The following is a 143,268-nucleotide window of genomic DNA, read 5'->3' as shown; positions in this document are numbered from 1 at the left end:
TTGTTTTTTTTGCGTAACGCCCTTCCTGAGGGTAGCCTACCATTCCAAAGAAGGAATAGCGTAGTACCAAATACTCTTTGATTGCAAACACAACTGACAGCCTTGGTTTTCTCTTGGATGAATGAACTTTCAGTGCCCGTTATGAAGTGAGGAGAGCTAAACTTGACGCTGTTCGTTTACATTGTTTTTTTTTTGTTTTATTTTCTTCTCTCTTTTTCTTCTCTTTATTTTTTCACACCTTCTCTCTGCCGCGGTCTTTTCCAGGAAAGCTGAATTTATTGAACTAATTTTCCAGAAAAGAGGCATCCAGTTATTGAGGCATTTTACATGGAACCATTAACTTGACATTTGTGCAGTTTTGTTATCTCTGCACCAGTTAACTACGAGAACTATCATCATGTATGCAGGAAAAAATAAGTCTATAGCAATCTCTACTTTAGTGGATAGAAATGAATTTTATTCCATAATTCGATTGATATTTTCAGTAAAATATGCTTTTTCATAAATAAATGTAAGACGAATATTGTGTAGGTGCGAGCAATCCGAACTTTTCTCAGGAAGGAGAGCAAGGAACTGGGAAATGTAACAGTGGAAAGTATTTACAATGTCCAAGGTAAGCCCTTAAGGTTTAAACGTAATAAAACGATTGTCATATACAAGACGTAAGAAGAAGTTTGAAAGGTCATGGTCTCGCTGTATCTGGACTGAGATATAAATGATATTGACTGCCTACTGTACTTGTGATAAATCTGGTCAACTTCTTGTTGCGAAAATTAAAATGTTTACCTTACAATATGGAGCACATGCGAGTGATAGTGAATATCTAACGGAATGAAATCGGCTAATACGGATTCAATTGCATCAAAATGTTTCTTAGTCCAGCTGAAATATATACTTTTTTAAATATAACTGAGGACTTGAAAATATGAATAAGTCACTTAGGGAGCTCCACATCATTCAAATTCTTATCGTCAAAGACTTAATGTTATAATTCCAGCACCTAGAGATATCTGTGTAATCAAACTTGCATTTTTAATCATAACTTAATCCAAAATATCTATGAGCTACATGTAGTTCATAATAGCATTATATCCACTTTTTTGAAGGGCAGAAACAAATTGTACGAAGAAGAAAAAAAATTACTAAATTTCCTAATTACGAACAATTTCAGCTCCTCTGCTCGAGAAACCACGTGAAGCCTGTCTCATGCTTGATTCATTTAACTCGCTTATCTCATCAGGAAAGGAATTTCGTGCCTTGTTCATCAGCACTGTCCGCACATCCCTCACCTTCCCAAAGTTCGACACACCTGAAGATAATAGTCAGCAACTTTACTGGGAATTCTTCTCTGACCCTAAACTCTTGAACACGGCTGTAACCAGAGCGATGTCCTTAGTAGCCATCGTAGGAGATGCTATTTCCCTTTGCAGTGTGGGTGAGTGTAGAGGAAACTGGAGAGATTACATCAGACGATGTGACCAACTTGGGTCTCTGTTTGGAACAACATATAGAGAAATAAGGAAAGTTGTAGATGTCCCTTTCCCCAATATTCCTTTAAATCCTGAGGCAGCAGATTTTGTTCCAAGTACCAACAAGGAAGAGAAATCTCCTCCAGCAGAGAGTGAGAAGTACCCTGAAGAGTTGCAAGATAAAAGTGCGACAGAAAACAGCCTGGAAAATGGGATGACCGTGTCAGGGATTGAAAGATGTCACACACGAAAATTGTTTACGCTGGGAGAGGTCACGTCTAATGAAGAAGAGAGACAGCAAATAACAAATCCATCCTTCAAGGACGGTGTGCAAGGTGATTCCTTACCAAAACAAGACAAACTTATGTTGAATCCTGAAGTTAAAAGAACGTCGGAGCTCAAGAGCGATGAAGGTAGCACCGACCAGAGTACTTTAGACGTACTCGAAAATGCAATGACCGTGCCAGGGACTGAAAGATGTAACACGCAGAAAGTGTTTACGCCGGAAGAGGTCACGTCTGATGAAGGAGAAGAGAGACACCAAGTAACAAATCCATCCTTCGAGGACGGTGTGCAAGGTGATCCCTTTCCAAAGCAAGACAAACTTATGTTGAATCCTGAAGTTAAAAGAACGTCGGAGCTCGAGAGCGATGAGGGTAGCATCGACCAGAGCACTTTGGCCGTCTTCGAAGAATTTCGTCGAGAGAGTTTTGAAGACGAAACAGTGTTTTCAAGGTACTTTGACAGGATAATACAGGCACTTGTACAAAAGTGTAAAGAAACTGAAGAGAGAGAATTAAAAAAGTCCTTACAGAATGAAGAATTTCCTACCTTGCAAGATGCCGCCACTCTACGCCCAAAGAGATCGCAAGTGAGGTATCATCCTGCCAAACGTAGCAGTCAAGTGAATTCAAGTTTTGCAAGCCTTTCTTCTGAAGACTACCAAATCTATATCGACGCCAAAGGTAGGCAAAAGGCTCGACTTGTAAATCCTGGATTTCGCCAAAAGGAGTCTGAACGATTGAAAAGGCTCACAAAACCCGTTAAGCAAGATGATTTCCTCGACACAGAGGTTCTTTTGAACTTAGTTGGTGGTCAACCTCTTACTTATCTTGCAACTACACTTCGCCTCGATTCCGAGGCTGTTCACAATGCCTATGCTGTGGTATCGGACACGAAAACCCCCGACATCAAAATCAAGGGACGAGTAAAGAGGGTGTTCGACATGGATTATGTTGTTGTGAGAGTTGAAGATAATCAATCTGATGATGAACTTCCCTGCCGCCCAGGGAAAATTGAGGGTAAGTTCATTTATTTCTTTGGCGTTATTTCACCGAGTGGTCCGGCTCACTGCAGGGCATCAAAAATTGCTAGTTTGCAATTTGAATCATAGGTTACAGGGCTATAATTGGCAAATGGCACCAGCACCAGTAGCCATTACAAAACAAACATTTAACTTTGGAAGACATTTATTGAGGTTATGCAAATGACACTACTTATTCCCCTGTTTTTTCCTTCATAGGTGTGCTTCATCACATAATCAGCCCTCACGAACGTCAGTTTGTCTGTAAGGTTGATTACGAGAATCCTGACCTTATGCATCCAATCAATAAGTCCATCCCAAGAATCGTAATACTATCAACAGAAGGTGTGAGAGGTGTGCCCCTCTACAAGGAAATGCGCGAGGGTAACGAGAAGAAAGTCCAAGTCGACGAGATGGATCCCAAAGAATTCCTTAGTGGAAAATATCTGTTTCTCGTACAGTATCTACAATGGAGACAAGATTGCACCAGCCCTTTAGGCATCCTAATTCGAAAACTACCACAACAGCACACTGTGGAGGCTAGCATGGAGATTTTGTTTGCAGAGTATGGAATTAGAAAGTCATTCGACGGAACTTGTAAAGGAGAAGTGCAAAGCAGGTTTCCATCTTCTTGGTCAATTCCAGATCAGGAAAGGAAGAGGCGTTCAAATAAAGTAATTGATGGTGCGTTTACTATCGATCCTGAAAATTCCAAGGATCTCGATGATGCACTTTCCTTGGACTCCTCCTCAGATTCTCTGTACCGGGTTGGAATTCACATAGCAGACGTAAGTTATTTTGTGGAAGCTGGGAGCCATTTGGACAAAGAGGCATTCTTTCGCTGCGTATCCTACTACCCTGGGCATGACTACCAAAGTGTTCCGATGTTACCGCGTGAGCTCAGTGAGAATCATTGCAGCCTTCTTCCTGGTAAAGATAGGTTATGTTTATCAGTGTTTGTTGACATGTCAGGTGAGGGAGAAGTGGTGGGTGAGCCACAGATAGAACGCACAGTCGTAAGATCCTCTTGTCAGCTCACTTACTCCGACGCCCAAAAAATCATTGATGGTCAACAAAGCGAACTCCCTAAGATACCGCAAAAAGTTGAAAGTGATATTCGAACCCTGAATGTCCTTGCCCAAAGTAGAAGAAAGCTGAGACTTCGAGAAGCAAGCTTTGATCATTGGTCAAACAGCAATGAAACAGAGGATTTTGAAGCCCACGAGTTAGTGGAGGAGATGATGATCTTGGTCAACGAAAAGATAGGAGAATTTCTTTCTTCTCGAGATCCACAAGTGGCACCTTTACGCATTCAACTGCCACCCAAAGATCACAAATTGAAAGAATGGGTTAAGCAGAACGGACAGTTTATCAAGTATTCACTGTTTCTCCGTGGCATTTATGCGGATCAAGCGCTAGAACAGATGTCGAAAGATGTTCAGACAAGAGACGTCGCAGAGTTTAAAGTGACAGAGTCAGTTTGGTCAGACCTCTGTAGCGCTGCAGAATCTGGAGACGGAGCGCAACTAAAGAAACTGATTTGCGACGAAAGAAATTATACACAGTTGGCTGTTGTAAAGTCACAGTTTCAACGTATTCAGCAGAAGGCTCAATACGTTTGTGAGAGAGATCAACCGGAGGAAAACATTATCCATTTCTCTCTGAGCAAGCACCGGTATACGCATTTCACGTCACCCATTCGAAGGTATATCGACATTCAAGTACACAGGCTCGTCTTGAATTTAATCCCCGGAGAGCACGGTGCAGAAAGGCCTTCACAGGATCACATTGCCAAGGTGTGTCGACGTTCCTCGTTTGCTCAGGTTAACAGCAGAAAGTTTGACAGAGCATGCCGTAAAGTTCATTTGGCTGCGAAGCTGAAGGAAACAAGCCAAGAAGTAACAGCAATTATCGCTTTGATCGAGGATAAGAGAATGCGGTTCGAAATAACAGACCAAGAGTACAACCATTTACCGAAAAAGGAGACTGAAGTTAAGTTTAGCAGTCTTAACCCATTCGAATTCTCTATCGAGCGGGATGGTTCAGAAATAGTCCTAACCTGGAAGTTAAGGCTATACATTGCTCAGAAAGAGAGCGAGACTGGAAATATTGAAAACCTCGATGATGAAAGGAAGAAAGTACTTCGTCTTTTATCTAGTGGTAATAGTGGAACAAGGGGAGTCCTACACTTACCCGTGAAAAATTGGCAGAAACTCTTGGAGGCAGCTCGAGGAAATGATTACTTAACAGCTAAAATGATGATTGAAGAAATCAAAGCAAAGCACCAAAGAGCTCTGGGACACCAATATAACCTGCCCAAAACGGAAAAATTTGATCCAAAGATGGAACACTTTTACGAAAAGCAAGTTTCTCTGAGGAGGTTCGACGTAGTGCAGGTTCAGCTGAGTGCGCACATGACAAATGGAATGTTAGACCCTAAGGTTCAGCTTTTCAAGATTAATCCCTACGTCCATATTTGCATTGAACATCGCACATATCCAATTATGTGTTTTGCCACCACAAAAAGATACAGAGCATCGCAGAGACACTACTCGAGTTTAGATAAGTATATCGCCGTGTGGGAACCAGTTCTTGCTATGGAAGCCGCCAGAGTAGCTGTAGACGAAGCTAACGAGTTCACCATTCACGATTTGGATGTCATTTGGAGGGAAGAGGTCAGTGAAATTCCACAAGGGTCTTTCAGCCTCAAAAACGACTTCTGCGCAACTCGTCAAATCGAGTTCTATCCAGGGGACTTTGTTTGCATCCGCGTCTGTGAAGACACTTACATAAAGGAAACACATTCTATTTTCAAAGACAGGAACAAATATCAGGTAACTACAAACATATCACTTTTTTCTTCAAAATGACTGATAAAAATCAATATCTAGATACGATAAAGGAAAAATCTGCCACGGGACTTGGCAGCTAGGTATCCGCTCTTTAAAAGCTGATTCAATGCAAACTAAGCTGCTTCAAAAAGTACTCCTTTGGTGCCATTTGCCTCATTGTGTTCGAAACTTATCTTTCGAAAGGTAGATCTAGAGTAAGAAACAGACAATGGGATGCAGGTAATTCGCTTTGCGTTTCATGAATTCGTACAGTATTCAAAGGGCAATCGCCGCTAGGTCCATTAGGTTGAAGAATAAAAAAAGGGAATTAAAAAAGGAATTTTGATTTTTGAGATAAAATTACTTATTTAAACAAACCCGTCAAATGACATACACACAAAAAAAAGTCAAAACCATTTAATGTATTACGACACATTCAGTTTTGTTGAATGGATAGAAATCTTAAAAGGATTAAAAAACCTTTGGTCTGAGGTACGGTATATAACTGGCAATTGCAGTTGTAAAAGACTCCTAAGCGCAGAAATCCAAAGCAGGTGAACAGACAACCGCGTTCGGCGGTTTCCAAGCTCATTGTGCAATATAACATTTTCTATTACTTTTATACAAGATTTTAGTGCCTGATTGTAGTGTCTGTAGAAGAGGCTATGAAAAGTTTGGAAAGTAAAAATGGCTCCATTTCTTTTCTTGCGATGCATAATTTTATTTAGCAAATTTTTCGCTCTTGCCTTTATTTGACAAGCATCTCTATTGGGTCCTTGTCAGCCAAATTGCTACAACTCGGAATACGAGCTCAATAAATGGAATTTGTATAAACAATTTTTCTCGGTATCAGCACAAAGGTAGTTATGTATATTTATGGGATATCACTTTAGCTTTTTGAATGGAGCGTATGTTTATAACAAGCTTTTAACTCTCTCTCTATCTCTCTAGGAATTAAAGATAAATTCCGCTTTTGAAGAACAACCCAGGTGGACGACTGCAGACACTACGCCATCCTTGAGAGGCAACTCACGAGTAGCCTTATCAGGTATCTGGGTGGGACACTGCGTTATCAGACGTGTTTTGATTTCCGATGGGCCCACAAGGACAGTTGAAATGGATTTACATCAATCAGCATCAGATTTTCCCCGAGAACTGTTAGACAGCAACCATCCGAGTACACTAACCGTTATCCACAGATCACTTCCTCACAGGTAATTAAATCAGATACAGTTTAATCTAAGTGATCTCAGACATCTTTGAAATTCTTTGATGACTGCTTAGCTCCACACACTACATACTTCGAAATATTAATATGCTGATGGTTCTTGATGTCAGCCTGATTTTCTCAGAACGAAGTGGACGGCCGTACTTCGACTTATTGAAAATTGTTAGTGTAAAAACAGTTTATTTATTCTTCTTTGGGGTTTAGAAACCTTCTTACCATTGTCTTGGCTAATATTGCTGATTCAAAAGAGATTCATAAATTACTTTTAATATCTTATATTGCGCGCTTTCCATGAAGTGATCAAGCGCGCATTACATGTACCTTTGATTCGAATGTGTCATTTAATCAAAGGAAGAGTGAATGACTAAGCCCCTTGTAAGGTTGAGATGGCTGAGATTTATCCAACCACGCTTGTAACTAAGGCAAAATAGGACACATGTAAAATTCATTTCAAATTTGCAAACAAGACAGGAAATTAAAGGTCCATCGATGAATGCAATTGCTAATTCAAAATAGCTTATTTAGAATTGCAGTAAAGGATAGAAAAGTAGGACTTACCCAGCATAAATGTTTGGCTGGAATTCATCGTTGATTATTTTCTTGGTTTTCAGACGGATGTTTGCAGCTCTCGAAGAGCTAAGAAATGCGTCCAAACTGGCTCAAGACATATGTTTGGGGAAGGAGCGAATTAATGGTCAGCATTTAGAGATGTTAGAGTTGGTTTACCAGGATTATTAATTCTATCGCTGATTTAACAATACGCATTACCGAAATGAAGGAGAAAGACGAATTTATTGTGTGTAAAATGCAACCTTAGCAACCTTAAACGGTTCAGTAGGTGGTCGTACTGATCTCTGATCTCTAAGTGGAGTACTAGGTAGGCTCTCGCACGCGAATGTAGCTGGGGGGAAGGAGGAAAATAAAAATTATAAATAACTCAGACACACTCAGGGTAGGCGACAAATTGAAAAATGAGGTCAATAAATGACTAAAAATAAGTAGATAAAACGCTCATGAATAGCGACAAGAATATTGCTTTAAAAAAATCAAGGGAAGATTTTAGCCCACAAATTTAACCGAGTTTCAAATCTTTTCATAGTTTAAATCGACCAGAAATAAGTACGAGCTTACATAACAGGCTCTAAAGAGGTTCTCTGTGTTTGAAACCCTTATCAGGGAGGTTTGAGTCTCCGCTTCCACCTGACTTCTCAATTGTGACAGAACACCCCAAGAGCGAATTTCACCCACTGAATGCATTTCAAGAAGCAGCTGTTAAAGAGGCAATTGTTGAGCCATTTACCCTTATCCAGGGACCTCCAGGTATTTATTTTTCTTTTCTTTTTTTATTAACACTATAAAATAGGATAAGGACACTTTTCAACTGAATACATCCAATTCCTATGTAAAAATTATACATTTAGGCCCTATGTGAACATTTATGATCACAACTTTCTATAACCAGATAAGTCTTTTTCAAGCTCGAAACATTTTTTAGGGTACCCAATTAACACTATAAACTCAGATGATAAAACCAAATTATCTTGTATAACAAATAAGAAAGGCATTTTTTGTTTGAACAGTTTTTTCCTTTATTTTTATCCTTTTTTAGGTACAGGTAAAACAGTGACGGGCGTCCACATCGCTTTCTGGTTCGCGAAACAAAACAAGCAAGGATGTCTCGGTTCTCACGATGCCACTGATCCTTATACCCCAGACGAACCGAGAGCACCGCCGCAAGTTATTTACTGTGGTCCTTCTAACAGATCAGTTGACGTTGTTGCTGGTAAGCTTCTCTAAAAGAAGATTTAGCCGTTTTTCTCTTATCATTACCGTTGCAGAGAAATCTGGGTGACGAATATTCTATCGTTTTTTGTTATGCAATAAAACATACGTATTTTCCGGAGCAATGCTTTTCATTCATGGAAAACCAAAGCATGAAATAGTTATTGGCTTGATCCCAAATAAGCGTGATGCTAGCCCAATTGCCGGACAAGAGGAAAAAAATGTATATGTAAATTGTACAGTGGAAGAAGATTCAATCTCTAAATTTCTGTATTCTTAAGAATAATGTTCCTAAAATGGAAAATGACAACCAAGTACTTTGATAATTACCTTCCTTTTCCCTCAATTTCTTTCTGCAAAGAATATATGCTCAGAATTCCTGGCCTCAAGATCATTCGTGTCTATGGTGATCTGCGGGAACAAGCAGAGTTTCCAATCCCAAACAGACGTCAGTACCTGAAACAGTCCACCGATGATGGAACCGAAATACCTGAGAGGCTGAAAAAAGTTTCGCTACATCACATAATTCGAAAACATCCATGTCCAGATGCTGATGAACTTAGGAAGTATGAACGGAAGTTTGAGGATGATAGGAAGGAAAAGCAGAGGACCAGCGATCAAGAAGTGGAAACATATTGCAAGGTTCGCTTCTATCTCATGCATGCATCCATTCATTCATTCATAGTTTCTTTCTTTTAGCCAGTCAGCCAGTCGGTCAGTAACTTGATTTTCCTCTTTATTGTTTGTTGAGTTCAATCATCTTTTAATATTTACACGATTATTTCTTTATTAACTCGTGGGTTTGTTTTTTACTGATTCTCACATCCTCAGTTAATTGGGAAAGCTGAAACTTGGGCACTTCAATCATCAGGAGCCCAGATTATACTGTGCACATGCTCGGTTGCTGGTAGCCATAGGATTGTAACAGCCTGTGATAACGTTCAACAATGTATCATCGATGAATGCGGCATGTGCATGGAACTTGAATCTCTTGTACCAATCACTTTCTCAAGGGCAAAACAAGTGGTGTTGATTGGTGATCATAAACAGTTACAGCCTGTTGTTAAAGACCAACAGGCAATGACGCTTGGTTTGAACATATCAATGTTCGAGAGGCTTTCTGACCGAGCCCAAATGCTGAAACTTCAATACAGAATGGTAGTCGAACATTTCATTATCTAGGGTTGTTTTTTCCACAATGGATTTTGTATTTTCAATTTATAGAACATAAATTATGGGCCCATACATTAAGCAGGCTGTGCTTAATAATCATTCCAACCTTTATCAACAATTCATAGTCTACAGAAGAGCACTGCAGGCCGTAGCAGACTTTTGTTATCTTGCATGACTTGAAGAATAATTTAGAGTCTTAAGACTTGTCCAAGAACGTAGAAGCATCATAGCTGAGTTTTTCTCTAATATCCATTTTCGCATTGTGAAAAAAGGAAACAACAAAAAACTGTCAAGCTTTTCTAAATTCATAAGATATTCCCCTGTAATAACGATTTTCCTCTATTTACATAACCTACTAAAAGTTTCTACTCAGAGCTTATTATCACTTACTCAGTGCGAATACACATAAAGGGCCGAAAGCTATCTCCCCTTCCTCCTAGCTATTTTCTTTTCCTTTCTTTTTTATTTATAAATGTTTACTATTTAAGTTAAATATATTTCCTCCTTTTTTAGCAAAAAGAGATTTGCAGGTTTCCATCGGAATATTTTTACGAAGGAGAATTGAAAACAGACCAATCTGTACCGATCAAGGACCCAATTTTACCGAGGTCTTTTTGGCCTCATCCAAATTTTCCTCTGGCATTTTGCCATGTCGAAGGCGACGAGGAAAGTACCGCCATTAAGACAACACACAGCAGTGAGCAGTCCAAGTCAAATCAGAAAGAAGTACGAAAAGTGGTAAGTAGTATTCAGTCACAACCAATGTCAAGTACAAGTTGATGTACAATGTTTTAGGCCATACATTTTGACTCGTTAGGTGGATATCACTGAACCATTGATATCATTTTTGGTCTGGTGTGAATCAAATAGCAGATTCCGAATAGCAGGTTACAAAATTTGATTTAAGGGTAGAATTAAAATAGTTGACATGTACGTTGCTCATTAGAAAAGGACGAAATTCAAAATGAGTTTTAGCCTAAGCAAAAAGAAAGCGCTTCTGGTTCTTTGCTTGTCGAAAAGAACACGATTGAAGAAGCGAGCGGAAACCACCATATGGAAATCCTTGGACAAATGAGATATCAATGGCCCCCTGACCTCATTAAATTGTATAAATAGCTAATTATATTTCAAACATCTCTGCTTATGGAATTGTTTTATATGAATTAGCAATTATACAAACTGAAATTGCTAAAATTCGGTAAATTGATACTTTTTCTAACCTCAGGTCCACGTTGCTAGAAGCTTGATTTTCAAGAATAATGTGTCCCCGTCAGATGTCGTTATCTTATCGCCTTACAGAGAACAACGCGAAAGAATAAGCAAAGCTCTGGAAGGAAATATAAAATCCAAAGAAATCCTCGTCACAACAATCATAAAAAGCCAGGGTAAAACTAGTTTCTTTTTTTTCTCTTTTTGTAATAAATCTTTTTATTTTCCTTTTATTTCTAATCTGAACGGCAATGATAACCTTGAACCTTTCTGCGATTTTTTTCTCATGAAAGTTGAATATTGCTATGATATTTGAAGTCCAAGACAGCTCTAAAATGTTAGTAAATATGCAAAAAAAGAGAGCTCGAGCATTTCATTTTCAAGTTAATTCAGTGGACTAAGTTGTTCGACATCATCAATTAAAACTTTTGGATTTTGATCATATCGACCAATTTCAATCATTAGATTGTGGTTACTCATCGTTACGCAGCGATATTATCAAAATACTCAAGCCTCTTTGAAAATTGTTCATTTATTCCTAATGTTCGACACATTTTATGTCATGCAGGTAGTGAATGGGATTACGTGATCTTATCTCTGGTGCGCTCACTGAATAAGGATGATTTCGAACCAGAACCCTCCATGTATTGGTTGCGTGAACATTTGGGATTCTTGACGGACGAGCATCTAATGAACGTCGGGCTCACGAGGGCGCGGAAAGGGCTCTGTATCATCGGTATGAAAGAAATATGTTGATTATGTTGTCATTTATAGTTGAGTAATACCATGTACACTTTAGGCAGAAACACGTAAAATGGACGAGATTTTCGTGGCCAGTAAGTTTAATGAGATTAAATTGTATGGGAAACGGACATCGACTCTTTCTTATAATTCACACCGTTTTCCCGCCGTTTTAAAGAACTCTAATGGATTTTTTCTTTAAAAGGCACTAAATTGACTCAAAGTTACAGTTTCGGAAAGCGAAAATTCAAGCAGGTGTTTACAGCCCAGAAGCTCGTTAATTTAAAAAAATCTGACGCCATAGGTCAAGCTCCTCTGTAAGTCCCAAGTACAGTCAACTTTTCTAATTTTTTTTAAATCTTTATCATTTTACTGACCAATTTTTTTTCCTCTAGGTAACAAGAACTTACTGGTGCTTCATCCCATGTGGCAAGAGTTACTAGAATTCTACGAACAAAGAAAATGCGTGGTAAACGAATCTGGCTGGCCTGTAAGCTTAAAATCTTAACCATAATTTTGAAGATTATTCAAGATGGGCTCTCTTATTTTGAATAAACCATTTTTCTACGAAAAAAGTTAACCTAAGCTGCCCTAAATTCATTCTTGTAGGTATAAATTAGTACTTGACACCGGTTGTGACTACGAACAAAGAAAATGCGTGGTAAACGAATCTGGCTGGCCTGTAAGCTTAGAATCTTAACCATAATTTTGAAGATTATTCAAGATGGGCTCTCTTATTTTGAATAAACCATTTTTCTACGAAAAAAAGTTAACCTAAGCTGCCCTAAATTCATTCTTGTAGGTATAAATCAGTAAGTCACCTACTCACTTTCAAATGGCCTCAACATATGTAATCTCCCTCTAAAACACGTCAAATGGTCATGAGAGTATTCTTGCCTCTGCTGAATGGGATTCTGATCCATTCAAAACCGAATCCTCCAATCTTTATTGAAAAAGGATACACAGTGCTGTCAGGGAAAGGTATTAACATAAAGGACGATTCAATTTAACTATGTCACTCGATTCAATCAACTACAGAACACAAAATAGATTAATGCATTGAAAATCAAGAAAAGAGTCGAAATTTAATATAATTTTACAAATAAGGAGAATTTTCTACAATATTTTTTTCCACGGAAAATTGATAACCTGGTTACGTACGTGCTACGGTGTATCCAAAGAAATCAATCAAACGGTTTGCTTTATTAGATAAAGAATTTTAAAACACATGAAGCTATTAAAGAAGGCTTTAAATGCTTTTAATAACAACCGTAGTTAGTAACCAAACCATGGCTTACTTTGCAAAACGATTCAATTTGAATGAAAATGTTGGTTTAGAAGTTAGCTTTGTGTGTTGGATAGTTTTGATATTCTTGCACAAATGCTTTTCAAGACACACCTCAAATAAAATATCGAAACAATACCTCTCTAGTGAAGTTAATTCCTTTTTTCTCCCTGGGATCAGCTATTCGAAAAACGATAAGCAGCAGCTGTCATACGAAATGTTTTTGTGCACTTTCAAGCTATTCAGTTTGCGGGGCTATGGGAAACTATCAGCCAAAGTTGGGCGATGCAAAGCATATGAAGAAAAAAAAAAGTAAAAATCTGAATGATAAATTCACATTGACTCTTGGTAGCCATATCATTCGCTCAACAATTCAGTCTTTGTTTAATGGCCTGCTCATGTTTATGAATAACGCAAAATTAACTTGTTTGCAATTATACGTTAGATATAGTTTCTTCACCGGCCACAGGTTTACTTCATGCTTCGATAAGCGCGTCAATTTAATTTTATCTAATAAGAAAATTTTCATAACGCATCTGTAGACAATAACAATATCGATGTCTACTGGCAAAAGTTATTAAATTGGTAGTTACAGATGAAATGCTGTACCGGTTCAAATGTTTTTCTATATTTTCATAACAATTACAACTACAATTGCATACCTGTGTTCTCATTGTGCTGGTCAAATGCGGTATTATTACTGCAAAACATGCTGGGAGATGTCGACCAATCGGGTCAAGAGACAAGTTCCTAGGCCTTCTTACGGAGTTAGTAGGGACCGTTAGCAAATTAATTAAAATGAATTTATTAATTAATTAAAATGAATTTATATTTCCAGTTGGAATCCCGCGAACTACTAGATGTGCTTATTGTCTCTTACGGCACCACAAGTTAATCTCAGCTTAACTTATGAGAGCGGCGTGGGGCACTAAATGGTCGGGTTCCTTTTTGAGACCACGAAAATTTTGATGATTTCAAGTTGTTATTTTGCCGAGGACGGCTAAGAAATGTACACAGTCTTAAAATGCACGTGCTGAGCTAACTTTCTGCTCACTAGATCTTTTGTTTGCCACTTTCTCGTAGCCGTCACCGTTTTGGTTTGCTGAAGGTCCCTAGTGTCTCGATATGTACAGTGCCCTCCCGCTTCTCCTTCCCCCTAGATGGTGTACAATCAAGGGAATCTACTGATGTATTGACTCACCGAGCTGTTAGTTTTACTTTATTTTCCTTTTACTTTTTTTCGATTGTAGTATCTTATATGAAAAAAAAAGGTTCCCCAAAGGGCTTTTTATCCGGAAAACGTAGCAGACATGAGTTACCGTATTGCCTCTCTAGACTCCTTCATTAGCCACCTACAGATACTATTTTCATGCACTCTCACTGACCTTTCTTAAGTTTTGGCCGCACATTGAGTAATTGCAGTTATAATCATCCTCATGAGATGAGGAATTTCTTTGTTTCTCCTCACTTGAAGACAACAATAATTTGCTGAATGTATGTGAGCTATGGAGCCACCTAATATGCCGTTATGATCGTAAGTCATGCCTCGTGGACGGTGAGGACTGGTCATGGATATAACCAGTAGTATTTATGTCAGAAAGGGAGATTGTATGTGCTTACTAATATTGCAACGTGCTCACTCCCCTGAAAGATGGAAGGCACCTATTTACGTGACCCTCCACGGGGTTTCAGGGAATAAGGTGAACGCACGCATACGACACCTAATAACGCACTCGCACGCCAATGGCATGACACGCTTGCCGTGCGGAAACAAACGATTTTGGCAAGCGTGTTCGTAGCCATTGTTCATATTTGGCTAACACAGTAGAGCTTTTTTTCTATAACGCGCCATTTTTTTTTATTTTAACGGTAGCTTAGTTTGTACAACCCAGCTCAATTTGTTACTTGTGTTTGTCAGCTTCTTAAATGTAAGAATGGCGTTTGTAAAGTTTTATTACACGCAGAATATTAGCAAAAATGAAGAAGATGTTCTGTCCTATCCGAAAGTTGTAATCGAAAAAAAAAAATTCACGGCAAATCACGGCTCTTTCACTCAGGATTTTCACAAGGATTTCAATGAGCACGAAGTGTTTCACAAGGTCTAGAGGAGCTCAGTTTGAACACATGAATTTTTTAAAACTTAAATCTTACCTTGTGAAGTATAAATCCTTATTGCTTCACGCAGCTAATAAGCCTAGTACCGAACCTTTGTGAACCTTTAGCAACAGATTTCCAGCTCCATGTGCAAATCGAAAGCAACTTTAACTTTAAGAAGCGTATTCTAAATTTGCACGGTCACTGTGTTGTATCGTGCGAAGTTGCGAGCAATATTTTAACACGTTCCTTGGCTTCTACCGTGCGAAGCAAGACAATGGCTGCGAAGGTAATGAGGCAAGTAACTAACACGCAGCTAACGTGTTAATAGCTAGTTGGTACTTTGTCGTTACGGCTTTTCTCAAGGCCGGAAATCACTCTATAACACTGCAGTTCATGCGATAAAAGCTAGTTATTTTGTTTTGGCGTGGGAGCGTACCGTGTGCTTATGCTCACCTTATTCTCTGAAATCCCGTGGAGGGTCACATATGGTAATGAGCTAATGCAACCCTCCGAAAAATTCATGCACTTTGGCTTAGCTGAGCTCGGCTAAGTGTGCTGCTTTCGTTCCGCTCCAGCCAGTGGCTCACTAATTTTATTTGAACTTTTCACCCAACTATTTTAAGCGCATTTTACAAAAATATCCAAAGTATATTTGTTCTGTTATGCCAAAATGCTGTTACACTCATTATCCAGCCCTTCGTTTTCTGGATTATAATGACCTGATTGTATATAATTTACCCTTATCTTGGGAAGGCACACCATGCATAAGGCAGAAGTTTCATTGGAAAAGGTGTAATTTAATAACATTTCAAGTATAATTTTAGAATTATAATTTTTGAATAATTGTAATTATATGATAGTAACTAAAAAAGTAATCGCTTGAATCCATACTTATCGGGCTTCACTGTAATAGAAAACCATTTTATATCTGAAAAGTTGTGTTAAGAAGTGAAAGTGATTTAACTGCCAAAATTCCAAGGAGAGTGTGACTTTCTTCCTAGAACAATCCGTGTTCAAAGGAAATGTGATTTACGCAGTCTTTCACAGCCAAGCTTATGCAAATTTTTGACTGTTGAATGGGAGAGATCTTTATTAATTAAGTAGCAACGAGTGTTGATAACACGTTTTTGGGAATGTGCAGTTGATGTGGGAAATAAAATCGGTATTTTATTTATTTATTTGACCTTTTTAAGTTTTTAGACTTCATAAAACCTAACATTGTGAAAGATGACGAAGAGAAGGGTTTTCAGTAGGGGCTTATCCCTTTCCTCCTCCATCGATTGTTCATTATTCAAGTAAGAGACGTCACCAAAGCTCGAATATGCGACGGCTCACAGCAGAAGGATTTATAAACAGTTTTCCAACGTGTGTCACATAACTGCATGTGTGTATGATTTGCTTCCCCCATTTCGATTGATCTTTTCCGATGTCAGAACTTCTCTCGTTGTTACATTTATTTTTTCATTCACGAAAGCAATGTAAATTTGGCTCGCTGGAGATTATAAAACGACTTTACTGCCTTGAGAGGCTATCGTAGGAAAGGATAACCATGAACACTAATTAAATGAGTGTTCCGTGCGCAAAAGGTATAAAGAGAAGGTGATGACCTGAGAGAAGAGTCAATAATAGCATCCAGTACTTTATCTATCGTTCGGCGTCTCGGGAATATAGGATAATAAGGAAGTTATTTTGGCGTCTTATCCTCCTGACTGCGGCGTGGATTGCGGAACTTTTTCTCAACCTAAACTTGTAGACAACACTAATTTAAGACGGTCACTGGAGCTTGAGGATATCAACCTGTATCCCTCTGACTTTCTTTGTCCGCTTGCCAGCGCACTCTGTTCCACTTTGACTCAAACAATTCAGTACATAAATTACTTGACCAATAACTAAACCCAGGCCTATATTTCCGTATCATGTTAGACATTTGAACTATTTATAAATACTATAGAGTCGACCCGCATGTTTTCTGCGTATCCCGTTGTTTTTCCGAGAACTGTCGAACAAGTAATCCACGAATTATAAGTTCGCATACTCCGAGAAATCAAGCTTTTGCCTCAATTGGAGAAGAATAAAAATATCACGAAAGTTTCCTCATCACCAAAAGTTGCATTAATGTGATAGCTTTTCGCACTGTCATCGTCTTAATTCTTAGTACGTGCCTGTACAACTCAGTCAGCGGAGTAAGGAAAAAACCAAACAAAACAAACCCATTATTAAAAATTCATAGACAGGCGACATTTCCGCTTTTCCTAGAATTGGATATTGTGACGTAAGAGTAATGTTTACAATACATTTAAAATTGCGTAAATTGAAAACTTTGCCGCAGCCGATATAAGAGTCGCCTAGCACTTCGGTTGTTCAAGATGCACAAGCCAAGGCAATCATTTTGACAGTTGCATTCCAAGTGGTAAGTACCGAGTAACATAGTAATTTTGCGGGTCTTGACGGATGCAAATAACTGACTGGCCCGTGGAAATAATGTGACTGTAAAACCGTGAACGAAAATTTTGGTACGTGAAGTCAATAAACTGTGATATTTTAACCAGAGACAACTGATGGATGGGTAAAACGAATAGATAATCACCTTTTGATTAAAAACTAACAACTTTTAAGGTACTGGAATAATAAGACATTTCACGACGAGGCATGTTCAGCTTCCCATTGACAAGATACACGAGGAGCAGGTTTCGCTTTCACAAAATAATTAATTTTGTGATTTTTCTCGACCACAATCTTTACCCGATGATCTTTCATGAAAGACGATGTTTGGAAAACAAAGACGTTAACGCTTACTTATGTTCTTATTTCCAAATTTAATGGGACCATACTATATTCTTGTACGCTTTGATGCGTTTGGAGGATTAATTTATGTCCCTCGCCAGTTCTGGGTCGGCATGTGTGCAGAGTAACTACGCACTAAGCTTATGATTTAGTTCTTAAAATGGGCAACAAATTAAGGACCTTAACAGTCACTCCAAATCACTCTTAAATTCAATTCTTCTCAACAGAAATGAAATTCTTTCTGAAAGATTCGTGTCTCTTCAGAGAAGAATTTATCATTTCACATTCTTCGTTCCCAGAGGAGAATTATAATTCTGAAGAGAAGAAATATGGTTCTTGAGGAAAGAACTGTAGGTCTTCTCCCAAGGTTAAGAATCTCATGGGAAGAAGCTCGTGCATGCCTGATTCTTGTCAGTAGAAATCTAGTTTTTTCCCCATGAGAACAAAATTCTTTCGCCAAGAACTAGTTAATAGGGTATTCTTCTGTAAAGGTAACACTGCTCTCCTCCTGAGGTGATATCCATTTAAGGAAAGAATTATGGGTCTTCTCCTAAGATTTAGAATTCCTATGAGAAGAATCTCACGTCTTATTCTTGTTAGAAGAATACTAGTTTTGTCCACAAGGAAAAAATTCTTTTGCCAAGAATCAGTTAATGGGGTATTCTTCTGAAAAGAAACACTGCTCTCCTCTGCCAAGAATCAGTTCATGATATATTCTTCTGAGAGTAAACACTCATCTCAACCCAAGGTAATATCCATTTAAGGAAAGAAATGTGGGTCTTCTCCCAAGATTAAGAATTCCTATGAGAAGAATCTCATGTATGTCTTATTTTTGTTAGAAAAATACTAGTTTTTTTTCCACAAGGACAAAATTCTTTCGCCAAGAATCAGTTAATGGGGTATTCTTCTGAAAGAAACACTGCTCTCCTCCCAAGATGATATATATATTTAAGGAAAGAATTGTGGGTCTTTTCCCGAGGCTAAAAATTCTTATGAGAAGAATCTCATGTATGGCTGATTCTTAATTGTTAGAGGAATACTAGGTTTTTCTCACAAGAACAAAATTCTTTTGCCAAGAATCAGTTAATGATGTATTCTTCTGAGAAGAAACAATCATCTCAACCCAAGGTAATATCCATTTAAGGAAAGAAATGTGGGTCTTCTCCCAAGATTAAGAATTCTTATGAGAAGAATCTCATGTATGGCTGATTCTTAATTGTTAGAGGAATACTAGTTTTTCCTCACAAGAACAAATTTCTTTTGCCAAGAATTGGTTAATGATGTATTCTTCCGAGAAGAAACGCTCCTCTCCTCCCAAGATAATGTGCATATAGGCAGAATCTCATTTTTTAAGCAAGCTCATCAGAAGGATTACCACTCTTTCCTGAAGACATAATATTTGTTTTGGAAGCATGGTAGTTTCTGAATCTCCTCATGACAGTTTTTGTCCTTCACCCAAGAATGAATGTTCCTTTTTAAATAGATCGTTCTTTACAAGAGATTGACTTTTCTTGTGTGAAGAATCCCATTCAAAAGCTCTTCTGAGGTCAGAATATGCTATTGAGAAGAATCTTACGCCTTTAATGGGTTTTTTTTTAGTTATTGAAAGGATTGATTTTCCTCTGAAACAGTAAATTATACTGAAAAGAATCTCATTTTATTTGGTTTCATTTTTTAAAATACAATCAACACAGCATAAAATTAATTCACATATTTATGATGTATGCATCAAGTTATCAGTGAACAACTATATCAACTTTTATTGTATCGAAAACATTCACCTTTTATCACCTCATTTTTTGTATCCTATAGTAATATCATATTTTTCAACACACAATTAGCTTGAAATATAATTAACTTACATATTTATAACAACGTGATGAATACATCAAATCATCAATGAACAACTATATCAACATTCAATTTGTATTATTGATAACTTTCATTTTTTATCTAGATGTCTCATTCTTTGTTTATTAGTTAGTATATCATTCCTTCATCATACCTCATACCATTCATTGACTCTTACAATCTGCAACAAAGCAGTTGTTGCACATCAATGAATTAATAGCATGCCAGTTGCAACCCCTAATCCTTCCATGTGATCCCTCCTCTAGCTAAGCAGTCCAATACTTCTTTGTTCACAAACATGATTGAAAGGGGAAGGGGAAAGCTCAATTTTGAATCATGCAAAAACAGCTTAATTTGGGCCCGAAGCCTTTAAGCGCATAATTCGCCCGTATTTAGTTGTAATTTATCCTAACCTCGAGTTCTGCAACTGAAATTAAATTTGTCAGTCCTGCAATCAGTAGAGTATTAACAGGGTTCAATAAGTCCCTAACTCTAACAGCTTTGTTAACAGCATGTTTCCAATGAAGGTTAAGTCCGATCAAGCAGGATTCAGTTTCTTGGACCTTCCGGCAAACAGTTGACACTGAATTATTGTAACAAGAACCCACCTGACACTCTGAATATTCCTATTGAACACTCTATATGAATCCCTCCTAACGCCCTCCTAATGCCCTCCTAACATACAAGTTAAACTTGGAGCGGCAGGAAGTATTGGCCGCTGAAATCTCCTTCCTCATATGAGATCGCAACAAGGCAACGACATCGTATTATTCGGTGCACTTCTCCGGAAGCCATTAAAAACGTTGATTGAGCCCACGTAACCGAAATCCGATATAGGGCGGTTACCAAGCGCTTAATATCGATCGCGTTTCTTAGTAAGCTGGTATAGCAGATTCCAATGACAAAAATTTAAGGACTATTTTGGAACAGCTTAAACCTCCAGATAAGTCTTTAGCTCCTAAAGTTGTTAATTTTGGTGTTGTGGATGTTCACACGAAAATTTGATGTAAATTATCGCGGCTACGACATCATATTTCCTTTTCCCAGGGAATCGTTCATGTAACAAAGCTTAACAGACTTTATCAGTTAATTTGGTCTGTAATTATCAAAGTTACAAGCAATAAAAGTTAACTTAATAAGATTTTGGTTATAAGAGTTTCTGCCTCTCATCTAATGAATTCTGAAATTGCGATTCCTCTAAGTTCATAAGATTTGTAATTGAACACTCTTGCATTGCCTGCCAAAACGAATCCTCGTTCTTGAGAAAAAGAATTCCGGGATCTTATTGCAAGAGTTTCTGAAATTGCGATTCTGTTTGTGAGATTTGCGATTAAACATTCCCCTGCTTCATTGCCTGCCCAAAAGAATTCTCATTCTGGTTCATTCTGGTTCTTAGGAAAAGAATTTCCAGCTCTTGTGGCAAGAGTTTCTGAAATAGATAGTCTTCTCTAGATATTCAGATGTATTGCATTCTTACCAGACGAGTTCCCTTCTATTCAATCTTGTTTCAAGAACCTCGATTCTCCTTGAACGAATCGCAATAAAATGATTCTTTTGATCATAATTTTGGCTCTAAACAAGAGAAAATGCTACTAGGGGAATTTAGAGTGAGTACTCTGAACCTCATCAACCTGTTCGAAAAAATTATAGGAAAGGCAAAAAAATGACGGAAAATTAAATTAAGCTTATGAAAGTATTGATTCAGCGCAAGCCGTCACAGACTTTGTCGCTTTGAGTCTGCTTCAGCTCGGTTTAAGAGATAAAGAGAAATAAGGTTATGGTTGTAGGGTCTCGAGAGAGAGAGGGAGATAGCACTGCTTTGCTCGATTTGTTTCTTTTAAGAAACAAACTACCTAAAAGTAATTTATCGCAAATGGTTTGGGTACTTATACTTGACATAACAGCGTGCCCTGAAGCAAGTGCTACAAAATCTAAGATAGAGAGAGGTTTGTTCGTTCGTTTGTGCTTTCAGTCAGTCAGCTAGACAGGAGAACGCACACGTGGTTTCCACCATCTTTTCAAAAATTTTGTTCGACCTTACGAAATATGGTGTTAAATTTACAGGAAAATGACGTTACAGATCCTGAATTAAAGTAACCTGGAAAGAAATCGGTAGGTTTTGATTGAAATCAAAGACAAAAAGGTATCACTATTAAGATGTCACATGAGATCTTAAGGCCTGAAATGATACCTTGTGCTGGAGTTGTAAAACATAGCTTTGTCTTATCTGTTGTTTCTTGCTTTTTTACATATTTATTAATTTTTGAAAACAGAATATGAATAAGAAGAAGAGAAAGCAGGAACAGTTCCGGCGACTGAAAGTAAGGAGTTGTTTACTTCACCTCATTTATTTGTATCTGCGTCTGTTCATATGTGAATATATGAAGTGCGTTTTCTTTTATGCCTGGACTATCAGATGAAATATAGTTATTTTTCTCCTCCGTGATTTGAGAACCCACGTCTCCTTTTCTGTCTTTCTGTGGGAAGGTAGATGGGTAGGTCGGTAGGTAGGTTGGAGGATAGGATGGATGGATTGATTGGTGCCTCAATTGATGGACAAACAGATTAAATGGAAGCCTTAATGGGTGGAAAGACGGAAATAATGGCTAACTGAGTGACTAAGGTACAAGAACAGTAACAAGATCTACATCAGTGTTGGTCGGTTGATGCTCTCCAATGTCGAATGATTTATTTATTCATTGACTGATTGACTGACGTGGAATATTTTTCCCTCAGGAGGAAGAGACGATTAGAAAGGAAATCAGCAAAAAAATTGAGACAGATGAAACTTATCAAGAGCAGAAGCAACGCGAGGTTTGTTTTCTCTTTATAGATGAAATTAAATTTCATAAGCAGAGCTGGCAGCAAAACTCATAATAAATCAAGCGTTATTTTTGCAATATCTTTTAAATCACATTTTCCTATTGGCTTTTGTTTTTTTTTTTGTCTGTTCCTTGATTTTTAATCTTTTCTTCTTCTTGTTTGTTCCTTCGTCCGTTTTTTGGTTATTGCTTCCCTTCAGTTCCTAACGTATAACTATGTAATTCATAAAAAAATGACCCCTCTCAGTCTACACCGCTGCATCATCATCATCATCATCAAGTTGAGCTTGCAGCCCAGCCCAAAAATTATTAAATTTGTTTTGTGAATTGCCAACATTATAACAATATAATTGGGAAAGAAAGACTTTGATTTTATTAATGCTTTTTACCTAAGCAGAAGGTGAAATTAGCTGGAAAACAATCACTTCCATCTTTCGATGTAAAAGTAGGTATGTCTAGGTCTCTACTAACTATTCTGAGTATGTTATCATGTTTAAATTTCCAATCTTATTCTAGTTTCAGGAATGTGTGAAATGCTTGGTGCATGCTATATTTTTTATCATATTTGCACGAAACATTTCTATATATATATTGATAGTAACTATCCAATTTTTTTTGCGTTGCTAGTTCCTTTCTCATTGTATTCATGTTTCTATACGGTTGACTTCATGAGAGTACTAAGGGTCTGGAAGTCGACAGATTGACTTTGCAGCCCTAACGCCTAAGCTGGAACATAAATATCACAGGGTGACTATCGATTTCGAATTTGCTCAACTATACCTTTCACAACTTACCCGCGAACAGACTTGCGACAATCCTCCTCCTCATGATAATGTGATAATTTTTAATCTCTTAAACTGTTAATATTTTTATTTTGATTTTCTTTTTCACAAGCAATGGAAGCCTCAGGAACCAAAAAAGAGACTGGTGAGAAACAAGTTAAACTTAAAGGTATGCATAGTTCCATACTGGGACTTGAAAAAATGTTGATCTTTTATTCGATTTGAACCGCACATGACCATTGTGAAACATGAACCTCATGATCTGTTTTAAATGTGATTACTTAATATTTAACCGATTTCTCTAGACATTTTTTTTAAGCTATTGGCTTTGAGGAGCCTCATACATTTAAATTCGTTTACTTGGTCTCAACAGAAGTTATTGAATCGGGAGCAAGACCTAAGGAAATAAAAAAGAACGAAAGATCCAAAAAGACCAAAGTTAAGGAGGGTGAGAGAAAACACATGAATTCTCCTTGCATATCTTTGTTGTGACTAGTTTCCATATTTTACCTAGGCTTTTCGAAAAAAATATTCGACCCTTAACTCATGATCACACCTTGATATCGCTAGCGATTGAAGCTTTTAGATCTGGAGGTGGGTCTCTTGCTGCTTGTGTATATGGTTGCCTTGTTATAAGAATGTTTAGTGGAGTGACTTTTATAGTAATGTATTTATAGTTAAGCTATCATCTACAACAGCTCATTGTACGTACCCTTAAACTGAGATCAATTAATTTCAAAGAGTTCAGATAAAATATAAGCTTGAGTTTATTAACAAGTTTAAACAGGAATTCATGTCATGAATGCTTTGAGACGGTTAAAGTATGCTGCACTGGGAAAGTAGTAGTAATAGCCTCCTCGTTGCCTTTCCTTCTCAAACAGTATATGCTAATGATGGCATCAGAGAAAACCCTCGAGAAAGTTGTAAAAAGTCTTCAAGCAATCAGTCGCATTCCTTTACGCCAGCTCAAAGATTTAGCCCTGACTACGGCGAGAATTTCATCAAACAAGAGGAATTACAAAAGAGTTTGCTGCCCCCTTCTTTAAATAGAGTGGTTGAAGCTAAGTCCGGTAGCTCAGATGGAGATGAATTTGTAGGTGCATCGAGTGAAACAGATCATGGATGGACAGCAGTTAAACCCAGGGGTCAGAATAGAAGATCATCTATCAAAACCAAATTTCAAAGCGTCGGTCAAGAAAATAAAGTACAGGAGTGGAAGAAACTTGAAAGTCAATCGAAGTCTGGACGAGACTGGTCATCTCTGCCACGATCTACTGAAATATCACGAGGTTCCACACATCCTTTCAAACGTAATTCAGACACATATCAGGCAAGGAAATCGTCAGTACACACTAATGACACACCAAAATCTCAACGGCAGGTAATGAGGCCCTATCCAAAGGGTGTCAAATTGTATACTCCTTTTCGACTCTGTTGGCACTTCAGTAATGGGAAGAAATGTCCAAAGAAACCATGCACATTTGCACATGGTCGGGAGGAACTAGAATTCTGGACGTTTGCGAGAGAATCAGGTATGTCAATGTCTGGCATTTTACATACATTCTGTTCATGTAACCTAAAATGATTGGTGGAGAGGTAATGACATCGAAAGTAAGAGTGAGAGGGATACAGATCAGCTTGTACCAGACAGTACCATGTACTCATCAAAATGCAATGAATTGTTGTCTTTTACCCAAGGATGAATATAAAGTTGGCTTTTTTTTTCCATGGTATAATCGTCAGCAGCAAGAGTAAACGATGTTTTCAGCTTTTACAAAACTAACTTACGCTGACATTTCTGTTGCAGAGAATGGCACCTTTGATTACAGACTGCAACAAGAGGTCGAACTTAAAAACAATTCTAAGCCTCAGGAACTCATTAAGGGGTCCTTGGTCTTTCGCCACACGACAGAAAAAAAGCTAAAGGCTTCTCGAAAAAGCGCAAACCCTGGGTAGTATGCTTTTTCATCTAAATAATAATGATCTACCTACTTAGCATTTTTTTCAAGTCTATTTTAACTGTTGTTACAACGACACGCTACCAATGCAAAAGCAAGCAGGATAGTAGTCCAATGGCTCAGGGTGTTGGTCCCAAGGTCAAAGAATGCTTAAACCACATGCTCAGGTTGTTCTCTTTAACTGAGAGAGAGAGAGATAGGCTTAGGCCATCTTCTGCTTTTCTCCTTTTACTCTATATCTAACAATAGGTGATTTATGTAGAAATGGAACGTTCTTTCCTCAGAAAAGTAGAACAGAGATCGTGGGTAGTTTGCAAAAATGAAGAAATGGCAATTACAAGGAAAGAGGAGCCAAACCGCGAAAAAGAGGTGGAAAGGGATGACAGCATTTCAAGAATCAAGGTGCTTAGTATACTAAGACGTTTTGCTCCCCTGAAAATTTACCATCTTACACCATTCAATAAAATCGGTACGTCTCCTTTATGTATGTAATAGAAGGGGAAAAGCGCTGAAATATACCAGATCTTTAACAAAATAAGCAAAAATAGCGACGAACCCAAACAAAGTTTGGTTTTAAATTCATTGATTTCAAATGCAAAACAGATTCTGACTGCGTGCTCTAAAAATTGGACTGCACACGTGTTGTGGAAGACAAGGCGACTTTCCTAAGCATGTGCCGTTTTTAACCGTTCTTTTTTCTGGGTGAATGGTTTATCGTCTCTCTCATGTCACTTTTATCCATTTCGTTTACTTGATAAACGGCTAACCCTCCTCCTGGTGTTATTCTAATTCACTTCGTTTTCACGTTAGATGGTTTACACTCTCCCAGGTGTCAAGATTACGTGTGATAAACCCACTATAGTGACGATCATCCAAAGGCACGAGGAAGAAAGCACCCACACATTTGACTGGGTTTTTACCCTCACATTTGAGGTAAAAGACGCAAATAAGAAAAATTGTCATCTCCTTCAAAGATTTGTATTACAAGTGACTCAATAGCTGTTTATTTTAAGATGGACATTTTTATGAAGGAAGCGACTCTGTTAAAAGACCGCGTGTACACATCTTGAAGAGCTATAACTAACCATATTTATTATTGCTTTCCGTATGTTTTGTCTACTGTGTTTTATTTGGTTGAGTTTAACTTGCATTTGATTTCTTGCTACTTTGTGAGAAAAATGTTCACCATTTCTACAATTGTATTTTTTTTATCCTTCTTTAGATAGCTGAAGTTGGAAAGCTGCGTAAAATTGATCTCCTTCATCGATACCACGGGTGCTATCGCCTTACTGAAATTAAAGGCCTTTCCGGGGACGTAGAGGAATTCCGTGACGCTCCTAAAGAGCGCTGGTCTTACACCCTTCCCAGTTTTTTTGACCAGATGAAAGGCCGAATTCGAGTTGCTGTCACCGTCTCCTTCCACACCACAAAGTTTTACGGGACGTTTACACAATGTCTTCAATTTGATTTTGAAAGAAAACCGCATTTATTACAAGGATTAAACGTGGATGTTGCTAGCGAAGGTGCCTTGAGTGGAATCTCAAAGATGAGGCAGTTGCTAAAATTGAATTCCTCCGTTTGGACGGAAGGCTCTGTGGAAATAGTCCGGCACCCAGAATCCATTAATAAGGGTGATCAGGATTTCCTGCTACAAGAAAGATACCGGTTACCAGAGAGAATTGAGAATATTCTTCCATTGCAAATAACGGAGATAAACCTAACCAGGGAAAAATACAGGAGAGTGATGCATCAACTATTGTTTACTGAAGAGCTGTTTATTAAAAAGGCAATTTCCAGGTGTGTAGCTGCATGCTAATGATCTGTTACTGAAATTATTTCTTGGTGGGAGAAAACATTACTTGCTGATCAGTTTCACAACTCCTTGTCGCTTTTTACAAACTTAACATGGAAGTCATTTCTGAAGAACGAAGGAACGTCTATAGCACAAAAAAATTAATTTCCAACACTTGTTTTCGTTATAATATTTCAAACTTGAGGAACCTTAGTATCCTTTTTACTTAGTATTTTTCATTAGAATGTGTTGAATAGTTGCGGCGTACACTTACGATCAATAAGTTTTCCTGTAAAGCAATAATGTTTCTTAAACTGTTTGACTAGAATAAAGGAATGATATTAATAGTCAACCGTTTTAAGACTAAAGAGTTGGAGAAGAAAACGATGCTCTAAGTAAACTAAACACAATTCCATTGATTTATAGGTTTGCCTTTAACGATGTGACCTTACATTGCAAAAGTACCGTCGCTAACCAAAGATCAGGACTCACACACGCCGTGGATGGCGAGTTGTTTGGTGTTCTGAAGCTCGAGCAAAAAAGATCCCCCCACCTAGATGACGCTGCAAGAAGACTTCTGACTAGAGTTGTACAGTATGCTTGGCTTCGGCTAACTAGTGGCAGTTCAAGGAATGTGTACGAGGCAAAAGTTGAAACTGTCGAGATTGAATCACAGCATGTGACTTTGAAGCTGTCTTCCCAGACTTGCTTAGATTTGCAATTGACTGACGAGGGTAAAGTTTCAATCGATGCACAATTGCAGCTCAATCGGGAGTCTCTTTGTCAATGGCATGATGCAATTGATAGGCTGGGACCTGTTCATCTTAAATTACTCTTTCCAGAAAAGAAAATGTTGCGTGTCGATCAAGAGGTAGATAGTTTCTTTTTAACTCTAATGCAACGAGAAATATATGGGCTGTTCTCATGTAGGGGTAATGTGAGCATGATGTTTCGACATATGCATTTCGAATACATTCGTGTGCTTTTTTACCTAGCTAAATGGTAACTGCAACTTTGGTACTGATATTGGTCTGATTTTGACACTATTTTGTCATAATGTTGATATCTCTTTTAGCATAGGTGATTGTCATATATAAAACTTTCGTTTGGTCACTCGTGACGTACCACCTACGTCACCGAGGACTAATGTCGAGAATGTATCCTTGTTATCTTTGAAGGGAGTTCATCTCTCTAATTGGCAACGTTTGGAGCCCAAGCTCAACGATAGCCAAAGAAAGGTGATAAAGCGTATTTTAGCTCCTGAAGATGTATCATCACCGCTTGTTGTCTTTGGACCTTTTGGTACCGGCAAAACATTTACATTGAATCAGGCAATCCGTGAGTTGGTGACAAGAGAAAGCAATCGTGTTCTTCTTTGCACACATACAAACAGCGCAGCCGATATACACGTTAAGCTATTGCACGAGTACTTGACAGAGCATAATGGACTGAAAGCGACCAAGCCGCTAAGGATTTATCAAACAAAGAGAAGGTACTAAGTAACACCTTACTTTTCACACGCAATCTCTTGAAATTAGATGGTACTGGCAACAAAGTACAAGATATTCAAACAATTAAAGTTGTCGAAAACGCACTCTCCTCTACGAAAGGCGAACACACGAAAATTCCGCTTTAGAAACTATAGAGGGTGGCCAATTTACATTATCAACTCAATTGATGAAACCAAGTTATCCCATCTCTTGATCTGCCTATCATATGTTTCAAAAGTTTGCGTGTAGATCCAGGTTTAGGATACCTTACGGGAATTTAACAGAAGTACATCTTTGTTCAAAATTGCATTGCTATTCATTGTTTTTCTTTTACTTTTGTGTTTGTGAGTACTAGGGCTGTAGCCAGACTTCAGAACAAGACGAAACATGTTTCGAGCGCCAAAGGCGTGAGCCGCTAGGGGGGTCTGGGGGCATGCCGCCCCGCCCCCCCCCCCCCCCCCCCATAAATTTTTTGAAATTTAGAGGCTCAGAAATGCTCTTTTAACAAATCAAATTTTTCTGGGGATTATTTTCTCAATTAAACGTTTCTTCAAAAGAAAAAAAAAATTGCCTCGTCTCGCCTCATGCTGGCTACGGCCCTGAATACGTCCGGAAAAAAGTTTAACACCTGTATCTTGCACAATTTTAGATTAAATGCTGATTTAGATATAGCTAAGAGGTATGGCCTTATAAGAGACGGCGCCTATGTACTTCCCACAAGAGAGGATGTTATTTTGCATCGTGTTGTGATCGCCACACTAGCTGTATCACGGCATCTTCTAGAGCTTCGATTAAACCATGGATTCTTTACACATATTTTGATTGATGAGGCTTACCAAGCCCTGGAACCTGAGGCACTAATACCACTCGCGTTAGCTGGACCAAATACAAAGGTTGTCTTTACTGGAGATCATATGCAGGTACAATTTTGTTATCACTGGTTTTCAATTAATTTTTTTGGAGTAAGATATTTTCAGTTCTAACGTCCCTTCTTAGAGCTCATTTTAAGGCAGGTCAATTATGGTAGTGATAACACATTAAGAAATAACAAAAATATCATTGACAGTCAAATTTTGGTAAATTTCTTAGTACCATTAGCAATTATTTAACCATTAATTTTGTTGAAATGATTGGGATGACCATGCACATATATGATTCACTTCCGATTGCAATGCTTTTCATAAATTTGTTTTATTATTATTTTCAGATGAGTCCTGAAGTGTATTCGAATCATGCTCGTGCTTGGGGTCTGCAGAGGTCGCTCCCTGAGAGACTGTTTGATCACTTGTACAGCGCAGAGCAACCGTCAAATTGCAATGTGGTAATTCTGACGGAAAACTATCGTTGTCATCCAAAAATTCTGCAGTTTTCCTCACATAACTTCTACAAAGAGGGGCTGATCGCGAGGAGCGAAGAACCTCAACACCCAAGGTTGAAACCATTATTATTCTATTCTGTGTCCGGAATGGAAGAAGCGAGAGAGAATTCGTACATAAACACAGTAGAAGTAGATGAAATTGTAAAGAGAGTCAAGGAGCTCGCAGGTGACTGGCCAGTGCAGTGGAAAGAAAAGGATCTCTCTAAAATTGGCGTCGTCTCGGCATATCTAAGTCAGGTAATTTTTGTGAAAGCTTTTAATGAGTAAAGGTTGATCGTTGTTCCATTTAAAACCATTAGTCCATGAAGAAAATAAAGTTGGGCTGATCGCAGGGCATTAAAATGGTCAACACACTGAGCTGATCAGTGTGTTATCATGCATTCATGACCATTTCGTAACAAGTGCCCTTTTGCATTAAGAAGAACCGGTAGCAGTTCTTTTCCACTCTGGTTTCTCACAGTGAGCCTAAGTTTGAAGAAAACGAAAAAGTGATCAAGACACAAAATATAAAGCTGAATGTCGTTGAGTAGCTGTGTCAATATTTTAAAAATATGATGGGTATCGCTTATTAGCCTCACTTGACGCAATAAGTCAGATTTTCCTATTCATCTCTGTTTTCACTTACAGGTTCAATTAATCCGACAAGCTCTCAGAATGGAAGGCAAGGGGCTTAAGAAAGTCACAGTGGAAACAATCTATAACGTCCAAGGTAGCTAAGAATCAGAAATTTTGGTTTATACTGAATAAAACGATAACAAACAAATACAAAATATGATATCACATATATTTTCTATACCACAGGAAAAGAATTCCGTGCCCTATTCATCAGCACTGTACGCACATCCCTCACATTCCCTCAATTTCACAAACGTAATGATCAAAGATTCTACTGGGAGTTCTTTTCTGACCCGAAGCTCTTAAACACGGCGGTAACCAGAGCTATGTCTTTGGTAGCAGTCGTTGGAGATGCTGTCTCCTTGTGTACTGTTGGTGACTGTAGGAGCAATTGGCGGGATTTTATCAGAAGATGTGACCAAGATGGATCTCTGTCTGGAATTTCATATACAGCGATAGAGGAAGCTATAGCTACCCCTCTTTCTAAGATTTCTCTAAACCCTGAAGCAGCTGTTTTCGTTCCAAGTAGCGATGGAGGCCTCAAACCCTTTGTATGCGATCGCTCGCGAGGTGCGGAAGATACGGAAACCATCGAATTGGGAGAAGAAAGTTTAGCTGAACACAGTCTCGTTAGTCTAATGATCGTGTCAGGAAGTAAAACAGATTGTCCCAAGAATCATCTAAATGTAAAAGAGGTTTCATCTAAAGACGAAGAGGAGCGTAAAACTGATGGGTCTTTGGAACAATATTCGCAAGGTGATTCATTTCCACACCAAGAAGACGAAGATGACGCAGAGCTAAGTAATTTAATCCCTTTTGAAGACTTTCGACGGGAAGGTTGTGAAGACGAAACAGTGCTTCCAAGCTCCTTTGACAAAGTAATTGAAGCACTCGTGGCCACAAAAAAAGAAACCCAGGAGAGGGAGCTTCAACGATCACTAAAGAATAAGGAATACCCCTCGCTGAGGAATGCAGAGTCGATCAACCGGAAAGGATACAAAGTGACAAACGATTTCGACAAAGGAAGCAAACACAACAATCGAAGCAGTCGAGAAAATTCCAGTTTATCTGGTCTTTCGTCTGACGACTACCAATTCTCCTTTGATGCTAAGGGTAGGGTACAGGCTCGCCTGGTAAACTTCGGGTATCATCAAAAGCATTCTAATCGACATAATAGGCCAACAGGACAAGTCAAGGAAGATGAATACCTTCACCCAGAGGTATTACTGAAATTTATTCGTGAACAACCTAAAACTTATCGTGCCAGTACACTTCATCTCGACTCCGAGGCCTTCAACATGGCATTTGCTACTGTGCCAGACACGCAAACACCAGACATACGAATCAAAGGAAGAGTTAAAAGGGTTTTCGACATGGATCAAGTTGTCGTCAATATTTCAGAAAATCAGTCAAATTCCATTGATGCAGTTCCTCGCTATCAGGGGGAAATTGTAGGTAAGTTCAACATTCTGCTGTAGTTTGGTTTTTCTTAAACTGGTGCACCGCAAGCTTCACTACAGGGCAAGAAACTACACCTATCGTTTTCCACAAGGTATAGGCCTATATTGCTGATACAAGACCTAGTTGTCATAAGTTATTATATTATTCAGCAAATAAGATGTCTTACTTTGGCCTATTATTGTCCATCTTCTTTATAGGTGTACTTCATCACATTATCAGCCCTCACGAACGACAGTTTGTCTGCAAGGTCAATTTCCACAATCAAAATTTGATGCTTCCAATCAATAAGTCCATGTCAAAAATCGTGATATTATCTGCAGATAGCGTTGAAGGTGTGCCTCTCTACAAGGAATTGCGCGAGGGAAACGGGAAGAAAGTAAAAGTCTGCGAGATGGACCACGAAGAATTCCTTAGTGGAAAATACCTGTTCCTCGTGCAGTTTCTACAGTGGAGGTCAGATTGCATTTACCCCTTAGGTATCATCATTCGAAAATTGCCGAAAAGATATACTTGGAAGGCCAGTATGGAGATTCTTCTAGCAGAGCATGGTATCAGAAAGTCATTCAGAGATGATTGTAAAAGGGAAGTGCGAACGAAGTTCCCCTCGTCGTGGTCAATACCAGCTCACGAAAGAAACAACCGCGAAGTAGTTAAAGGAGCATTTACAATAGATCCTGAAAACTCTAAGGATCTCGATGATGCACTTTCCCTAGAACTGCTTTCGAGCTCTGTGTACCGGGTAGGAATTCACATCGCAGACGTGAGTTACTTTGTAGAGGCTGGTAGCTATTTGGATAAAGAAGCATTGTTTCGCTGCATATCCTATTACCCTGGGAATGAGTATCAAAATGTTCCAATGTTACCACCTGATCTCAGTGAAAAACATTGCAGCCTTCTTCCTGGTAAAGATCGTTTATGTTTATCAGTTTTTCTTGACATGTCAGAAGATGGAAAATGTTTGGGAGAGCCACAGATCAAACGCACAATCGTAACGTCCTCCCGTCAGCTTACCTACCCTGACGCCCAAAAAGTTATAGATGCTCAACGAAGCTCACGCAAGCAATTCCCCAAAAGTGTTGAAAGTGATATTCAGGCCCTCAGTGTCCTAGCGCAAAGAAGAAGAAAATTAAGACTCCGAGAAGCTAGCTTTGACCATTGGTCAGACAGTGATGAGCCAGAATGTTATGAAGCACATGAGTTAGTGGAGGAAATGATGATTTTGGCCAACGAGAAAATAGGTCACCTTCTTCTCGCTAGTATTCCGGAGATGGCACCGCTGCGCACCCAACTGCCACCAAAAGATTACAAATTGAAAGATTGGTTGAGTCGATACGGGCATTTTATCAAGTGTTCTCTGTTTCTCCGCGGCAACCAGCATCTCAAGGAGATGACCGAGGATAACCAAATGAGAGAGATCACGGATTTCAAAGTGCAAGATTCCGTTTGGTCAGAAATCTGCAGCGCTGTAGAATCTGATGACAAAGCAAAGCTACAGCAGCTGATTTTTACAGAAAGAAATTATCCTCAGCTAGCTGTTGCAAATCTTCAGTTTCAACGCATTCAGCAAAAGTCCTGTTATGTATGTGAGAGAGGTCATCCACGAGAAAACAGTTTGCATTTCTCTCTGGGGGAGCACGGCTATACACATTTCACTTCACCCATTCGACGGTACATTGACATTCAAGTACACAGACTCGTCTTGGGTTTAATCTCCAACGACCACGGTGCAGAAAGATACCGAAAGGATTACGTGGCTAAGGTGTGTCGTCGTTCCACGTTTGCTCAGCGTAACAGCAAGAAGTTCGACAGTGCAAGTAGTAAAGTCCATTTGGCTGCCAAGCTTAAAGAAGCAAGCCGCGAAACAAAAGCAGTCATCGCAATGATCGAAGATAAGAGCATTAAGTTGGAAATAACGAGCCAAGAATACGACCGTTTGTCCAAAAAAGAGAGGGAAATTAAATTCAGCGATCTCAACCTATATGATTTCATGCCATATATATCAGAAGTAGTCTTTATCTGGAAATTAAGGCTATACATTGCTCCAAAAGAGAGTGAGTCCTTGGAGGACTACATCGAAAATCTAGAAATCGAAAGAAATGAAGTTGTCTCCCTATTAAATGAAGGATTGGCTGCTACAAAGGAAGTCTTAAGCCTGGAGATGGACAACTGGATGAAGCTCTTGGAAGCTGTTCAAAACAACGACTATGCAGAAGCTAAGATGTTGATTACAAAGACTGAAGCAGATCACCAAAGGGCTCTCAGAAAACGGTTTCCTCCACGCACCAATGAGAAAAGCGATTCAAACATGGAGCACTTTCATGAAAGGCGACTGTCACTGGCGACTTTTGACGTAGTAGACGTTCAGTTAAGTGCCCACATGACACATGGAATGTTACATCCGCAAATTCAGCTTTTCAAGATTAATTCCAAGGTCCACATTTGCATCGAACACCGCAAATATCCAAGAGAGTGCTTTGCTACGACGGTAAAATACCGAGCATCTCGAGCAAGCTACTCATGTTTAGAGAGCTACATTACTGCTTGGGAACCTGTTCTTGCCATGGAAAGCGCTACAGAGGCTGTAGATGAAAGTGACGAGTTTACTATACACGATTTACATGTGAAGTGGTGGGCTGGAACTAGTGAAAATCCAGTCGGTTCTTTTAGCCTGGACAACGAATACTGCAAGACTCGTCAAATCGAGTTTTTTCCTGGGGATTTTGTTTGCATCCACGTCCGAGAAGACTTCAATAAAGACTGTCGTTCTTCCACCAGTAGGAGGAACATATCACAGGTATCACAGATATCCTTTCAAAAACGTAATTTTCAATAAGTTCTTGACGTTATTTTTCAGTACATGGGTGAATACCAATACATAATTATAACCAAGTAACTCTATATCAGAGGAGTTCTCTTTATCTTATTGGGTCCTTTGAATTAGGTGTGGTTTTTTAACCTTGGGTTTCTCTTAAAAGCTGGGTTTGAATAGGTATTAAGCTTCAATTGGAAGCCGTTACTAAACTCCTGCTGATATCTATGTACTTTTGCTTGCATCACCAAATTTAACACTAATTTTTAAAAACAAATATATCAAAAGATCCAAGTTCTTTGCATGTGTTTATAACATACTGTAATTTTTATATGTTTGGCAAATCTTATGATCAAGCGTTGAGTATGTGCATCCCAATTTGTGGTGAAATTGTGAATTCCGATCACATCAATGATTACATCTACTTTGGCCCTAAGGGTGATCTTTCATCCATTACTCTCTCGTGCCAGGTGGGGTGGGTGTCAGCTGATAATATATAATACTTCGCAGTCTTGCGTATGCTTCAGTAAACAAATTATGAATAGCAGCTTACATTACGGATATTACATAACAATCGTCTAAAATTTGAAATGTTTTATTACTTTCAAAACAGATAGATACAAATCTTGAAGGACAACTTTGCGACCCGACGGCAGCTGGAACTTCATCCTTGGAAGGCAATTCACCCGAAGAAACCCATGAAGTGTCATCGAATGTCTGGGTTGGACACTGCGTCGTAAGACGTGCTGAATTGTCCAAAGAAAACACTTTGTTAATTGAAATGAACTTTCATCAGTCAGCATCGAAGTTTCCCGAAGAACTATTGAGTGGTGGCCAACCGAGCACATTAACTGTCATTCACAGATCACTTCCAAACAGGTAACTTACATCAGATACAGTAAAAAAGTGACTTTAGGCGGAAACATAGGGTTTCCTTACCGCCCGGAATCTGGGTGCGAACGTTGCCCGAGCTTTAAAAGTGTCAAAATGCAAAACAAAGTGGGCGGCTCGATGCGATCGCACGATTGTTATCTGAAAAGGTGTGTTAAAAACAGTTTAACACAATACAGTTTTTATGTGATGAAATGTAGGGTTTCCGGAAACTTCTCGAAATATTCATAGGCTTTCTACGCCTGAAAAAAGGTCGACCGGAAAGAAAACACTGCGGAAAAGATTGCTAAATGGCGAATGCTTGCGACAGATTTGGAAGTTTACGCATGCTCAGATATTGATCTTGGCGAAATTCTATTCCATTACGTAATGTTTTGGGACAAAGAAAGTACGGATCTTTCTAGTAAAATTTATCGTAGTTCCTTCGGTTAAATTTCCTAAGATTTTCTGGACCGTTAAATATATTTGTGCCCTTCCTAGTGCCTGTTGATAAAAAAGAAGTTCATAAGACCAAATTTGAGAAAGAGGAAGGAGGAAGGAAACAAAAAATTGCAAATAGCGAGGAAACTGCCTTTACAAGCCCTATTTTCTCGGCTTTTAAATGATTGGTAGGACAAATTTCAGCAAATGTAAAAATATTTAGAGATTTCACAAAAGCAAATTGAAGAAAATAAAACTGAGAAAAAGCCAAGTTATCACTGGCGAGCGCCTCCCTTTGTGGAGCCTTACCTTAAAAACGAAAACCGTTTTGATAATGTTTACTACAGCAAACGATAGTCCGAACCTTGCTGATATGCCCCACCGTGTGGCTCAAGATGAAACAACCCTTGGGTTTGGTTGGTTTGAGAGGATGGTTTCATGTTCCGCATTTCTTTTGTTTTTTTATTACGAAATACACGGATATGCTTCATCTTCTCAACAATTTACATTATGCTTTGATAATTTTTGGTACACAATAGCACCGTTCGTTTATGCAGCCTGCATTTCAATCTACTGTTCTCACGAAGGAAACGTGAATAATTCTACCTTGGTGATGTTCGATGGTTTTGTTTTCGATTGTTTTTAACGGTGGCTTGTAAGTTTGCTTCATTGCATATTTCTACGGATTTTTAACACGGTATATTCCCTTTGAAATTTTAAAGTGGAGGAGCATTTGAATTAACGAATTTGAATGAAATCGCTTATTAAAAGTACCCAAAACAATATTTTCAAACAAAAAAAGGGCATTGAGTTAGACTCACTAAGCTAGCCAGACTGTAGCAGCGAAACTGCATTTATCTTTTTTTTCTTCAGACGAATGTTTGCAGCTCTCAAAGAACTAAGAAATGCATCCAAACTGTCTCACGCCATTTGTTTGGGAAAAGAGCCAGGTCAAGGTCAGTGGTCATTGGATTTAGACTAAGTTTTGCGTACTTGCAGCGTTAACTGTTTTAAAAATAAAACATGAAAAAAAGTGAAGTTTCCATGAGGCATTATACTGAAATAGGGTAGGAAGGTTTAACAAATGTCTGCAAAATGCGGATGGAAGAGTAGCTATAACAACCTCAACTTTTTCCTGCCACCTGTTGCACTGTTCTCAAAGTGGGGTATAGGATACAAAGACACAAAATGGAAGGAAAAGTGGAAGAGGACGAGTCACTGGCAAAAAGGCGGAAAACGTACCAGCTCAGGGCTAGCCACAAATGAAAGTTTATGACCCCAGGGTGTATGTGCGAGGAGATCACTCTCAAGCTTACCAAAAATTGTCCTAACTTTAATTACTGATCCTCTTGGGGTATTGTGACGATAAGTTTTCGCGCACTAAACTGGACTTCACGGGAAACGTACAAAACGGGGGGAAATTAACTCGGTAGAGACCACTCGACTCGCGAGAACGGAAACTCGTCACGATTTCCTGGCACACGGAGATCTACTTTAAGCGAACCAATACGGACGTCAAGGATGAGACAGCGTTTTGGTTCCACAGCAGACTTTATTCGTAGAGCACTCTAACGCACATTATGCCAGATTCAAAGCTAAACAAGTAATCGGCACGCCGTCGTCTGTGTAATCGGCACGCCGTCGTCTGTGTAATCGGCACGCCGTCATGTATGTAATCGAAAAAGCTTAACAAAGTACTTGCTTAAATATGAACTGCTGCGAGGTTCCATTGTTCTCTAAATCTACCATATTTGAAGAGTATAAAAAAAGGAGCGGAAAATGTTTCTTTTAAATGTTAAACGAAAGCTACTTAAATTTTCCATCTGCTTCTGCGATGAAAAGAATCTCAAAATCGAAAGGACGGATACAATAAACTCGAGGCCATTAAAAATAGGAAACTTCGATGAGAATTCACGGCTCTGACATTGAAAATATACCTATCTTAATTACAGTAGAGCAGCTTAGGAAATAAAAGTGGAAAATTAATTAAAATTTTCTGCTTATCTATGCAAGGTTGGTGTGGAAACTGTCGTATGAAAGGAAATTAAAATTATGAGTACAAACTCAGTTGCTAACTACCATGAGAACCAATTTTTTTTCCAGAAAGACCATTAACATTTATATTTACCTAAAATTCCACCAGTGATAAATAGAAAAAGTGCCGACATGCAGGTGCATGATGAAAGCGAGTAACAAGCAAAATTTATTCCAAAAGCTACGGTTGTTTTTTTATATGTTTTTTGAAAGAAAGAACTTGAACGAACTCGAATAAATTGGAAATGGTTAAATGTGAAAAGTTTACGAATAAATATGTTCCAAACAAACACACGGAAAAATCAGTAAATTTTCCCATAGCAGCATTATATAGAAAAGGCTATATAGAAAAGGCAAACATCATGGGAACTTTTAAAGCAACAAACTAAGTTGTGGATAGACCTTTCCGCCGTTTACGTAGATCAAAAAATTATAACGCACATTCAGGAAAAATTTGTAAAGGATCTCTGTTTTTCAAACTCATTGTGTTATTAGGGTGGTTTGAGCCACAGCCTCCACTTGATATTTCAATTGTGCGAGACTATCCCCAGTGCGGATTCAAGCCGCTCAATCCATATCAGCAAGCAGCTGTGAAAGGTGCTCTTGAGAAGCCGTTTACCCTCATCCAGGGTCCTCCAGGTATTGCTTTAACATTTCAAATTACAAGAAGCTAAAATACTTGGGTCCTAACGCGTGTGCTTACTTTCCCTTACCTATTCATAATGCAAGGTGAAGGCACCCCGCCCTTAATCCTCAGCCAATGAGGATATATTGGATGCAAATTATGGCGACAATAAAACTTTATTTTACATGAACACGAATCGTTTCATCTCGAAATATTTCCCTCTCTAAAGGATATTGGACAAATCTAGCTATTACTATGTCTACCTGTCTGTCTGTTTGATAACTTTTATCACTCATAACATTTGTTTTTGCGAGAACTTCAGTCATTAAAAAGATCAAATGAATGCATCTCCGTCCATTTTGAGGTACGGGCAAGACAGTGACAGGTGTCCACATCGCCTTCGGTTTCGCGAAACGAAACAAGCAAAACCTCCATACTTTTGATCTGGAAAGTCAAGACGAACCGAAGGCACCACCACAAGTTATTTACTGCGGTCCTTCCAACAAGGCAGTAGACGTTGTGGCCGGTAAGTTTCTTGAAAAGAAAACTTCACCTTTTCGATTTGCTACAATCATTTAAGTCATCGAGATGATTAAGACGATAAATCATAAATATTTTCAGCCCTTTGCATTTAATTCATAACAAAATTCGAGTGAAAAAGTACTACTGACTAAGTCCTTAATGATATTAAACACGCGTTTCGTGGTATGGTTCTGAGAAATGTGTGGCAGTAGAACACAAGAACAGGTGTAACACACAGCGGTTGTTAAATGTTCCAATCCATTAAACTCCAATGAAAATTAAAATCAGCAAATTTTAAGGATAAACTAACTTTTTTCTCGTTTGGGTTTAATGAAGAGTACCTGATTAAAGTTCCTGGCCTCAATATCATCCGCGTGTACAGTGATCGGAAAGAACAGGCTGAGTTTCCAATCCCTAACAAACGCCAGACTCTTAAACAGTCTACTGACGATGGGACCGGAATACCTGAGAAACTGAAGAACGTTTCGCTTCATCACATAATTCGAAAATATCCATGTCCATATGCTGATGAACTTGAGATGTATGAAAATAAGTTTGAGTATGATAGGAAGGAAAGTGAGAGAACTAGCAAGAAAGAAGTAATTGCATATTGCCAGGTGAGCACTCAAGCTAAAACGCTTCTTGTGGAATCACGATGTTTTTAAGAGAGATGTTGAATCAACGAAAGTTGTGTAATTTAACTACATATACTGGTATGATATTTTAAACACTGATCAAGTTAAGTTCACAAGGAGACCTTTGCATTGAGTTTTCACCCACGCAGTTACCCAAGCCTCCATTCATCCATTCGTCTATTATTCTATTCATGCACTCATTAGTTAGTTCATCTATTAAAATTACGTTCACTCATTCATTTAGTCAATCAGTCAGTTTGTGTGTTAGTGGTGTTATATTTCTTTCTCTCATTTCTTTGATCATAAATATATATAATTACATCATTATTTCACCATTTGCTCATTTGGTGGCTTGTTTACTGATTCACTCATGTTCAGCTTATCGGGAAAGCCGAGGTTTGGGCACTTCAATCATCAGGAGCCCAGGTTATCCTGTGCACGTGCTCGGTTGCTGGTAGCCGTAGGATGGTAACTACCTGTGATAACGTTCAACAATGTATCATTGATGAATGCGGCATGTGTATGGAACTTGAATCTCTTGTACCAATCACTTTCTCAAAAGCAAAGCAAGTGGTGTTAATCGGTGATCATAAACAGTTACAGCCTGTTGTTAAAGACCAACAGGCATTGACGCTTGGTTTGAACGTATCAATGTTCGAGAGGCTTTCTGACCGAGCCCAAATGCTGGAAATTCAGTACAGAATGGTAATCAAACCTTTTATTACCTCTTGTTTTTTTGTTCACGATGAATTTTTTTGCTTTAAATTAACAGAGCATCAGTCATGAGCCCCTACATTTAGCGATCTGCCTTCAGACCGTCCTTAACAAACCTTCCTATCTTTATCACAACCCACTCGCAACATGCCCATAGCCTGAAGACGAGCACTGCTAGCTGTATCAGACTTTCATACTCTTTTATTGACTTGAGGAATAAAGACTAGTCGAAGAACACAGAAGGGTTTTTAGCTGATTTCTTTTCTAGTATCCATTCTTGCATTTTGAAAGAATACAAAAACGAAAAAGCTGAGAAATATTTTTGACTCCGTGAGATATTCCTCTGTAAAAACAATAACTTCTGATAACATAACATGAAAGGATTGGGTACCACTGAATAGAGCCTCTAATTACAACACCTACCCTGAGCGCATGTAAACATAAGGCCGAAAGCTATCTCCCCCTTCTACTACTCTTTTATATTCTTTTTGTAAAAGCTACTATTTAAGTAAAATCTTTTTGTTGTTCTTTTAGCAAAAAGAGATTTGCAGTTTTCCATCGGAATATTTTTACGAAAGTAAATTGAAAACAGACAAATCTGTACCGACAAATGACCCAAGTTTACGATCTTTTTGGCCTAATCCAAATGTTCCTCTGGCATTTTGCCATGTCGAGGGCGACGAGGAAAGTACAGCCATTAAGACAACACACAGCAGTGAGCAGTCCAAGTCAAATCAGAAAGAAGTACGAAAAGTGGTAAGTAGTATTCAGTCACCATCGGCTTAAAGTTCAAGTAGTACCAATGTTTTAGGCCATTTATTGTTTCTAATTAGATTAATTTCATTGAACCATTGATCTGGTTTGAACTAAGTGGAAGATTCCAAATAGCAGGTTGCAAAATTTGATTTAAGTGTAGAACATGACATGTGCATCGCTCATTAGAAAAGGAAGAAATTCAAAATTAATTTTAACCTAAGCAAAGAGAAAGCGCTTCTGGTTCTTCGCTTTTCTAGTGAAGACGAAGAAGCAATTGGAAACCACCATAAGGAAATCCTTGGACAAATGAGATATCAATGGCCCCCTGAAATCATGAAATTGTATTAATAACTAATCAAGTTTCTGCAAAAGAAACTGTTTTATGTAAATTAGTAATTAAACAAACTGAAATTATGTAGTTTTTTTTTAATGTCAGGTCCATGTTGCCAGAAGCTTGGTTTTCAAAAATGGTGTGTCCCCGTCAGATGTCGTTATCTTATCCCCTTATAGAGAACAACGCGAAAGAATAAGCAAAGCTCTGGAAGGAAATATAAAATCCAAAGAAATCCCCGTCACAACCATCATAAAAAGCCAGGGTAAACTTAATTTCTTATATTTTTTCCTTTTTGTTTTATATAATTTTATTTTCCTTTTCTTTCTAAGCTGAACGGCGATTGTAACGTCGTTCAAAAGAAAATTGAATATTGCCATATTTGAGGCTCAAGTCGGTTCCAAAATGTGAGTAAAAATTAAAAGAAAAAAAAAGCCTGTGGATTTGATTTTCAAGTTAATTCAGTAGAGTAAAAGGTTCGCCATCATCATTTAAAACTTGTGGATTTTGATCATATAGACCAATTTCAATCATTAGATTGTGGTTACTCATCGTTACGCAGCGATATTATCAAAATACTCAAGCCTCTTATTGTATTGTACATCTACTCCTAATGTTCAACACCTTTCATGTCACGCAGGAAGTGAATGGGATTACGTGATCTTATCTCTGGTGCGCTCGCTGAATAAGGATGATCTCGAACCAGATCCTTCCATGCATTGGTTGCGTGAACATTTGGGATTCTTGACGGACGAGCATCTAATGAACGTCGGGCTGACGAGAGCGCGGAAAGGGCTCTGCATCATCGGTATGAGAGAAATATGTTATGTTGTCATTTATAGATTTATAGTTGAGTAATACCATGTACACTTTAGGCAGAAACACGTAAAATGGACGAGATTTTCGTGGCCAGTAAAATCACTGAAAGAGTTTTAACGGTATGGGGAACTGACATCGGCTCTTTCCTGCAATTCATATCTGTTTCCCGCTGCTTTGAAGAATGTAAATAGATTTATTCTTTGAAAGGCACTGAAATTGATTCAAATTCCTATTTGCGGAAAGTGCAAATTCAAGCATTTGTTGGCAGCCCAGGAAGCTCGTTGATTTAGAAAAATCTGACTCCAAAAGTCAAGCTCCACTGTAAGTCCGAGGTACAGTCCACTTTTCCCATTTTTATTTTATCTTTATCATTTCACTAACCCCTTTTTTTTTCCTTAAGGTAACAAGAAACTACTGGTGCTTCACCCCATGTGGGAAAAATTGCTAGAATTCTACAAACAAAGAGAATGTGTGGTCAATGAATCTGCTTGGCCTGTAAGCTGAAGCCACATTAATTTTAATCACTCACTGTTGAAAATATCAAACGTAATTTTGAGGATTATTCAAGATGGGCTTTCTGATTTTGAATAAACCATTTTTCCACGAAAAAAAATTAACCTGAACTACCTTTTAATCATTCTTGTAGATATAAATTAGTAGGTAACTTACTCACTTTTAAGTGGCCTGAACATATATAGTCCCCCTCTAAAACTCGTCAAATGATCAGGAGAGTATTCCTGCCTCTACTGGATGGGATTCTGAACCATCCAAGGTCGACTTCGCCAATCTTTGTTGAAAAAGGATTCACGGTGCTGTGAGGAAAAAGCATTAACATGGAATAAAATCCAATTTAACTATGTCACGCGATCCCATCAACTGCAGAACACAACATATATAGATTAATTAATGCATTGAAAATCAAGAGAAAAGAGTAGTACGTTTATATAATTTTACAAAGAGGGAGAATTTTCTACAATCTTTTTTCCACTAAAAATTGATAACCTGGCTACCCACGTGCTAGAGTCCAATTTTTCATCCAGAGAAATGGTTTTCAAACGGTTTGCTTTCTTAGATAAAGAATTTTAAGACGCATGAAGCTTTAGAAGAAGGTTTTAAGCGCTTTTAATTACAAATGCAGTTAGTAACCAAACTATAACTTACTTTGGAAAACGGTTCAGTTTGCATGAGAATGTTGGTTTAGAACTTACCTTTGTTTGTCGGTTAATTTTGATATTTTTACACAAACGCTTTTCAAGATACAACTCAAATAAAATATCGAAACAATAACTCTCCAGTGAATTTAATCGGAAAGTAAAAGATGCGAAGCTACCGGAACAAACTGAACGATACTTAAACGCAACACGCAAGGACCTTGTTAATAGATCTTGATAGATTTGTTATTATGAGCTTTTTACAAGCGTCTTTGCCCTACACCCTCACCCTGCTCTCCACCTCCTTTCCCGCCCCCTTGTCTCCCATATCCTCACCATTTTCAGGCCCATATTACCCGGGAAATGACTGATATCATTGTCTCAGTTGGCATAGTTTGTCTTGTCTGTACCGAAAAGGAATGCGACGAAAGCAATATTCGATTTTTACGAACAGCTGAATAACAAACCCATTCTAGTTGGTTCTTATTTTAATATGAGCTATTGGGAAACCAGCGCATGGATGCTGTCACCATTAACAATTTTATTCTACTTCATTGTTTTTAAAACCAATAGATTCCATGTTGCTGTACATCTGGTCAGTAATAGATCATAGAGAAGGTCAAAATGCGGTAATAACATCGTGACACGCGTGACTGCACCTCGTGTGTCACTTCTGATTCTTAACACATTTTAAACTTATACTTTAATTTATCAGACGCACGGCAACATGGAATCTAACTTTTTTAATGGATCATCAAATGGAGCAATGCCACAATGATTTCTTCTTTCTTTCACCCTGGAACCAGTTATTCGAAAAACGATAAGCGTCGGCTGTTATACGAAAATTTTTTTGGATACATTGGCTATTCGGTTTGCGGTGCTTTGGGAAACTATCAGGCAAAATTGAGCAAAACAAAACATATGGAAAAAAAAAAGGATAAATCCGAATGAGAAATTCACCACCAACTCTGAGTTAGCCAGGTCATGCCTTTGTTTAATGGCGTGCTCACGTAATGAAATATCGCTAAATTAACTTGTTAGCTATTTTGCGTTAAATATGGTTTCTTCACCAGCCACAGGTTTACGTCATGCTTCGATAAGCGCGTAAATTTCATTTTATCTAACAACAAAATTTGCATAACGCATCAGTAGACAATAATGATATTGATGCCTACTGGCAAAAGTTATTGAAGTGGTAATTATAGATGAATTGCTTTACCTATTTGAAAGGTTTTTCTATGTTTTCATAACAATTTACAATTACAACTTAATACCTGGGTTTTCCTTGTGCTGGTCAAATGCGGTACTGTTTACCGCAAAACATGCCAGAACATGTCGACCAATCGGGTCAAGCGGCAAGTTCCTAGAAAAGGAACCGGATATACATATTTTTCTCCGAAATACTAATGACTTAATATTTTTCTTCGATGCGATTGAACAGAGAAAGGCTTGATGCTCTCATTTTGTTAAACTCCAGCCTGTTTGAGAAGAACACGGGGGAAAAGACGTCGACCAAAAGGTAGGCAAATTCGAACAACCTAAACGACAAATGTTGTGCCTGGGTTCTTTGGGTTCCTTGCATGTCATTACGCAATGTCGAGTGTTTCTATATTGCTTGAATGACGAAGTCGACGATACAAATAAATTCTCGAACACGACAAGTAGGTTGTTTGAATACCAAATACTCGTAAGTATGTTTTATTATTTTTTCTGTCATATCTAACATTAACGCTTAACTGGCGACGGAAACCAAACGTTTTGTTTCTTCCGCCAGTATACATGTTATTTTTATGAACCTATGTTATTTCTCATATGCAAATATGGCCCAGTAAGAATCGAACGCGTGGTGAAAATAGCGTCAGAGCCTAAGAAGCACAACTCTTCTCTTTAGAGATTTTCATTTGATACTTGAAAGTAGAATTTTGCACCGACGGTTCTTTAATCACTGCAAGATAACATGACACAAAATTTCATGCTATAAACAATTAATTCATTTGAATTACACGGAAAGTGACAAACTGAATTCATATTGAATGCTTAATTTAAGGAAAATCTTTGCGAAGAATCACACATGTTCAGAAAATAACGCTGATTTGATAAGTGTAATAAATAAATAGTCTCAGGAAATCATAGGAGAAAAAAATACCAAGCACGTCATTTTGGTTGAAATTTATTTTGAATTTTGCCCTAAAACATCCTACAATGGCAAAGAGAAAATAGAATCTGAATTATCAGGTAATTTTCTGTATTAAACTGATTATTTTGTTCCTTGTTCGGCCATCCTTGCCGTTTGGCGCATAGCTATTTATAGCATCACCTCGAAAAACGTGAACACATAAGACATTTTTATCGATATGTGATCATGTTTATCACAGCCCACTCTCAACATGTCCATATTCTAAAGATGAGCACTGCTGGCTGTACCTGACTTTCATACTCTTGTATTGACGTATTAAGGAATAAAGACTGGCCAAAGAACATAGAAGGGTTTTAGCTAATTTTTTTTGGGATCCATTCTTGCTTTTTACCAAAATAAACAAAAACGAGAAAACTGAGAAATATTTTTGATTTCGTGAGATTTTCCTCTGCAAGAACAGTTACTTCTAATAACATTGCATAAAAGGCTTGGGTTTCACTGAATAGAGCCTCTCATTACAACACTTACCCAGTGCACATTTACACATAAGGCCAAAAGCTCCTTCTCCTATCTTCCCCCCCCCCCCCCCGACCCCATTTTCTTTTTGTAAAAGCCAACCATTTAAGTTAAATCTTTTTGTTGTTCTCTCCGGCAAAAGAGATTTGTAGTTTCCATCGGAAAATTTTTACGAGAGAAAATTGAAAACAGACGAGTCTGTACCGACTAATGACCCAATTTACGATCTTTTTGGCCTAATCCAAATGTTCCTCTGGCATTTTGCCCTGTCGAGGGAGGTAAGGAAAGTACTCCTATTGAGACAACACGTAGCAATGAGCAGTCCAAGTCAAATCTGAAAGAAGTACGAAAAGTTGAGAGTAGTATTCACTCACAATCGGCGTAATGTACAAGTTTCATCTGTACTTTACCATTAGATTAACTTCATTGAACCAATGATATTATTTTTGGTCTGGTTTTAATTAACAAAAGGATTGCAAATTTGATTTAAATTTAGAATTGAAATAGTAGGTATTTATGTCGCACATCGTGTGAAGATAAAATTCAAAATGACATTTAAATAATGATGTCTGCAAGGAAATCTACGCTTTGATTTTTGTTATATCTTCATCGACTCTTTTTTTTTAAATTTACTTTCACATAAATTGTATTAATAAAAACATCAAAAAAGTAGCTCAACAGCAATTTAAATTTGGAAGAAAAAGATGCGAAGCCAAATGTACTAACTAACCCCACCCCTCCCCCTCTCTAAATCTAAGGTTCATAATTCCGTAGACGTGAAGATGTCATCACATGTCATTCCGGTTTATTGGCTACGAGGGAATATTCTATCAACCAAAGTGGTATTAATTGAAGATCATTTTGTAGTAGCAATAACACGATGATGTCTTCTTTCTCTGCACCCATGAGCCACTTGTTCGATATGGGTCACTTTTTCGACAGACGGTTTAATGGCTGCTAGTTTACGCTATTTTCTTTCTAAAAGCGTATATTTGGGCCATCGTTTTCAAGGTGCTACCGAGCTACAGCAAAGCTAAAAGAATAGTAAAAGTACTGAACATAAAATCTGAATGCACAGGAGCAAACCTAAATCAGGGCTAACTTAGTTCTGTGTTGAACAACATAGCCTTGGATATAATGACCTGCTTAACTGGTGAAATATCGCTCAAAAATTATTTTGGAATTATTCGTGGTATATATTGTTTCTTCACCGACCACAGGTTAGCTTTATGCTTCGATAGCTTGGTAAATTGTGACTTATCTATTGCGAAACTTCACCCAGAGTGTCTATAGACAAGAACAATATCGCAGTCTAGCGAAAGTTACCTCCACATCATTTGAAATTCAAAATTGTGAAGACATACTAAAATTATTCAAATGCGGTCTGTTTAAGACAAAACATGACCAGGTCAAGAGGCAAGTTTCTAGGAAAGATACCGGAAATAAATATTTTTTTCGGGAAATATTTAAGACTAAAGTTTTCATCGGTGGAACTGTTTTTGTTATTGTTTACGAAGGAAAAAACTCCTTTTTCATTATCGATAACATAGCTGGCCTGAATCAGAAGAATTCGGATGAGATGAAGGTTTAAAGGTATGATGATCTAAATAAGTTGTTCGTCACTTGTTATGACTGAGTCCTCTGGGTTCCTTGCATTAGAACTTTATAGCTTGAAGGGCAACATTTGTGATTCAAATTACACCTCAAACATGACAAATAAGCTGCTCACTATGAGAATGTAATCAGATGTTATTGTTTTATTTTTAAATGATATATCACAAAAATGGTGCTTAGATATTTGCAACCGAAAGAGCTTTACTTCAATAAGCCAGTAGTCTCGGATATGCAATTATCGGCGAGTAAACATCGAAAGATTTGCAGGCATGGTATATTTCATATAAATGGAAACTTTTATTCGTCTGAACATGTAGCTATTACATCGGCGCTTAAGTAATTTCCGCTGCATAAGTTTTAATTTAAGTTTCAATATAATCTCCCGGAATTCTTATTCAAATTAAATGGAAAACTGAAGTGTACACAAATGAATATCTTAAGAACGCACATGGCGAGGTAATAATGTTGATTTTATAAATTTAGTGTACAATCAGCTCAGAAAAACTGTAATGAGAGTAAAAGAAAACTAACTATTTATTGATTTACTATATCTTGAATAAGCGTAAAATCAAACTATTCGAGCACGCCTGACATGTCAGAATGGCGAAGGAATTAAAATCAAAATTTCATCGAATGTTCTCTTTTACGTGGACTTTGGTGCTCCTTCTCTTATCGATTTTGCTGACTGGTGCGTATTTATACTCTACCTCAAATCCTAAATATAATTTTTCATCGACAGCAACATTATCAACTTACGAAAGTGCATAGGCAGGAATTAAAATGCCTGATGGATCGAATAATACTTTGAGTAACCTTTGTTACTTTATGCTAATCATCAAAGCTGTAAAAGATGAACTCCTGATTTGAAAGGTATCTGGCTCCATTTATAGCGTGTCTGCATTTAAGGATCTTTATCTTGTTTAAAGCGGATATCAAATTTTGTTCAAAAATGACTTCGATGGTTCGAATACGGTTTTACATATCACTGTATCTCCGAGGTAAACGGACTCAAAGAGAGCATGAGGTGATATCAAAGTGTTCCTGATTCGCTTTTCCTCATTCCGCTTTTATAAGCTGCTGGTGGCGGAGCTGGACAGAGAGCAAGTGTCTAAAACTTGTTACTACATCATTATGAAGAAGAAGTCTTTTAGGTGTATTTCTATATACCACTTTACTGCCTTAGAATTGTCTCCTTGAATCATCAACTGGATGATTCAAATGGACAATTATGAGATGGTAGGCTTTCTGTCAAATTTAGCCTCCAGGTTAAAATTGCGTCTTTGTAGCATAACGTGATGTCTTATAGGATCTTTTCAGTAATCGAGCGTAACAGACAAGGTGAGATAGAGTCAGAGGTTTCATTTAAAGACAATGCAATATATTATCACTATCATAACTTGATGCGTATCACAAAATGAAATAAAAAACAAGTTCGTACCCGCTTTAACAAGACCTATAAATAAAGATATTTACAGAGAGGACAAATTTGGATACGTTTCGATTTTTATTAATTTTTTTTAATCTCCCAGTTTCGACTTAAATTTCATCTAATCTAGATGATGGCACAAGGTGGATATTCCTCAACCGATGATGGGGAGGAAAGGTCAGTATCATTACAAGCGCACAAATGATTTGACAATTTTAAGTAGTGCTACATAAATGCATTCAGGAGACTTTAACGAATTATTTCTGCTATTGTTCTATTATTACAGCGAAGATATCGATGACTCCTTTATTCTTCCTTTTATGGTAAGATCCTAGTCACTCGCAATGTTTTTCCAATTTTTTTATGTTGAGAAGGAGAGTCTTCAAAAATTAAAAACAAAAAAACAATTAGAACTACAAACAGTAGTTATGCAATTTGTAAGATACAAACCAATGCTGCTCGAGACTGTCCTTTATTTTTGATCATCCAAAATTTACTGAAAAACGTAAAATTGTGCCTTTGGACTCTCACTTTCCACTCGATTCCTGCTGGTTCTTCCTAGGGTTAGTAAGTGTAGATCTGTTTGGTCTAAGGTATACGCCTCAAAAAGGCATTTTTCCCCTATTTTACTATTCATATTTAGAATTTTGATAATACCCACAGAATCCAGCTGTGACATTCTTTGAGAAACAGGGTGATGAAAAATTCCAAGCGAAGATGTACGAAGAAGCTTCAATGTGTTATACAGCAGCGATGGAAGAGCCAATCATGCCCTTTATAGACATCTCTATCATTTCCGAAAGGCTCTTTCGAAAAAGAGCAGGGTGTTTCCTAAAAATGGTAAGCTTAAGTCATAGATCGGAATTCAGTTCTTTTATAGTTTTCGGGCTTTTCCTCTTTCTCAATTCATATAAAATATTCTAATTTGATCTAACAGGGCAATTATCTAAACGCTATTCAGGACAGTGAGAAAGGTATATAGCTATATTTGCTTCTTGTATTGAATGTGCAATACTTTATTTCAACGGTGTGCAGTACTTTACTTAGAGGACAAAAACGAAGCTACCCTCTGTAAATTCAAGAAGCTATTTGAACTTTATTTTTGCAGTTAATGAATGTAACGCCATGCAGTTGGCACAGGAAATTTGTTTACATGTTATGTATTTTAATTTGTGTTGTTTGTGTGTTCTATATCTATATGGATATATCGATGTACTTAGATTGTTTTCAAAGGCCCCATTTAAACCAGCTTTAAGCTGAACTGGGACATCCATCCTGTTTCAACATTACAAATAAATGGATAAAAGTATTTTTTTATATGACCAGCATTTCTCTACTAATAGTTAGACAAAAGGTACATCTAAAGCGGAATTATTCATTCAAATTTTCACTTTGTTGGTTTGCAACTATGTCAAAAGTCTAATGAAATTCAGCTCTTAGTGATTGTGTAGAGCACAGAAAATCATCCTATCTTAATGACTTTGTTCTTGCTTTGTCAGCCATTCAAGTGGCAAATATTCACAACAATCCGAACCTAGCAAAATCAGTTTACATCAAGATGAAAGCAATCATTTCCCTAGAAGACTATCCTCCAGCTTTTCCTTTGGCACTGTGGTACAAGCATTTACTTCCAAATGTGAGTGAAAGTGAGAATTATTTTTCGCTGCAGTTAATTTAATAGGCAACATATGTTTAGTACGTTTGTTCGTTAATGATACCCTCCCTATAAATATAGATCGGGTAGTTGAGGTCAAGATAAATATTGACGAGATCGAAACAAGATTCAGTCTCAGTTCTTATTTGAAATTAAATCATTCTGTAACTATTGTAAATGATAACAATAATAACACTAATAATAATAATAATAATAATAAAAATAATAATAATAATAATAACAATAATATCGCTTTGATGAACCACACGATGGTTTTTAGGTTAATTTTTTAAAATATTTTTAATTAAAACAAACCATGTTTCGGATGAAACATCCCCCATCGTCAGTTTCATCCCAAACATGTTTTGTTTTCATCAAAAACTATAAAAAAAAGAACTTTAAAAGCATCATGTGGTTCAACAAAGCGATATCTTACTTCGTGCCGCTACAAAGGCTTAATAATAATAATAATAATGATAATAATAATAATAAAAACAAATAATTCTCTGGTTTATCATTTCTACTTGGTTCGTGGTTTTTGTTTTCGTTAGCTTTCTTAGTTTGTTTGTTGTTTGATGTTTATAAAGGGTGTATTTAAGTTATATTTTAGCAATGCAGGGACGATAGCAGCGTGGCGATAGAACTGAGAGTGAGGGAAGGGAATGGGCATACAAGAAACATTACTGCTTGGGAGCCTATAGATTTTAAATTTTATAGTTGAAGATATTTTCCTATTTTCTCGGTTTATATCTTCCCTTAGTAACCTTCTCCTTTCCCCACATTTCCATCGTACCGCCCATTCAATTAAAAATACTCGGCGATGAATCTTATTTCTAACTTCATTCAAGTGTGAGAAATCAAGAGCAGCTTTAAAAGACCTCAAAGAGAAACTGACGGAAGAGTTTACAAAGGTCAGTGTCATGCTTAGGTCTTCGCTGGGAAAGTTGTTCCTAAACTAAAAGTGCCGGTTATTCAATCGAGGTCTGACTCAGACCACGGTTTTACGCCATCAGTGGGCCTCAGGCGTTCTTTCTAAGAGGGTTCATTTAATTAATAGATAACTGTTAGCTTTCGACCCTCTTGACACTGTTCACAAAAATAATTGATAAAACATTCAGCTAAATTGAGGTTAGACTCTATCAAGTTAGACCATTAAAACCAAAACATTCTCTGCAAACGCGAGAAGATTGCGAAAATATCTTATTTCTTTTTTATCAGCATCCCGGATTTCTTATCACGAGATTGTCCACGACCACCGTCTCCTGTCTCCTTAATTATGCCGAACGTCAATCATGTGATGAAATTAATTTTCAAAACGCTGATTCTTAACTCTCTCTTTCGTAAAGGATGAACCTGTCATTGACGAAGTATTATTTGAAATGCTCTCTTTTGCCCATGGAATGACAATGGATCCAGATACACTTGAGCTAGCCCTGGAATGTTACACTGAGTTATTGGACTTATTAGACTTCCTAATTATACCCGAAGTCCAACTTAGACAAGCTGAATGTCTACTACAATTGGTAAGACCTTAGACTGCCATCTCAAGTTGAAGTATGTAAACCCGACCTAGATCAAAGCGGGCAATCCCGAACAGGAAAGATGGGCCCACCTTTCCAGCTCGGTAACTAATCAGAACAGAAGATTTGCTCCATATTGCCCACGGAAGCTGCCAGCGATATCAGAAAATTTCGTATTAAGCATTTATCAAACTACATTTAATTTTTATCGTTAGACAAAGCAAGAAACTTTCTTAACTTATCTTTCTTAACCTATTGAAATAATTACTCAACATCTTATTATAGGGAAGATGCGATGAAGCAAAAGTGGCTTGTGCAAAAAGTACGGCTGGCAGAAAACCTTTTTAATTCTTTAATACCTTGTGTGTTTTTGCGTTGGTAAGGTTTAAAAAAAGGTAGTTTTAAGGGTGACCAGTCACAAGCGTGTTATTGACATAAATTCTAGACTTGCGAAGAAAAAGAAAGTCCTATGTTGTAATAATAGAGCAACCCAGTTCTTTCACTGTGTTTAACGATATCATTAACTCTATCAGTGCCAGATTTGGTACGTACATATTGAATCCATGGCCATAAATGAAATTCCTTGTATTCGGTGATATATCGGAAGCCAAGAAAGCATCCAAAATACACAAATTGTTGTTTTTTACCAACATTTTTATTGTTTTGCGTCCCTTTTTCCTTGGTTTAGATTGATTTGTACATTTTATGTTTGTTGTTTATATTTTGCCTTCTTTTTTCTTACAGTCCTGTGGTTCGCAGGTGATAACGTGGACGCTTTGAGTCTAATGAGTAAAATTACACGACAAATAAGAGAAAGAGAAATGAGACAAGCGAAGGAAATGGTACATATGCGACAGGGTTTGTAGATAATTGTCGTGAAAACATTGTATAGTGCACTTATATTTCCCAGCTCATCCTCTTTGATACCGAAGGCCACCTAGGGCGACTTGCTATTGATAATTGAATCATCAGGTGGTTTCAGTAATCAGTAATTTACTTTTCCGAGTAGGATTAAGGACTATAGCCATACCCCCATCCTGGAGGGCCAAAGATTTTCCTTTTTTTGGTTATGTCTTGCTACCATATTGCCGACATGGTTAATGAATTAGGGAGACTGAAATTTAATTTAATTCATGGTTCTCAGTTACTAACCAGGAAAAGGCAATAGTCCGTTATCAAGAGCAATTAATTTGTTTATTTCTTTTCATTTTAAAATGAACATAATAGATGGCTTTTGTACTATAGATTCTATGCAAAACAAATTAGAATTCCTTAAATAGCAAGTACTCTTACGTTTTGCCGAGGTATCCGTCATAACTTGCATCAGTGCATCTGAGTGACTTGCTAATTGTAAAAAAAATTAATTAAAAATAAGCCCTTGAAATTTTCTAATCTACAAGGGGAGGCTGTTCGACTCAACAATTTCTCACCTCCGATAAAATGGTATCTTTCGAGCACACCCTAAAAATCCTTAAGGGAATAAACCTTCAAGAGCTTGATGGTATGTCTCATGGCTCTTGAGAAACAAATATGTTCATCAACCTAGATCGCATTAATCCGTAATGTTTTTTTTCAAAAGACAGAATTGCAAAGCACTACGAGGTCTCCATTGGAAAAAGGCGAGGAGAAGAATGTGGCCAAGCTGAGTAATTATACAGATGAACAGCAAGGAAGTGAGGTGAGAAATTCGTGGCGCCTTAGACAAACTAATACAAGAATATATCACCTGTTGCGGGTAGCAAATGAAACTAAGCATATCTCTATGTGTCTAACAGAAGGATATAGGTCAGGAGAAAATGAGTGAAACACAGAAAATAAGATATTTATCATACGACCTCTACGGCTCCGCTCATCTAATCGTGTAAAACACCCTTTTGAAAACTAACGATCAAGATAAAGCCGTCCGGCCTCGCACGTACACGGTACTTTTACTTTTCCCGAGAACGCAAAGGAACAAAATGATGAACAAAATTGCAATTTTTTAAATTAAATTAAAGTTTCCTGTTTTTACCTGACGAAAGCATTTGTAAGTACGTAATTCATCATATTTTACTTGCAGCGGCAAACTGCACAGAGGAAGGAGGAATCTCCTTTTCATGTTGCTACAAATGGTAGGGCTTAAGATGTCCTTCTTGAATCATTGATACTGGCATGGTAATCGTAACTTATCACAACGTTACCTTTATTTCTACAGCGGTGCAAAAGAAGAAGGAAGATTTAGATCTAGCACAGGTCGAAAGCGTGAGCACCAAAGAACAGGGTACCATGACCTTTCTTGACTGGTTTTCAATTTTCCTTGTATTTCATCATTCAAATAAAGGATTTTTTTTCACGTTCATTGAGTATTATTTATTTAAAGGAAATAAGCAAAGGAAAAAGAAGAGAAATAAAGAGAAGAAAAGGAAAAAGAAAGCGAGAAAAAAGGCACAGAAGAAAAGCGCAAGTTCCCCAGGTAAGAAAACTAGGGTGTTTTTCTGTATATATTTGAATATATATTTAAACTGTGTTAGTGTTGATGTAGCTGAGGAAATCATGTCAAAAGGGAAATTCCTTGACTCATGGGTGACTTCATTACTCCGGATAATTCATCTATTTGTTTAATAATTTACTCGGTAAAATTCTTTCTAGTAGATTTGGACTCATTTATGTCCTTTGTATCTTTTGAAAATTTCGTATAATTTCTGTAACTAAGCGATTTTGTCACTACATTATCAGATTTACCACCGGTGAGCAGCGACATCAATATACCATCTGATGAAAGCCTTGCCGAAGGTGACTCGCAAGCGACGGCTTCTGTCATTGGAAATCCAGATATAAGCTCTGGCTCTCTCGACACAGTCACCTCACCGTTTATACTTAATGTTGCTGAAGTCGATAGATACGAGGAGCCAGACGGTGAAGAGTTTATTCCTGTATGTAATACTCGCCGCCTGGGACCAACAACAGGAAATAAAATTTCACCAGATTGTCTACAGACGTTTGGAGGGACAATTTGCAGTCTTGATTGGATTGGCACATTTGACGAGAATCCTCAGTCATCTGATCTTGCTGCCAGCAAACAGCCGAGTTCCCAGCCTATGGAGGAAAGGCCATTTATAACACAAAGGCAGAGCTTAGGATTCGGTGGTGCAACGTCGATTGCTATAACTCCAGTCACAGCTGCAAATGTTAAACCAACTGTTTTGACATCTCAAACAATTGTGGCATCGCAGGGGCAGACGACATTTGCAAGTGTTACTTCTAGAAACCAGGTCCGCGACATGAGTCAGACAAGGAGTGAGATGAAAACATTTAGTAATTCTGACGACTATCCGACTTTGGATAGAAGCTTTCTTCAGGTATCAGCGAGCTCTTCTAGTGCTGTCTGGAGCAATTTAAGAACAGCTCACCAACTTCCAAACGAATCCACTCTTGTTGACGTATATTGCGATCAATCACTCCGGACAACTCCTGTTCGACCAGGTAGTTCCACTGTTTCTTTCAACTTTCCCGGACCTGAACAGTGGCAAAGGTCCTTAACGCCAGCCCCAATTATCCACGGTTTTCAAAAAGGTGGAATAGCAGACACGACCAATGCGCATGCGTATCGGTTGACCGGTTCAAGCAATCATGTACCCATTCCTGAAAAGGTTTTTGTTGTTTGTGGCCACTTTTTGAGTAAAAGACCCTCGTGCGACTACGCGCAGGCGAAGACCTGTCAATACTGTGAGGATAGTAGCTTCCTACATTACGCCATTTGGAATGACATCCACCATTACTGGCAAGTAATAAGGCCATTTCCTGTTGGTAATATTCCCCCCAACGCTCTCCTTGATTTATGCAGGCATTTTGCCGCTAAAACGCCCTGTCGAAAGGAACCGTGCTCTTATGCCCATGGGGACATAGAGAAGCATCTCTGGGAAAAGCAGCGAGAAGGCAGTAAGTACACTTTACTCTTTGAAACTCAGGGGACTGAAAGATTTTACAAAGGGTGTCAGAGTTCACCCTGGTCATGCATATGTCATTTCCCAATATAATTGACTTGTTTTGTTTATTATTATTATCTCGTAAATAGGCCTTCCCACCCCTAAAGAGAGTCTACGAGTGTTACGATCTATCAACGCTTCAGCAACTACAAAGCTTATTACAGAGGAGAGAGATACTAGTTTCTTGCCGCTCCAGACGGTAATTATAACGGAATGTGTTACGATGGCTTCTTTCACGACTTCCACAGGAAATGCGTACCCTGGCGTTGATGCTGTCGCATCTCAGAGCAAGATTACAAGTCTTCCATTGAGGACTGCCACAGACTTTCAATTAGATAAACCTTCTACATTTAGCCATACCCCAGCTACACCGGTAATTTCTGCACCCGAAGCAGCTCCAACAAGACCCATTTCCTATCAAAGCCCCTCTAAAGACGGAGTTCCCATTGTATCCCCTCTTTTCTCCAGCACAACAGCTATGGCATCAGGTGAATCCTCTCTGCCCCTTCAATTTTTACCCGCATCCGACATAAAGATTCAGGAGGCGAATTCTAAAGGAAATACATCATCTACGAGCTGCCTCGCAGAAGAGACAGAAAATCCTATTGCACCCATCGGAGCCTCTGTCAAACCTACTAATACAATTCCAAAAGTGCAACATTTAGGAACTGTCTTATCTCATACCCAAGGGGCAGAAAGGTCCACCGCTTCCACTTGGTCTTCATCTTCGGAGAATACTGAGATAATTTCTGCTCCAGTTCAATCTTCGGCGCAAACATCCATCAAGACCTCTCAGGGGATCAGCCAGAGCGGTATTCCCTCCCAAAGTACTGCTGCGGAACGCTCTACAAATTCTCAACCTCTCAGCTGGTCTAACGTTGTCAAGACTGCTGGAAGATCGTCTAAACCAAATCAAAAGACGACTGCCATCCCTACAAACAACTATTCCAATGATTATAGAAAAGTACCTGCCGGTATTTACGTCGTGTGCGATCATTTTCTTAAGGAAAATCTTCAGCGGCCGGCTAGTGTTTCCCACAAAGCTAAACCTTGTAAAGGCTGCGAGAATCGGTCAAAGTTGAAGTACGCTTTTTGGAGTGTAATTTGGAAACGATGGGAAGAAATAAGGCCGTATCCCAAAGACCTAAATATTATTAGATTCAAGGTATGTCGTCTGTACTCCAAACGCAACCGCTGTCTCAAGATACCGTGCGCATTTGCCCACGGTGAGCAGGAGCTAACCATGTGGACAATGGAAAGAGAAGGGGGTAAGTGATATCAAGATTCTCACAATTTTATTTTCAGCGAGGTTTCATCTTCCTTAATTTTTTTTTTTATTTTCGGAACTGGATTCGTGTTGGTAGCGTGCGGCACGTTTCGTACTTTATTACATCCATGTTCAAATCACTCGTGATCTTTGCAATCTCATTGGCTCTCGTTGGTTCTATGAATTCACAGATCGCACCATTTTATGCTCAAAGTCGCATCTTTGTCTCAGCCAATGAGGCAGCTTTAATAAAACACAACATTTTAAATTTTTTTTAAAATAAAAGCTAGTGAGCAGCACACAGCAACAGTTCTTGTCAACTTTGTTTATTATCCGACCTGTTTCGTCTGATTACATAAACTTCTTCAGGGATTTAACAAAATTTACAAGTGAATTAGCAATATACTAGACGTTTATAATAGTGTAGTTTGATCGTCCGGGTGAGTGTAGTCCTGAGAAGGACTGTTGTCGGTAGTGGTGACTGACGTTTCGACAACCTGAGCGGAAGTCATCATCAGAGTCAAGTGAAAGGTTGTTGTCAGTCGAATGTACTTAGTCCGGTTTGTGTACACTGATTGGTCAGTTTTGCCGTGATGTTATTGGCTGTAAGACTCAAGTGGCGTAGGTCAGTCGTGATTGGTCGGTTTGTATCCGTTAGTGAAGTTAGGTCGTTCTGTTCGGTTCGTTTGTAATGTTAATGTCGTGGATGAGTCGTTTGTATGGTGCCGGTAGTGGCCTGTTGAGGGGAGTCTGTTCTGAACACAAACGAGCGACGAGGAAAGGCGATGTCAACAATCACATTGCTGAACATCACCGACTTACGAACCACACTATTGACTGGGACTCTGCGCAATGCCTAACCTACAGCACCAACTACTTTCAACGACTGACCCTGGAAAGCTGGTTTACTAACTTGGAACAGACTCTCCTCAACAGGTGTCATATTTTTGTTTGCGTTTTATCAACTAGTAATAGCATGATTTCGAGTGCAATTTGGGGGAAATTAGCAACCTTAAATCTTTTAAAGACGACAAATTGCGCTTGCCTTACGGGCTCGTGCTTATTCATCTCAAGTTGCACTCGAAATCATATGATTAGCTACACAAATTGCACTCCATTCATTTCAACTTTTCTTATTAATTCATAGCTAGCGATATTTGATTATACTGGAGAAGACATCAGATTTGCTATATGTGATTAAGTCCTATGTGCTTTCAAAAAGCCAATGTATATTAAGGGAAATATGTACCTGATTAATTGAGAACGTGGTCTAAGGCATTCACATTTTGCAGACAAAGGTATTACTTTTCATAGCGATTCTATTTAGTCACGAGGTCACGAGTTATGTTTTCTACTTTTCATTATTAAACTAGTTCTTCCTACTCCGCGGGAATCTCTTACTGGGTCATTTAGTGGCAACCCATCTGCTTCGGCTCAGAAGTCCTTAGCAATGCAGCCTCTCTCCCAACTTCTTCACAGACCGTCCCCTCCAGGAGTAACAAATGGCTCCTATCGATTATGTAAAAGGCAAGATTATTTACAGATAAAATTAAAATAAAACAGCTACGATGATGACATGATTTTTAAGCCGGAACCACAACTTTCCTAGAAACCAGTTGCATGAATAAAACGTCACAGCCTTTAATACTGATGTATAATGTACTTTAAAGTTCACTCTACGCCAAATAGAGGGCGTTCAGTTAAAATTTAAAAACATTTTGCACCTTTAAATTCTAGAATGAACAAAGTATTAAACTATTTGGCAATCTTACATCGGAAGTGTTATAGATTGATGTTTTACGAGAATTTTTATCTATCGATGTCAGTGGACTGACTTTTTCTTGGAAACAACGACTTTTCTCACTAGGTTATTTCGTCTCATCTCATTAACAGTTGCAATACACGTGAACGGTGCAGATTCGGTAGAGGATGCATTTATGCTCATAGCCAGCATGAACTGAATGAATGGAAACAGGATTACGACAGAAAATTAAAGGAGAAACTCGAGAAGGATATTAAAGAGAGAGAGGAACTGTTTTCTTCGGAAATGGCGTCAAAAATCTTAAATGCGCCCTCGGAAGATGTAAGTCTCTTATTTCATGTTGGCGTTGATAGTAAGATTCGACAGACACTATGCTAAATTTAATTTTTTCAGGTATCACAATGAGAACTCAGATGTTGAACACGATCAAGTCAGGAGAAAGACAAAAAACTCTGATATATATTTTAAAAAGATACCACATAAATGAAGAGCAAGTTCTACCCCTTATTGTAGAAAGGGAAAATTGAAACTTAAATTAATCCAGTTGAAAATTTTGTGTTTCTGAAATACTCACACAATTATTGTGGTTTAGAAAATTTCATGATTTAAAAAATGCGTTTAAATTGACGCAATTCTGAATTCAATCAGGTGGAAACAAAAAAAAAAATAATAATTGCGTACATTTGGAGCCTCTTTTGTTTGTCTTTGGTTTCCACTATAATTGTAGGCCAGGACGTAATATAAAATACAGGTTATTAGAACAAAATAGAATACACTTATAAAATCGAGTGTGCGTTTATGCACATTGTCTATTGTTATCAGAAATTTAATTAAAGTTGATAATTGTAATTGCATAATTGATTTTTAAATATCACATTTTTTTTTCTACATCAACAGCGAGTGGAATGTCTAGCTGGAGTCGAAGTTATTTGCTCACCTCCGGAGCTTAATGTAAGCCTTCGGGAAGAAGGGCAGTATAAATGGACATTCACTCTTAGCTTCAAGGTAGGTAGGCGTTATAATGGTGGAGTAAAAAATGCATCAACGAGAAACTTGAGTCGTAGCTAAAGGCACATTTTAATAATGTGTCTCAATATAAATGATACCTTAAATATATTTACTGAAATTACGATAATGATTTTCTTAACTCGAGTTAGCATGCAGCAGTTTATTGATTAGAGTTACAAAAAACGATGACATCCAACTAAAAAATGGAAACTATGATTTTGAACTGTTAAATGACAACGATAGTTGGAATAATAATAATGATGATGACGATGATAATACCTGAAGTAAAACAACGATCTAATCGTAAAATCTATTAAACAGCAGTTTATGTATGGGCTGAAATATTTTTTATAGCAAGGATATACAATAAGTGATTAGAAATTTTTAGCTGCTAAACTGCCAACATTCTTTAAATTGTCCGAAACATTTAGAATTCTGGTGGATAGGTGCCGATGGTGCAATTTAGAGTTCAAATGGTGTACCTTGGAATAATTTTCACATAATGTAATGCATGTCACTACCTTTTCAGCCAGATGAGGTAGGATCCTTACAGAATGTTTTTCTCCTCCACCGATACCACAGCTGCTATCTCTTATCAGAAATTCGCGTTAGCTGCATTGAAGAGAAGCATGGCTCTGAGACTTACAAGCTTTTATACACAACTAAGCTGAAAGACTCTTGGTACAAGTCTCCAAGCTCAAAAAGACTGGTTGGACGTGTAAGGGTGGCTATTACGGTCTCATTCAAATCTCCTCTGTATGGAAGCTTTGAACAGTTGGTTGTATTCGACTTTGGAAGAAAGCCCTACCTCATAAAAAAACTTAATGCTGACGTTACGATTGAGCCAATGACACTCCCCAGCGCACCAGAACATCTCGCCTCACATGCGCCTGCAATATGGGACGAAAGGTCAGTGGAAGTGGTCAGATTCATCCACGCGACGAGAGAGGCTCTCCAGGCAGAACACTTGTCAAGAAAGTACGGTCTTCCAAGACAAGTAGATATTACTGATGAGCTCCTGAGCCCTAAAATCTACAAAAACGTCATGCATCAATTACTATTTCTGGAGGAGAGGTTCATGAAAGAACAAATATCACGGTACGTTCAAAGAAGATTGTAGATATACTTCGAACTCAATGATCTATGACCAGGTAGGCTTTTGTAACAGATATTCTGCTCCGGTGGGGCCCAGAATTGGTACATAGTCAGGGTTAGGTGTTTCAAATATGCCGATCTACAAAGAGTGAACTTTCCGGAAAAAACATTGGCTCTTGTCTATTCCATCGCGAAGGAAGGACAGCGCATGAGGAGTTACTTAACTTAAAAGCCCTTGAAGAGTCACAAATAACCTAAACACCTGTTTGGTAAATCAAATATCAAATGAAATGGTATAAAAATACTGATTTTATATCGCTTTAATATTGGTGGATGGTGAGGTTGCCTAATAATTGTTAACTGATGATGAGATTTTGACTTTTTTCGTTCAGTAGGTTTTTGGTTGTTTTATTTTGTATAGTTACACCTTAAATAATGCCCAGCTACATGCACAGTTGAAAATCTCCGGCGAGATGACTGGAATGCAGTGTGCTGTAAATGGCGAATTGTTTGGTATCCTCCGTCTGCATGAAGAAGACGCTCTTAAATCAGACGATGCAGCTGGTCGTCTTCTTTATCGTAATGTCAATTCTGTCTGGCTCCAACTGGCCAGTAGTGAATCAAAAAGGGTTTATGAAGCTCCAGTGGAAAAAGTGGAGAGTGATTGCGTTGTTTTAAGACTCCCGTCTAAATTGTGCTCAGATCTAAAGTTGCATGACACCTGTGATGTTTCCGTTAATGCTCAGTTCCAACTGAATCGTTGGCCTCTTTGTCAATTGCACGAAGCTGTTGAAAGACTTACTTCAGGACAGTTACGTCTCATATTCCCGGATCCAACTGTTGGAACCGTCATAAGTGAGGTAGGCATTCATATTTTATAGTTGTGCATTGAAATCTTGGATCGTTTTCTGAATATACGAAGCTTAAACAGAAGGGAATTTTGCAATTGCAGGTGAAAATTCCTTGGCAATGGCTTCTCGACAAGCGGTTGAATCCAAATCAACAGAGAGTCATCAAAAGGATAGCTTCCCTTGAGGATAATGCCCTCCCTCTGGTCGTGTTTGGTCCGTTTGGAACAGGAAAAACATTTACTCTTAGCCAATGTGTTCGTCTTTTGGTACAACTGGACAAATCTCACAGAATTCTGTTATGTACTCATTCTAATCGGGCAGCAGACATCCACGTGGAATGGTTGCATAACTGTGGAATACCTGCAGCTAAGCCTCTAAGGGTTTATCAGCCGATGAGAAGGTAAAGAGATAAAATTAAGAGTCAAATCAGTTTCCATACATTTACTTTACTTCTCATATGTGACTAAGTCTCAGAGGACCTGTAACGGCTGCCTGAGGGCCCTATCGGGCAAAAAACGGAAACATGGGCATCTGATTTAAATGAAGTGACCATTGACACTGCATAGGTCCTTTCACTATATGGACATGTATTGGTGAGTAACTCATAAACTTTAAATTATCAAATTTCAGACTCGAAACTACATCTAAGATAACCAGACAGTATTGTTTGATCAAGGATGAAATGTTTGTTCTGCCTTGTCGGGATGACGTTATTGAGCGTCGCGTAGTGGTTACTACGTTGAGCACATCTCAAGTGCTTCTTGATCTAGACGTGCTGCACGGATTCTTTACTCATATCCTCATCGATGAGGCCGCTCAGGCGCTTGAACCCGAAGCCTTAAACCCATTGAAGTTTGCGGGAACAAACACGAAGATTGTCTTTACAGGAGATCACATGCAGGTACAGATCTGGATTAAGGGGACTGAGTTCCGCAGTTTTCTATTTATTTATTAGTATTAATTTTTTTGTCTAGTATCATTTTCATTATTGTAATCATTATTATTATTTTTAACATCGCTAATATAAACTGTAGGTGGAAAAAAACTAGTGAACTCAAAGATAACTTCGAAGAAAGAACAACAATTTATGTTTTATGTCGTTACTTAAAGAGGTAACGTTTATGCATTTATCTTACGATAGATGAGCCCAGAAGTCTACTCGCCTCAAGCGCGAAGTTTGGGACTTCAAAAGTCACTGGCTGAAAGGCTGTTCGACCTCTATGAAAAATACGAGGCTGAAGCATTCAAGAAGAATCCCAGCCAAGATGAGAAATCCAATGTTTTGTGGCTGACGGAAAACTACCGATGCAATGAGCTTATTCTCAAGTTTCCCTCTGAAAATTTCTATGGTAAAAAGCTGATTGCTCGCGGACATGAGTCCCAACCGGCGCACCCGAAATACGGTCCCCTGTTATTCTTCTCCGCACGCGGTAAAGAAACAAAAGAGCAAGACAATTCTTATCTAAACTTGTCTGAGGTTTATGAAGTAGAGAAGAGGGTGAAAGAGATTGCTGACAATTGGCCAACTGTTTGGGGCCCCAAGAATCTCTCTGATATCGCAGTACTGTCCTCTTACCGTTATCAGGTTAGTGACTGTATTCTTCAGGAAAGCATTTAAATAATGATAGGAAGTTACAAGAGTATCAGTTTTTAGACGACTTCCTTTTTTTCATTTTAAATATTGGAGCAATTTAATCGACTGATATTGAAGGTAAGATAGAGAAGCCTTGCCAAGTTCATTCCGTGAAACTTCACACGTCAATCCAAGAGAGAAGTGAGCGTTGCTCTTTCTTTCAAATCAGTTTTAAAACCTATAATAGAAAAAAGCGAGCCTCTCGTTACTTCCATGCTTTTGCCTTTACTAGGAGGTCACAGAGATGCTAATTCAGCTCTTTTTTGCCGACAAACATTCAAAAAGCATGTGACTCAAATGATATAAAAGTTATTCTTTATTCTTGCAAAGAAACCTATTGATTTAGGTTCTTCATCCTAATTGAACATGATGTATACCCAATACTTAGGTTCAAGCCATACGAAAAAGCTTACGAAAGGTAAAACTGAGGGATGTAAAGGTGGATACAATCCATAACGTGCAAGGTAAAGTCTCCCCTATAATTAAATCATCCAAGGAACAGGAATAATAGATCAATTTACCTACTTCAATCTTTTGTATCTCATACATCTTTAATTTAATCGCATTTCTTTTTCAGGAGAAGAATTTCGGGTGCTTTTTATCAGTACCGTGCGTACATTTCATACCTGCAAACCTCAGCAAGAAGAATTTCGTAACGGTGAATCAGGTCAAAAACTTTATTGGGAGTTTTTGTCAGATCCAAAATTACTTAACACAGCCGTGACGAGAGCGAGATGCATGGTAGCAGTAGTTGGCGATCCTGTCTCTCTTTGCGTAGTGGGAGAATGTCGAGGACTCTGGAGAGACTACATCAAGAGATGTGATGAGGCAGATGGCCTATTTGGGACAACAATGAAAGAGCTATTAACAGAAATAGGCGCTTCTATTGCCAATGTCCAGCTCAATCCTGCAGCTAAGACGTTCATTCCAAGTTTCATTCCAAAGGTTGAGAAGAGCTTAAGCGCAAAAGCGCCCGAAGAGAAAACAATAGAAAGTGCCCAAGAGGACGTTTATGTAAAGGAGTTGATGAAAGAGAAAAATGTTGGGAAGGTCCTGGAAACGGAGAGCGACACCCGAGAGTCAAGCAGCCAGCAAATCCTGAGTATGCGATCAGCAGTAAATGATGCCTTGGACAGCAAAAGTCAACCCATTCTCATCCTTAAGGATCAGGATCAGGGCGAAGAAGACCCTGACGACGACAATGCAGACTTAAACGACTTTCAAGATAGCCTTCTTGAGGACGAGACAGTATTTCCGAGAGACATGGACGAAATAATTCAGGCATTTGTCCAAAAATGCGAAGAAACTCTGAAAATGGACGAAGAACGCAAATCAATTTTTGACGAGTCCGAATTCCCTTCTCTTCAAGCGGCGGAAGGCTTGAAACAGCGACCAATCGCACAAGTACAACACCCTTCCTTAAAGAGTGGTGCCGACATAAAAGATCTGTTCCCAGAGGTACGAGTCATAAACGGCCGTATTGAAGTGCGTCTGACTAACCTTGGCTGTTACAGGTCTCCCTCTGAAAGAGCAAAACAAATCATGATTTCCTCAAAGCAACAGGATTTTTTTGATCCCTCTGTCTTGATGCAGCTCATTGCAGACAAACCTGAGAAATATATTGTCTGTAATCTTCGTCTTAGTCCCGAAAAGTTGCACGTGGGTTATGCAGAGGTAGAAGATACCAAGACGCCATCTATTCACATCAAGGGAAAGCTCCGTCAAGCATTTCACAGAGACAAAGTTGTTATAGAGCTAGCTGAAAGGAAAGCCCGTTCAAAGGCTGATGAAACTGAGCCAGCAGTCCAAGGAAGAGTTGTTGGTAAGATGATTTACAGTAAATGTCTTGAAATGCATTGATCCTCGACAATCTTAGTTAAGATTGTTAAATATTTCATTAAACCTATAGAATCCGACTGGTTGAGAAAACACGTCCTGCATCCAGGTGAAAAGACGCAAGACTGCCCGAATCGACAAAAGCACTGATCGTTAGTAGCTACGATAAATTGAACCCATCATTTTAGGGACTCTTTTATGATATATAGACATATGATAACTGCTAGATAAGAACATGACATTAGAATATTATTATTAGTAATCAAAAGACCGGCTTTAAACTTATTAGACTTTCCCTTCTTATTCAGGTGTACTTGAACACATAATAAGTCCACACGAACGTCAGTTTGTGTGTACAACAGATTACGCAAATCCTGCGGTGATGGTGCCCATCAACAAAGCAGCTACTAAACTGGTCAACCTTACAGATAAGACTTGTCATGATATTCCAATGTACAGAAAGGATCACAACGGAAGAGCCATAAAAGTAAAAATGTTTAAAAGAGAGAAAGTCCTCAGTGGGAAGTACCTCTTTGTTGTTAAATACCTTCAGTGGAGAAGGGACTTCAGCAACCCGCTTGGTATCGTTGTACGAACACTATCCAGAGGACACGACTTGAGAACCAGCATGGAGATTGCGTACGCTGAGCACGGGGTGAGACGAGAATTTAAAGAACAGACCTTGAGGTATGTGGATGATAACTTTCCACCAGGATGGACTATTCCTGAAGTAGAACGTAATAATCGCACCAAGGTTTCTGATGCCATCACAATTGATCCTCCCACATCCCTGGACCTTGATGACGCCTTGACGATAGAGAATGTATCGCCTTCAACCTTCCTATTAGGGATACACATTGCCGATGCCAGTTTCTTTGTTAGACCAAACACTCCATTAGACGATGAAGCATTCTCTCGGTGCTCTTCATATTACCCCCACAACGGACATGAAAATGTTCCCATGCTTCCGCGCCAACTCAGTGAAAATTTTTGCAGTCTTCTGCCCAATGAGGACCGTCTTGCAGTATCGGTTTTCGTGACCATAAACGGAGAGGGAAAACTACTCGGTGAGCCAAAGATAAAACGCACAGTTGTTCGATCCTGTTGTCGTTTGAACTATGCTAAGGCTCAGATGATCATTGATGAAAAAAATGCGAGCACATCAGAAATTCCAGAAGAGATAAAGGGGAAGGTTAGACGGTTAAGTTCCTTGGCACAAAAGAGGAGATTTCATCGCCTCCGAGATCGAGCATTCGATCACTGGCAAAACGAAGGAAAAGACTTTGAAGCCCACGAGCTAGTAGAAGAATGGATGATTCTTGCAAATGAAGAAATAGCGAAACTTTTGTCACAAAAGAACTCTGAATTAGCACCTCTGAAGATACAGTTACCACCAAAAGATCACAGATTGGCCGAATGGATTCAAATGTACGGCAAGTATGCAAGAATGTCACTTACGTTATCCGCAATGTTTACGAAGGACACAATAAACGCCACACCATTAGATGCTTTTCATGATGAAAGCATCAAGTTTAAGATCCAGACGCAAGTTTGGCGTACAATATGTCAAGCCGTCGAGTCAAACGATTTTCCCACACTGCAATACCTAATTTGTAATGAGAGTAATCACCCACAAATTGCCACTGCTGTTTCACATTTTCGACGTATATAGTCTGAATCTCGATGCGTTTGTGAAGGCGACCAACCACCCGAGAACATTTGCCACTACTCTCTCGGAATACCTCGATACACACAATTTACGTCGCCAATAAGGCGATATATTGATATCGTGGTGCATCGGCTATTGATTGGTCTCGTTTTGACGTCTTCCACCAATAATCACCCCACCAAAGATGAAGTTTTAAAGGTGTGCCGACGTCATACATTTATGCAAGACAACGCACGTAAATTTGAGAAGTATTGCAAGAGGATCCATCTGGCCACTCAGCTCCAGCAACAGTGTCGTGAGACACGAGTTTTCATTGAATCCATTCAGCATCAGTCCTTGCGTCTTCAAATCTTAAATAGAGAAGATGATCTCTTGGCTACTAAGAACAAAACAATTGCCCTTCGTCACCTTAATTTACTGACCGTGGATGAAAAAAAAGAATATCAAGGTGAAGAACAGTCGATCATTCTCAAGTGGAAAATCAGAAAGTATATGGCGCCAGATTTCAAGAGAAACACCACAGAGTTATCCATTTCCAATTACAAAGGCGTTGACGAAGTGATCGAAATTCCTCCTGATGTTTGGGTTTCTGTGTTGGATATGATTCGAGCTAACGACAAGGAGAATCTAGTAACCACCATCAAGAAAATACAAGAGAAGCTAAGCGCCATGCCTTACAGTCGTAGGAAGGACACCTCAGCTCAAACGTCTTTTGGCCAGGTGCATGAGATCCATTACAAGCATCCTCATCACAATGACGAGGCACAACCGTCATCTGAGGCAACAGTAGACCATTTTTACGAGAAGAAAGTTACACTAAGAAAATACGATTTCCTCTCTGTGCAGCTCTGTCCTCACATGATACGAGGAATCCTCGAACCAGATGTCCAAGTATTTAAGGTAGATGCTCATCTCAATGTCTGCATTGAACACCGTAAGTATCCAAGGGAGTCATTTTCGCACACAGCGAGACACCAAGCATCAAGGGAACGGTATGAAAGTATCCACGAGTATGTAGAAGCTTGGAAACCAGTTCTTGCGATGGAGGCAGCGACAGAAGCGGTAAAGGAGAATGATGGGTTCACCATTGAAAACCTTAACGTGCTATGGAAACACAAGGCGGATTCTGTAAGAGGAGAGTTTGAGCTTCCTTTCAGCTACTGTGATAGTCGTCAATTAAATTTCCATATGGGAGATCTCGTATGTATCCGTATGTCTTACTGCGAAATATCGCCTTCTTCGGTGGAAAGTGAAAGCCACGGAAAGGTATTTACTCTATCTCAATATTCTTGTGCGAAGATGGCATTGCTATAGTATGCTTATTTAAGTTCTTCCCCTTTCTACAGTCTTCCAAAGACGGTCTACATTCTGATTCAAGCGGAAGTGCTAGTGACTTTTGGGTGGCACACTGCATTATCAAAAGTGTTAAGTTTCTTAAAGAAAAACGGATGGTAAAAGTGAAAATGTATCTTCATCAATCGGCGTCAACCACACCAGAGGGACTTTCCAACGAAGACGGTTACAGATGTACTCTAGAACTCATCCACAGAACACTTCCTCAAAGGTACATGAATAACCATACTCTCATGAGATACTTAGTCAAGATCTGTGCTCAGTTTCTGAAATAGTTAAATTAATCTTGTAGTCTAATAATTTCAAATAGCTCTGCGTTGACTGAGCATGCAAAGTAGTGGTATCCAAACAGTTATGCGGATCTTGAATAAAGAAAGCTTGATTCAACACTAACTATAACAAACTGCAACAAACTGAATTTATTTTGCAAAATTGTGTTAACTACTTAACCTTTATCACGACAAAAATATACCTCCACTGGTTGCCTAGTTAAATCCATTACTTACCTTATTACATCCTGGAGTTCTTGGTATGAATTAACTTTCATTTCAACTCTTCAGACGAATGTATGCAGCGCTGTGCAGTTTGAAACACTCATCTGAGCTAGTTCATGCCATTTGCAGAGGAGAGGAGCCTTCAAAAGGTATTTATTATTGAGGATTGGTATTTTTTTTTTATTCTGACCTTTCATTTACACAGTTACAATTTTACATTCATAAAATAGGTTAACAATGATAACAATTCGATACATTTAACAATCTTACGCAGTTACCCTATTTTCAGGCTTAAGAAATTAAACAAATTCAACTAATTCAACTAAGCAACATAACGTAAAAAAAAAGAGAGAAAAAACAGGATAGAAGGCAAATCGGCTTAAGATTTTTTAAATTATTAACCATTCCTTTTCATTTGAATATCCATTTATTTTCAAAGAAGTTTTTCTTATTTATTTTTCTTTCAATTTCATATTTGATAGCTATCTTGTTCTGATAACCTTGTATTTTAGGGTGTATTTGTTTTCTTCTGCAGTCCCACAAAAACAGTTTTCCGATAATAATAAAGTAATTGAGTAGTGTATGTGAAGGGAATTGTGTTGAAAGCATTCCAAATAAAATATTTTCCAAAGTCAGGTGAACTACCTGATTTGACAAGCGGAACCAGTACAATTCGAAATCATTCCAGAACTGTCTCGCATAAGTGCATTGATAAAGCAGATGATATAGCGTTTCTCGCTCAGCTTCGCAGAAAGTGCATAAGTCATCAGCTCTAAAGCCAATTTTACACAATTTCGTGTTTGTGTAGAGTATATTGTTAAGGATTTTATACTGAAAAGCCTTAACATAGGATTTAAGTGCAACAGAGTGAGGTAAAATGAAAGATTCCCTCAATAGATCATCTGAGATATTAAAGTCGCTTTTCCATTTATGAACAATATTTGGAGGCTGTGATTTCTTCATAAAAAGTAAGGAGTAATAATCTTTCGATTTCTTTTTCTTCACATCAAAAATGTTGTTATTTATTTGAAGCGAAGAAGGCGTTAGTGTATAGATATAATCACGATCATCTTTCTAAAAATCAGGTATTGAGTGTCGAAGACCTGCCCATTGTAGAAAGCTAATTTTTCTAATTTTATTTGAAACGTAACTGAAGGAATCATTAATATTCAAATCGAGCCGGAGATCGTGGATGTGAGTGATTCCGGAGTCAAAATATTTTTTGCAATAGATAGGCTTTTTATCTTTTCTAATTTCTTTATTATTCCAAATAATATTTGTCCAATTCAAGTCTGTAGCGAAAGTTTCACGAAATTGTGACCACCATAGAAGAAGCTCTCGATAAAACTGGGAAGTGATTGTATAATCGTTAACATCATAGTTACAATTACCTATATTACAAAACTTTTAGCTTTTAGCTTCCGTGCGATTGTTAACCATCGTAATGCTCTTTTTTTCCGTCACGGTTAGAAAGTTATGGCAAACTCCCCACAAGCCTGTTTTTGACACAGTTTGGATTTAAGAAGTTGAACACATATCAAGAGGCCGCAGTCAAAGATGCACTTTGCCATCCATTCACGCTAATACAGGGCCCACCAGGTAAGAATATTGTGTTTTTCGATGAAAGACCAAAAGCGATCAGGGGCTTAAGAATTATCTCGCATATAACCACTTTTTAGTTCGACTGACCATGACTTAGTGATGATGTACGGAAATAGTCTATGTTACCAGTATTCCATTACACCTGAAAAAATGCGCTAGCATACACATTTCTGAGCTTCATTACAAATGACAGCAATGACAGCTTGTCTGTGACAACTCACTTACAAGTACAGGTTACTTACAAACGACCAAAAAAATCGTTTTTCTCAGGTACTGGGAAAACCGTAACAGGAGTACACATCGCCTACTGGTTCGCGGAACAAAACAAGACGAAAAAGTCTTTGAAGCTGTTGAAAAAAGAGACAAGTGAGACTGAATGTGATGGAGCACACAAATCACCGCCTCAAGTTATTTATTGTGGACCGTCTAACAAGTCTGTGGACGTGGTTACAGGTGGGCTATGATAGGAAAAAAAGTCAGGACTTCTGTTTCATACGAAATCAAATCGCGGTATGGGACTCCATGAGGTTCCGCGGTAATTATCCACCGATGGACAATGCATTCCAATAGAAAATGCTCTAAGCTAGCTTGATGTTGGTAGCTGTCGAATTTGATTGTAACATCATTTAATTTTATCAACTAGGAATATACTCACATAAAAAAGCTAACCTCGCGTTCAAGTTTGTTGGCATACTTGGAATAAAGTATTTAGCATGCGAAGAATCGGAACAGATATTGGCTGTTTTGGAAATGGTATTTTGTGTAGCCGCCTTGTTAGATCGCGTTTCCCGGTCTTTCACAATTGCTTCTCTTTTGCGCACGACCTCCCTAGGATTCTTGCTCACAAAAGAGGTATTACATAATGGTGATGATTGTGGTAACGATATTACGTCATACGGTTCAAAGTGTCGCCCAGAGGGAATTTTTTAATCGTTTAACGATAACTTATTCCGAAAGTGTAAAAATGCAGCTGTCCTCTATCATTCAATTTTGATTTGGCCGTGCAAAGCTTGAGTAATAAGTACACCGTTTATTTAATCTAGAATAAATTCCGCACAAATCTCAACAGCTGACATAAACTTTCATCTTCCAACCTTAGAGCTCCTTTTGAAAATGCCAGATTTAAAAGTTCTCAGAGTTTACAGTGATCAAATTGAGCAGAAAGAGTTTCCAGTTCCAAACAAGTTGAAGCCAGCTCGAACAACGAGGAGTGATGACGAACTGAAAATCTCCAGTGATCAAATAAGGTCTGTTTCCCTTCATCACGTGATTAGAGGTCCTGAATGCCCTCATTCGGAAGAGCTAAGGAAATATGAAGAAGGGTTCGCTCAGTGTAAAGCGATGAAGGAAACTATAGGCCAAAGGGAAGTCGCCGATTACCGCAAGGTGAGAGATTTTTGAACGGTTTGACTTAGTGCTTCGATGCGAGAATAAAAGACAAATTAGAAAAGTTAACTCTGTTGAAGATATTTTGGCGCTTAAGTACGTGCTAGCTACTGGACAGATGGAAAGGCTGGTGATTGGTGGAAATTCTCTCCCATTGGAATGATTGAGTTTTCGTAATTACATTGATAAACTAAGGCAGTTTTCCTCTCATATAACTCTTTTGGAGAGACATTTAAAATCAGTGAGCCTTTTTTTCACACATCAAAAACTTATTTTTACGTTCAAATCCACAGAGAACCTCCCGCAAAAGAAAAATAGTAAATCTGCTCACAATTTTTCCTGTCAAGCTAAATACCTTGATCACTTGATACAGATGATGGCTTTTTAAATTTCTTTCCCTCAAGGTCATTGGACTGGCTGAAAAGTGGGCTCTTCAAGAGTCTGGAGTTCAAATCATTCTCTGTACTTGCGCCGCTTCGGGAAGTCCTAGGATAGTCTCTTCTTGCGACAACATCCAGCAATGCATTGTCGATGAATGTGGCATGTGCATGGAACCTGAATCACTAGTGCCTATTACGTGTTCTGGAGCAAAACAAGTGGTTTTGATTGGTGATCACAAACAACTGCAGCCTGTAATACAAGACCACGTCGCAAAGACACTTGGCTTGAGTGTGTCGATGTTTGAAAGGCACTCTAAACGAGCTACCATGCTGGAACTTCAGTACAGAATGGTGAGATATTTTAGCAAAACCTATTCAGGGCAATTATAAATTCTACTATTCTAGGAAATGGTACTTTGATTGTCTTCGTTAGCTTCTGAGACACAGGTTTAACAGTCTAACTGTAATCCGCATAGTTTTCTGAATCATTGCCTCTGAAAACCCACTTATCTCTGGGATTAATATAATTTTTCTGTTGCTAAACAAGATATCGGTGCAAATACCTAAATATTGGTCACCCGAAGGATGGACTTCGCAACTCTTTTATTGTTCGCAGTTTATTTGTCTTTCAAGATTTAACCTTAGCGGGTGTTTTAGTGTTTTTCTCTCTCTCTTACCTTTAAAAACTTGTAACATGAACTTGGTAACAATTAGGTTACTTTACTCTCCCTCCTTGAATCTATCAGAAGACTTTTACCGTATTACACCCACCAGGAAAACAGGAAACAATGCCATTTAATTTCTTTTTCTCTTAACAAAGACATTTTTTTTACCAGTGTGTTCTCTTTTCTAGCATGATGGAATTTGCGAATTTCCATCGAGACAATTTTATGATGGAAAGCTACGTACAGCTGACGTGGTGAAGTCACGTGCTCCTAGTCCAATTTCCTTTTGGCCTGCACAGAGGAAACTACCAATTGTGTTCTGTCACGTGGAAGGGCAAGAAGAGTCTGCTGCCATAGCAACCTCAGAGAGCAACGAGGAGTCCAAGAGAAACATGAAAGAAGTTCGTAAGGCAGTAAGTAAATTCTCACCGAACTTGTTGGGAAGATTATGGGATAGGAAGCTCATGTTCTTTTGGTTCATATCTACAATTGCAAAGTAACGTGAGTATTTTCCAAGCCTAAGCTAAGATTTATTATCACACAGGAGAATTTGTTTACGTACCATGGTTAAATTACTATTAGATTGATCTGTGGCCTTTTTTTTTTTTTTTTTGAGATGCAGTGGAATCCCTTAAATGCCGGAGACACCTCTATCCGGTAGACATGTTTTTTTCTGGGGACAGAAGCTGGTCCAGACTGACAAAATTCCTCCTAACACCTCTGTTTACATCAGAAATTTTTTCAGCACGCTAACTTGATGTATATATTATTATGTATATCCCTAACCCTTCATTGTTTGATTGGAAACTGTATACCAGAGTACTCTTTGCTGTACTAAAGCTTTGCACGGCTGTAAAGTCAACATGTCTAATGATCACTTCCTCCTCTTTCCTCACGAACAGGTTCAAATAGCAAAGCATCTTGTTAACCGTTACGTGGCCCATGTGCAAAAGTCAGATGTGGTCATTCTGTCACCTTACAGAGAACAGCGAAGCAAAATCACTGAACTCTTAAAGGGAGCATATGAGGATATCAAAGTTACAACAATCACTAAAAGTCAAGGTAAGGCAATAAAAAGTAAATCTTGGAAATAAAACGGTATTTATAAACAGTAAACGAAACCGTGACGTACCTCAACCGTTTAATACATATTAGATAACTCTGTGAAAAAAAATTGGGAGATCTAAAATTGAAAATAATAGCGCACGTTGGAAGAAGGCGCAGTTCTAATGAAGTGTTGAATTTCGATATTCGATTTCTCCTTTTTCTTTCAAATTTTAGGGAGTGAATGGGATTACGTCATAATATCGTTGGTTCGATCCGTGAACCGTGACGAAATAGATCCTGAGCCGTCCCTTTCTTGGCTTCGTGAACATCTGGGGTTCTTGACTGATGAGCATCAAATGAACGTGGGACTCACTCGAGCACGCAGAGGACTTTGCATTATAGGTGAGATATGCAGTTCAAGTCTTTTCAGAGAAGGTTGAGGTAGAGTTTTTAAAGCATTCTAAGATGTCGTTGGTTTTTGTTTATCAAGCTCTGCGATTAGTGCCGCAATTTCATTCCATCCTCTTAATCCTCCAAGAGTTTTTTACCCTGGGTTTTCCTCAATTAACCCTTCGTAACATTTTCATGCGTTCTTAGTGGAAGTTGTGGAGGTAAACAAAGAAGTTTGTCAAGTTTACAAATAAAGCTCCATGATTGTAGGATAAGGCGCCATTATTCTATTGTTAGAATAACTCAGCCTCATCTTATTCCCTTTAGGAAACAGGTATCTCCTGGAGTTAGACCCAGCGTGGAAAAGCTTGATAGAGCACTACGAAAAGAATGGCTGTCTTGTGAACGAGGACTGGCCTCGGTCATAATTGAGTCACAGAAGTAAATATTTGTTTAATCAACAAGACTGAAATATACTAAAGTCAGGGGAGAATTTTTAGAGAACTTTTTCAAGATTAGAGCTTTTTGTATTATCTTCCAGGGAGTGGTGGTTTTGTAGGACATGACCAGAAGGAAAGGAATGGAAAGGATTTCATAAACTTAGTATGACGAGAGTGAAGGAATATTCCAATTTCTCTTTGAAGTCAAATTCTATAACTTTTTTGAATATTATTCAAAAAATTAAGATTGTTTTTTTAAAAGACGTGTAAAACTAACTTGAGCAGGATACTGTTATCCTATATTCATCGCTTCGACAATTTGACGTCTAATGCATGCAAGTAGCAGTTCGCTTAATTACTTCAAATCAGAGGAGCAGAGCTGGATTAAAAATTAAGATTGACAATTATTTTTCTCAATCAAAAATGTTTTGTATTTAATCTGGGAGCAGAAGTCTTTTTAAAATCACTAAAGGCAATCATAACGCTCACGATGGATATGTAATACGAATTTCGCTCTCCAATCTAATGCGTTCCTTCTCGCTTTATTGTGTCATCATTCGTTCTAACGAAGGGCTAAAGCATTATCTACTCAGTTAATAAAACAAAAATTATTTTATTCTACTCCCTCACCGATGCAGACTAGAGGTCACCTAATCGCGAGTTACTCCTAAACAATAACGATGATGAATAATGAGCCTCGGTTTTGTCATTCACTGTGCATATTCATGGAAATATGCCCGTTTTCTTAACAATTTTTACTCAAGAAAGAGAGGAGTTTTTCAATCCCGCGGTCCCGACTAAAATTTTCTCACAATCCAGTAATCCCGACGGTTTATACCAGCCAGTCCTGATCATAAAATTTTTCTTAGTCTATTATCTCAACTTAAATGGGGCATTTCAGTGGGTGATGATTTTGTCAACTAGCATTGATACTTTGAAGATTTTGCTCACCATAAGGCGTAAGTTCATCTCTTTGCACCGAAACGATGACATCGTTTATTTAAGAAGTTTTCAAATTTTTGGCACGAATAACGTACGTTAGTTACGATAACGACTTCCTTCCGTTTAACTTCGATCACTGGAAAATGTTTTGGCAAAGACAAGTCAGTATCAAAGAAACAAATAACAATGTCAACGAGTGCATACAGCAACAAAAAGGTGATGGTAATCCCTTATATCCATAACAAGGGAAATATAGAAAAGTTTACTCATGATCATGTTATAATTATGCCGTTTCCATGAGACCCTTTAAGGAGGCCACCTTTCGTGGCAGCTGAGCCCGAAATTTTTCTTTCCGCAGAAAATCACTTTCGCTCTTTCCCTTCTCGTAAAAGAGAGTCACACAACTTGTTATGTTTATTACGTCGACTTGATTCGATTCATCGCTTTCGATAGTGGCTGACTTCCGTGCAGAGGAAAGTACTGCTATTTTTCCCGATTGATAAATTGGTCGGTCACCAAAAGGTCACTGTTACAGGATAGGGCAAGGCTCAGAATGTTCAAACATCACCAGTGAGTTGAAAAGAAAACGACAGCGCAGATAAGACTATCACAACACACATCTGTGCGGCTTTCTTTCAGCCTCTTTCGCAGGCGTTTCTATAGGGATCGCGTGTAACTTTCGCGTTTTGCGGGGACAATTGGAACACGATATCTTAGTAAACGGCTGCGTGGAAGGGTGGGCTTTTTTGGACTTAAATGTTGATCAACTTCTTTATAAATTCTCGTCAACGGACTTCCCGGTTCTCGGAAAACCTATTGGAGACCCTTAGGAATCAGGTAAGCAACTCGTAACGGAATATAACTCTTCCTTTAATTAATTTGACAGCTGGTAACTATCCTGCGACAAGTGTCGAGGGAGCAGGTTAGCAATTTGAAACTATTTCCTTCGTAGGTTTCTCGTGTTTTAGCTCGGCCATAGGGGTAGGACTTCAAAAAGAAAACAAAAGTCCTCAGCACGAACTAACGTTGCAGCTTCTTGTTTGAAAGGCGTAGCAATGCCTCTCTGAGAAGCTGTTTCTCGCTCCATAAGGACGAAGAGAGTTAGCAACCACACTTGATCCAAGGCGAATTCAACCACAGATTTTCAACTCGGCACACAGACACACACTTTGACTTTGAAACGTTATGTGCAGAGCTCGACACATCGTTTATTGTTCGACATCGCGTGCTCTTTGATGGGTATCACGAACAGATTGGCTGCTTGGCTAGATATCTTATGTACTACACAACTTGTGATTAAGTACTTAGTAATTTGGGCGATTCCTGTCGACCTTCCCTTCTGCTGAACTAAACTTCCGGAGTTTTCAAAAGATATTTCTTGTTCAACGAAGTCCGTGATATTTTCGTTGAGGAATATACTGGTAAAGGACTTTGAAACGTTTGCTCGGAACTCGTTCCAGCACGAATTTTCTTGTATCTACATTATCTAAACTCACGCTCAACTATAAAATGAAGGGTATGCAAGGCGTTTATTTATTTCCCATACTATCAATCCAAACCCAACCGTTAATTTTCATTTTATTGACCTCCCACTTTTGTCTCGCCTGATTCCTTGTTTTCCAGCACGAGAGCAAACTTTTATCGAGACGTAAAGGTATGGCTATGATCTCGAGGGTGAATTGTAACACAATGACGATTGTGAATTTTACTTTTATCGAGCTTTAAAAACTTATACTTCATTCGCAAACAGTCAAGTGCAAAATTTTGTTTTCAAGGCTTGAGACTGCATGTTTACATGTAATATCGTGTCTCAGTTGTAGTTTGATTCCTTAAATTTGAAAGCCATTATACATTTGTTTGTTAAGTAGACCTGAGAATTTGTGGTCAATTCTAAATTATTCATGGGCCTTCTACGCCTGAAAAAGACGTCGACCGAAAGGAGAGATTGCCAAAAGGCGACAGATTGCGACAGCTTACTGAAATTGACTCAAAATCACAGTTTCTGATGGCGTAAATTCAAGCAGGTTTGGTAGCCCAAGAAGCTCGTTGATTTTAAAAGATCTGACTCCATAGGTCAAGTCCCACATGTTAAATTCATTCTTGTAGATATAAATTAGTAGGTAACTTACTCACATCTAAACTGCCTTAACATATATAATCTCCCTCTAAAACCCGTCAAATGGTCAAGCAAGTATTCACTCCTCTGCTGAATGGAATTCTGATCCATCCAAAGCCGAATTCGCCAATCTTTTTTGAAAAAGGATACGCGGTGCTTAGAGGAAAACGTATTAACATAGAATAAAATCCAATTTAAGTACGAAACTCGATTCGGTCAACTGCAGAACACAGCATATATTAATTAATGCATTGAAAATAAAGAAAAAGTTAATTTTACAGTTTTAGTTTCTATATTTTTACACAAATACTTTTCAAGACACAACTCAAATAAAATATTGAAACAATAACTCTCCAGTGAATTCAGTTGGAAAGTAAAAGATGCGAAGCAACCGAAACAAAATGAACGATACTGAAACGCAACACGCAAGGAACTTGATAAGAGACAACCCCCCCCCCCCCCACCCTTCCCCTCCCGTTTCCTATATCCTCACCATTTTCAGGCTCATATTACCCGGGAAATGACTGATATCATTAAATGCAGTTTACGGGCTACCAAGGAATATTGTCTCAGTTGGCATAGATTGTCTTGTCTGTACCGAAACGGAATGCGACGAAAGCAATATTCGATTTCCACGTAAAGCTGAATAATACACCCTTTCTGGTTGGTTCTTATTTTAATATGAGCTATTGGGAGACCAACGCATGGATGCTGTCACCATTGGCAATTTTATGCTACTTCGTTGTTTTTAAAACCAAATAGATTCCATGTTGCTGTACATCTGGTTAGTAATAGATCATAGAGAAGGTCAAAATGTGGTAATAACATCGTGACACGCGTGACTGTACCTCGTGTGTTACTTCTGATTCTTAACACATTTTAAACTCATATTTTTAATTTATCAGACGCACGGCAACATGGAATCTAACTTTTTAAATGAATTATTAAACGGAGCAATGCCGTGATAATTTCTTCTTTCTTTCACACTGGGACCAGTTATTCGAAATACGATAAGCGGCGGCTGCTATACAGAAAATTTTTGCATACTTAAGCTATTCAGTTTGCGGGGCTCTGGGAAATTATCGGGCAAAATTGAGCAAAACAAAACATATGGAAAGAAAAAGTATAAATCCGGATGAGAAATTCACAACCAACTCTGAGTTAGCCAGGTCATGCCTATGTTTAATGGCCTGCTCACGTGATGAAATATCGTTAAATTAACTCAATCGTTAAATATAGTTTCTTCATCGGCCACAGGTTAACGTCATGCTTCGATAAGCGCGTAAATTTCATGTTATCTAACGACAAAATTTGCATAACGCATCAGTAGAAAATAACGATATCGATGCCTTCTGGCAAAAGTTATTAAAGTGGAAGCTATAGATGAATTGCTTTACCCATTTCAAACGTTTTTCGATGTTGTCATAACAAGTGGATACCTGTGTTTTCCTTGTGCCAGTCAAATGTGGCACTGTTTACTGCAGAACATGCCGGAACACGTCGACCGACCAATCGGGTCAAGAGGCAAGTTCCTAGAAAAGGTACCGGAAATACATGTTTTCTGAGTAATATTCATGGCTTGATATTTCTCTTCGATGCGATGGTTTGTTTATTGTTCTGTAGAACAGAGAAAGGCTTGATGCTCTTTTTTTATTAAACTCCAGCTTGTCTGAGAAGAACTCAGAAGAAAAGACGTCCACAAAAAGGTAGGCAAGTCTGAACAACCTAAACGAAACCTAAATGTTATGACTGAGTTCATTGGGTTCTTTGCATGTCATTACGCAATGTCGAACATAGCTATATAGCTTGAATGACGAAGTCTGCGATACAAATAAATTCTCGAACACGACAAGTAGGTTGTTTGAATACGAAATACTCGTGAGTATGTTTTATTATTATTTCTGTAATATCTAACATTAATGCTTCACTCGTGACGGAAACCAAGCGTTTTGTTTCTACTGCCAGTCCATGTTATCTTATGGACCTTTGTTATTTTTGATATGCAAATATGGCCGGGTAAGAATCGAACGCGTAGTGAAAATAGTGTCAGAGCTTACCAGGAAGCGCAACTCTTCTCTTTTGAGATTTTAATTTGATACTTGAAAGTAGAATTTTACACCGACGGTTCTTTAATCACTACAAGATAACACGACACAAAATTTCATGCTCTAAAATATTAATTCATATGTATGTCGCGGAAAGTGACAAACTGAATTCATATGGAATGCTTAATTTAAGGAAAATCTTTGGGAAAAACCACACACGATGAGAAATTAACGCTGATTTGATAAACGTAATGTATGAGTGGTCTAAGGAAATTATAGGAGAGAAAATACTAAGCACGTCATATTGATTGAAATTTATTTTGAATGTTGCTTAAAAGAAACTCTTTGCGCATGCTCAGCATCCTACAAGGCAAAGAGAAGATAGAATCTGAATTATCAGGTAATGTTCTGCTTTAAATTATTATTTTGGTCCTTGTTCGGCCATCCTTGCTGTTTCGCGCGTAGCTATGTATAGCATCATCTCAAAGACGTGAACTCATGAGACGTTTTTATCGATATGTGATCTACTCGAGTTTCGAATGTGCTTTGGCAGGAATAAAAACTGCTGATAAAGTGGTTTGCAGGGCCTTGTACCTTAAGCATTGATTATCGTTGCTGTTGCTTCAAAAGCTCTCACCAATCGAAGCGTTTCTACATCTTAATATGATTAAGATTCCTCCATATTCAGTACAAGGTAATTACTGAGTTCTCTTCAAAATTGCCTTCTTCGATGACTAGAAAATGAATTTCATTTGATATATCTCCAAAGCTGGACGGACTGAGGACGAGTACAAGATGATTAGCGTTAACTCGCCCTTTCTCACCCCGTTTTCAGTTCTTGGTGGCAATTGCATTGCTTCTGTAGTAGTAATACATGGGTGTAATTGCTTGATTGTTACGTTCGTTTTTGGCTTAGGTAACGAGCTAAATAAATGTATCAAGGAACCTGAAATCATCCCAACATTGAATTTGATTTAATGTACGTGCATTAAAGGAGGGGAAGCAGTTTATAAGGTTTTCAGAAAAAGCTTGATTGGCAACATACTTCCTAACCTTTAAGTTATGATTCTGCGCGGTGGTTCTGTAGCCTTTCACGAATTTAGTAATCCGGTAAAATAAGAGATCGAATTCAATTTGGAAAAGTAAACCAATGGTTTATCTCAAAAGAGTGCAGTTCGCTTTGACTGACGTGATCTGACGTATCATTGAGCTAATCCTAGACATAAAATGCCCAGCTTGGCCTAGCTACGAACTTACAATCGGCTTAAAATTTTTAGCGTTGGAAATTTAGAATATCGTGTACTCAGTTGATGGATACAGAAATGCTTTATTTTGTTAATTCTAGCAAAATTGACAAATTTTTTTAAGGTGAAACTAAAACTTCATCTTTTTCATTGTTCTTAGGTAAAAGTTATCGCGTTTTTGAGAGTTTACATAATCCCTTTCTGCCTCTTGGCAAAGGGCTTGCCGTAAGTGCCTAGAAGTGAAGAGTCAGAACTTGCTTCAACATTTTCGGACATATTGACTCCTCATAAACCTTTCTTATGAAAACAAACTCGACAAATTAGGAAATCCTTCTCATTTTTCTCTCTTTTTTTTTTTAGTTCCTATTTGAAATTTATCCACAAGATGGCTGAAGGCGGTCATTTCTCTGTCTTGGATGAGGAAGAATGGTTAGCAGCATAATAATAATAAAAAAAAAAAACAGGCAAACGTACTTAGTAACATACAAACGTTATTTTAATTAACTCGAAGGAATTCATGTTTCTCATCGTTCATTTTATTACTCGTAGTGAGGATGAAGAGGACTTTATGCCGGGTCCTTTTGTGAAGGAATTTATACCGGCTCCTTTCATGGTAAGGCACACTCAGTAACTCACATTGTATTCAAATTTAAATGCAAAACTCAGAAAAGTATCAAATAACATCGAACACAAGTATGACAAGGTAAGAAGGCCGTCCCTTCTTAGGATCTTTGGTTTTGTGACCGTCATCACAATAATGATAATTATCATATAAAAATTAAAAAACAAAACAAAACTTATCATAGCTCAGAGCCTGTCCTTAAGGTGAAAATGTCTTATGTAAATGCCTAAAATCCATGTATGAGGTAGGGATTTTTTATCGATTGAATGATTGACTGACTGACTGATTGATCAGTCTATCTACTTATTACTTTAATCATTTTTTTAAAAACTTTTTTCATTACATCCACAGTACACAGTTGTTACAGAGCTCATGAAGCAGGGAGATGAAAACGTCAAAGCGAAGCTGCATGAAGATGCATTGATGTGTTACACCCTAGCGTTAAACCAGCAAGCTCCTCCCTTTATGGATATAGCCATCATTTCCGAAAAGCTATATCGCAAAAGAGCCGTGTGTTACTTTAAGATGGTGAGTTTAATTCCGTAGGTCCTATAAGGATGCAGCGGAACTTTTTTTGCATTTGTGCTTTACACTTATCCTGTATGAAGTCATATACAACTATTCCTGTTGTTCTTACTTGATCAGGGCAAGTATCTTGAGGCTGTCCACGACAGTGAAAGAGGTAAATGTTGCCCTTTATTCTCTATAAAGTGTTTTAACTTAGATATACAAAGCTTTTCTTTAATTTTTTCTTGTCTTTTTCTCTTTTTTGAAGGCATGATGACATTACTAAATTTCACCGAAGACGATTTATCTTCTAGCTTTGATTTAAGTAGTTGCTAAAGATTTTATGATTATTTGACTCTCAACATTTGTGACGCTGTGATAGCTTGAAATCTATTAGACGCTTAAAAATCTGCTTATCTGCGAAAGAATGACCTTTTTCAAATGCATCTTGTTAGTTAATCATCAACCTTATGCTATTGCCCACCAAGCCTAAATGGCCAATAAAAAATATAATGAACTCCAAGAATCACTTATCCACGCCCCGAAGAATTGTGATAATTTTTCGAAACTATACTATCTCATGATCCTTTTGCCTTGCTAGCTATCGAAATAGCTGATGGAACTAACAATAAAAACTTGGCAAAGTCTCTTTTCATCAAGACGAAAGCAATCATGAGTCTTGAAGATTACGTTGCGGCTTTTCCAATAGCAGTCTGGTGCAAGCATTTACGACCAAACGTGAGTGAAAATGAAAAACTTGCTCAGATAACAGCTAATATCAAAATCAGCTTACATGATGTGTCCTAGTTTTGATATGCCTTTTGAAAAACAAGTGGTGACTAAAGTACAGTTACTGCTATTTTTTTCATAAAAGCAAGAATTAAAACTAAAAATTCTTTAACAATTAATGAGTATTCTTTGTACTTCATTTGCAGTGTTCGACAACTAGAACAGTTGTAAATGATCTGAAGGAGAAACTAAAGGAGGAGTTTAGAAAGGTTGGTGTCAGTATATGATTTTCATATATTCACAGTCATTTATTAATCACTTCACAGATTTATAACGAACCAAAATAATTAGCTTCGTTGGTAGAGTACTGCACCGGTATCCCAGAAATCATGGGTTCAAATCCTGTAGAAGCCTGATTTTTTTTCAGGCCTTGTTTCCACTACTGCTCAATTAGTGTTTATCACAGCGAAAATCGACTTCGTATTCATCTCAGATACAAAAAGTGAATTCAAAACGTAGATGATACAAATCAAAAACTTAGGGACCATAAAGGGGCCAAAGCATGAGCGACTTCGAAAATTAGACCTAAAATAAAACATAAACTTGGATAAACAAACTCGTTGAATTGCGCTGTGCTACGGATCGAGAGGAGTATGTGTGAGCCTTGGCCTGGTAAATTTGTGGAGTTCTAAGGCAACAACCCAATGGAGCTGCCTCATGTTATTAAGACCTGGCTAATCTGCTTAAGGATGGGCCATAAAGGCTTTTAATCCGACGCTAAAAAGTGCGTTTATAAATATTTTAAGTGTTTCTTTCTCCTTTTCATATAGGATGATTTCATGATCAAGGTAGTACTCTTGAAGACGCTTGAGCTTGCCGACGAAGTGTCTATTGACCCAAAGACCCGTGGACTAGCTCTGGATTGTTATAATGAACTTCTGCACTTATTAGACTTCCAGATTTTACCCGGAGTCCAAATAAGAAAGGCTGAGTGTCTATTACAAATGGTGAGACGTTATACCACATAAACAGGTTTAAAAAGATGGGATAGTTTAAGAAAACTCCCTTAAGCTGACTGTAAATTTAACTAAAACATGCTGACTTTGAGCTTGAAAGTATAATGACAGTGCATTGACTGATTCATTGCATTTGTTATGCCTCTTACAGGGAAGATGCAAAGAAGCAAAAGATGTCTGTGCAGAGGGTATTGTTACCTAAGAATTCCTTTCGTGCTTCTTAAGCTTTAAAGGCTATTATTTTGAAATAACAGTTATTAAGATTAAGTTTCAACAATTCTCAAGATACTTCTTTCACTAAAGACGAAGTTGATTAAGCCACTTGTCTCAAGAACCAAGCTCTTGCAACAGTCAAGAAGAAATATGCCTTTTGTTTTAGTCACAGTGAAATGGTTAATTACCGTGGCCAGACTTAATTGGGTTATGTTACGAAACAGAGGGTTACTAACCTGCAATTGATAACGACTTAATCCCGGATTTGGGGTGGGGACTTAACAGAACTCCTGGGAACTTGATGTCGCAAGGCCCGGGATAACCTCTGACAACGTGGGCCATGACGTCTGTCCATAAGCCGTCACCTCCTACTGAGGCGTATGCATGTAATAGGTCTGAGTCGATCGATGACTAAGGCCAAAAATTTTAGTTTAGTTGAACATACATCGACTACGAAGAGAACGTAAAGGTTGGAGGAGGCCTTGAGCATTTGCGTAGCTTAAGAAACGAGAGTTCAAAAGTGTACTTGACCGTTTTATTGCGTGGAGAATCCCAGTACATTGCTTGTTACATATATATTGTAAACCGACTGGCCTTCTTATTTTGGCAATTTTGGTTTTTTTAGTACTTTGGCTACGATGCAATGATGTGGAAGCTTTAAACCTAATGAGCGAAATAACGAGGCAAATAAGACAAAAAAAAATGAAAGAAGCAAGAGAAAAGGTATATATCATTGTCATACAGCAAGAAAAAGATATATGTTTCCATCCTGCCCCTCCTTAACTAAACTAAAAATTTCTCACTCAGTTGTGCCAAACGCGAAACATTCCATATCAATCCAAGGAGAAAATGTTTCCGAGAAATATTGCTTACGCTCAATTAGAGATTATATTAAGGTATTGTATTCTGTTAAAAAGAGGTTATTTCATGTCTATTTTACAAGTTCCGAGCCTAACTCTAAGCTCCAAGAACCAACGAGATTTTTACGACTTGGGAAAAACAATTTGGAAATTAAAATTTTCCTTTTTATCTTGCCCAGGAGAAGCCAAATATTGACGAGTCAGAGTCTCTGGGAGAAAACAGAAAGAATCCTTCAACCGCAAGTCCGCTTCTGAGCGAGGTCACTGTGAGTTACCCATGTTGTACCTAACTTTTACCGCTGAAAGCCAAATTAGCCACTGAATGCGATAAATGACTTAAAAGTAAAGTAAAAAAAAGTAATGTAAAAAAAATTATTCAATTTGAGGGGTTTTTAACGAGGCGGTACAATTCAAGGAAACTGAATGCATGAACCGTTAGGAAAATACAGGTTTCAATCTAATTTAAGTCTCTACTAAAGTGTTTGTTTTATAAGGAACTAATCATGTGGGTTACAATTACTGTTGAGATCTCATATTCAATTTGTCTGCAACATACTTTTATTGCAGTTTTTATTGCATGTTTTCCTTCGTGTTAACTAACATTATGCACCGTATCTGTTTTACAGCAACAGAGTATGCAAGAGATAAAAGAGCTTTCTTTGCCTGTTATGAATAATGGTGAGACCTTTCGAGATGGTTTTCGCCTTAATCATTGGATTTTCATAAAGTTGCCATTTTTCTTTATCCACGAGGTTATTCTTCTCTTTCTACAGAAGCGAAAGAACAATCTATAGATCTGCATCCCACACAAGTTGGAGGCTTGCAGACCAAAGAACAAGGTGCGTGATTATGGGTCTGTCCACGAGAGCACCAGGCAGTTGCGCCACATGCCATTTCAACGATTTCAATGAAACTTTTCCAGTATAAAGGGTCTACCCAAAAACCCAGAAGGACAAACTTGTCTCTGTTTTTTGGGGGGGAGACAGACTACCACCCCGCTTTTTCTTGGTTTTCACAAGGGAAATCGCTTCAAAATCAGAAAAATGTATGAAGCTCTCATTGCGATGGTATTTAACCGATTACACTGACGGTTTGCATACATATTATTACATCCTTAGTAACAGTAACAACACAGAGGCAAATAAATGACTGTGTTTTAAGACTTTTCGATGCATCCAAATATTTGACGATTTTTGAGGTCAAATATCTCCCCTTGTCAGAAAGCTACAACACATTTTAATTCCCCCTTTATAATCCATCATTTACTCTCTGAAAACCATATTTGGGTACTACCGTATTTTTGTCTTGGATGCCTTTTAAACTCTGCGATTGTGACAAGCTTCTCTCAACTACACCTGTCACGCAATTCTGGCTCATGGCGGTCACTTAACCAAATAAACCTACATTTTGTAGCTCTTTATACATGATGATTGATCAAAATAGCTAAGAAGTGTGGAAACTTTCGAGATTGTTTGTAGGATTGGAAAATTTCACGTTTAGAGAGCATGTAGGCGTTTATCTCTGTGGAGATTTGCTAAAATCAGCGAATATGCCTTTTGTACGGCACAAAACATTCATTAGTCTATAATTTGATTGTTTATCACAACTATTGCTCATTTTAGGAGATTTCAAAGTCACACTGCGCGTTGGTTCACACTATAACAAGCTCCAGTGTACGACAACTTCGGCTTTTACAGACGAGAAATTATGCGCTCTCGCTTGGAGTAAATATCAGTAGTTCTATCACACTAAAAACTGTACTGCTATTCCGAAAATAATATTAAAATTCGTTGTCACGTACCGCCATTGAATATTTCTATGCAGAACTCCGCCAAACTAACATCTGTCGCGTGACCCGAAGACTTTTTGTAGGAATTATTGAAGTGCGTTGTTCATGCTGTCTGCTAGATAAAAAATTTAGAATATTCTGGTGATCTCTATGTCTATTTGCTTGCTTCGAACGTAACGTATCTTTTTCAAGGATTCCATTACTATATGTAACTTTACATCCCTCTCGATTGAGTGTTACCTAATTGCGTGACATGTGAATGAGCCAGCAATATTTTGTCCAGGAGGATTCCTGCAATAGGTACGTCATGCATTAGGAATTATGAGAAAACACTCAGTTTTGGACAACGTTTCTAGCCGTTCTCGTCTCCTAAACTCGATATTTGGGAAGCCACATTAGAGGCGTTTGCCATACTAGTTTCTTCCGCAATCCAGCACGTGTCTAGGAGACAATTCTTTGCTTTCTGATAAAAGGCGGCTGCTTTTGTGCTTTCCAAAGAGCCCATACAAAGCCCACCTGGCAAATTAGAGATTATTCATCAGAATTTTTCCTGAGGTCTGACCTTGAACGTAGCCACCCCCTACAGAATGACAAGTTTCCGTCCATTTCCTCTTATCTCATCTCAGGTGGGTCTTTTTGTCACCTTCACTTTGTGTTTGCCTATGTTAAGGTGCTTTTGGATGGCAGTGAATGACTGAGACGTCCTAATACATCTTTCCTCTTAACAAGAATATTTCGCCCCCTTGTTCTGTCTGAAGGATTTGGTATGGTTCTCGCAATGACCCGGGTTCAGAGATCTGTGCACGTTGCTGATAGCCACCCGCTTCTACGATTAGTTTGCGGAAGGTTTCTAATGTGATGAGCCTAGTGAAGCCCTGAGGTGCTCCATTCTGTGCCAGTCGGTCTGCGTTATAAACTTGTCACAGTTCCAAAGTCAGAGGGAGGATCGCCCGCCTCTATTGATGTAAGCGCCTTTACAGTGTCTGCGTATCCCTAGCAATCATATGAGATAAAGTTCATCTTAGTCACAAATCACCTGTCAAAGAAACTGATATTCAGATAAGTGCTCTTCTTGCCCTTCCTCCTTATTCATTGACTCTAAGATAACAGTTTCAGTACGCGTTCTGTTAGGTTCCTTTATAACAGTTACAGTATGCGTTCTCTTCTTTGCTACCAAGAAGGCTCGCCACTAGCTTTGATTTCTTCTGCCATCTTCAGATTTACCTCTCTCTCCGATTACGTCTCCTTTTTTATGAGAAGGATACTGGCATTTGCGAACCCGAAGGTCTGAAGGTCTCACACCAAGATATGCACGATATCTGAGGCATATCGTGAAATCACGGCCTTCGTTATCTCTAAATAAGCCAGTACGAGCCAGAATAACCTTGGTCGACTTGACTTCTCCGTGGCATTAAAAGTGTTTTTGACGGAACAGGCTAATGAGCATCACTGCACGAACTGAGAAAGTAAAAAGTTGTAATTAATTCCCACGCGTTTCGTCTGACGATAGCAGACTCCATCAAGGAGTTTTACAAGTAGTGAAAAAAAGGCAAACAATTTTTATTTCTCGAGAAAGGTCACGCCGTCACGCTACAAATACTATTCCTGCGTGGAATTTCTTGATGGTGGAAAGTGGAAACAACTTTTTCTAGGCTTATTTTCTGGAAACATGGCGCAGTTATGAATTTCATGGGGCTATGGATATTTCCTTTTAAATGAGGGGGGCAAAGTTTCCCGTCGACTACGGTCTGGAATACCCGAAGCTGTTACCTCCGGGAACTTGTACGTCAACAAGCACGCGACATGTGACTTAAATTAAAATCTCCTCTCCTGATACAGTTTCCTTATTGTAAACTGTGTGATAATGATAATAAACATTCAAATCATAGACTAATAAATGTCATGTGCCGTAGAAAAGCATATTATACGAAAGAAGTAATAAACGACGATTTTCCAATCCACATTTCGCTTCATCCATATCTTTAAATGTGAAAATTTCCATTCCCATTAAAAAAAATGAAATTTTTCACTCTTCTTAGCTTTTTTGATCAGTCATCTTGTATAAAGAGCCATAGAATGTAGGTTTATTTGGTCAAGTGACCGTCTAGAGCCAGAATTGCGTGACAGGTGTATTTAAGAGAAGCTTGTCACAGTCGCAGATTTGACCGAAAGGCATCCAAGATAAAATTACGGTGGTGCCCAAGTATTTTTTTTGATGGTTTTCAGAGATAAAATTATGGATTATAAAGGGGAATTAAATAAAATTCTTGTAGCTTCCTGGCAAGGGGAGAGATTTGACCTCAAAGTTGTAAACATTTAGATGAATTAAAAAGTCTAAAAACACAGTCATTTATTTGCCTCTGTTGATCGACAAGCTGTTAATCAAATTGACAGATACTTGCGTCGCACATTGACTAAGGATGTAATAATATGTGTGCAAACCTGCAGAGTAATCAGTTAAATACCATCGCAGTGAAAGATTCATAAATTTTACCTATTTTGAAGCGATTTCCCTGGTGAAAAAAACAAGAAAAACCGGGGGGTGGTCTATCTCACCCCTCAAAACACCAAAACAGAAACCAGCTTGTCCTTTTGAGTTTTAGGGTGCAGCCTTTAAACTGGCAAAGTTTCACTGACATCGGTGAGATGACATGTAGCACGACTGCCTGGTGCCGTCCCGTGGACACACTCTGAATACGTTATCTGTCGGTTTTCTCTTTTTCTTTCGTATATTTTTTAATTTATTCCCTTACTAATTCATTCCTATTTTTTTTTTTTACCATTTTATTTTGCTCATTCTATGTTTTTTTTCTACGGATGATATAAACCATTCTAAAGGAAGTAAACAGAAGAAAAAGAAGCGAAATAAGGAGAAGAAAAAGAAAAGGAGAGCGAAGAAAAAGGCTCAGAAGAAAAGCGAGACCTCAAAAGGTAAATCACAGCGGTTCTTAATCTTTAAAATTATCGTAATGAACGAATAATTATTTAAAGTGAGGTTAATGCTAGAAAATCAAGGCAAATGAAGAGAAACATGCAGTACATGTTTCGATGAGTGATAGTTGCTGTATTTATTCGATCATGATAGGTTATCGAGTAAATGCATTTGAAAAAAAAAATTCTAAGCGGGCTTATGGTCCAAAGTATTTCAATGATGGACGGGCATCGCAAAGGTTACAGTTTTCCATTATTGTTAAGACTTCATATGGAATTCTACTATGGTAAAGTTCGGCTATAACGAGCGCTGTCATTGGTTGAAATAGCGTGCTCTATCAGAGTACAAAACACTTAGCTGAGCTTAAGCTGTCACGCCATCTGCCAGTTTGTACTTTCGTGCTTCAGCCACTTCCTGCGTGCTTTACAGCAAAATAGCGCCCATTCAAGACTTTTCAGACTTATTTGGTAACTATAAGATCTACTCGTAGATAGTACCCACAACAAAACCTGTAAATCTTTAATTCTCAATCGGCTTATTCTGACAACGTACCTTCCTTAGAAATTTCGTGGCCTTATTTCCTTTCCTACTTTCCTTCATTTGTTGAATTAGGGATTGTATTATGTTCTCGTTTCGTCTAACCTAACCTGACCTCGGTTAAGTATGTTATCTATTCTGTGTAACAAAATTGACCCTCTCTCTATGTATATGATTAGGTCTACCACCGGTGAGTAACGACACGAATTCATCACTTGATGATAGCCCGGACGAAGACGACTCGCAAGCAACAGATTCCGTCATTGAAGATCCAGATGATAGCTTAAGCTATCTCCACATGAACAACACAACTACTTTAACATATAGGCATAATGTTTCGGAAGTTGATGGACGCGAGGAGTCTGACGGGGAAGAGTTTACGCTTGTACAGTATACTCGCCGCCAACCGCAAATGAGAGGAAATGAAATTTTATTAGACAGCCCAAGGCAGTTTGAAGAGAAGGTATCCAGTCTTGACTACATCGTTTCAACAGGCGAAAAATGTCAATCATCCAAGAACGTTAGTATTCAGCCAATCGCTGAGAAGCAAAGCTTGCCACGAGGCGGTACAGCGGAAACTGTAAAAACTCCGATCACAGCAACAAAAGTTAAATCGACCGAGCTATTATCTGAAACAGTTATGGGATCACAGGATCACAAGACATCCGTTATTACCTCTACAGACAAAGTCAGCGACTTGAGCAAGAAAAAGACTGAAATCCCAAACCTTCGGAATGCCGAAGACTTTCCAAGTTTGGAAAGAGAGCCTGTCAAGGTATCAGTGAGTTCTTCTGGTGCTGCCTGGAGCAATTCGATAGCACCTCGCGTGCCAGTTAGAGTAACAACTTCTTTGAACAAAAGGCCTGATCAATCATCAAACATGATTCCTATCCAGCAAGGTCGTTACTTTGATTTTCTTGGCTCTCCTATAGCTGAACAGGGGCAACGTTCTCCAACACCAGCGTCAATCATCCAGACCTTTCAAAATGGCAGACCTACAATAACAACCAATACGCACGCGGATCAGCTGACTGGTTTGAACAATCTTGCACTAATCCCAGAAAAGGTATTTGTCGTTTGTGGTCACTTTTTGGGTAGCTGGCCTCCTTGCGACAGTGCACAGGCCAAGACCTGTCAAAGCTGCGAGGATCTGAGTATGCTAAAGTACGCTACCTGGAATGACATCCACCGCCAATGGCAAGTAATACGGCAATTCCCTGCCGGTATGATTCCACCCACAGCTGTACTTGATATATGCAAGCATTTTGCAACTAGAATGTCTTGTCGAAGAGAGCCATGCACTTTTGCCCACGGAGAGTTAGAAAGGCATATCTGGGAATTGCAGCGAGGAGGCAGTAAGTGTAAATTTTTCTTTTTTCTCTCTTTGCCTCGTTAAAAGCTTAGGGGTTCAATTTTCTATATTTTTTAGGACTTCCCACCCCTGAAGAGAGTCTACGTATGTTACGATCCACAAACGCAGCAACACCCGCACAGCTCATAACACAGGCAAAAGATGGTAATTCCACAGCAGCTCAGGCGATTAGCAATAGATCAGAATATCTTGTGACAGCTTCTTACAGAGATTCTATTGCAAATCCCTCATCTGGCTTTGGTACTGTCACGAATCCAAGTCTTCCATCGAACACTTTTCCCGGGGCTCAGTTTGGAATACCTTTTAAAAGCAGCCCTATTTCAGCCACACCTGCCATTTTTGCATCCCAGGCGGCTCTTACACGAATTCGAACCGATGCCTATGTTAGCCCTACTGAAGACAGTTTTAACACTAAATCTCCTCTCGGTTCATGCCCAATGCCCTCGGCACCTGGACAACCTCCACTACTCGTTCAACCTTTACCAACGTCTACTATTCGGATTGCAGTGGCGGTCTCAACAGGAGCAGAAGCGATGGAAAACCCTATAACACATATTGCACCTCCCACTGACATGTCACCACTGGTTAAACCTGTGGAAGCGGTCTCACCTCACAACGGTTGGTCTTCATCTTCAGAGAAATCCGAAAGAAGTTCAACTCCAATCCACTCCTCGGCACAAAAATCCATTTCTATTTCCCAGGAGTTTGAGCAGAATGCTATATCCACTCAAAGTTTCTGTGAAAGAGGCCGAGAAAATTCTCAACCTTCCACTTGGTCTAGCGCCCTTAAGTCTCCTGGAAGACCGTCTACTCCGATTCAAAAGACGACTACCATCCTTCCAATTAACTCTCCTAATGATTATAGAAGGGTCCCTAACGGGGTATACGTCGTGTGCGACGACTTCCTTCAGAAAAATGGTAAGCGGGCAGCAAGTATTTTCGACAAAAGCAAAGCTTGTAAAGGTTGTGAGAACCGGTCGAAGCTCAAGTATGCTTTCTGGAGTGACATTTGGAAACAGTGGGAATTAATAAGGCCGTTTCCCAAAGAGGTGAAAATTACTGTTGCATTCAAGGAATGTCGTCAGTATTCCAAACACGAACGTTGTCTTAGGATACCATGCTTATTTGCGCACGGTGAGCAGGAGGTAACCATGTGGACTATGGAAAGAGAAGGGGGTAAGTACCAGAGAAATACTCTTCATTGAATATTCAATAGGGATATATCTTGTTGATTTTCATCACCATAATTCATTCACGATCATAAATGATTATGTTGGTTGGCCGTTGTAGAATTTCTGATTAGAAGCTTTAGAAACTCTGTACAGTGGCCGACCTTCTTTATCATCTCAGTCCATAAAACCAAATTATCTCCTTAACCCCCCCACCGACACAGCAACACAGTTTCTTCAAAAGCCTATCCCCCTGAGACTAAATCAGTTCATCGAGAGGATCCTACATTGCACCATGAAGGTTTCTGGAGGGGTATCAGTGCCACGCAGCACGTTTCATGCATACTTATTTTATTCTAACACACAGTGTATATCTACATACCCATTCATTTTTTAGTGTTATATTGAATTGGACATTTCCTTCACGTTGCCAGTTTTTTGACACAGATATCGCTTACCCACAGCGGCTCGGCCTAGTAACGAGCTGAAAATGAAAACCCAAATTTCTCTTTCCATTTCTGAACTAGTTCTTCCAACCCCACGGGAAACTCTTACTGGATCATCTAGTGGCATGCCATCTACCTCTGCCGAAAATTCCGCAGCCAAGCAGCCTCCAGTCCGGCTACTGCATAGACCACCCCCGCCAGGAGTGACAAATGGCTCTTATAAACTGTGCAAGAGGTATGATAATTGGCAGATTTGGTGAAATATCACCACTGCAGTAATACCATCTCAGCCAGAGGTATCGAAATTGATGACACTGATGTATCGTAAAATATCGAGGCTCAGTTACTGCCCCAAAATAGCGCTCTCAGTTGTAAGAAAAATGAATGAAATAACTGAACTTGAGGGTAAATTCTTGTTTATTTAATAGAGTTATCCTCTTGTCATCAGTTTATATTAACATATTCATAGGAGGTTTCTCACAAATAATAGTGTTTCTCATGAAGATTATTCTATGATACAATTTTGTCCTATCTCAAAAACAGCTACTATACAAGTGAACGATGCAGATTTGGTAGAGGGTGTATCTATGCTCATAGCCAGGAAGAACTGAACGAATGGAAACAGGAGTACGATAGAAAAGTAATGGAGAACCGTGCAATGGAAATCAAAGAGAAGGACGAAGAGTTTTGTTCAGAAATGACATCGAAAATTTTAGAGGCACCACCAGAAGATGTAAGTTACTTACCTCATGATGGTGTCGTAGATGAGATTAGATAGTTCTTAAAATTTCCCTTATCAGCTATCATATTTGCGACTCGGATGTTACAAAGTTTCCTAACTCAGTGGATACATTTATCAGAAACAAACAAAAAACAAGTAAACACACAAACAAACGAAATCTGACCCCAATTATGTTCTCATTTCAATGTCAATTTTAGAAAAGATGTTACATAAATGGATAGACTCTAATTTAAGAAGAGGTAAACAATTGGGAACCTTTTTTCCATCGATTTCAATATGTTTTGTTTATGAAAACTTACCTAATCTTCGAAAAAAGATGGATCAGAAAATCTCGCAAACATATATTGACATGATCTTAGAAGCGCGTTTGGAGTCAATGCAATATAACGTTGAAAAAGGAATATTTTCTAGACTCATGACCAAAAGAACTGTAAGTCTAGACTTATTTAGAAAATACAGGGTGTTGACACAAAATTGATTACACTAAACGAGTAAAAATCTGTGCATTTATCAATATTGTCCTTGGCTCTCAGAATAGCAAAGATTCTTTTACGATTTTGCACGGAAATATATCTCTTATCAAATTTTTCTCTTCGACGTCAACAGCGAGTGGAATGTCTGGCCGGAGTTGAGGTTACTTGCACTCCTCCCGAGCTTAGTGTAAAACTTCGTGACAAAGAGCAGCATAAGTGGACATTTACTCTTAGCTTCAAGGTAAGTTTATAATAATGAAGTTACGAATGCTTCAACGAAAAACTCGAGTCCAAGCTCAAGGCGCATTTATATAGCGTATCACACAAGATTAAGTTCACATAAAGTACATTTATGAGATTAAAGTTTTCTTATGTAAACTCGACTTAGCATGCAGCCTTTTATTTATGAAAATTACAATTTTTGAAATGGTAATTGATCATGATCGAAACAATTATTATAATAATGATGATTACAATAATAAATGATACCTTTAGTATATTTTTAAAACAACGATCTTATTATAATATCGACTCAACAGCAGTTAATGTATGGCATACAATGTATTTGAAAACTGGGAAGTAGAAAATAAGTGACTAGTCATTTTTGGTTGCCGTGGTGTCCAGTGGTGTGTTTAGACTTGTGGCAGAGAGACGCGGGTGGTGCAATTTAAAGTTTAAATGGTGAACCTTGGAATCATTTTAACAGAATGCATTGTATGTTATCACCATTTCAGCCAGATGAGGTAGGATCCTTACCAAATGTTTTTCTCCTTCACCGATACCACAGCTGTTATCGCTTATCAGAAATTCGCGTTGGTCGCATTGAAGAAAAGCAAGGCTGTGAGACGTACAAGCTTTTATACACAGCCAAGCTGGAAGACTCTTGGTACAAGTCTCCGAGCCCAAAGAGGCAGGTTGGGCGTGTAAAGGTGGCTCTCACAGTCTCCTTCGAATCTCCTCTGTATGGAAGCTTTGAACAGTTAGTTTTATTCGACTTTGGGAGGAAGCCATACCTCATGAAAAAACTTAATGCTGATGTTACGAGTGAGTCAACAACCCTTCCCATCGCACCAGAACATCTCGCTACGCATACGCCTGCAATATGGGACGAAAGGTCTGTGGAAGTGGTCAGATTCGTCCACGAGACAAGAGAGGCTTTTAAGGCAGAACACTTGTCAAGGAAGTACAGTCTTCCCAGACAAGCAGAAATCGCCGATGAGCTCCTGAGCCCTAAGATCTACAAACACGTCATGCATCAATTACTATTTGTGGAGGAGAGGTTCATGAAAGAAGAAATATCACGGTACGCTCTAAGAATATTGTAGATATACTTCAAACTCAATAATCAATGACCAGGTAGGCTTTTCTAGCACATGTTCTGCTTCAGTGGGGCCCGAAGTTGGTGCATGTTTGAAATATGCTGCTCCATAAAGAGTGAAATTTCCAAAAAAAGCGTAGGCTCTTATCTATTCCATTACGAAGGAAGAACAGTGCATAAAGAGTTGGTAATCATTAAAACCCTTGAAGAATTACAATTAGGATAAACGCCTGTTTGGTAAATCAAAGATGAAATGAAACGGCATAAAAACGATTTATATTTTTACACCACTTTTTTCGGTGGATGGTGAGGTTGCCTAATTACTAGTTACTTGATGATAAGATTTTGTTTAGTTTTTGTTTAGTTTTTCTCCTGGTTGTTTTATTTTATTTAGTTACACCTTAAATAATGCCCAGCTACATGCTCAGTGGAATATTTTCGACGACATGACTGGAATGAAGTGTGCCGTGGATGGCGAATTGTTTGGTGTCCTCCATCTGCAAGAAGAAGACGCTCTAAGACCAGACGATGCAGCTGGCCGTCTCCTTTACCGCAACGTCAATTCTGTCTGGCTCCAACTGGCCAATAGTGGATCTAAAACGGTTTACGAGGCTCCAGTAGAGAAAGTTGAGAGTGAGTGCGTTGTTCTAAGACTCCCGTCCAAACTGTGTTCAGACCTAAAGCTGCATGACACCTGTGATGTTGCCGTTCATGCTCAGTTCCAGCTGAATCGGTGGCCACTTTGTCAGTTGCACGAAGCTGTTGAAAGACTTACCTCAGGACAGTTACGTCTCATATTCCCGGATCCAAGTGTTGGAACTGTCATAAGTGAAGTAAGCATTCATATTCTATAGGTATGCATTGAAACCTTAGGTCGCATTCTAAATATATGTAGCTTAAACAGACGGGAATGTTGAAATTGCAGGTAAAAATTCGTTGGCAATGGCTTCTCGACAAGCGTTTGAATTCAAATCAGAAGAAAGTCATCGAAAGGATTGCTTCCCTTGAGGATAATGCCCTCCCTCTGGTTGTATTTGGTCCGTTTGGAACAGGAAAAACATTTACTCTTAACCAAGCTGTGCGTCTTTTGGTACAGCTGGACAAATCCCACAGAATTCTGTTATGCACTCATTCTAATCGGGCAGCAGACATCCACGTGGAATTGTTGCATGGATATCTTACCATGAATGGAATACCTGCAGCAAGGCCTCTAAGGGTTTATCAGCCAATGAGAAGGTAAAGAGATAAAGCTAAAAGAGCCAAATCAGTTTTCATACATATACTTAACTTCTCATCAGGGACTAAATCACAAAGGACTCATAACGGCTGCCTGACGGCCCTATCAGATAAAAAACTGAAGTATGTGCTTCTGATTTAACAGAAATGACCATAGAAACTGCATAGGTGCTTTCTTTACATGGACAGGTATCGGTGAGTAACTGATTTTCATATCTCTAATTTCAGACTCGAAACTGCATCTGAGATAGCCAGAAAGTATTGTTTGATCAAGGATGGTATGTTTGTTTTGCCTTGTCGGGATGACGTCGTTGAGCATCGCGTAGTGATTACAACGCTGAGCACATCACAAGTGCTACTTGATCTGGAAGTGTTGCACGGATTCTTCACTCATATCCTCATCGATGAGGCCGCTCAGGCGCTTGAACCCGAGGCGTTAAATCCATTGAAGTTTGCGGGAACAAACACGAAAGTAGTCTTTACGGGAGATCACATGCAGGTACAGGTCTAGATTTAGGGGACTGAGTTCTAAAGTTCTATTTCGACGGCTACTATCGTAATTTTCTACCTATTTATTAGCGTTCGTTAGTATTGTAACCATTATTACTGTTTGTATCATCGAAAACGTAAACTGTACGTGGAAAAAAACCAATGCACCCAAAGAAAACTTTACAGAAAGAATAACAGTTTATGTTTTCAGTCGTTACTTTAAGGGCAACGTTTATACATTTATCTTACGATAGATGAGCCCAGAAGTCTATTCGCCTCAAGCGCGAAGTTTGGGACTGCAAAAGTCACTGGCTGAAAGGCTCTTCGACCTCTATGAAAAGTATGAGGCTGAAGCACCCAAGAGGAATCCCAACCTAGATGAGGAATCCAATGTTATGTGGCTGACAGAAAACTACCGATGCAATGAGTGTATTCTCAAGTTTCCCTCTGAAAATTTTTATGGTAAAAAGCTGATTGCTCGTGGCCATGAATCCCAACCGAAGCACCCGAAATATGGCCCCCTTTTATTCTTCTCCGCACGCGGTAAAGAAAAAAAAGAGCAAGACAATTCTTATCTAAACTTGTCTGAGGTTTATGAAGTAGAGAAGAGGGTGAAAGAGATTGCCGACAGTTGGCCAACTGTTTGGGGCCCCAAAATTCTGTCTGATATTGCAGTATTGTCCTCTTACCGTTACCAGGTTAGTGATTTTATTCTTCAGGAAAAGATGTTAAGATCAAGTATCTGTAAGAATCAAACATCTTGGGAAATGAAAATTTTCAACGCCCCCTAAAAATTTGCATGCAGCTAGGCACTCAGGGGGAATGCACAAAAATGCCCTTTTAAAAGGTTGCAGCACTCTTCTTGCCATGGTAACAACGGGTGCTTGTTCGAGGCCTGGGTCCTCATTTTCATAAAGAAAAACGTCGCAAAAAAAGAGTGAAATGTTTATTTCTCTATCTCAAGCTAAATACAACATTACAAATTGGCACCTCTACCATACATAGTAACATCATATTTCTTCACTTTGATACATTCAATTTTCCCTGGGAGCGAATGTGAACACACCAATAGATTATTTATCTCGCTACATTTTCGGTAGTTTTTGTTGTCGGGTAAAACAAGGAAAACGTTTAGCTGAATTTCTCCAAAAGTACTCCGATTCTGGAACTGAAACTACCCACCTGGCTGGTTATAATATTCTAGTTTTTTAAATATGTAAAAACCTCTGCGGACCTGCCTCTACTTTCCATAAGGAAATTCGTGAACGAAGCTCAAAAATCAGATATTGTATAATTTGGCGATGTTTACATCTAATGTTCTAAACAACAAATGTTTCAGAAAATTGAAACATGGATAGTTTCGTGTAGATCAGCCGACTTCAACATGTTTCAAATGACATACAAATATAAAAGCGTCTCTTCAGAGGATTTTGGATTGCTTAAATTCCCATGAAAGAAGGTGCAGCACTCGGAATCTGGATGATATGCACACGATTTGAGGTATATGTTTGTAGTTGCGTCGAGTACTCCTCCATGAAGGTTGAACAATTTTTTTTAAAGATGACAACCAGAGGCGAGATTTCTCTTCGGGATATTGCTCATAAGATAACATTCTTCCAAAGCCTCGCACGTTTCATTTGTCTGAAACGTTTGTTGTTTAGAACATTAGATGTAAACATCGCCAAATTATGCAATATCTGATTTTGAGCTTCGTTCCCGAATTGCCCCTATGGAAAGTAGAGACAGGCCCGCAGAGGTTTTTACATATTTAAAAAACTAGAATATTATAATCAGCTAGGTGGGTAGTTTCAGTTCCAGAATCGGTATACTTTTGGGGAAATTCAGATAAACGTTTTCCCTGTTTTACCCGACAACAAAAATGACCGAAACTGTACCGAGATAAATAATCTCATGGCTGTTTCAAAACGCCCGCCAGTGGAAATTTAGTTCGCGCATGTCAGATTGACATTTTCAGTTTGAAACCGCTGAAAATGTACGCGTAACGACTCGACAAGAAAGAGCCCACTGATAACTAGGTCGTAAAAAGTATATGCGCAAAGCCCGAGGAAATAGCTAACTTATGCGCAGACATTGTGTTTTGCTTCCCTGGTTAATGTTCTCCTAGAAGAGATTGCATTTGCGGGATAGTTAACTATACGACGGCTTGATGGCATCTTGTTTTGACGCGAAATGACTTATCGCCTTTTTGAGGTCTTCTCATTTTCAGGCAAGATTCTGATTGATTCGAATTTTTCTTTCAATAAAGAAACGACTCTGGCTTTACGTCTCTCCTTTGCCGTTAGTCTCTATAACTTGACGTTTTAATCGATCCGAATTGTTTTGAGCGGTGTAGTCTGCGATTACACTTCATCACCTAATAGTAAACATGGCGTCCATCTCCTCTTTGGCCTCGAACTAATGCCCCTGAACTACGCGAATTTATCCTCTTAATGCAATCATGCTTACCCATAGGCTAAACAAAGAATACACGATGTATGACAAAATGCTAAAATGTCCACGGCCTTCTGTTACGTGCAAGAAAGGTGCACTAAGTGCGTGTGATTTCCTTCCCGAAAAGAATACGTCATCGATCTGTCATGGGAAGCTACAGGAAATAGTGAAAGTAGGGACAAGACATTTCTATCGGTCAACATTTCAGTCACGACCAGGGATAATATAATTATCCTCCAATTACATGTTACTATAGTGCTTTGATCTGGTAGTTAAATCGTTGTTCTTGGCCATGATCAACATGGTTTATTGCGAATATTCCCTCCCCCTTCAAATGGAACGAACTACACGCAATAACACAAAAATACAAATATTCCCGCATCCCTTCCTGAAAGAAGGTACAAACCCTAAGGGTATACCCTTCTGAAGAAATAGGTCGGTCGGAGAAAGGAACTTCCTGTAGACCGCATTCGCGAACTAAATTTCCATCGCGAAACAGCCGTGAATCTATTGGTGTGTTCATATTTACCCCCAGGGAAAATTAAATGTATCAAAGTGAAGACGAATGATGTCACTATGTATGGTAGAGGTGCCAATTTGAAATGTTGTGTTTAGCTTGAGATAGAGAAATAAACATTTCACTCTTTTTTTGCGACGTTTTTTTATGAAAATGAGGCCTCAGGCCTCAAACAAGCACCCGTTGTTACCATGGCAACAAGAGTGCTGCAACCTTTTAAAAGGGCATTTTTGTGCATGCCCCCTGAGTGCCTGCCTGCATGCAAAATTTGAAGGGGGGTTGAAAATTTTCATTTCCCAAGTTGTTTGATTCTTACAGACTTCTTCTTAATAATGATATGGGGTTAAAATGGTATCAGTCTGTAAACGACTCTCTTTTTCATCATTAATGCTGGAGCGATTGAATCAAGTGATATAGAATGAAAGATAGAGAAGCCTTGTCAAGTTCAGTCCCTGAAAAAAATTATTCACACGTCAATCCATGCAAGAGATAAAGGGAGCGTTGCTATTTCTTTTGCTATTAAAACCTTTAATAGTAACATGCAAGCCTCTCGTTACTTCCATGCTTTTGCTTTTACTAAGAGGTCACAGAGATGCCAATTCACCTCTTTCTTGCCTACAAAATCAAAACAGCGTCCGTGTTACTCAAATAATATAAATGTTTTTCTCTATTCTTGCAAAGAAACCTCTTGATTTAGATTCTTCATCCTAATTGAACACGATGTATACCCAATACCTAGGTTAAAGCCATACGAAAAAGATTACGACAGGTAAAAGATCAAGATCTGAGTGATGTAAAGGTGGATACAATCCATAACGTGCAAGGTAAAGTCTTCCCTATTTTTAAATCATCCAAGAACATGTATAATAGATCGACTTACCTACTTTAATCTTTTTTTATCCTATTTATCTTTCATTTTGTTGTATTTTTTTTTCAGGAGAAGAATTTCGGGTGCTTTTTATCAGTACCGTGCGTACATTTCATACCTGCAAGCCGCAGCAAGAAGAATTGCGTAACAGTGGATCAGGTGGACAACTTTATTGGGAATTTTTGTCAGATCCAAAATTACTTAACACAGCTGTGACGAGAGCGAGATGCATGGTGGCAGTAGTGGGCGATCCTGTCTCTCTTTGCACAGTGGGAGAATGTCGCGGAATCTGGAGAGACTACATTAAGAGATGTAATAAGGCGGGTGGCCTATTTGGGACAACAATGGAAGAGCTATCAAGAGAAATAAGCGCTTCTATTGCCAGTGTCCAGCTCAATCCTGAAGCTAAGACGTTCATTCCAAGTTTCGTTCCAAAGCTTGAGAAGAGCTTAGGCGCAAAAGCACCCGAGAAAGCAATAGAAATTGCCCAAGAGGACGTTTATGTAAGGCAGGTGATAGAGGAGCAAAATTTTAGGAAAGTTGTGGAAACAGAGAGCGACACCCGAGAGGCAAGTGGCCAGCGAATCTCGAGTGAAGGATCGGCGGAAAATGATGCCTTGGACAGCAAAGGTATACCCATTCTCAGCCTTACGGATCAGGATCAGGATCAGGGTGAAGAAGAGCCTGACGACGACAATGGAGATTCAAACGACTTTCAAGATAGCGTTCTTGAGGACGAGACAGTATTTCCGAGAGACATGGACGAAATAATTCAGGCATTTGTCCAAAAATGCGAAGAAACACTGAAAATGGACGAAGAACGCAAATCAATTTTTGACGACTGCGAATTCCCTTCTCTTCAAGCGGTGGAAGGCTTGAAAAAGCCACCAATCGAGCACGCACAACACCCTACATTCAAGGGTGGTGCCGACATAAAGGACCTGTTTCCAGAGGTACGAGTCATAAACGGCCGTATTGAAGTGCGTCTTACTAACCTTGGCTTTTACAATTCTCCCTCTGAAAGAGCAAAACGAATCATGATTTCCTCAAAGCAACAGGATTTTCTTGATCCCTCTGTCTTGATGCAGCTCATTGCAGACGAACCTGAGAAATACATTGTATGTAACCTTCGTCTTAGTCCCGAAAAGTCGCAGGTGGGTTATGCAGAGGTAGAAGATACCAAGACGCCATCCATTCACATCAAGGGAAAGCTCCGTCAAGCATTCGATAGAGACAAAGTTGTTATAGAGCTAGTTGAGAGGAAAGCCCGTTCAAAGGCTGATGAAAATGAGCCAGGGGTCCAAGGAAGAGTTGTTGGTAAGATGATTTACTTTTCTCCCTACATTGATTTACTTTAAGTGCAGTTACCTTCACAGTCCTAGTTAAGACTAATCCGATTGGTTAAGAAAACACGTCGTGCATCCTGGTGAAAAAACACGAGATTGCCCGAATCGACAAAAGTATTGATCGTTAGTAGCCACGATAAATTGCGTCCATCAGTTTAGAGACTCTTTCATGACATATAGACATATGATAACAGCTAAATAAATACATGACATCAGAATATTCTTATTAGTAATCAAAACATCTTCTTCAATCTTATTAAAATTTCCCTTATTCAGGTGTACTTGAACACATAATAAGTCCACACGAACGTCAGTTTGTGTGTACAACAGATTACGCAAATCCTGCGGTGATGGTACCCATCAACAAAGCAGCAACTAAACTGGTCAACCTTACGGACAAGACTTGTGAGGATATTCCAATGTACAGAAAGGATCACAACGGAAGAGCCATAAAAGTAAAAATGTTTAAAAAAGAGAAAGTCCTCACTGGGAAGTACCTCTTTGTTGTGAAATACCTTCAGTGGAAAAGAGACTTCTCCAACCCTCTTGGTATCGTTGTGCGATCACTATCCAGAGGACACGACTTGAGAAGTAGCATGGAGATTGCGTACGCTGAGCATGGGGTAAGACGAGAATTTAGAGAACAGACCTTGAGGTATGTGGAAGACAACTTTCCCCTAGGATGGACTATTCCTGAAGTAGAACGTAATAATCGCACCAAGGTTTCCGATGCAATCACAATTGATCCTCCCACATCCATGGACCTTGACGATGCCTTGACGATCGAGAATATATCGCGTTCAACCTTCCGATTAGGAATACACATTGCCGATGCCACCTTCTTTGTTAGACCAAACACTCCATTAGACGATGAAGCATTCTCTCGTTGCTCTTCATATTACCCCCAAAACGGACATGAAAATGTTCCTATGCTTCCGCGCCAACTTAGTGAGAATTTTTGCAGCCTTCTCCCTAATAAGGACCGTCTTGCAGTATCGGTTTTCGCGACCATTAACGAAGAGGGGATATTAGTTGATAAACCAGAGATAAAACGCACAATTGTTCGATCCTGTTGTCGTTTGAGCTATGCTGAGGCTCAGATGATCATCGATGAAAAAGATGCGAGCACATCAGAAATTTCAGAAGACATAAAGGGGAAGGTTAGACGTTTAAGTTCCTTGGCACAAAAGAGTAGATTTCATCGCCTCCGAGATCGAGCATTCGATCACTGGCAAAACGAAGGAAATGACTTTGAAGCCCACGAGCTTGTAGAAGAATGGATGATTCTTGCAAATCAAGAAATCGCAAAACTTTTATCACAAAAGAACTCTGAATTAGCACTTCTGAAGATACAGCTGCCACCAAAAGATCACAGACTGGCCGAATGGATTCAAATGTACGGCAAGTATACCAGAATGTCACTTACGTTATCCGCAACGTTCACGAAGGACACAACAGACGCCACACCACTAGAGGCTTTTCATGATGACAGCATCAAGTTTAAGATCCAGAAGCAAGTTTGGCGTGCAATATGTCAAGCCGTCGAGTCAAACGATTTTCCCACACTTCAATACCTGATTTGTAACGAGAGTATTCACCCACAAATTGCCACAGCTGTTTCACATTTTCGACGTATACAGTCTGAATCTCGATGCGTTTGCGAAGGCGATCAATCACCGGAGAACATTTGCCACTACTCTCTCGGAATACCTCGATACACACAATTTACGTCGCCAATAAGGCGGTATATTGATATCGTGGTGCATCGGCTACTAATTGGTCTCGTCTTGACGTCTTCCACCAACTACGCAGTTAATCTCCCTACTAAAGATGAAGTTTCAAAGGTGTGTCGACGATATACATTCATCCAAGACAACGCACGTAAATTTGAAAAGTATTGCAGGAGGATCCACCTGGCAACTCAGCTTCAGCAACGGTGTCGTGAGACGCGAGTTTTTATTGAATCCATTCAGCATCAGTCAATGTGTCTTCAAATCTTAAATAGAGAAGATGACCTCTTGGCTACTAGGAACAAAAGAATTGCCCTCAGTCACCTCAATTTACTGACTGTGGATGAAAAAAAAGAAATTCAAGGTGACGAGCAATCGATCATTCTCAAATGGAAAATCAGAAAGTATGTGGCGCCAGATCTCAAGAGAGACACTACAGAGTCATCCACTTCTATTTACAGCGGCATTGACGAAGTGATCGAAATTCCTCTTGATGTTTGGGTCTCTGTGTTGGATATGATTCGAGCTAACGACAAGGAGAATCTAACAACTACAATCAAAGAAGTAAAAGAGAAGCTTAGCACTGTGCCTTCCAATCGTGGGAAGGACACCTCAGCTCAAACGTCTTTTGGCCACGTGCATGGTATCCATTACAAGCATCCTCATCAAAATGACGAGGCACAGCCGTCATTTGAAGGAACGGTAGACCATTTTTACGAGAAGAAAGTTACACTCAGGAAATACGATTTCCTGTCTGTCCAGCTCTGTCCTCACATGATACGAGGAATCCTCGAACCCGATGTCCAAGTATTTAAGGTAGATGTTCATCTTAATATCTGCATTGAACACCGTAAGCATCCAAGGGAGTCATTTTCGCACACAGCGAGACACCAAGCATCAAGGGAACGGTATGAAAGTATCGACGAATACGTAGAGGCTTGGAAACCAGTTCTTGCTATGGAGGCAGCCACAGAAGCAGTAAAGGAGAATGATGGGTTCACTATTGAAAACCTTAACGTGGTATGGAAACACAAGGCTGATTCTGCAAGAGGAGAGTTTAAGCTTCCTTTCAGCTATTGTCAGAGCCGTCAGCTAAATTTTTATGAGGGAGATTTAGTATGTATCCGTATGTCTTACTCCAAAACGTCGCCTCCTTCTGGGGAAAGTGAAAGCCACAGAAAGGTACTTACCCTATCTCAATACTCCTGTAAGTCTATGGCATTGCTATTATATGCTTATTTAAGGTTTTCCCCTTTCCACAGTCTTCCAAAGACAATCTACATTCTGATTCAAGCGGAAGTGCTAGTGACTTTTGGGTGGCACACTGCATAATCAAAGATGTTAACTTTTTTAAAGAAAAACAGAAGGTAAAAGTTATAATGTATCTTCATCAATCGGCGTCAACCATACCAGAGGGACTTTTCAACGAAGAGGGTTACAGATGTACTCTAGAACTCATCCACAGAACACTTCCTCAAAGGTACATAAATAGCCATGCTCTCATAAGATACTTGAATAAGATCCTTGTTAAATTTTTCACGTTGTTGAATTAATCTTGTAGTCTATTAATTCAAAGTAACTCTGCGCTAACTGAGCATGAGCAATTATGCGGAATAAACAATTAAACAACACAATTATGCGAATCAATAATAACTGCAACAAACTGAATTTATGGAGCAAAATTGTGTTAACTACTGAACCTTTATCACGAGAAAAATACAACTCCATTGGTTTCCTAGTTAAAATCAATTACTTACCTTATTACATCTTGGAATTGTTGGTATGGATTAACTTTCATTTCAACTCTTCAGACGAATGTATGCAGCACTGTGCAATTTGGAACACTCATCTGAGCTAGTTCATGCCATTTGCAGAGGAGAGGAGCCCTCAAAAGGTACTTTTTATTGGAGATTAGTATTAAATTCTCTTGAAGCTTTTAGCTTTTAGCGTTCGTGCAATACTTAGCCATCATTACGGTTTTTTCTTTTCGGTCACGGTTAGAAAGTTATGGCGAACTCCCCACAAGCCTGTTTTTGACACAGTTTGGATTTAAGAAGTTGAACACATATCAAGAGGCCGCGGTCAAAGAAGCACTTTGCCATCCATTCACGCTAATACAGGGTCCACCAGGTAAGAATATTGTGTTTTTCGATTAACGACTAAAAGCGATTGGAGGCTTAAGAATTATCTCGCATATAACCACTTTTTAGTTCGACTGACCATGACTTAGTAATGATGTACGGAAATAGTCCATGTTACCAGTATTCCATGACACCTGAAAAAATGCGCTAGCATACACATTTCTGAGCTTCCACACGAATGACAGTAATAATAGCTTGCATGTGACAACTCACTTACAAATAAATTTCACTTACAAACAACCAAAAATATCATTTTTCTCAGGTACTGGGAAAACTGTAACAGGAGTACACATCGCTTACTGGTTCGCGGAACAAAACAAAAAGAAAAAGTCTTTGAAGCCGTTGAAAAAAGAGACAAGTGAAACTGAATGTGATGGAGCACACAAATCACCGCCTCAAGTTATGTATTGTGGACCGTCTAACAAGTCTGTGGACGTGGTTACAGGTGGGCTATGATGGGAAAAAATATCAGGACTTCTGTTTCATAAGAAATCAAATTGCGATATGGGACTCTATGAGGTTCCGCGGTAATTTTCCACCGAAGGACAATCCATTTCAACAGAAAATGCTCCAAGCTAGCTTGATGTTGGTATCTTTCCAATTTGATATCAATATCGTCCAATTTGATCAACTAGGAATAAACTCACATTAAAAAGCTAACCTCGTGTTCAAGTTTGTTGGCATACTCAGAGTAAAGTATTTAGCACACGAAAAAATCGGAACAGATATTGGCTGTTTTGGAAATGGTATTTGCCGCCTTGTTAGATCGCGTTTCCCGGTCTTTCACAACTGCTTCTCTTGTGCGCACGACCTCATAAGATTCGTGCCAACAAAAGAGGTATCACATGGTGGTGATGATTGTGCCAACGATCGCCCAGCGGGAAATTTTTTAATCGTTTAACGATAACTTATTCAGACAGTGTAAAAATGCAGCTGTCCGCTATCATTCAATATTGATTTGGCTGTGCAAAGCTTAAGTAATAAGTAGACAGTTTTAGTCAATCCAAAATAAGTCCCAGACAAATCTCAACAGCTGACATATACTTTCATCTTCCAACCCCAGAGCTCCTTTTAAAAGTACCAGATTTGAAAGTTTTGAGAGTTTATAGTGATCAAGTTGAGCAGAAAGAGTTCCCAATTCCAAACAAGTTGAAGCCAGCTCGATCAACGAGGAGTGATGACGAACTGAAAATCTCCAGTGACCAAATAAGATCTGTATCCCTTCATCACGTGATTAGAGGTCCTGAATGCCCTTTTTCGGAGGAGCTCAGGAAATATGAAGAGGGATTCGCTCAGTGTAAAGCAATGAATGAAACGATAGGCCAAAAGGAAGTCGCCGATTACCGCAAGGTGAGAGTTTTGTGAAGGGTTTGATTAAATGCTACGATGTGAGAATAGAAGAAAGATTAGAAAAGTTAACTCTTTTCAACAAATTTTAGCGCTTAAGTACGTGCCAGATATTAGACCGATGGGAAGGCTGGTGATTGGTGGGAATTCTCTACCATAGGAATGATTGAGTTCTCGTGATTACATTGATAAACTAAGGCACTGCTTAATGAAGGTTATATAGAATAACAGAGAGATTCCTCTTGTATAGCTCTTTCAAAGAGACATTCAAAATAACCAAGACTTGTTTTCATAAATCAAAAACTTCGTTTTCCGTTCAAATCCACAGAAAATTTCCCGAAAAAAAAGTTTTAGTAAATCTCCTTACAACTTTTCGTGTCGAGCCAAATACCTTTATCACTTGATAAAAATGATGGCCTTTTTTACATGTTTTCCCCCAAGACCATTGGACTGGCTGAAGAGTGGGCCCTTCAAAAGTCTGGAGTTCAAATCATTCTTTGTACTTGCGCAGCTTCGGGAAGTCCTAGGATGGTCTCTTCTTGCGACAACATCCAGCAATGCATTGTCGATGAATGTGGCATGTGCATGGAGCCTGAATCACTCGTGCCTATTACGTGCTCTGGAGCAAAACAAGTGGTTTTGATTGGTGATCACAAACAACTGCAGCCTGTAATACAAGACCACGTCGCAAAGACACTTGGCTTGAGTGTGTCAATGTTTGAGAGGCACTCTAAACGAGCTACAATGCTGGAACTTCAGTACAGAATGGTGAGATATTTTAGCAAGGGCAATCATAGATTCTACCATTCTAAGAAATGGTACTTTGATTGCCTTCGTTAGCCTCTGAGGCACAGGTTCAATAGTCTAACTGTAAAACACTTATTTTTCTGAAAGATTGTTTCAGAAAACTCACTTATCTCTGGGATTAATATAATTGTTCTGGCGCTTGACAAGGTATCAGTGCAAGTACCTAAATATTGATCTCTGAAGCATGGACTTCGCAACTCTTTAATTGTTCCCAGTTTATTTGTCTTTCTAGATTTAACCTTAGCCAGTGTTTTAGTGATTTTCTCTCTCCCTTACCTTTAAAAACTTGTAGCATGAATTTTTTTACAATTAAGTTACTTTAATTACTCTCCCTCCTTGAGTCTATCAGGACACTTTCGCTGTATTACACCCACCAGGAAAACAATTTAATTTAACTTCTTTTTGTCTCTACAAAGACATCTTTTTAACAAGTCTCTTCCTATTTCTAGCATGATGGAATTTGTGAATTTCCATCAACACAATTTTATAATAAAAAGCTACGTACAGCTGACGTGGTGAAGTCACGTGCTCCTAGTCCCGTTTCCTTTTGGCCTGCACAAGTGCGCCGCCAGAGGAAACTACCAATTGTCTTCTGTCACGTTGAAGGGCAAGAAGAGTCTGCTCCCATAGCAACCTCAGAGAGCAACGAGGAGTCCAAAAGAAACATGAAAGAAGTTCATAAGGCAGTAAGTAAATTCTCACCAAATTTGAGAAAGTTGGGAAGATTAAGGAAGTAGGTATATCAAATTTCTTTCAAACAAAAGAACATGATCTGATCATTGGCAGCTCATGTTCTCTTACATGAGGGGACGCAAATCGGCTGTACTGTAAGTATCCCGGAGAGTCCCCTACATTTTCTTAGACTTTTAGTCTAAGAAAATGTATGGGGACTGTAAGGTGTCATAATCCTGTTGCTGCTGACATCGATGTGACAGATAATTGCTTTTGCACTGTTTTCTTTGCCGGCTTATACTTGTCATCAAGTTTCAATAAGACGGCTATCATTTTTCACAAGAATAATGAAGTTTTCGTAAATTGTGAGATCGGATGGGATTAAAATGGGATTAAATCACCTGATGATATGTACTTACAGTGCAGACGATTTGCGTCCCCTCATGTTCATATGTGTGATTGCAAAGTAACGTGAGTATTTTCCAAGCTTAACTTAAGATTTATCATCATACAGAAGACATTTAATGTATTATGGCTAAAATAAGGTTAAATCACTACCAGATTTCCTAAAGCCAATGATGTGGTTGATCTGCGACTTTTTTTGTTCCAGTTCTTTTAAAGTGCAGTGGAACTCCTTCTATGCCGGAGTCACCTCTATCTGAAAGGCATGTTTATTCTGGAGACAAAAGCTAGTCCAGACTAAAAAAGTTCCTCCTAAAACCTCTGCTCACATCAGAAATACATTTTTTTTTCTGCATGTTCACTTGATGTATATTTTAACTGTCAAAGGATAGTCGCCAAATGATCCTTAGCCCTTCATCGTTCGATTGGGAACTGTGTACCAGAGTACTCTTTGCTATACTGAAGCTTTACGCGGCTATAAAGTCATCCTTTCTCACTTCCTCCTCTTTCCTCACGAACAGGTTCAAATAGCAAAGCATCTTGTTAACCGTTACGTGGCCCATGTGCGGAAGTCAGATGTGGTCATCCTGTCACCTTACAGAGAACAGCGAAGCAAAATCACTGAGCTCTTAAAGGGAGCATATGAGGATATCAAAGTTACAACAATCACTAAAAGTCAAGGTAAGGCAGTAACAAGTTACTCTTAGGAATAAATACAGTATTTATAAACAGTAAACGAATCCTTATCATTAATATTATTCGTGACGTACCTTAACTGTTCAATATAAACTTACATAGCTCTTTGAAAAAAATAGGGAGATCTGAGATCGAAAAAAATCGCGCGCGTGGGAAGAAGGTGCAGCTCTGGTAAAGTGTTGAACTTTGACATTCGACGTCGCCCTTTTTCTCTCAAATTTTAGGGAGTGAATGGGATTACGTCATAATATCGTTGGTTCGGTCCGTGAACCGTGACGAAATAGATCCTGAGCCTTCCCCTTCTTGGCTTCGTGAACATCTGGGGTTCTTGACTGATGAGCATCAAATGAACGTGGGACTCACTCGAGCACGCAGAGGACTTTGCATTATAGGTGAGATATGCAGTTCAAGTCTTGTCAGAGAAGGTTAAGATAGAGTTTTTAAAGCATTCTAAGATGTCGTTGGTTTTGGTTTACCAGACTCTGCGATCAGAGCCGTAATTTCATCTCATCCTCTAAATCCCCTAAGTTGGATCTAACTCTTAGTAACTTTTTCATTCCTTCTTAGTGGAAGTTGTGGAGGTAAACAAAGAAGTTTATAAAGCTTACAAATAAAGCACCACGATTGTCGGATAGGGCACCATCATTGTATTGTTTGAATAACCAAGCCTCATCTTATTTTCTTTAGGAAACAGGTATCTTCTGGCATTGGATCCAGCGTGGAAAAGCTTGTTAGAGCACTACGAAAAGAATGGCTGTCTTGTGAATGAGGATTGGCCTTGGCCATAATTGGGTCGCAAATATATATATATATATATATATGCTTAATCAACAAGAACTGAATGAAACTAAAGTCAGGGGAGAATATTTGAAAACAGTTTTTTCCAAGTTTAGAGCTTTTTTTGTATTTTTTTTTTGGGGGAGTGGTACTTTTGTAGGACAAGACTAGAAGGAAAGGAATGGAAAGGATTTCGGAAACTTGGTGTCATGAGAATGAGAGGATATTCGGATTTCTCTCTCAAGTCATCTTCTATGTCTTTTTTAAGTATTATTCAAAAAATGAAGATCAGGTCTTTAAAAGACGCGTAAAACTAACTTAAGCAGGATACCGTCATCCTCTAGTTATCGCTTTAACAATTTGGCATCTGATGTGTATGCAAGTAGCAATAGGCATAATTACTTCAAATCAGAGGAGCAGATCTGGATTTTCTCTCCAAAAATTTAAGACTGACAATCATTTTTTCCAATAGAAAATTGTTTTGTATTAAACCAATAAACCAATGAAGAAGACATAATCAGGGAGCATTAGTCTTTTTAAAATCGCTAAGGGAAATCATTACGCTCACGTTTGATATGCGATACGAGTTTTGCACCAACCAAATGTGTTCCTTACACGGATGTATGCTGTTTTACCAAAGCATTGAATTTCGCTCCCAACGCAGTTATGATTGAAAGGAACAAGAATCTAAGTTATATATGATGCCAGAACGTACGTTGTTGTCACCTGTAGAATCATAACCATGATTTTTAGGCTCGAAAAATATGAGTGGTAATCTTTTTCCTAATTTTTTTTTAATGAAACCACACGTAAAGTTTGCCTTTTAAGTACATGCATTCGGTTGATTACCATTTCAACTTGAACATTGTCAAAACCCTTTTCTGCCGTCACGGTTAATTGATGGCCAGCCGCGTGAGCAACGAATCATTTTCGTAAGTACAAAATACATTTATAGACAGGAGCTCTGCCATAAAACCCTGATAAAACAACGATCTCTAGTAAAACAATGAGACAGTCGGGGAAGCCGCGTCTCGTTTTCCCGCTCATTTTCTTTGTAATTTGTGCGATTACTGCCGACCTTCTCTTCTGCTGAACTAAACTTCTAGAGTTTTCAAAGGATGTTTCTTGTTCAACGAAGTCCGTGATATTTCAGTCATGCAATATACTGGTAAAGGACTTTGAAACGGTTGCTCGGAACTTGTACGAGTACGAATTTTCCTGTATTTACATTATCTAAACTCACACTTAACTATAAAATCAAGGGTATGCAACGCGTTTATTTTTTTCCCATACTATCATACCATTGTGTCAAACTGGATTCGATTCATCGCTTTCGATAGTAGCTGACATCCGTTCAGAGGAACGTACTGCTATTTTTCCCGATTTATAAATTTGTCAGTCACCCAAAACTCAAAGGTCACTATTTCAGAATAGGTCGAGGTTCTATGTCTAGACATAACCAGTGGGTTATGAAAACAACAGCGAAGCCCAAAGGCCGTGTGCCCAGCACGTGCGCAGATAAGACTGTCATAACACACCTTTGTGCGGCTTTCTCTGAGCCTTCCACGCTGGCGTTTCAAGAGAAATTGCGTGCTACTTTCGCGTTTTGCAGGGAGAAGTGAAACGGGATTTCCTAGAAAACGGCTGCGCGGAAGGCTGGGCTTTTTTCGGTCTTTAGCGTTGATAAACTCTTTTTAAACTCTTGTCAACGGATTTCCCGGTTCTCGGCTTTTTCGCCGTTTCCCGTGTCTCGTTCATAATAACAATCCCGCAATCCCAAAAATCTATTGGGGACCCTCAGGAATCAGGTAAGCAACTTATAACGGAATATAAATTTTCCTTTTTTAATTATTTTCATAGCTGATAACTTTCCTGCGACAAGTGTCGAGGGACCTGGTTAGCAATTTGAAACTACTCGTTCCTAGGTTTCGCGCGTTCTAGCTCGGCCATAGGGTGCGACAAAGAAAAGAAAACAACGTTTTTCCTGAACCAATTTATGCAGCTTCTTATCTGAAAGGCGTGACGAAGGCGAAAACCATCTGAGAAATGTTTCTCGCTTCATGAAAACAAGGAGAGTAGCCAACGACATTTGATCCAGGGCGAGTTCGATCACAGATTTTCAGGTAGGCACACACACACACACACACTTTGACTTGAAAGTGTTATAGACAGGGCTCGACACATCGTTTATTGTTCGACATCGCGTGCTCTTCGATAGGTGGATAGATATTTGATACACAGCATAAATTGAGATTAAGGGCTTTGTAATTTGCACGATTACTGTCGACCTTATCTTCTGCTGAACTAAACTTCTGGAGTTTTCAAAAGATGTTTCTTGTTCGACGAAGTCCGTGATATTTCGGTCGAGCAATATACTGGTAAAGGACTTTGAAACGGTTTCTCGGAACTTGTACAGGTATGAATTTTCCTGTATCTAAATTATCTAAACTCACACTAAACTATAAAATCAAGGATATCAACGCGTTTACATTTCCCACACTATCAATCCAAAGACAACCCTTAATTTGCATTTTATTTTCTTCTGGTTTTTGCTTAGCTTTTACTTGTTTTTTTACGTTCCGAACGAGGCGAGAGACTGGTTACCAGTTTTCTGAGACCAATCTTCAATACAAGAGCAAACTTTCAGCGAGACGTAAAGGTATGGCTAAGATCTTTAGGGTGAAGTGTAACACAATGACGATTGTGAATTTTACTTTTATTGAGCTTTAAAAACTTATTCTTCATTCGCAACCAGTCAAGGGCAAAATTATGTTTTGCAAGACTTGAAACTGCATGTTAACATGTAATGTCTAGTCTCAGTTATAGTTTGATACCTAAAATTTGTAAGTCATCGTACATTAATTTTTGTTTGTTAAGTAGAGCTGAGAATTTGGTATCATATCTAAATTATGATTTCCAAGATCACAATTTTAACTTCTCTCCATCTGCCTGTGTTATGGATTTGTATAACCCTTTGATTCCCAGGGTGACCAAGACAGAATTTCTCATTACAAATTTGGTTTTGGTTTTGGTTTTGGTTTTATAGCACCCAATCAAAATGTGCTTTATAGTGTAATTGATTTTATTTGAAATGAGTCTTTGATCTACTTTTCAATCATTCTCTCTAGAATACATGCCCAAGATCAAATCATGGCACGTTTGATTCCACCTGGCAGTGAAAAAAAAAGGTTTTACACCACTAAAGTATTTCCAGGGATGGTTGGTGGTATGATAGTGAGTAATTATTTTTATTTTTTATCTGTATGGTATATACAATGCTCTTGACCATCAACCACTGCACTTGATCGGTAATTACGTAACAGTAATTACATGTTGGTGAAAAGAGTATGTTTGATTGTTTTCAGTTGACAACTAGCTTTAAACAAAAATTGCAAACCACTTAGGTAGGTGGAGAGGATTGCTTGTCTCCTTAGTCTGATGACATCTGTAATTTTTCACTGTCTTATTGGTTCTGTGAGGGTTCAACTCTTAAACCACACAGGTTTTTTGGTTCACTTTTCATCATATACTGATAAATTTATGCATCAGTACCTCTCATATAACTTTATTTTTGGATTATCAGTGTTTTAGATGCTATGATTGCTATGCTGTTAATTGACTGTTGTTTGCTAATGGTAAATAATTGTTTCAGTATAGTTGCTCAGGTGCTTAAATTGAAATTTTGAGATTAATTTGTTTTGACTTTAACACCATTCTGTCACAATTGTTTTGATTACTTGTATCGAGATGAACAGCCAGTTTCCACTAGAATGTGATGGGTTTATTCAATTCAATCAGCTAAAACTTCAAATCTTTCTTTTAAAAAGTAGTACCCCAAATGTAGGAGCATCTTTTGTGCTTTTTTGTATTGAATTTTTTTCTATAATCACATTTATCACTTCCTGTGTAACATTGATATAACACAAGTCAGCAATTTTGAAATTTAGCATCACTGCTATAATCACCTAGTGCAAAGTGAACATTGTGAGATATGGTGCAATTCTCAACAAGATTCGAAGGCACCTGTCTCTCTAATCATGGCAGCAATTATACTGAATGATATTATTATAATTAAAGCAGCCTTCATGAACAGCTTTCTGAACTTTTCTGTAATTTAACTCTGATCAATTAAAAAACATTTGATTTTAAAAAAATGTGAAACTTATGCACCATAAACTGGTCAACCCAGATGTGCTTCACTTGCATGCATAAAGATTGTTGTTGGAACTCATATTTATCTACCAGAATTGTATTTAAATTTTGAAATTATGGTGAATTCAAATCCAAATAATTTCTAATAATGATTTATGTTCAATTATAGGTATTAATAAGTAATTTATTTTTTTTTCTGATCATAGGTTGTAGGCTTTATCATGCTTTTGACCAGTGGCATAGTGCTTGGATGGAAAAACTATCACTTCAAAGTGACCAGAGGAGAGAATAAGAGGCCATTTGAGTGGTATTTGGGGGCTGGAGTATGCATTACAGTGGCCAGTATAGCCAGTTTCATAGTGATTAAAAGAGCAGATTCTCCTCTTGTGAAGAAATGTTCCCTAGTGGTGAGATTTTTTTCTTCCTCAACAACATTAATGATGAGTTAGCAGTCCAGATGAGGCTTATTAATTTATGTCATACATATAAATTAGTTATTTTATGGTAAAATAATATCAGGTGTTTGCAAAGCTGGATTAATAACAAGAATAAAAATGAAAAATGCATGTAATTCTCACTAAATAAAAAGAGAAGAAAAAAAGAAAGAGAAAGACAGAAGGATTGAAAGACCTTTTAAACAAAGTTTATTAAAAGTGATTCTTACTGTGGAGGACTTTTTCCAAAGCTCTCTTTCATCAACCCTCAAGAATCCTTTCTACAAACTGATTGAAGGCCATAGCCTTCATAGTGGTGGACAGGTCCTGCTTTTGGTGAGGTGACATCTTAAGCAATACACAAGACTCTTAAGCTTGAGCAATGACCTTAGTTAAATTATTAACTTGAATGATTAAAATTCCCATTTTCTTCAATATTTTCTTATAGTACATCATAATTCTTGCTTTGGCCACCATTTTCACTTTGGTTGCAGTCATCACAAGTTTTACTTTAGAGGTGAGGAATAGGATTAACTTGTAATTTCTTTTTACTTTTATTACTCATTAGATGTCCTATATTGAAACCTGATTGTGTTGTTCACTAACACATGTAATAATTTGCCATATAGCATCTTTAGACTTCATGTTCTGGCATGAAGTCTGCTCTACTGCTTCAGATAACTGATTGTGGGACATAAAAGAACATACACAGTTATCATAAAGAGTAGGGAACAAATGTAGCTCTTGGTGTTGTGGTCTTCCCTTGAATCTGAAATTGGGAGCATCTGCAAAAATTTCCTTCAATAATACTCCTGACTGGAAAAAAAAGCAGTCTTGTATCATAATATGTTGCTCAAAAGAACAACAAAGTGATCCTAATAGGGCTTTGACTCAGATCCCCTCAGCCAAGATTTAGGGTATTAACTTTCATGCTAACAACCGGTAATACTTCGCTATCCAGTGAAGGCAATCATAACTGCATGTAAAGAGATTAGTTAAAAAAAAAAAATTTGAAAAAATTGTTTCTCATTTTCATGGAAGACATCCACTTTACACAGTGTGGCTATTAAGACTCAATAGTAGATATTAATGAATCTACTTCCATTCATTGTGAAATTTTTGCAATTTGGTTGAATTCTAGCAGTGCAATTTAGTTTTGATTTTGTTCTAGCTTGATGACATGGAAAATGATATGAAGATCAATATTCAGGACTATGGTTTAGGAAGAAAAAGAGAAGAAACAATGAATATCAACACGCTACAAAGTGAAGTAAGTATTATGTGTGATAGAGCAAAGTGAAAGATTTCCATATAACCCCATGCTGGTTTCACCATTGTTTTTCTTTACCAATTAACTGCATGAGTGAAGTATAAAGTTATAACCAGTCGCTGGTCAGGAAATGAGCTCACGCTCGTCCTTCCTCCTCATCTCGGGCGGGAAGACTGGACTTGAGAAAAAGAGAGGCGGAAATCAAGCTCATGCAGAGGTTTGCAGTTAAAGCGCACGGTATCTTGAATGATACCGTAGTAAAAAACAATGAAATTTTTTCTTAATTATCCTGTTCTTAGAAACCCCAACAGTAATTCTGACATACATTTTTGTGTATGTACAGGAGGATTGTTGTGGAGTGAATTATTATACTGACTGGAGAAATACAAAGTTTGGAGGACGTAGAATCTTCGCAGTACCAGACACCTGCTGTAAAACAAATGAGTTTGGGTGTGGCTTTAAGTTTGAAACTGACGATATCAACCGCAGGGTGAGTTTTGTTTTGTTGATAGTTGTGTTATTATCGCCGCAGAATTGACGAGTCCAAGGACTGTTTTCCTCTTTTTAACTGGATTTCAACAGAAAATTCCCTTATGTACCTGGACCCCTTTTTGAACTCGTCTTTTTTTGTTTGTTTGTTTGTTTGTTTTTTTTTTGCTCTTTGGTCTGAAGTTTTAAGGAGAGAAAAACCCTGAACTCAATGTACTGGAAATTGCGAGTGTTGAGCTGTTTTCTTTTAACTGTGTTTTTTTTTTCTTTTGTAGGGATGTTTAGAGGTGGTAAAGGGCTCTGTAGGAAAACGTCTATTGGTAGTCAAGATAATGGGATTCTTTATCTTGTTTTTTGAGGTGTGTACTGTAAAGGTTGTTTACATACAATTTTCTCAATAAACAGCAAAAACAATGTTCATTTCACGTGGCGCGCCACTTGTTCTCACCGATTTCGTTGACTGCGCTGGCGGAGATGGACTTCGTTTAGTCTACGGAGACGAACGAAACGAAATCGTAAACCTTAAGTTTGTAACTAGAGGGTTGATTTTATTTTGACTATCTTTTTTTTGTCCATTAAAAAAATGCGAGAAAGGGAATTTTTATGAAGGTGCAGGGGATTTTAGTGTCACCTAACGAATTCATTTCCGTTGAACTGTTTCTTATACTGACGTGACTAGCAGAAAGGGATAGAAGTTGTCATGTTACAATTTTTGTTCATGACATCTTTCTCAAACTAGTAATTTTCAAACCTTTTTTCCCGTCCTCACAGGTTGGTGTGGTGGTTGCCACGGCAATCATTTGGAAGAAATACATGAGTGAGTGGTGACTGACTGATAATGGCTGTGAAGGACCACATGAACGCATGCATAACCCGTGATTGTGGTCTAAAGGCCTGACTGATCACGTTAGTGTCATGTGATATAATGTCAGTACCGAAAACACAATTATGTTTTCAATTTGTTGATCTCTTTCGCATCACTATTTTATCTTAGTGTCAATTTTAGCGAGCAGAGATTTTCGTATCAACAACTGAACCCCTATTTCGCATATTTATGTGAACACATAATTTTGTGTTTTCGTCTATGTTTAAAGGGGCTCTTTCAACTTTTAGCTTCATTCTAAGAGGCATTAAATATCAGCAAAAATAGAACCTAATAGTATGTTCAATAGCCCTCTCTGACCACTAAATCACGTGGGAGAAGGTTGAAAGTTAGGGTAGAGCACGAACAGTTGTACAGTTTTCTTTTCTCTCTATTGTGGTTTTTTGCCCAAGGATCACATCTTGATATTAAATTGAGGAAAAAGCAGACTAATTTTAAGCAGCACAAAGTTTGTTAAAATGTCAATTTTTTTGACAATTTATTTCGCAGTTTTGTATAATTATTGATGATTAACATTTTGTTTTGTTTGTTTGTGTGCGATCTATTTGATGTCTTAACTACGGCTTTATTTGTAGTCTGATTACTTGTTACGATCTCAACAAGATCGTCTTGACTGAATAATCTCAACAACATGAAGTTTTTAGTCGCCATGATTGTATTTACCCGCGGCTTTCTCAGACGAAATGTTTACTCGTTGATATTTATTAATTCTCTAAATTGTGTGCTTTTCTCCGACAGGTTAGAATGTGATAGTACTTTCTAATTATATGAATGGAGTATCTTGAGGTTTTCTTTTTCTTTTTAAAATTTAAATTGTCTTTGGATAGACACTAACTTTCCTCTGCGCTCCTCTTAGCTCTAAACACTTATTCTAGCATAAATAGTTGGATTTGCTCATTTTTTGTAAATACTGACCACCCATGGTGGACGTTTAGTTTACGCAGTTAATAAAAGCACTCAGGGGCTTTACTGAGTATGGTGCACTCTCATTCAGTATTGCAGCTGCTGTATACAGTAAAGTGTTATTATCCAGTTAGATACGGTCGTAGATATCTGTACCCACAATATGATGAAATTATGGCTGAACAGAATCAATAGAAAATCAAAAGAAAGAAAGGAACGAAAGAAAAACCCAATTAAACAAGATAAAAACAAAAAGCAAAATAAAAAGAACTAGCACAAAAGTTGATAGGAAAAAAACGATTAACATATACAAAAAAACAGAAAACAAAGGAAAAAAAAGCAGGATTCATCTTGGTTCCGGACAATCTTGGGCTATGAAGGGGATGGGGAGGGGCCTTTTCCTGCGTCTTTGTGACATCTGGGAACACACTGGATTCTACTTCCAAAAAATGGACAAGGATGGAGTCAAGGTCAATCTAGGAAAGCTTTCCAAAGCTTCACCCTTACCTAAAGAAACTGTGGTGTGAATTACTCACCCTCCCACCCACGCCCTGTCTATATGCCTACTTTTTGTCAGGTAGCACCGAATGCATTTTACTATGGTCTGTTTTTCTCCACAAATAGAGTGCGCAATATTTGACGACCGACAATTGCTCGGAAAAATTCTCAATCTTTAGATTATCCATTTGTATCTTGTATCGTTTCCTTAGTTTCGCGATAAATATGCAAACAAACTATACAATTGTATGGTTATTTTCTCAATGATACACAGTTCTACGCGAGCAAGCTAATGAGGACAGTCTTGAGTAATAAAGAAGCACCTAAAAGTACCAGGGTGGAAAATAATTTAACCTGAACAGTGCCTATTAGTAATAAACAGGGCAAGATTGAGATGACAGTCCAGATACACGGCTCAGATGGAGTGTTTCAGTGTATTTGTTCCCAGCAGTTTGTTGCACCTTCCTTGCCTACCTTCTCGTGTTGACCGTGTGTCTAATTCCATGTAAAGCAACTGGGAACGAGTCCTTTTCTTCCCATGAGTCCTCGTGTTGGAGATACTCGTTACCAAGTCCTTTTCAGTTTCTCAAAATCCAACATGGCGGCCACGAGGGCATCGGTGTTACTTAATTGTCTTTCATGTTCGCGAAGAAGTAACAAGTTTCTTGGGGTTTTTACTCGGAATTTCAGTGATGCAAGAGTTTTATTTAGTCGCCAACCCCCAAGGTAAAACGTTTGTGTTTCAGAAATGCTATTCATTCGTGGAGCGATTTGTACAGTTTTTGCAGATGTACATCGCATGCAACATGCAGTCCTCGATCCAACGAAAGTGATCACCTCATTATCAACTCTTTTCACCAACATCAGTATGCATATTCTCCATATTGTTCTCTGCACATCATTTAAGCTTCTGACGTGAATAATTTGTGGAACAATGTAGAGCTTCTTTAGTTGGTGATTAGTGCTTCATTCTTATAACCACAATGTGTGATTCGGAGATGATTTGGTAAGGAGAAATTAGATGTTGGTCACTCATAAAGGTCAAAGAGTTAATTCCTTAAGCCATGTCTGAACAATTTTAATTAGCTCCTTTTTTTTTTTTTGTTCATAAGCATTTTGTTTTTTTATTTGCAGAATACAAAGTTGCTACAGGACTAATATTGCAAGGTCAATGTGCTCATCTCAATCAGCGTTGTAAGTGCTGAACACAGTTTTGTTTGTCTTTGTTATATTAGTCGTGCCAGTGGAAAGCTTAAGGTTTTGAGAGACACGATGTTATATTCTTTAGTATCTACTCATATTATTAATCTATCTATTTGTTAAATCATCTACTTAACAATTAGATTCCTTGTTACCCTGCATCTGCTGAGTAACAGATTACAGTTGAAGTCAAAATATGGTAAGATCAATAGAGTGGTACACAGCAGAAGCTGAGAGTGTCTTCTGTGATCCATTGCAGAGTAAATCCATGGCAGCATGGAATCTATTTGTTTACGATGCTAAAGAGAGCAAAAAAAATTGTTAATGTTAATGTATGTATTTGTCCTCTGGCTATAGATCATGGTTAAGAATCTATCACAATGCATGCACAATTTAGCCATTTGAAATTTACTTATTTACTCGTTTATTTATTTATGTGAAAATTGCAATGGGATAGTGGTTGATTCAATGGATTTCAGGTAATAGGTTTGGATCTGAGCCTCAGCCAGCTCATTTTGTCATTTTCTTAGGCTACACTATTGTTTCAGGGTGCCTCTCTCAGCTCAGGTGTATCAGTGGATATATAATGTACTCAGATGGTCAGGAAATCTTTGGAAATTGCAGAGGGATGGGGGGTTGATTTATATTCTCTCACAGTCCCTCTGTGATCCCAGGAATATGATTTGTTATCTACAAACACTCTAGGAAATGTCAGAAGTTGTGGAGGGGAGAGGGAGTAGGGGTGGATTTATCTTAAATGGACAAGCAAACTAGTGGAATAATAATACTCAGTCATTTATTTAAATTGCATTGGGTGACAAACATATGTGCAAGAATTTTTTTGGAAGAGAATATCACAAATGACTCTGAGGTTACCCTCCAAAATCAAGGAAAACATGGGTTTTCAAAATTTGCTAGGGAAGAATGGCTTTGGATCCCCCCTTCTGGGAGCAACATGCAGTAAATTGTATTAGTTAACCCACTTGTTAAGTTCACACATCTGCCTATAAATAATTTGAGCAACATTTCCTTGGTTAATTACATAATTCTTTTGCTACTTTATGTAATTCATAAATACCCTGATAACAGCATCCAAGTTCTTAAATTTTCTTCACCACACATGCTACAAAACATTTTTGATTCCAAGAAAATGTGTTGTAAGTGTTTGCAACCTTCATACATGTATTTCTTGCAGTCATGTTGTCTTCAATGCACCCCTAATCAATATTTTACTTTAAGTGAATTGTTTCCAGACTTTTAGAGTGTACCAAATTACGTTCTTACATGTACTTTCAAACCAAATTATTTTATATTTCATTAACATGATGATGAATTAGTGTGTTTTTGTCGTGTATCAACAGAGATTTCATAGATAAAGACAAAGGCAGTACAAGTCCAACAAAAAAAGATGCTGATGACACAGATTTGACATCATCACTGAGTCAGAATGAACTTCTGAAGCAGATGTAAGCTTTAAACTAATATCATTGCTCATTTCCCCTTTCCAAAAAGAAGTAATATGGTACCTTCAAGTTATTTCTTTTTAATTTACTGATTCTGTGTTAAAATCTGCAGAAATATATTTGATACTGATGAAAAGGTTGAAATTCCCAAAGCTGCAGATTCTCATATGACCTCCTCAATGTTAGATGACGAACTTGTCAAGTAAGTATAGTACATTACTTATTTATTCTCAAAATCTGCCAAGTAATCATCCTCTGAAGTTTCTAAAAATTTCCTTTCAAATTTCCTGAGATGACTTTGTTCTAAATCAAAATTACACTTATGTCTAATTTACAATTTTCTTTTCTCTTACCCATTTGCTTGTTTACTGTAAATGTGATGATGTAAGAATTCATATGTACACTGTACATATGTTAATTCCTAGTAGGAGGTTGTAGGGTTGGACTGTATTGTCTTTATTTACTTTTCTAAAGTACATTAATTTTGTACTGTCACCTCAAAAGTTCAAGGTTGGATATGACCAGGCCTGTAGACCATTCTTTGCTTCTGAGAAATGAGGGATAGGGCAGTGCTCTAGAGAGTTGGTATCATTCCTTGGAGTGTGAACCCAGAACTCTGTGGACGAATTAATTGAAAATGACATTAAATTTGTTTTTTCTAAATTTATTTATTTTTCCCCCAGTTTCTTTACAATGTATAAAACTTAGAAAAATAACTGATCTGACTTGACAATTCAGACTGATTTTCTTAAAAGCACTTGTCTCTTAGTTTTCACTCACACTTTTAAACCAAATTTCAGCAAATTCGTGAATTGCATGATGTGGGGTGGTAAAAAGTCTTTATCACAGAAAATCTTTAAACTGGTAAGTTGAGCAGCTTAGTTTATACATGAAATAACCACATGCCCATAAAAAAATTGTAAAGTGGTACCTTTTTCTCCCAAAGTTTGCCAGAATATGTTATGAATGGTTCAGAAGATTACACTTTTTGTTAAGGATATAAGCTAAAACCATTTTGGAACTCCAAAAGAGAAACTGGAATGAACTGATAAATTCAACATTAGCCAATTGGAAGTTTTCAAACTTATTTGTATGATCATTTATTTTCTGAAGGCTTAATGACGGTTGCTAAAATAGATCACAGCAGGTTTAGAGGAGTTGATTGTTTTAAAGAATCAGTAGCTTGTATGCTGGATATTTTTATAACCATTCTACTTTTATTTTATTTCAGGCAATGGAAGAGATTAAGAAGGAACAATTGAAGAAGTGAGTTTCTTTTCTACTGATTTTTGCAGGAGTAACATTTCAACAGTTACTTCATCATGATATTTTTTTGCAATACTTCCTTACATTGCATCAGTCGATATGTTATTAAAAATTCACTTTTTTTCTGATCCATTAACTACCTGTAGACATCCAACTGATGTGTTTTATGCTATCTCCCTGAAAAGAGAACACTTACATACAATTGTTTGATGTTATTAAACTCAAAAAACTGTGATCATCAGAATATATTTGGAAAGTACTTTTTTGTTTCAAGGAAAAAACCAGTAAACGTTACCTTGATTAGAACAGTGGACTGCAAACATCAACACTAGTCACTTTGAGGAGTCCTGAACTTTACTAACTGGTCAGTTTGCAAAATTACTTGTCAGAAACCAACTGAAGTAGTCATAGTTTTTACAATAGCTCATACTCAATACCTTGCTTAAGATGAAAAAGTGACTTGCATATTGTAACTGAAATGTGGTAACCTACAATGACTTGTTTTTCTCACATTTGCAGGGTATCAATTCAGTCGTATAATTTCTGGTTTCCACATCAGTTTTCGGTCAAATTCACTATTCCATTACATTTTCTCAGATACATTTCCTGTGGCTTGGAGGAGAAAAGTGTGTGTAATAGTGTGTGCATGATCTCATCTTGACCAGATGCTTGAATGAAATAAAGGCAGCAAGTTGCTTATTTGCATTTTTTTTAACCTAGGCAAAGACAATCATCCCAACCTGACTCAGTAGAGACGGATCCTTTACAAATTTTTGCTACTGCAATTGAGAATTGCAAGCCAGTCATAGGAGTGGTAGGCATGAAGAGGGCAGGTACTGTGTACCAGGTAGGGGCCATAGATAACAACTCAAGTTTTTTGAAGCAGACAGAAGTTCATTTTCCAGTTAGCACCAATTATTTACTGCCATGACAACATGAAACTGTAACATTGGGTTTTAAACAATGTATATGTAATGGTGACCAATCATCTAGTTTCATGTATACATGTACATCTTAGATGCTGGTATACACTCGGTCAATTTTTTGATGAATGTGAATTCAAAGTCTTCTGATACAATTCCTTTAAGTAAAGTTCAAAAGCCAACCAATGCTCACAAAATTATAAAAGGGCCAGAGTGGAAAGATAACTGGCAATTGTGTGCGCCAGAGGACGTTGTTACTCCTGTTCTTAGAGTTTGTGTCACAAAACCTTGAATTTTTTTGCTATTGAGGATTTTTCAGTACTTTTCGTTTCTCAACCATGTGTTGGTTTCAAAGTCCTTCTCCAGAAGCATCTGACAATAAACTCTTAACCCTGACCCTCCCAATAGTGTCTGGCATACTAATTATACAATACAGCAGTTTGGTTTGGCATAGTCATTATGCAGAACAGCATGTATTCTTTACTCTGTTCTCTTAATTTAGTACTCCTTAGTCTTGTAGGGTTTCTTATCATCAGCATCTATCCTTTTTTATGTATTTCATACATACTCTGACAAGAGTTTTACTCACATGTCTGTAATTTTCAGGTGCCAAGCGCAATCAACCAACGGCGCCGTCGATTTTTGGCCATTAAATGGCTCATCAAAGCTGCTCGGGAACAGCAAAAAGGCAATGCCCGAATGTACAAGAAACTTGCCAAGGAGCTGATGGATGCTTACAATAAGGAGGTGGGAAGTCGTTTTTATGGAAGTGTGCTGCAGTTTGTAAGGGTGTATTTTTGTTTGTCTTTCGGTCGAATAGTCACGTACAGATATCAGGGTTTAAAATAACTTCACTGAAGTAAAGACTAGGGCTGGTTAGTTGCGGTTAAAGTGGCTGTAATCTATATTTGATGGGGTGTTACTAACGCTAATCACCTAAACATCATCTTTGTGAAGATTCTCAGAAATCATACTTAAGATGTTACCATTGTCGGTGATAATTAAGAACAGATGTGGAAAGGGACTTTAGGTACCCAATAAGGGAAGCCTTTCAACGCGTTTATTGAGTGTATATTCTGTGTTTAGAAATTTTGAATGCATAGTACTTCTTACAGTGTATATTTGCGTGGATAGATATACTCCAACGAGTAACAGGTTAATTTATATTTACTGCATCGTCTTGAAAGCAAAATTGTGTCGAAATTGCAGATTAATCAGGAGCTATTATTAGATTTGACACCAAATTCCCAAACCTAATGATTATCAAGAACGAGGAAGTTGATGGTTTTAAGGAAACGGGAATATTTTTATTCAAATTTTATATTCCAGTGCAGCTCAGTCTCAGTCATTATTATTACTAAATTATTATTATTAGCTTTGCTGTTATTATTGTTGTTATTATTATTATCTTCATCGCCGGTACTGTTCCTTTACATAGCAGGCAAAAACACATTTAGCAAATACATGCAATTGAGAGTTTGATATGTTATTAATTTTTGTGTATTATTTTTGCTCATTTATTTGTTTATTCTTTTGTTGTATTCAGGGCACTGTCATTAATAGGAAGCACGAACTACACAAAAGAGCTGAAGACAACAGAGCTTACGCACACTTTCGGTGGTGGTAATACCGTACTAAAGTACAACAATGAACTGTTGAGTTCCATGATTTTCTCTCCATTTTCTTGTTTTACGTGATGTTTCAGCAGAGAAATCGCTGCTTGGTTGAAATGCTGAATGATCTTACTTAGTAAACTCAAAAGTATAGGTCATGGAGGACAAGTCTACAGATACTTTTCTGTCACCAGAAAGCCCTTCCCTATTGAGTATAAAGAAATATTGTGTAAGACGTTTGTAGTCAATTTAATCATCTCCTCTTCCTTCATCGTTGTTGTCATTTGGTTTTTATTTTATTGTCATGTTTGACTTCCGCTTTTCTTCAAGCAATGTATTATATCTGCGTTGACTGTATTTCGGTCGTGAATTTTAAATGCTTAAAAGCGGTATCAAGTTATAGCTTTTTGGCAGTTTGATGGTCCATTGCGTTTTATGGCCGAATTATTTTAGTGGCAGTAGTATGTACGTTTTTTGTCTAATGGCTCATCAGTGCGTTTTATGGCCGAATTATTTTAGTGGCAGTAGTATGTACATTTTTCTTCTAATGGATCATCAGTGCGTTTTATGGCCGAATTATTTTAGTGGCAGTAGTATGTACGTTTTTCTTCCACTGGCTCATCGTGTTGATTATATCGGTCAACGAGGAATTTGGGGAATAGGACATGAAGTGTATGCATTCACTCATGAAATAAAGGTGTCAAATTGCTGCTCAACAGAGACACTTTCCGCTGTGTCTAGTCGCATGGCGAGTGTATGTGAGTTGACGACTAGGGAAGCTCTTACACATTTTCCACACTTGCTCTCTGATTTTCTCTCTTTTGTTTCCTGTCATTCCTTGTAACCTTTTTGTTATACTTAATTGAATGATCAAGAACAGGGAGGACCAGTGAAGATCAGATTTTGCTCATTTTGGACAAGCTTGTGCCATTTCACTATCCAAAACGAGTTAATCCCAAAAACGGATCAATATTCCGTAACGGTGACTCTTTTTTAAGGGAAAGTACATGGACGAGGCATGTCCGAACGATTTGCTGCCCAATAGTTACATTGTGTGGGCCTGGGCTTACGCTAAGATATGTGGCAGTTTCAATGTACCACATTGTCGGCAAGCCGCTTGGGCCATTTATTGAAGTTGAAATCTCTTCAGCAATTTTGTTTTCATCAAGCTAAATCATTAAAATATATTCTGTCATTCTCAGTGCCATAAATTTTCAATTTAAGATCAATAGCTTTGCAACACATACAAGTCGACGTTCGCGTGAAAGTTGCGGGAAGGAAGCATGCAATATGATAATTTTCGGATGTCCATACGTGTTAAAGCTTGTAACATACAGTTCCTTTTGAACCTTAGCTCTATGTCGTCAACAATGACTGCGAATGCAGTTGAATTTACATGCATCTTAAAAACTTCTTGTTTTAATATCAGAGCTATATTTGAATGTGAATTTATTTAATTACAATCTGAACGACCGGATGCTTCTTCAACATCCTGAAAGGAGTTAATTAATCATGTCTTTCTAGGAAATTCTCTCTCATGATTCAGCGAGTTTATATTATCACGCAGCTAGGAAAAATTATTTATTTATTGCCCTGTTTCCCCACTTAACGTCGGTTGAAAATTTTGTATGCCTTAGCTGCAACTGATCAATTAGCACACAATATTTCACCAAAGTTTAAGAGCAGTTAAGAGCTGGAGTAAGTCCTGATAGCTTATTTTGTCACATTTTAATATAAAACGAAAAGTAGGATAATAATCACGGAAATAGCTCGAGTGATAAATTGTTCGAAAAGGAAAGTGACCACAGCGCATTTTACGTGCGTTATGGAGACCTTTGGTCACTATTGAGTGGCATCTGATTGATGGTTCAATAATCTAGGTGTCAGAATCAAATGAGAGATTCCAAGGGTTTTTGATTGTCATGGCAACGTGGAGCTAGCATGTGTGTCCCAACCAATCATGTCAATGCATCTTCGTGATCGCCATTACCATATGTGGTATACCCCTGGACTCTTTCCAAATTACCCCAGGACATGATTTTCATGATTTCAAAAACAATATTCACAAAATGTTTCTCAATAAAATGATAAAGAACTAGGTTGCCAGCCGAAAACGTCGATCAAAGTCTTAGCATGTTCTCACAAAAGATTCAGTGCAATAATTATGCAAATTTCATTCATGCATTCATGACATTATTCTCCTACAAACGCGACATTCCACTCGGCCGAATTCTCGGAGAAATCTCTAAATATTCTTTATAGTTTCTCAAAATTTTGCTGCTCTGAATTAACCTGTTTTCGAACTTTTTGCAGAAATATATTTTACACGCCATCATTCATATGAACACAGTGAGTATCGGGCTTCAAAGCTATCATTTCGCCCCTTTAAGCGAGTGTATCTACCTAAAATTAACTTCTAAGCGCCAATAAGTAGACCATATGTATAAAGCGAAAGAAGGAAGACCGAGATAGCGGCCTGAAGGAGACACTATACTGCATACAACTCCTTCGTTTTGACCAAAAATCATTCCTCTAAATTCTGGTGTACTAACTGAAAATTTGACGTAATCTCCTCTTTTGAATCGAGCTAAAGCTAGACAAAGTTTGCAATATGTTAGTAACGGCCTGAAGAAAATAGAGGAGAGACCGTGACTTCAACAGTTGTAAAATGAAAGTGCGTTGAATAACGTTCGCAGTAGATGGCTTCTAAGCGACAAGATCCAAATTTGTAACAAAAAATAATGAAATATGTTTGTGACAGTTCAATTCTACAGCATCACTAACCATTCAACTTTGAGCTTTCGGTGAAGTTTCGAGCGTGTTTCGTTTTGATTTCGGTTTAGCCAACACATGCCCTGTTAGTTCTCGGTGATAAATTTTGGTACAGATCGTTTGTTAATTGCTCACATTTTGCGCGATTCTCACCTTGCACCAATTGCTATAGAACTTTGACTAACAGCATTGAACTGTTTCATGTTATATTTTATGACTATAATGTGTAGTAAATGTATTTTGAAACCATTTTAAACACTACCGTGCAAACGAATTTTACCGATGAGATTCAAACGCCGTGTTAACACTGAAATTCAGTCACCCTCACAGTTGTTGCTAACAAAATATTTCGGCTGGTCCAACGCTCAGGCTGGACCAAACATTGAAACAGTCAGTTACTCTAACTGTACATACGTGTATATGTTGAGCACAAACCTGAAGTTTGCACTACTCCATCTGTCCTAGAAGGTCCCATATACGTATTATTTCATGAACATGATTGAAAGACATCCAGCCGTGCAGTTTTTTTGCATCTTGCATCACTTTTGCAGATTTGAGAAGCTTATCCTTCGTTAGCTTCTCGGGATGAGCCGTTTCATTTCTTTTGTTCTGGATCTCTTTCATTGTTCTGGGATGTTTGGCGTTATTCCAGCTAAGTTTCGTTTTCAATTCCTCCCATCTCTTACTCGCCTGATGTTGATCTTCTCCCTCTCTTAATGCAATGTCTTCTTCGATGAATTTTACTTTGTAAGAACAATGTTCATCATAACCGTCTGGAAGTACTTTCAAGTACATCATCGCTTGCACTCGCGAGCACATTTGACCAAGAAGAATGCAAGCGCTATCAAGAGAATCAGGCGAAGACAGGCTTCTTCCATAAGACTGCAATGGTTGCATATTTTTCTGGAATTCCTTTTTCCATTTCTTGTATTCTTCTTCTTTTTGTTTGTCCTCCTCCGTCATTCTCTGAATTTTCTTCGACAGTCTCTCCACGTCTAGTTTCAGTTTATTATAGTTTTCCTCGCTTTTCTCGAGTGCTTTCTTCGCATCTTGCCATTCCCTCTGGAGGACGTCCGACGAACGCTTGAAAGATTTCAGTTCATTTTTAAGCTCTCTGATCTTATCTTTCAGGTCATCCCTTTCTTTGTCCCTGGCTTCCAAGGAAATCTTTATCTTCTCGTTTTGGTCTTTCAAATCTCTGACTTCCCTTGTTAGGACAATTATTTCTTTACCCTTCGTCTCCAATGAAACCTTCAAATCCTCTATTTCCTTGTTCTTCTTGTCGTTTCGGTCTTTCAAATCCTCGATTTCTTTGGCTCTCTCGTTGTTTTGGTCTCTCAAATCCTCAACTTCCCTTTTCACGGCTGTTATTTCTTTATCCTTCAACTCCAGTGAGTTCTTCAAATCCTTGATTTCTTCCTTCTTCTCATTGTTTTGGTCTTTTAAATCCTCAAATTCGAATTCGACATTTTGTAGCTTCTTTTCCAAAATTTTCTTCTCGGTTTCTAGTTTATGAACTTTGTCCTTCAGAGCTTCAATTTCATGGTTCTTAGACTCCAAGGTAATCTTTAAGTCGTCGTTTTGAGCCTGTAAATCGTTAAAATCTTGCTATAGCCGTGACAGCGTCTTGTCCCTCCTATTTCCTTCTTAAGAGACTCGATTTGCCTGGTGTGGTTTTCTGCTGTCTCTGGGTCGGGGTTCAGCGTTCCTCCTATGAATCCGAGCATAGTTGAATTTTCCACAATTGCATCCATCTTTTACCAGCTTTAATGTCATTTGCTCGACACAGCTCTTACTGAACCTTCGGTAATGGTGTATCCGTGGAGCACGCAGTTGGCTGGTTGTACCTTTTTAATCGTTATGACGTGTTCTGCTCCAATAACGTTTCATGCGCATGTTTATGATACAGTTACCACTGACACGGAGTTTGAGGTGTGGGTGTTGTTAATTCTACCCCAGGTTTCTGCCCTGTAACGTGATATTTTAAAAATATAGATTTTCCCTGCGGTGGCTCAATTTGCTGCTCTGCAACATAATACTACAGGAGTAAATAACATGATATTTCGTCTGGTTTCGAAAGGATGATCATGTGTCTGAAATTAATTTTTAAGATTCAAAATATTAGTTACTATATTTAGGGCTTCATTTTATTGAGTGTATGCTCCTTGGCAGAACTCATGGGGGGCATTCAGTCAGATTGTTCGTAAAAAGCGCGTTAAGACTCTCCGTTAAAAGGCGGTTATTGATTATATTAGACGTTGCGTGTAGTCTGCGTGTGTGTGTTTCTTTTTTTTGTTTTTTTTTTTGCTTCTCGAAGCTGAGAAAGCTAATTAAACATTCCATAAAACACTGAAATTTAACAGTGTTCTGAAAGGGTTCCTGTACTGATCACGTCCTTTATGATACGTCCAAAAGTGAGAGAGGAGATTTGGGAACGCGGAGCTAGTACCCCACAACACAACACGGGGAGAGTATAATTGCTTACAACCAAGACATCTTTCCGAGAAACCACTCGCAGGCCGTCGGTTAGTGTACATGTTGTTACGAAAGTGGGTTGAATTATATGTATTTCCGACTTTCTTTGGAGAAAATCTCGGACCTATTGTTCACTCCGTTCCCAACCGCAACCACAACCGCAACCTCAGCCAGCATTTTTACTTGCCATTTTTCTGGCACGCCCGCTTTTGCTTTTTCTGCTCTGAAATATGATATTTTGGAAGTTTAGATATCCATTATTGATCCCAAGCTTTGTGCTCTGAATCACAATATTTTGAAAGTGTGATTTCTTAGCTGTCCCAAAGTTTTTTTCTCTAAACAAATATTTCCGAAGTATAATCAAAAATGTGTTAAGAACTTTCTAGACCTATCATTAAAAAAAAAAAAGGTGAAAGTCTTGAAATCGTAAATGCCCCTTTCCAGGACTCACAGGATTGACTTCTTTCCGCCGCATCTTTCGGCTTCTTCTATTTCTTTTTGGTTGTGTTTGCGTGTTTGTTTGTATATTTATCGCTCTGACGAAACGTCAGCCTTTAAATTCTTTACGATTTTCTGTAATGTGGTCTTAACTCATATCAAACCTTGGGCTGACGGTCTATTATTTTAAATTGAAAGGAATGATAAAAATTTCAATAAAACATCTTCAAATTCAAGCGACAACAACCTGTGCCATGAAAGTGTTAGTATTGGGGTCACATGAAGGGCTCTTCTTCTAATTTTCTCTAAGTTTGAAATTGCGAGAGAGAAGCTGGGGCAAAAACTTCACAACCCGGCACGAACAAAGTCTAAGTTGCCCATAATCTCAAGAACATCGGCCCTTTAATTAGCGAATATATATCTAAAATGTGGTGAAAATTATATCATTTACTTTTTCCTACATTTTGTGCGCACGCTTTCGCATTTCTCCACTACGAGCAGAGCAGAGTCAACAAATATCAAATCTACTAATCTAAAATAAATAATTACGCAAAACGCTTCACGTTGAAGTCAAACATGATGAAAACACTTTACAGCGACTCTAGGGTAATAGGCTATTAATTTGTTTTAATAACACTATTGTCAAATAAACATAGACAGGAAACAGCTGAGGCAAAACGAGTTATCGTCATTCCACAGTCAGTGTTATAAGTTTACTTCACTTTTGCGATGTTGAAATTAACAAAACTCTTAAGCCAAAGGGAAAACTTCATTCTACTTAATTGCCCAAATGAGTGTAATTTTGATTAGCGTTGAAAGAGCGACAGGGGGGTTCCAATCACACATCACGCTAAATTTTTCTATTAAATCACGCATCACGGAGAACTTTTTTAACCAATCACGCTTCACGTAAAAAGGAGTAAGTACGCTGACTTAGCACTATATGATTTCTAAAAATGATAAAGCATCCAACCTTTTTTTTTTATCCTGGAATGAATTGCGTTTCACTTGCCATATTGCTTTCTTTAGACAAATGAAGACGACTTATTTGGTGAAACCAATATCAAATCGTACTTTATAAGTATCGAACACAGTAAAAACAAATTAAAGAATCAGAATATTTAACACAAGAGTTAAGCTTATTCAAGTTGCTTCGTTGAGTATCCTCTTCATCCAATGGCTTGTTGTTTGCCTCACCTTCGAAGTTCTGTTCACGAGTATTTTTTATTTTTTTCAATTCAACATCTGATGTGTTCGTGTGGGCATCATAGTCACCACAGTTTGTTGTTTAGTAAGTCAGGTGTAGTTTTGACACTTTTTTCTTAGTTTAAACTTATATATGGCTTATTAGTTATCTCGCGTGAACTAGAATGAACTTTGCTAGTTTGGCCATCTTTCAATTTACGGCCACTCTTGGCTCTTAGAGCTTGCGTACGAATTGAGTAGACGTCTAAGCCACCGTTATTATTGTAATAGTGTAGTTTGATCGTCCGGGTGAGTGTAGTTCTGAGAAGGACTGTTGTCGGTAATGGTGACTGACGTTTCGACAACCTGAGCATCAGAGTAAAGTGAAAGGTTGTTGTCAGTCGAATGTACTTAGTCCGGTTTGTATAAACTGATTGGTCAGTTTTGCCGTGTTGTTATTGGCTGTAAGACTCAAGTGGCGTAGGTCAGTCGTGATTGGTCGGTTTGGATCTGTTAGTGAAGTTAGGTCGTGCTATTCGGTTCGTTTGTAATGTTAATGTTGTGAACGAGTCGTTTGTATGGTGCCGGTAGTGGAAAACTCGTAAAAAGCTATTTCACATCATCATTGATGTTAGTCAAAGACAAAGACGAACCGAGGAACACCCAAGGACCAGTATATAAGATCAATTGCTCCGACTGCCACGCCTCCTATATCGGTGAGACTGGCAGAGACCTCACAACTAGACTGACTGAACACAAACGAGCGACGCGGAAAGACGATGTCAACAATCACATTGCTGAACATCACCGACTCACGAACCACACTATTGACTGGGACTCTGCACAATGCCTAATCTACAGCACCAACTACTTTCAACGACTGACCCTGGAAAGCTGGTATACTAACTTGGAACAGATCCCCTCAACAGGTGTCAACCACTACCGGCAAAATACAAACGTCTCATTCACGACATTACAAACGAACCGAATAGCACGACCTAACTTCACTAACGGATCCAAACCGACTAATCACGACTGACCTACGCCACTTGAGTCTTACAGTCAATGACATCACGGCAAAACCGACCAATCAGTTTATACAAACCGGACTAAGTACATTCGACTGACAACAACCTTTCACTTGACTCTGATGATGACTTCCGCTCAGGTTGTCGAAACGTCAGTCACCATTACCGACAACAGTCCTTCTCAGGACTACACTCACCCCGACGATCAAACTACACTATTACATGTTACCCCTGGGTTTTAAACCTTTTACTGTATTACCTTTATTATTCTTTGATACACGGGCAATATGTGAAAGCTTTGCCCAATCCCCTTTAGTGCGGCACTGTCTTTATGTCAATAAAGGATATAACGTGGCCTTTGAATTCGTTTGGATCTTCATGACGACCTTGGAAAAATTTGTGTACCACTAAGTGGTACAAAAAATTTTTCCTCGTGTACTAGCTCATTGCTTGCTTTACCATCTTCTCAGACGACATAAAATTACACCAAAACTATAACGATTTTTACCGTTTCAGCCGTTTGGGTCGATATTATTTCTGATCTTTCATTCGATGGATTCGGGTACTTTCTCGTCTTTCTGGATACGATCCGACGCACTACCACGACCAGGCGGTCGACAAAAATATCACTGAGATCATAGTCCTTGTGCAATTGTTAACCATGTTAACTTATCAACCTCAGTCTCACAACTCAAAACTTTCGCACTTTTTCGGAAACAAAAACCTATATATGTTGAAAGGGGGGGGGGGGTAATTTTCTAAAGAAACTGCGGTGCTGCGACGGTGGGAGAGTATGACAGGGTAATTTACTGTTATCAACCGAGTTGAAAAACGTAAACTGACCACCGTAAAGAGTTTAGAGGCTGACGTTTCGAGTGTTAGCCCTTCGTCTATCGCTCTGACGAAAGGCTTACACTCGCCTCTAAACCCTTTACGGTGGCTAAATTACGTTTTCAACTCAGTTGATAACACTGAATTACCCTATATATGTTGGTTTGTATTTGATGCAACATTTTTCCTTATTGCAGCACTGCATCTTGCCTGGTTTCGGACATGATTTGAGACAGTTTATTTGAAAAGACCCAAGCACCAGACATTAAAGTCGGAGGCGTCCTATGTTGAGAGTTAGAACCTTTATTTTTTAATTTATTTTTGTTTTCCTCGATTTTCTTTCGTACTTTTCCTTTATTTTCCCGTAGTCTCCCGCAGTTATTGTCTTGCTTGTGTGTTTATATTTTTCTTAATGAGGCATGGTGTTTTCATGACGTGTTGGGGTGTGCACTAATTACAGTCAAGGTCACTGCGTGATACAAGCGTGAATCCAATTATTGATGTTTCCGAGAATTGGGCGAGTGACTTCCTGTCCTTAATTTCTGAGAAATATCATGTGTTACCTTTCAATTCTTCCACCTCACACTTCGTAGATAATACAAATATTTTGCCATTTTGGTTGGGATATAACATAAATAACAGAGAAAAAAACTATCATGAATAGTTTCCGGCCATTTCTCAATTCAGAGCGGTTGACCATCTCTATCAGTATCAGTAATTGGTCAACACTATCACTGTTCTGTGGCAATGAATGTGTTTTGAGTAAAACGACACGAATCGAGCATGTTCGGACGATTTGCTATCATAACATTCCCATTCCATTCCTATAAAAAAAGGGGGAAAGTTTAATGTAATAACAGAGAGGCGAGACTTGTTTTCAAATCAGTTGAGTTGAGTTATAACCCTGAAAAATAAAAGAGAGGAAGGTGGTCAACAGTATCTCGAGGTGTTGTTAGAATTTCTGCCTTTGGATAAATCTTCCTTTCCCCTCTCCCAACACCTCACGGTTCTGACCATTTTTAACCGTAAAGATTTAAATCTATGTTCCATTATCTTTGTTATTACAATTATATTTCACATAACTTACGAGGAAAGGCTCGGCAGTGACAGTAAACCACTTACCTTCATGTGCGATTCTTACAGCTGCTACAGGATTGACTGTTGTTTCACTCTACGTACAACATCTGATTAATATTTCCATGCGAACGCTTGTCGTCGGTCTTACCAACCTGAAATCACTAGTCATTAGTAGAAAAGGTTGATGGAGTGCAGTAAGGGGAACAACATGTCTTATGACAACCCGTAGGATTTACATGAATTGTAAATACACCTGCCGCAGAAGGTAATTTCTAGGAAACGTCGCCCAATAAATAAGTATGGCGCGGTGTGGGAATTTCTCGGAAAAGATCTATTTGTTTTATTGATCTGTGGTCAAATACATAAGTGCAAAGCCTTAAAATGCTGCCAAAACGTGACACAGACAAAAACTTCGTTAACGAGAGGTTACGATCTTCAAGGAGGATTTTAAATTGATCGTGCTCCTTTTGCTGAACAAAAGACAATCAAACAGAAATTACTGTTTGTGATCCAATTTTTTCACGGTATGATATAAAGCCAACTTATTTGTTGAAATGATCTTGTAATCATCTAGTTAAGATTCGCTAAAAGAAGCAGTAAGCTAATGTAAAGAACACGAATGTGCAAATCATCGAAGTCATGTTTCATAAATAAGTGGTTACCATGTCAAAGGAAACTTCTAACATAATCATAGGCTGTTTGAAAATATTTTCTTCTCGAGAAACGTTAAAGGAAAAACCTTACACATTTTACTCGCCTCCTGATATCGAAAAGACTTAAGCGTACTCCCCTCGTAGGCAGATACACGTTTTGCTTTGGCATTTCTCTTCGAATTCGCTACTTTTAATGTAACTCGTCTGTCGAGTAGTAAACACTAAATTCGTAGGCTAGCTAGCGATGCAAATTTTCTGAAACTAAAAGGAATGTTTGTAATTAAAAGATACCGAAATGCTAAGGCTCACACCGTATTCTTGTTGACTGAAAATACGCCAAAGTTCTTAAAACGTTCGATTGAAGTTATACAGATTTCATGGAAGGAATTTGTTTCCCCAAAATATCCAACAAGCTGGGATTGTTTCAGTTTATAGTTCCTGAAGAAACTGGTGAGTCATCACGACTCTTAACATTCTTTCTGATGTAGAGAACATTCGAACAAAACAATTCCTGATTCACTTCACGTTCGGTAGAATCTTTAGTACATATCCAACAATAGAAGACTGCTCTAATAAGGAAAAAAACTGCAATGGCTTAGAAAGAATCTCCTCTAGTGGCTAAATTTGTTCCCACATACTTATTAAGACATCAAGGCATTCCCGTGTGAGCCAACCTTTTAGGTTCAGCCTGTGAAGCAATTTCTCGGAATTCTAAGCAGGAAGGTTCACTGCTCATGCGCAGACCTTACATGATATGAGATAAGCCACGGACTTCGCTCGCCGACTGACGCCATTACTTCAAACATTTTAAAGTTAGCATCGCGCTCCCCTTGAAAAAGACGGACCATGAGTGAAGATCATTTACGACAGATTGAAAATCGTGGTCGAACTGCCACGGCCTTTTTTGGTTTGGTTCATGAGACTTCACAAGCTGAACGAGAGAGAATAAACGAAATCATCATTAATCAGCACGGTGGTGAAATCGACTCTCTAAAAGAAAAAATCGAAGAGAAGAATGAAGAGATATTGCGTCTTCACAAAGCCATAAAAGTACTCGAGGACAAGAACAAGAAATTGGACATCGCTTTGAAAACCCGCAATAATAATAATAATAATAACTTTATTTAAGTGTCAGCGTATTTAGCACTGCTGTGCTAACTGGGGACACTGTAAATGAGGAAACAAATATCGTAAATGAACAGAAACTCGTTAAAGACCCCAACTGGTAGGAGGCAGACCAGTTGGCTATTTACAAAGCGTGCAGGAGTTGAATTCGGGGCCACCGAAGACAAATCAACATAGTGGCAGGGAGGAGGACTTGAACCCGGGACCTCCGGCTTACAAGTGCAGTGCCCTAACCACTAGGCCACGCTCGCCTCCTATAGAAGAAGAAGTTGCGAAACTCAAGACAAGGATTACCAAGCTGGAAGCTGAGAAAAAAGGCTTGGAAGATAAGTTGAGGAACGTCGAAGGAAAGCTCGATCGCATGGAAAAGGAAGTTGAAGAATTGCATAAGGCAAAGCAGGTTCAAGAGGAAGAAAATGTTAATCTAAAAGAGTGTTTGGCGATTATGTCTGGAGAAGTGGAAAGTGTAAAGCAAGAGCTGGTGTCGACCAGAAACGAAAACCAAAATTTGAAGAAAGAGGTGAGATGTGGGTGTATGTGGGAACAAATTTAGCCACAGTCTTCTATTGTTGGATATGTACTAAAGATTCTACCGAACGTGAAGTGAATCAGGAATTGTTTTGTTCGAATGTTCTCTACATCAGAAAGAATGTTAAGAGTCGTGATGACTCACCAGTTTCTTCAGGAACTATAAACTGAAACAATCCCAGCTTGTTGGATATTTTGGGGAAACAAATTCCTTCCATGAAATCTGTATAACTTCAATCGAACGTTTTAAGAACTTTGGCGTATTTTCAGTCAACAAGAATACGGTGTGAGCCTTAGCATTTCGGTATCTTTTAATTACAAACATTCCTTTTAGTTTCAGAAAATTTGCATCGCTAGCTAGCCTACGAATTTAGTGTTTACTACTCGACAGACGAGTTACATTAAAAGTAGCGAATTCGAAGAGAAATGCCAAAGCAAAACGTGTATCTGCCTACGAGGGGAGTACGCTTAAGTCTTTTCGATATCAGGAGGCGAGTAAAATGTGTAAGGTTTTTCCTTTAACGTTTCTCGAGAAGAAAATATTTTCAAACAGCCTATGATTATGTTAGAAGTTTCCTTTGACATGGTAACCACTTATTTATGAAACATGACTTCGATGATTTGCACATTCGTGTTCTTTACATTAGCTTACTGCTTCTTTTAGCGAATCTTAACTAGATGATTACAAGATCATTTCAACAAATAAGTTGGCTTTATATCATACCGTGAAAAAATTGGATCACAAACAGTAATTTCTGTTTGATTGTCTTTTGTTCAGCAAAAGGAGCACGATCAATTTAAAATCCTCCTTGAAGATCGTAACCTCTCGTTAACGAAGTTTTTGTCTGTGTCACGTTTTGGCAGCATTTTAAGGCTTTGCACTTATGTATTTGACCACAGATCAATAAAACAAATAGATCTTTTCCGAGAAATTCCCACACCGCGCCATACTTATTTATTGGGCGACGTTTCCTAGAAATTACCTTCTGCGGCAGGTGTATTTACAATTCATGTAAATCCTACGGGTTGTCATAAGACATGTTGTTCCCCTTACTGCACTCCATCAACCTTTTCTACTAATGACTAGTGATTTCAGGTTGGTAAGACCGACGACAAGCGTTCGCATGGAAATATTAATCAGATGTTGTACGTAGAGTGAAACAACAGTCAATCCTGTAGCAGCTGTAAGAATCGCACATGAAGGTAAGTGGTTTACTGTCACTGCCGAGCCTTTCCTCGTAAGTTATGTGAAATATAATTGTAATAACAAAGATAATGGAACATAGATTTAAATCTTTACGGTTAAAAATGGTCAGAACCGTGAGGTGTTGGGAGAGGGGAAAGGAAGATTTATCCAAAGGCAGAAATTCTAACAACACCTCGAGATACTGTTGACCACCTTCCTCTCTTTTATTTTTCAGGGTTATAACTCAACTCAACTGATTTGAAAACAAGTCTCGCCTCTCTGTTATTACATTAAACTTTCCCCCTTTTTTTATAGGAATGGAATGGGAATGTTATGATAGCAAATCGTCCGAACATGCTCGATTCGTGTCGTTTTACTCAAAACACATTCATTGCCACAGAACAGTGATAGTGTTGACCAATTACTGATACTGATAGAGATGGTCAACCGCTCTGAATTGAGAAATGGCCGGAAACTATTCATGATAGTTTTTTTCTCTGTTATTTATGTTATATCCCAACCAAAATGGCAAAATATTTGTATTATCTACGAAGTGTGAGGTGGAAGAATTGAAAGGTAACACATGATATTTCTCAGAAATTAAGGACAGGAAGTCACTCGCCCAATTCTCGGAAACATCAATAATTGGATTCACGCTTGTATCACGCAGTGACCTTGACTGTAATTAGTGCACACCCCAACACGTCATGAAAACGCCATGCCTCATTAAGAAAAATATAAACACACAAGCAAGACAATAACTGCGGGAGACTACGGGAAAATAAAGGAAAAGTACGAAAGAAAATCGAGGAAAACAAAAATAAATTAAAAAATAAAGGTTCTAACTCTCAACATAGGACGCCTCCGACTTTAATGTCTGGTGCTTGGGTCTTTTCAAATAAACTGTCTCAAATCATGTCCGAAACCAGGCAAGATGCAGTGCTGCAATAAGGAAAAATGTTGCATCAAATACAAACCAACATATATAGGGTAATTCAGTGTTATCAACTGAGTTGAAAACGTAATTTAGCCACCGTAAAGGGTTTAGAGGCGAGTGTAAGCCTTTCGTCAGAGCGATAGACGAAGGGCTAACACTCGAAACGTCAGCCTCTAAACTCTTTACGGTGGTCAGTTTACGTTTTTCAACTCGGTTGATAACAGTAAATTACCCTGTCATACTCTCCCACCGTCGCAGCACCGCAGTTTCTTTAGAAAATTACCCCCCCCCCCCCTTTCAACATATATAGGTTTTTGTTTCCGAAAAAGTGCGAAAGTTTTGAGTTGTGAGACTGAGGTTGATAAGTTAACATGGTTAACAATTGCACAAGGACTATGATCTCAGTGATATTTTTGTTGACCGCCTGGTCGTGGTAGTGCGTCGGATCGTATCCAGAAAGACGAGAAAGTACCCGAATCCATCGAATGAAAGATCAGAAATAATATCGACCCAAACGGCTGAAACGGTAAAAATCGTTATAGTTTTGGTGTAATTTTATGTCGTCTGAGAAGATGGTAAAGCAAGCAATGAGCTAGTACACGAGGAAAAATTTTTTGTACCACTTAGTGGTACACAAATTTTTCCAAGGTCGTCATGAAGATCCAAACGAATTCAAAGGCCACGTTATATCCTTTATTGACATAAAGACAGTGCCGCACTAAAGGGGATTGGGCAAAGCTTTCACATATTGCCCGTGTATCAAAGAATAATAAAGGTAATACAGTAAAAGGTTTAAAACCCAGGGGTAACATGTAATAGTGTAGTTTGATCGTCGGGGTGAGTGTAGTCCTGAGAAGGACTGTTGTCGGTAATGGTGACTGACGTTTCGACAACCTGAGCGGAAGTCATCATCAGAGTCAAGTGAAAGGTTGTTGTCAGTCGAATGTACTTAGTCCGGTTTGTATAAACTGATTGGTCGGTTTTGCCGTGATGTCATTGACTGTAAGACTCAAGTGGCGTAGGTCAGTCGTGATTAGTCGGTTTGGATCCGTTAGTGAAGTTAGGTCGTGCTATTCGGTTCGTTTGTAATGTCGTGAATGAGACGTTTGTATTTTGCCGGTAGTGGTTGACACCTGTTGAGGGGATCTGTTCCAAGTTAGTATACCAGCTTTCCAGGGTCAGTCGTTGAAAGTAGTTGGTGCTGTAGATTAGGCATTGTGCAGAGTCCCAGTCAATAGTGTGGTTCGTGAGTCGGTGATGTTCAGCAATGTGATTGTTGACATCGTCTTTCCGCGTCGCTCGTTTGTGTTCAGTCAGTCTAGTTGTGAGGTCTCTGCCAGTCTCACCGATATAGGAGGCGTGGCAGTCGGAGCAATTGATCTTATATACTGGTCCTTGGGTGTTCCTCGGTTCGTCTTTGTCTTTGACTAACATCAATGATGATGTGAAATAGCTTTTTACGAGTTTTCCACTACCGGCACCATACAAACGACTCGTTCACAACATTAACATTACAAACGAACCGAATAGCACGACCTAACTTCACTAACAGATCCAAACCGACCAATCACGACTGACCTACGCCACTTGAGTCTTACAGCCAATAACAACACGGCAAAACTGACCAATCAGTTTATACAAACCGGACTAAGTACATTCGACTGACAACAACCTTTCACTTTACTCTGATGCTCAGGTTGTCGAAACGTCAGTCACCATTACCGACAACAGTCTTTCTCAGAACTACACTCACCCGGACGATCAAACTACACTATTACAATAATAACGGTGGCTTAGACGTCTACTCAATTCGTACGCAAGCTCTAAGAGCCAAGAGTGGCCGTAAATTGAAAGATGGCCAAACTAGCAAAGTTCATTCTAGTTCACGCGAGATAACTAATAAGCCATATATAAGTTTAA

At 38.4% G+C, this 143,268-nt stretch overlaps 8 protein-coding genes across 18 annotated transcripts in view; all 8 read left to right on the top strand.

Annotated features, from left to right (window-relative positions):
- Window positions 1-13,154, top strand: part of LOC113678471 (3'-5' exoribonuclease HELZ2) — a 30,725-nt gene extending 17,571 nt beyond the window's left edge. The window contains exons 27-39 of the mRNA XM_089184511.1: window positions 532-613; window positions 1,241-2,770; window positions 2,992-5,606; window positions 6,555-6,817; window positions 7,443-7,525; window positions 8,008-8,151; window positions 8,441-8,614; window positions 8,975-9,255; window positions 9,445-9,771; window positions 10,300-10,524; window positions 11,012-11,171; window positions 11,564-11,731; window positions 12,132-13,154. Of these exons, the coding sequence (XP_089040637.1) occupies window positions 532-613; window positions 1,241-2,770; window positions 2,992-5,606; window positions 6,555-6,817; window positions 7,443-7,525; window positions 8,008-8,151; window positions 8,441-8,614; window positions 8,975-9,255; window positions 9,445-9,771; window positions 10,300-10,524; window positions 11,012-11,171; window positions 11,564-11,731; window positions 12,132-12,244 (6,165 nt within the window). The 3' untranslated portion in view covers window positions 12,245-13,154. The remainder of the gene's footprint in view (window positions 1-531; window positions 614-1,240; window positions 2,771-2,991; window positions 5,607-6,554; window positions 6,818-7,442; window positions 7,526-8,007; window positions 8,152-8,440; window positions 8,615-8,974; window positions 9,256-9,444; window positions 9,772-10,299; window positions 10,525-11,011; window positions 11,172-11,563; window positions 11,732-12,131) is intronic.
- A 4,236-nt stretch (window positions 13,155-17,390) lies between these two features.
- Window positions 17,391-43,894, top strand: LOC113671230 (3'-5' exoribonuclease HELZ2). Of its 8 annotated transcripts, none has more exons than XR_016180331.1 (29): window positions 17,391-17,528; window positions 21,818-21,865; window positions 22,027-22,074; window positions 22,490-22,567; window positions 22,970-23,024; window positions 23,470-23,526; window positions 23,722-23,805; window positions 24,239-24,889; window positions 25,165-25,309; window positions 25,600-25,717; window positions 26,126-26,248; window positions 26,538-27,112; window positions 27,534-27,978; window positions 28,286-28,599; window positions 29,247-29,517; window positions 29,805-30,212; window positions 30,603-30,684; window positions 30,777-32,045; window positions 32,249-34,845; window positions 35,474-35,739; window positions 37,045-37,127; window positions 38,701-38,844; window positions 39,145-39,356; window positions 39,689-39,969; window positions 40,366-40,692; window positions 41,236-41,457; window positions 41,894-42,053; window positions 42,429-42,596; window positions 43,008-43,894. XR_016180331.1 is itself a non-coding variant. In XM_089184505.1 (29 exons), exons 3-29 carry the CDS (start codon window positions 22,030-22,032, stop codon window positions 43,109-43,111), a joined length of 9,231 nt encoding a protein of 3,076 aa, XP_089040631.1. In that variant the 5' UTR covers window positions 17,408-17,528; window positions 21,818-21,865; window positions 22,027-22,029; the 3' UTR covers window positions 43,112-43,894. The 8 variants fall into 8 exon arrangements, 5 of the variants coding, with proteins under 5 accessions (XP_089040636.1, XP_089040631.1, XP_089040634.1 ...); XR_016180332.1 differs by having other exon boundaries at window positions 41,877-42,053; window positions 43,008-43,237; XR_016180330.1 differs by having other exon boundaries at window positions 17,399-17,528; window positions 39,195-39,356; window positions 41,877-42,053.
- Window positions 43,895-44,902: 1,008 nt separating this feature from the next.
- On the top strand, window positions 44,903-71,156 carry LOC113680301 (3'-5' exoribonuclease HELZ2). Its single transcript, XM_089185749.1, is given in 30 exon segments — window positions 44,903-45,277; window positions 49,555-49,628; window positions 49,738-49,774; window positions 50,115-50,291; window positions 50,389-50,425; window positions 50,951-51,087; window positions 51,954-52,016; window positions 52,452-52,628; window positions 52,911-52,947; window positions 53,370-53,467; window positions 54,205-54,303; window positions 54,685-54,736; window positions 54,820-54,885; window positions 54,985-55,077; window positions 55,341-56,543; window positions 56,680-57,858; window positions 59,231-59,384; window positions 59,751-59,940; window positions 60,517-60,624; window positions 61,157-61,725; window positions 62,144-62,582; window positions 62,675-62,973; window positions 63,204-63,474; window positions 63,715-64,158; window positions 64,595-64,670; window positions 64,784-66,028; window positions 66,351-68,977; window positions 69,058-69,275; window positions 69,625-69,707; window positions 71,033-71,156. Coding segments are annotated over 29 exon segments (10,257 nt in total). The 5' UTR covers window positions 44,903-45,277; window positions 49,555-49,581; the 3' UTR covers window positions 71,065-71,156.
- A 1,117-nt stretch (window positions 71,157-72,273) lies between these two features.
- LOC149039103 (3'-5' exoribonuclease HELZ2-like) lies at window positions 72,274-75,456 on the top strand. The gene is made up of 6 exons (XM_089185747.1): window positions 72,274-72,546; window positions 72,951-73,277; window positions 73,780-74,004; window positions 74,494-74,653; window positions 74,873-75,040; window positions 75,356-75,456. The coding sequence occupies exons 1-6, from the start codon at window positions 72,274-72,276 to the stop codon at window positions 75,454-75,456; spliced, it is 1,254 nt and encodes a 417-aa protein (XP_089041873.1).
- Window positions 75,457-80,072: 4,616 nt separating this feature from the next.
- On the top strand, window positions 80,073-112,536 carry LOC149039102 (3'-5' exoribonuclease HELZ2-like). The gene is made up of 37 exons (XM_089184504.1): window positions 80,073-80,232; window positions 82,176-82,244; window positions 82,365-82,428; window positions 82,789-82,965; window positions 83,083-83,119; window positions 83,546-83,682; window positions 83,880-83,942; window positions 84,504-84,680; window positions 84,841-84,877; window positions 85,528-85,625; window positions 85,942-86,028; window positions 86,389-86,440; window positions 86,536-86,601; window positions 90,390-90,482; window positions 91,200-92,375; window positions 92,450-93,568; window positions 94,089-94,242; window positions 94,551-94,740; window positions 95,356-95,463; window positions 95,957-96,525; window positions 96,935-97,373; window positions 97,466-97,776; window positions 98,005-98,275; window positions 98,520-98,963; window positions 101,973-102,057; window positions 102,171-103,418; window positions 103,724-106,359; window positions 106,440-106,657; window positions 106,989-107,071; window positions 107,179-107,307; window positions 107,581-107,763; window positions 108,382-108,668; window positions 109,107-109,433; window positions 109,922-110,158; window positions 111,068-111,227; window positions 111,467-111,634; window positions 111,930-112,536. Exons 2-37 carry the CDS (start codon window positions 82,201-82,203, stop codon window positions 112,028-112,030), a joined length of 11,775 nt encoding a protein of 3,924 aa, XP_089040630.1. The 5' UTR covers window positions 80,073-80,232; window positions 82,176-82,200; the 3' UTR covers window positions 112,031-112,536.
- Window positions 112,537-113,518: 982 nt separating this feature from the next.
- LOC113680291 (tetraspanin-6) lies at window positions 113,519-120,221 on the top strand. 2 transcript variants are annotated; one of them, XM_089184503.1, is made up of 10 exons: window positions 113,519-113,827; window positions 113,945-114,142; window positions 114,577-114,678; window positions 115,148-115,253; window positions 116,378-116,578; window positions 117,054-117,122; window positions 117,777-117,875; window positions 118,219-118,365; window positions 118,640-118,723; window positions 119,136-120,221. In XM_089184503.1, exons 4-10 carry the CDS (start codon window positions 115,170-115,172, stop codon window positions 119,190-119,192), a joined length of 741 nt encoding a protein of 246 aa, XP_089040629.1. In that variant the 5' UTR covers window positions 113,519-113,827; window positions 113,945-114,142; window positions 114,577-114,678; window positions 115,148-115,169; the 3' UTR covers window positions 119,193-120,221. The 2 variants fall into 2 exon arrangements, with proteins under 2 accessions (XP_089040629.1, XP_027053105.2); XM_027197304.2 differs by lacking the exon at window positions 113,519-113,827 and having other exon boundaries at window positions 114,006-114,435.
- Window positions 120,222-121,217: 996 nt separating this feature from the next.
- LOC113680292 (small ribosomal subunit protein uS7m) lies at window positions 121,218-127,515 on the top strand. Of its 3 annotated transcripts, none has more exons than XM_089184501.1 (9): window positions 121,218-121,374; window positions 121,783-121,842; window positions 123,210-123,314; window positions 123,424-123,513; window positions 124,112-124,175; window positions 124,543-124,577; window positions 125,298-125,391; window positions 126,107-126,247; window positions 127,047-127,515. In XM_089184501.1, the coding sequence occupies exons 1-9, from the start codon at window positions 121,247-121,249 to the stop codon at window positions 127,125-127,127; spliced, it is 798 nt and encodes a 265-aa protein (XP_089040627.1). In that variant the 5' UTR covers window positions 121,218-121,246; the 3' UTR covers window positions 127,128-127,515. The 3 variants fall into 3 exon arrangements, with proteins under 3 accessions (XP_089040627.1, XP_089040626.1, XP_089040628.1); XM_089184500.1 differs by having other exon boundaries at window positions 125,298-125,424; XM_089184502.1 differs by having other exon boundaries at window positions 121,318-121,396; window positions 121,785-121,842; window positions 125,298-125,424.
- A 9,726-nt stretch (window positions 127,516-137,241) lies between these two features.
- LOC149039101 (uncharacterized) lies at window positions 137,242-139,250 on the top strand. Its single transcript, XM_089185746.1, has 2 exons — window positions 137,242-138,664; window positions 138,795-139,250. Exons 1-2 carry the CDS (start codon window positions 138,419-138,421, stop codon window positions 139,248-139,250), a joined length of 702 nt encoding a protein of 233 aa, XP_089041872.1. The 5' UTR covers window positions 137,242-138,418.
- The last annotated feature ends 4,018 nt before the right edge of the window (window positions 139,251-143,268 follow it).

This window comes from Pocillopora damicornis, chromosome 10 (assembly GCF_964200805.1).
Source record: "Pocillopora damicornis chromosome 10, jaPocDami1.2, whole genome shotgun sequence".
NCBI classification, from domain to species: domain Eukaryota; kingdom Metazoa; phylum Cnidaria; class Anthozoa; order Scleractinia; family Pocilloporidae; genus Pocillopora; species Pocillopora damicornis.
This window is presented reverse-complemented; position numbering and strand designations above follow the sequence as displayed.

Coding starts and splice junctions, on each gene's coding strand:
- LOC113671230 (XM_089184505.1), top strand. CDS start 22,030: ATGAATAAGAAGAAGAGAAAGCAGGAACAGTTCCGGCGACTGAAA. Junction 22,075..22,489: donor AACAGTTCCGGCGACTGAAA/GTAAGGAGTTGT, acceptor TTTTTCCCTCAG/GAGGAAGAGACGATTAGAAA. Junction 37,128..38,700: donor GGGAAAAGAGCCAGGTCAAG/GTCAGTGGTCAT, acceptor TTGTGTTATTAG/GGTGGTTTGAGCCACAGCCT.
- LOC149039103 (XM_089185747.1), top strand. CDS start 72,274: ATGCCAGATTTAAAAGTTCTCAGAGTTTACAGTGATCAAATTGAGCAG. Junction 74,005..74,493: donor TGAAAGAAGTTCGTAAGGCA/GTAAGTAAATTC, acceptor CCTCACGAACAG/GTTCAAATAGCAAAGCATCT. Junction 74,654..74,872: donor AACAATCACTAAAAGTCAAG/GTAAGGCAATAA, acceptor TTCAAATTTTAG/GGAGTGAATGGGATTACGTC.
- LOC149039102 (XM_089184504.1), top strand. CDS start 82,201: ATGGCTGAAGGCGGTCATTTCTCTGTCTTGGATGAGGAAGAATG. Junction 108,669..109,106: donor AAGTCGCCGATTACCGCAAG/GTGAGAGTTTTG, acceptor TTTTCCCCCAAG/ACCATTGGACTGGCTGAAGA. Junction 111,635..111,929: donor CAGAGGACTTTGCATTATAG/GTGAGATATGCA, acceptor TATTTTCTTTAG/GAAACAGGTATCTTCTGGCA.
- LOC113680291 (XM_089184503.1), top strand. CDS start 115,170: ATGGCACGTTTGATTCCACCTGGCAGTGAAAAAAAAAGGTTTTACACC. Junction 117,123..117,776: donor TCACAAGTTTTACTTTAGAG/GTGAGGAATAGG, acceptor ATTTTGTTCTAG/CTTGATGACATGGAAAATGA. Junction 118,366..118,639: donor CTGACGATATCAACCGCAGG/GTGAGTTTTGTT, acceptor TTTCTTTTGTAG/GGATGTTTAGAGGTGGTAAA.
- LOC113680292 (XM_089184500.1), top strand. CDS start 121,247: ATGGCGGCCACGAGGGCATCGGTGTTACTTAATTGTCTTTCATGTTCG. Junction 123,315..123,423: donor AATGAACTTCTGAAGCAGAT/GTAAGCTTTAAA, acceptor TAAAATCTGCAG/AAATATATTTGATACTGATG. Junction 123,514..124,111: donor TTAGATGACGAACTTGTCAA/GTAAGTATAGTA, acceptor ACCAAATTTCAG/CAAATTCGTGAATTGCATGA.
- LOC149039101 (XM_089185746.1), top strand. CDS start 138,419: ATGAGTGAAGATCATTTACGACAGATTGAAAATCGTGGTCGAACTGCC. Junction 138,665..138,794: donor AATTGGACATCGCTTTGAAA/ACCCGCAATAAT, acceptor TAAAGACCCCAA/CTGGTAGGAGGCAGACCAGT.